General features: G+C 58.1%; 15 protein-coding genes across 22 annotated transcripts; 8 read left to right on the top strand and 7 right to left on the bottom strand.

Moving 5' to 3' along the window:
- Positions 1 to 15108: 15108 nt before the first annotated feature.
- On the bottom strand, positions 15109 to 17705 carry GSTP1 (glutathione S-transferase pi 1). Its single transcript, XM_065882471.1, has 7 exons — positions 17651 to 17705; positions 17488 to 17523; positions 16955 to 17061; positions 16766 to 16853; positions 15647 to 15750; positions 15461 to 15568; positions 15109 to 15297 (listed from the first exon to the last, which is right to left on the bottom strand). The coding sequence occupies exons 1-7, from the start codon at positions 17703 to 17705 to the stop codon at positions 15109 to 15111; spliced, it is 687 nt and encodes a 228-aa protein (XP_065738543.1).
- Positions 17706 to 24533: 6828 nt separating this feature from the next.
- On the top strand, positions 24534 to 29027 carry CABP2 (calcium binding protein 2). Of its 2 annotated transcripts, XM_065881877.1 has the most exons (7): positions 24600 to 24656; positions 25214 to 25387; positions 25964 to 25994; positions 26977 to 27111; positions 27815 to 27924; positions 28036 to 28183; positions 28784 to 28809. In XM_065881877.1, exons 1-7 carry the CDS (start codon positions 24600 to 24602, stop codon positions 28807 to 28809), a joined length of 681 nt encoding a protein of 226 aa, XP_065737949.1. The 2 variants fall into 2 exon arrangements, with proteins under 2 accessions (XP_065737950.1, XP_065737949.1); XM_065881878.1 differs by lacking the exon at positions 25214 to 25387 and having other exon boundaries at positions 24534 to 24656; positions 28784 to 29027.
- A 4856-nt stretch (positions 29028 to 33883) lies between these two features.
- On the top strand, positions 33884 to 36282 carry CDK2AP2 (cyclin dependent kinase 2 associated protein 2). The gene is made up of 4 exons (XM_065882259.1): positions 33884 to 34593; positions 34899 to 34999; positions 35087 to 35219; positions 35756 to 36282. The coding sequence occupies exons 1-4, from the start codon at positions 34512 to 34514 to the stop codon at positions 35821 to 35823; spliced, it is 384 nt and encodes a 127-aa protein (XP_065738331.1). The 5' UTR covers positions 33884 to 34511; the 3' UTR covers positions 35824 to 36282.
- Positions 36283 to 38616: 2334 nt separating this feature from the next.
- PITPNM1 (phosphatidylinositol transfer protein membrane associated 1) lies at positions 38617 to 50493 on the top strand. Its single transcript, XM_065881383.1, has 23 exons — positions 38617 to 38694; positions 40180 to 40394; positions 40479 to 40600; positions 40805 to 41029; positions 42505 to 42831; positions 42909 to 43004; positions 43090 to 43197; positions 43917 to 43978; positions 44072 to 44322; positions 44640 to 44829; positions 44929 to 45036; positions 45258 to 45415; positions 45504 to 45709; positions 46153 to 46323; positions 46990 to 47154; positions 47383 to 47531; positions 47657 to 47767; positions 48198 to 48314; positions 48527 to 48675; positions 48761 to 48910; positions 48991 to 49174; positions 49468 to 49596; positions 50230 to 50493. The coding sequence occupies exons 1-23, from the start codon at positions 38617 to 38619 to the stop codon at positions 50491 to 50493; spliced, it is 3735 nt and encodes a 1244-aa protein (XP_065737455.1).
- Positions 50494 to 51304: 811 nt separating this feature from the next.
- Positions 51305 to 57563, bottom strand: AIP (aryl hydrocarbon receptor interacting protein). 2 transcript variants are annotated; one of them, XM_065881754.1, is made up of 6 exons: positions 57433 to 57563; positions 54265 to 54444; positions 52757 to 52945; positions 52192 to 52368; positions 51949 to 52090; positions 51305 to 51616 (listed from the first exon to the last, which is right to left on the bottom strand). In XM_065881754.1, exons 1-6 carry the CDS (start codon positions 57529 to 57531, stop codon positions 51411 to 51413), a joined length of 993 nt encoding a protein of 330 aa, XP_065737826.1. In that variant the 5' UTR covers positions 57532 to 57563; the 3' UTR covers positions 51305 to 51410. The 2 variants fall into 2 exon arrangements, with proteins under 2 accessions (XP_065737826.1, XP_065737827.1); XM_065881755.1 differs by having other exon boundaries at positions 51544 to 51616; positions 51957 to 52090; positions 57433 to 57531.
- A 2892-nt stretch (positions 57564 to 60455) lies between these two features.
- TMEM134 (transmembrane protein 134) lies at positions 60456 to 65355 on the top strand. Of its 3 annotated transcripts, none has more exons than XM_065882562.1 (7): positions 60495 to 60668; positions 61624 to 61688; positions 62186 to 62248; positions 62404 to 62480; positions 64567 to 64611; positions 64827 to 64880; positions 64965 to 65047. In XM_065882562.1, the coding sequence occupies exons 1-7, from the start codon at positions 60495 to 60497 to the stop codon at positions 65045 to 65047; spliced, it is 561 nt and encodes a 186-aa protein (XP_065738634.1). The 3 variants fall into 3 exon arrangements, with proteins under 3 accessions (XP_065738635.1, XP_065738634.1, XP_065738633.1); XM_065882561.1 differs by having other exon boundaries at positions 62159 to 62248; XM_065882563.1 differs by lacking the exon at positions 64567 to 64611 and having other exon boundaries at positions 60456 to 60668; positions 62159 to 62248; positions 64965 to 65355.
- Positions 65356 to 71156: 5801 nt separating this feature from the next.
- CABP4 (calcium binding protein 4) lies at positions 71157 to 74327 on the bottom strand. Its single transcript, XM_065881988.1, has 6 exons — positions 73971 to 74327; positions 73549 to 73579; positions 73325 to 73468; positions 72151 to 72260; positions 71653 to 71800; positions 71157 to 71540 (listed from the first exon to the last, which is right to left on the bottom strand). The coding sequence occupies exons 1-6, from the start codon at positions 74325 to 74327 to the stop codon at positions 71512 to 71514; spliced, it is 819 nt and encodes a 272-aa protein (XP_065738060.1). The 3' UTR covers positions 71157 to 71511.
- A 2069-nt stretch (positions 74328 to 76396) lies between these two features.
- Positions 76397 to 77782, top strand: GPR152 (G protein-coupled receptor 152). The gene has a single exon (XM_065883218.1). It carries the CDS (start codon positions 76397 to 76399, stop codon positions 77780 to 77782), a length of 1386 nt encoding a protein of 461 aa, XP_065739290.1.
- A 4601-nt stretch (positions 77783 to 82383) lies between these two features.
- CORO1B (coronin 1B) lies at positions 82384 to 87787 on the top strand. The gene is made up of 11 exons (XM_065883271.1): positions 82384 to 82447; positions 83257 to 83456; positions 83856 to 83978; positions 84083 to 84212; positions 84379 to 84560; positions 84649 to 84768; positions 85462 to 85566; positions 85648 to 85793; positions 85975 to 86032; positions 86861 to 87139; positions 87313 to 87787. The coding sequence occupies exons 2-11, from the start codon at positions 83259 to 83261 to the stop codon at positions 87436 to 87438; spliced, it is 1467 nt and encodes a 488-aa protein (XP_065739343.1). The 5' UTR covers positions 82384 to 82447; positions 83257 to 83258; the 3' UTR covers positions 87439 to 87787.
- Positions 87788 to 89648: 1861 nt separating this feature from the next.
- Positions 89649 to 90290, top strand: PTPRCAP (protein tyrosine phosphatase receptor type C associated protein). Its single transcript, XM_065882470.1, has one exon. The coding sequence runs from the start codon at positions 89649 to 89651 to the stop codon at positions 90288 to 90290; it is 642 nt and encodes a 213-aa protein (XP_065738542.1).
- A 344-nt stretch (positions 90291 to 90634) lies between these two features.
- RPS6KB2 (ribosomal protein S6 kinase B2) lies at positions 90635 to 96236 on the bottom strand. The gene is made up of 15 exons (XM_065881331.1): positions 96122 to 96236; positions 95719 to 95759; positions 95502 to 95622; positions 95086 to 95154; positions 94399 to 94546; positions 93280 to 93337; positions 93062 to 93162; positions 92893 to 92983; positions 92718 to 92808; positions 92493 to 92600; positions 91886 to 91948; positions 91664 to 91741; positions 91473 to 91580; positions 91261 to 91373; positions 90635 to 91061 (listed from the first exon to the last, which is right to left on the bottom strand). The coding sequence occupies exons 1-15, from the start codon at positions 96197 to 96199 to the stop codon at positions 90869 to 90871; spliced, it is 1461 nt and encodes a 486-aa protein (XP_065737403.1). The 5' UTR covers positions 96200 to 96236; the 3' UTR covers positions 90635 to 90868.
- Positions 96237 to 98328: 2092 nt separating this feature from the next.
- CARNS1 (carnosine synthase 1) lies at positions 98329 to 104047 on the bottom strand. 2 transcript variants are annotated; one of them, XM_065882677.1, is made up of 8 exons: positions 103734 to 104047; positions 102843 to 102932; positions 102106 to 102593; positions 101699 to 101873; positions 101528 to 101613; positions 100600 to 100831; positions 100226 to 100506; positions 98329 to 99555 (listed from the first exon to the last, which is right to left on the bottom strand). In XM_065882677.1, exons 3-8 carry the CDS (start codon positions 102586 to 102588, stop codon positions 98329 to 98331), a joined length of 2484 nt encoding a protein of 827 aa, XP_065738749.1. In that variant the 5' UTR covers positions 102589 to 102593; positions 102843 to 102932; positions 103734 to 104047. The 2 variants fall into 2 exon arrangements, with proteins under 2 accessions (XP_065738749.1, XP_065738750.1); XM_065882678.1 differs by lacking the exon at positions 102843 to 102932 and having other exon boundaries at positions 103734 to 104001.
- Positions 104048 to 111762: 7715 nt separating this feature from the next.
- TBC1D10C (TBC1 domain family member 10C) lies at positions 111763 to 116958 on the bottom strand. Of its 2 annotated transcripts, none has more exons than XM_065882679.1 (9): positions 116807 to 116958; positions 115959 to 116058; positions 115626 to 115733; positions 115433 to 115539; positions 115111 to 115225; positions 114354 to 114437; positions 114040 to 114229; positions 112410 to 112564; positions 111763 to 112110 (listed from the first exon to the last, which is right to left on the bottom strand). In XM_065882679.1, the coding sequence occupies exons 1-9, from the start codon at positions 116956 to 116958 to the stop codon at positions 111763 to 111765; spliced, it is 1359 nt and encodes a 452-aa protein (XP_065738751.1). The 2 variants fall into 2 exon arrangements, with proteins under 2 accessions (XP_065738751.1, XP_065738752.1); XM_065882680.1 differs by having other exon boundaries at positions 114354 to 114419.
- A 1268-nt stretch (positions 116959 to 118226) lies between these two features.
- PPP1CA (protein phosphatase 1 catalytic subunit alpha) lies at positions 118227 to 121526 on the top strand. Of its 2 annotated transcripts, XM_065882682.1 has the most exons (7): positions 118227 to 118360; positions 118864 to 118995; positions 119150 to 119380; positions 120002 to 120106; positions 120552 to 120775; positions 120854 to 120988; positions 121079 to 121526. In XM_065882682.1, exons 1-7 carry the CDS (start codon positions 118306 to 118308, stop codon positions 121187 to 121189), a joined length of 993 nt encoding a protein of 330 aa, XP_065738754.1. In that variant the 5' UTR covers positions 118227 to 118305; the 3' UTR covers positions 121190 to 121526. The 2 variants fall into 2 exon arrangements, with proteins under 2 accessions (XP_065738754.1, XP_065738756.1); XM_065882684.1 differs by lacking the exon at positions 118864 to 118995 and having other exon boundaries at positions 118306 to 118360; positions 121079 to 121189.
- Positions 121527 to 122153: 627 nt separating this feature from the next.
- Positions 122154 to 127981, bottom strand: RAD9A (RAD9 checkpoint clamp component A). The gene is made up of 11 exons (XM_065882681.1): positions 127948 to 127981; positions 127790 to 127860; positions 127211 to 127339; positions 126654 to 126768; positions 126467 to 126566; positions 123866 to 123972; positions 123666 to 123775; positions 123512 to 123576; positions 123283 to 123420; positions 122338 to 122545; positions 122154 to 122249 (listed from the first exon to the last, which is right to left on the bottom strand). Exons 1-11 carry the CDS (start codon positions 127979 to 127981, stop codon positions 122154 to 122156), a joined length of 1173 nt encoding a protein of 390 aa, XP_065738753.1.
- Between the last annotated feature and the right edge of the window lie 3552 nt (positions 127982 to 131533).

Here is a 131533-nt window from a genome sequence, read left to right as displayed (position 1 = left end):
CAGTGTGGTCTCTTTCCTCCCTTCTCAGCCCAGCCTGTCCCCACAAGGTCGTATGGTGACTTAGCCTAGTTATTTGCACAGTGGTCAGGAGAGGCTGGGGGGCTGCACGTTGTCTTGTTTGCATCTTCTTCAAGCAAGTGGGGTAGGCGTGAGGGTGAGCATTAGCCCTTAACAGGGAGGGATGGGCCACTTCTGGCTTGAGGGTTCAGGGGAAGCTGGGGATTCAAGAGTCTGCGGGGCAGGGGGTGTCAGCCCAGATGTTGCCATGCCGTATGGCAGAGTCTCCTGACCTGGGCACGGCAGATCTACCTCATTGGAAACTGTACCCTCTTTAGAGCTGAGCTGCTCTCAGGATTAAGTCCCAGGCCTGGCACCCTGCCCTCCAGCTCTGCAGGGAGGTGGAAGCCTATTTATCTTCCTTCACACCCCTTAGCTTCTCATGCCGATTCATCATTCTCAGCCTTTCACTGTCTTTCTCTCAAAGCTTCCATCAAGCTTAGCAATGGACACCTAATTCCGCCATCCTTGTAGGTACAATTGCCTTCCTATTTCTCACATGCCTGATCTACCTCACCAGCCTGTGCATTCCTTTCCTTTCCACTGCTTCCCTCTTCCCCCAGTTAAAGTACAGCAGTCATTCTGCTACCTGGGCCAGGCTCTCTCTGCCACCAGTGTGATGCATCTTCATTGCCAGTTGGGTGATGGGTGACCCTGCTCCAAACTCCCCTGAGTGTCTCTTTCTCGGGCCACTTTTGCTACCAGCCGTTATAGGTTTGGATCCCCAGGAAGCAGAGCTTGGCATGGGGGAGGTTTATTAGGGAGAGTTCTTGGGGTCAACACCCACGGGAGAGAGAGGAAGGAAACAGGATTGGGTGGAGGGATAAATCGGGCAGCAGTGGGGTTATCAGTGAAGGTCTGAGCCAATCCCATGGGAAGCATGGAAACTGGGTGGTTCTGGAAGATTGTCCTGAGTTGGGACAAAGATTGGGTGTTTATCCTTGTTTGTCAACCAGTCACTGGATGTGGGCAGGGAAGGAGGTGTGAACTCAGGCCGGGGAATGTGTTCCTGAGCAATTCCAAAGAGGGCTGACGCCCAGGGCTATTCGCCCCCACCCTGCACAGGGCTGGGGAGTAAGTCCTTCGGTTCAGAAGGGAACACTTCTCGGCAGGGCAGCACGGCATCTCCCCAGAGAGGAAAACTGAAAACCAGAGCTAGAAAGAATTCTTGGAAGTTCAAAATGATTGCCAAAACCAAAGTCTAACTGAAGGGTTGCAATATAAAGAGACATTTTATGACATTTTAAAAAGAGGTAAAAGTAAGAAAAAGATGAGACCTGGAAAACGAAACCAAGCGTTTAGACATCCAACCAACAGAGAGAACAGAGAAAATGACATGATCGCACAAGCGAGATGAGAGAATTTTGTGAGCTAATGGACATGCCTCTCTAGATTGAAAGACCTCAAGGATCCAGGAAAATGAAGAGAAAAAAGACCCACGCCTGCAGCCATGGCTGAGGAGTTTTACAACACCCAGAGTGAAAAGAAGATCTAAAAGCTTCCCTGGAGACAAAAATAAAAAACAGGCTGCCCACAAAGGAGTGAAATCAGACTGGCCTTGGGCTTCCCCCGCCCCATGAGGGTGGAGGTGAGAAGACCACACAGCCGTGGCCTCCCAGGTTGGGGTGGGGAAGACTCCCAGCTGTGAATGTACGCTTGGCCAACCACCAGTGACGGGTTAAGAGGGAAGGTAGACTTTTTAGACGGGAAGGTCTCAGAAAAGCTACCTTCCACACCTTTCTTAGGATTCCATGTGAAGTTTCGCTCCAGCCAAACCAGGGAATAAAGCAAGAAAGTCGAAGGTCTGGGACCCAGGAGCACCTCTCTGCTCCCACAACCCTGACAGCACCTAGCAACCTGGGCTGACACCTCCGTGGGCCAGGCCCCAGGAGGAAGCTCGGGATGGGAGTGGCAGCCCCAGATGGCCCTGGACCCCTCGCTCGGTGGGTTCAGCCGCCCCCGCATGGGGAAAGGAGCCCAGTGGCCTGGCTGAGCACTGGCCTGTCACTGTGACTGCCCAGCATCTGGTGGGCCTCGGGTGTGAGCTTCGCTGAAAGTGGCCAACAAGGCCCGTTTCAGGGCTGGGAGCTCCACTTCGCGTGGGGGTGCTGGGGCCCAGGAGCAGGCGGATGCTGGGGAAAGCCCTTGGCCTCCTTCCCCTTCTTGGGCTGATCCAGTGCCACTCTGTGCCTACCAACTGCCGTGTGAGGTATGACCAAGGGCTCAGGCCAGCAAAGACCAAGCCAGGGACTTGACCCCCCACTCACCAGGGCATGAAGGGAAGGTGGCTCTACCCCAGTGCTCCGCAGAGGGTTGAGAGGGGCTGGGACTGGATTCCTGGTGCTCCGGGCCCTGCTCACATCATTTGTAGCGTCCCAGCACAACCTGAAAACATGGGTGAGCTCCTTTAGCGGTTTCGCGTTCAGAATGCTCCCCTCCAGAAGCAGCTGGAAACCCCAGAAGGGCTTTCATCTCTAGCCTTGCGGGAGCTGGGCCAGTTGGTGGCAGCGAGGCTCTTCCAGGGTCTGTGTCCCCTCAGCGCCAAGATGCTGGCATCCACCGTGCTCTGGGGCAGGTGCGGGCCGAAGGCACATTGCTTTAGAAAGCAGCAAAAAAATAGCCCTCGGACTTGCCTGGTGGTCCAGTGGTTAGGACTATGTACTTCCACTGCAGGGGGCATGGGTTTGATCCCTGGTCGGGGAACTAAGATCCCACATGCTGAGTGGCATGGCCAAAAAATAAATAAGTATTAAAAAATAATAATAGCCCTGGGGCTTCCCTGGTGGCACAGTGGTTAAGAATCTGCCTGCCCATCCAGGGGACACGGGCTCGAGCCCTGGTCCGGGAAGATCCCACATGCCGTGGAGCAACTAAGCCCGCGAGCCACAACTACTGAGCCCGCGCACCACAACTACTGAAGCCTACGAGCCTAGAGCCCGTGCTCTGCAACAAGAGAAGCCACTGCAATGAGAAGCCCGTGCACTGCAACGAAGAGTAGCCCCCACTCATCACAACTAGAGAAAGCCCGCGCACAGCAACGAAGACCCAACGCAGCCAAAAATAAATAAATAAAATGAATAAATTTATTTTAAAAATTAATAATAATAGCCCTGCCACCAGATAGACACGCCCCTCCACCCCAGGCAGAGCCGCAGCCTCTTCTCCCCGCATCTGACCAGCTTAGCAGAGGAAAGGTGGTCAGAGCCCACTGGGCCAGCTCAGGATCCAGACCTCTGTCCCTCCCCCCTATCCTGGGATATTCCCAGATGGCTTTTCTGCTCCCAGGATCTCTGTTCCCTGAGGCTGACTCCAGGGAGTGCACACCACCCAGGAGCCATCCCTACGCCTGCCAGGGACCGATGAGCTCCATCCCAGTGTGGGAGAAGCTGGGGTCAGGACTCAGGCCCAGGCAAGGTTTTTCCCTGCCCCTTCCTGACACACACCCTCAGACCCCCAGCCAGGGACCATCAGGTGCGGGTCCTGGGCAGTGGGGAGCACCTTTCTTCTCTAGACGCCAAGGTTCTGGCACCCTCCTGAGGCAAAACCAGGGAGTGCAGTGGCCTGGAGGAAGGCTCGCCCCAGGAAGAAACTTAGCTCAGAGAGACAGGACCAGAGGACGCCGCCAAGAGCCACAGGACCGCCCTCCCCCCACTCCTTCAATAGCTACTTCTTGAGCATCTACTAAGTGCCAGGCACTGTTCAAGGCACTGGGAACTCAGCAGGGGATGAGACAGAGTCCCTAAGCCCATGGAACCTGCCTTATATCTTCCTCCCCGTGCACTGAAAGATTGTGTCAATAAATGTCCACAGAAGTTACCCCCAACGCTGGAAAAACTCACAAAAACTATTACTATAACTAGCCCTTGCTGTCTTAGGCTGGATCTCCCCAGAAGGCAGAGCCCGAGACCAGGACATGTATGTGGCCGCTGATTTGGGGGAGTGGTCCAGGGAGCAGGTGTGGGGAGCCAGAGAGAGTGGGACAGATCAGGAGATGAGCCAGCATGCCTAAAGTCAGAAGCATCCATCACCTCCCAGCGGGCGAGTCAAGACATTCGCTTTTGTTTGAGTGGGGTTTCTGTGGCTTGCAGTCAAAATCGTCCTAACACAAATGGGAGGAGACAGTATTAGTATTAGGAGTGAGCCCTCCACCCTCATGGTGGGTGGCACATTTGCGGGCTTCATGAGATGCTTGGTAGAATGTAAGTGAAACTCTGCTGTCAAACCAGGGACTTGTCACCACAGTCAGAGCAGGGCTTAGGCGGAGGCCACCAGGAGTTTCCCCGGAGGCCATTATATAAAACAGAACTGGAATAAACCAGTTATAGAGCAGCCAGTATACTCCCCACCTTGATTCCTTAAATAACTGGTTAAGTATGAGTTGGCCCACCCCCTGAAGCGCTGAAAAAGGAGAAAAAAAGAACTTCTTGATAACATTGCCTGTCTTTGCTGAGTATTTTTGCAAGGCATTTTCACTAGAACTCATTGTCAGTTGAAAGTCAGAAATTCCAAACCAAAAGCTGCGTGGGGTTGTGCTGGGTGTTGGCCGCAAGTAACTTATTTTATCATCTACATTGTAAACCCTAGAATGTGCCTCCCCAGTAGGTGTGGTTCAGAGAACTCCCTTCCCCTGGCTGGAACTCAGAGGAGACAGGACAGCAGCCTTAGCGTGACAGAGTCAGCTGGAAGGAGCCTGGGTCCCCAACACCGTGGACAGCGGATACTAGGCCTGTCCAGAAGACTCTGGACTTCTAGTTGAGTGAGAAAAAACTTCTAGCCTGTTTCAGCCGCTGTTTTTGAAGGCTTTGTAATTTCAGTTGAACTTATATCCAATTAGTACACAACCTGAAGCAAGAATGAGAACTACAGAGAAGTAGGAAATGGTTACGAGCGTTTTTTTTCAGCCCCTGAAAGTGAATCTGTTTCTATAAACAATGTTTTTTGGTTTTTTTTTTTAAAGCAGCTTCTATATGGCCCAGCTAAATACATGATGACTAAATATTTAAAGACTGGTTTGAAGGGGGAGCAAATTACTAGCCACCTGTGTCCATATTTCACAGTCCAACCCTCAAAGTTAAAAAAAAAAAAGTTTTTGCTGTATATATAGGATGGATAAACAACAAGGTCCTACTGTGTAACACAAGGAACTATAATCAATATCCTGTGATAAACCATAAGGAAAAAAAATATATGTATGTATAACTGAATCACTTTGCTGTACAGAAGAAATTAACACAACATTGTAAATCAACTATTCTTCAATAAAATTAAGGAAAAGAAGTGTTTGCTGTCTTGAGATACGCCATGTGGTAATATTACACAACCCTCAAGCATAAGAAAACATGTGTGACATCATTAGTCATCAGGGAAATGAAAACTAAAACCACAATATCTCTTGTTTTTCGTTTTCTTAAAAAAAAATTTTATTTATTTTTGGCTGCGTTGGGTCTTCGTTGCTGCCCCTGGGCTTTCTCTAGCTGCGGAGAGCGGGGGGCTACTCTTGTTGTAGAGCACGGGCTCTAGGTGCGCGGGCTTCAGTAGTTGTGGCTTGCGGGCTCTAGGGCACAGGCTCAGTAGTTGTGGCGCACGGGCTTAGTTGCTCTGTGGCATGTGGGATCTTCCTGGACCAGGGTTCGAACCTGCATCCCCTACATTGGCAGGAAGATTCTTAACCCCTGTTCCTCCAGGGAAGTCCCCACAATACCTTTAGATTACCACTACACACTCATTAGAAAAATCTGAAGCACTGACAAGTCCAAGTGGTAGCAAGGATACAGAGCAACTGGAATTTTCATCCTTACCTGGTGGGAGAGTTAAAATGACTCAACCACTCTGAAACTTTGTTTGTGTTAACTACTAAAGCTCCACTCCTAGGTATATATTTTTATATAATATTAATATTAATATTATATAATTTTATGTGTCAACTTGAGTAAGCCACAGTACCCAGATATTTGGTCAAATATTATTCTAGAGGTTTCTCTGAAGGTATTTTTTTTAGATGAGATTAACATTTAAATCAGTAGATGAGGGACTTCCCTGGTGGCACAGTGGTTAAGAATCCACCTGCCAGTGCAGGGGATGCAGGTTCGAACGCTGGTCCAGGAAGATCCCACATGCCACAGAGCAACTAAGCCCGTATGCCACAACTACTGAACCTGTGCTCTAGAGCCCGAGTGCTGCAACTACTGAGACAGCGTGCTGCAGCTATTGAAGCCCGCACGCCTAGAGCCCTTGCTCCACAACAAGAGAAGCCACTGCTCGCTGCAAGTAGAGAAAGCCCACGCGCAGCAGCGAGGACCCAAAGCAGCCAAAAATAAATAAATTAATTAATTAATTAAAAAAAAACAAATAAATAAATAAATCAGTAGACGATGAATAAATCAGATTACTCTCAGCTTCCGAAATAGTCCCATAACAACAAAGATCCTACTTCTCCTTTTGGAATTGTTTTTTAGCTCATTTGCATTGTACACAGGCAATGGACTCTACAATTTCAATACATTGAAATATGTTGACGTTTCTATACAATTGATTTTGTATATGTTGCATGTGTGCTTGAAAAGAAAGTGTATTCTGTGGTTGTTTGGATTTTCCATATCATTCTGCTTGTTTTCTCTGCCTGGTCTATCAATTACTAAGAGAAGTGTGTTAAAATATCCTACTACAGGGGCTTCCCTGGTGGCACAGTGGTTGAGAGGCCGCCTGCCGATGCAGGGGACGCGGGTTCGTGCCCCGGTCCGGGTGGATCCCACGTGCCGCGGAGTGGCTGGGCCCGTGAGCCGTGGCGGCTGGGCTTGCACGTCCCGAGCCTGTGCTCCACGTGGGGAAAGGCCGCGGCGGTGAGAGGCCCGCATACCGCAAAAAAAAAAATTCCTACTATAGACTGGGAGAAAATATAAATGAAACAAGATTGGCAAACACACACACTCATGCGCGCACACACACACACACATAATGATTGCAGTTTTGTCTATTTCTCATTATAATTCCATCATGTTTTGCTTTATATAGTTTGAGGCCATGATACTAGACGCATATACAAATTTAGAATTTTTATAACTTCCAGATAAATATTGAGCCTTTTCATATTAACAAAATTCCCTTTATTTTTTTTTAACTTTTACTTTATTTTACTTTTGGCTTTAAAGTGCTTCTGGCCTGATGGTAATGTAGCTGCACTAACTTTCTTTTACTTAGTGCCTGCACAGCATGTCTTTTCCATCCTTTTACTTTCAACCTCTCTATATCCTTATGCATGAAGTGTGTTTCTTATAAATAGAATATAATTTAATGTTCTTTCTTTTGACATCCTGTGTCTTAAACAGAGCCTTTTTTTTTTTTTTTTTTTTTTTGCGGTACGCGGGCCTCTCACTGCTGTGGCCTCTCCCGTTGCAGAGCACAGGCTCCAGACGCGCAGGCTCAGCGGCCATGGCTCACGGGCCCAGCCGCTCCGCGGCATGTGGGATCTTCCCGGACCGGGGCACGAACCCGTGTCCCCTGCATCGGCAGGCGGACTCTCAACCACTGCGCCAACAGAGAAGCCCTATCCTTATGCGTGAAGTCTGTTTCTTATAAATAGAATATAATTTAATGTTCTTTCATTTGTCGTTTTGACATCCTGTGTCTTTTAAATAGAGCCTTTAAGCCTATTTACTTTTTTTGACCTAAACTTTTCCTTTGGAGATAACATCTTGCAAACCTGTAGTGTGACATCACATCACACCCAGGATATTAACAATGATACAATCTACCCATCTTGTTCAGATTGCCCTGGTTTTAGTTCGACTCATGTGTGAGTGTGTGTGTGTGTGTGTGTGTGTGTGTGTGTCTAATTCTATGCAGTTTTATCACCTGTGTAGGTTCACGTAGCCACGACCACAGTCAGGACCCTGAACAGTTCCTCACCACTTGCTCTGTTACCTCATCTTTTATGACCACACCACTCCCCTTCCCCACCCCCCTCTCCTGTCCTTAATCTCTGGCAACCACAATCTGTCCTCCATTTCTTTTTCTCTTTTTTTAATAAATTTATTTATTTATTTATATTTTTGGCTGCGCTGGGTCTTCATTGCTGTGCGTGGGCTTTCTCTAGTTGCAGCGAGCGGGGGCTACTCTCCGTTGCGGTGCGCGGACTTCTCATTGTGGTGGCTTCTCTTGTTGCGGAGCACGGGGTCTAGGGCTCTAGGGCTCTAGGCACCCGGGCTTCAGTAGCTGCAGGACGTGGGCTCAGTAGTTGCAGTTCACAGGCTCTAGAGCACAGGCTCAGTAGTTGTGGCGCACGGGCTTAGTTGCTCCGCGGCATGTGGGATCTTCCCGGACCAGGGCTTGAACCCGTGTCCCCCGCATTGGCAGGCAGATTCTTAACCACTGCGCCACCAGAGAAGTCCTGTCCTCCATTTCTATAATTTGGTCACGACAAGAATGTTATATAAATGGAATCAAATAGTATGCAAGCTTTTGGGATTAGCTTTTTTCTTTCATTCAGCGCAATTCTCTAGATTCCAGCTGTCCTGTGTATCAGTGGTTCATTCCTTTTTATTGCTGAGTTGTATTCTTGGTATGTTTAACCACTCACCCACTGAAGGATATCTGGGTTAGTTCCACTTTGGGGCTCTTATCAATAAGGCTGCTATAAACATTCATATGCAGGTGTTTCGTGTGCGACAGCAAATTTCCATTTCTTTGGGATAAATGCCCCAAAGCGCAATGGCTAGGCTGTACCATAATTTGCATGTTTAGATTTACGTGAACCTGCCAAACTGTTTCCAGTTTGTAAATGCACCAATTTACATTCCCACCAGCAATATGTGAGCAATCCAGCTTCATCAATTCCTTGCCAGGATTTAGTGTTGTCACTATTTTTTTAGCCATTCTGATAAATGTGTAGTGATATCTTTTCTTTTTTTTTTGATATTTATTTATTTATTGGCTGCATCGGGTCTTAGTTGCAGCATGCACAGACACAGGCTCTATGCTCATTGCGGTGCTCAGGCTTCTTTCTAGTCGTGGCACTGGGGCTTAGTTGCCCCGCGGCATGTGGGATCTTAGTTCCCCAACCAGAGATGGAACTGGCATCCCCTGCATTGCAAGATGGATTCTTAACCACTGGACCACCAGGGAAGTGTGTGTAGTGATATCTCATTGTGGCTTTAATTTGCATTTGCTTAGTGGCTGATGAAGTTGAGTACATTTTCATGTGCTTATCTTCCATCTGTATCATCCTCAGTGAACTGTCTCTTCATGTCTTTTACCCATTTTCAAGTAGAATTGCGGGGGGGGGGGGTTTTACCTGTTGAGTTTTAAGAGTTTTTTTACATATTCTAGATACTAGTTTTTAGTTGCATATATGGTTTGCAAATATTCTCTCCCACTTATAATTAGTCTTTTCATCCTCTTAATAGGGCATTGTGCAGAGCAAACTTTTTCATTTTTATGAGGTCCCATTTATCGATTTTTCCTTGTGTGGGTCACGTTTTTAGTGTCAAGTCTAAGAACTCTTTGCCTGGCCCTAGATCCTGAACATTTTCTCCCATTTTGGGGCCTATGGCAGTCTAATTGCTCCAGCACCACTGGTTGAAAAGGCTACCTTTCCTCCGTTGAATTGTTTTTGCCTCTTTGTAAAGAATCAATTGGGCATATTTGTGTGGACAGTCTATTTACATTCAGTTTAATTGCTAATATATATCCGTGTTTCAACCTGTCTTATTTTGTGCTATTTGCCCTGCCTGTTCTGTTCTCTTTCATTTCTTTCTTGCCTTCTTTTGGATTGGTTGAGTATTTTTTTCCATGTTTCTTTACTCTTAGTTTATGTGACATACGCTCTGTTTCTAGTCGTTTGCGGTTACCCTGAAAATGACTCACATGGTCACCTCTTGGCTCGCTTGCTTTCTTGTACCTCTGTTCTTCTTGTGATCATTCACCTTCTGCCTGAAAGCATTGGTGGCTGATGGCAAACTGACCCCACGTTCTTCCCATTGTCCTGCACAAGCCCCCCTGCAAGGTGAATCTGCCCCTTGTCCCATCAAGAGCTAAAGAATGTCTCTACCTCCTGTGATCTGAGCTTGGCAGTGTGGTTTACTGTGGTCAATGGAATATTAACAAAAGTGACACCAGCAGGGGTCTGAGAAGCACTTCCGCATTGAGGCTTGCTCTCTCTTACTGCTGGAAAACTTCCACATTATCCAGTTCCGGGCAGGCCTCTGAGAGAATAAGGGGTCATGTGGATGGAGGTCCCAGGCATCTCACTGAGGCCGAGGTGGTGACAATGAGGGCAACCTGGACCATCCAGCCCCAGGTGACTTGGTCCAGACCAGAAGAGATATCTGACCAAGCCACAGAACTGGCAGGAATAAGACATGAGAGTTGTTTCAAACCACTACATGTTGGGGTGGTTTGTTAGGTAGCAAACAACGAATATGGTTACATCCATTACTCTATATAAAATAGATAAACAACAGGACCTACTGTAGAGCACAGGGAACTATATTCAGTATCTTGTAATAACCTAAATGGAAAAGAATCTGAAAAAGAATACATATGTACGTATAACTGAATCCCTTTGCTCTACACCTGAAATTAACACATTGTAAAGCACCTGCCTTGCTTTGTGAAGCTTAAAATCTGCTCCACGTTCATTCCACGCTGGGGCTGGATGGTGCTGGCCTGGTACCAACTCTGTATTAGTTATCTATTGCTGCCTAACAAATGACCTCAAGATTTAGCTACTTAAAGCAGTAAGCGCTTATTATCTCCATTTCTGAGTCCGAAATTTGGGAGTGGTTTGGCCGGGCAGCTGCTGCCCAGGGTCTCTGTTTTAAATCTAGGTTTTATTATTATTTAGGTGTGGCGAGGCCAACAGATCAAGAGGCAACTACCATCGAAATGAGAGTTTGTTTCTCACAGATCCCAGGAGAACGAGGCATGCCACGCTGGGGTGGGGGGTTGGCGGCCTGAAGACGCACCAGGGTCGATCAAGAGGCAGAGAAAGATGGGGAACTGTGGGCAGAAGTCTCTATTGTGGTTCCCATGGAAAGAAACGGGCGAGGCAGGGTAAGGAGTCCCTTCTAGACAGTTTGCTCACATGGATGGTGATTCAGCGCTGGCTTTGGCACGAAGCCTCGGTTCCTTATCACCAGGGCTGCTTGAGTGTGTTCATGATGGGCGTCTGGTGACCCAAGAGCGGGAGTCAGGAGCAAGCCACAGAACCTTCCACGACCTCGTCCTGCACATCCCACAACCATCTCTTCCACACCTGTGATTAGAAACAAGTCACTAAGTCCAGTCACACTCAAGGGGTAGGAGATTGGTTCCGAATTCTGAGGGGAAAATCGTCAAAGGGTTTGTGTACATATTTGGAAACTATCACCGTCTCTTTCAGCTGAAGTCACAGAAACTCACCTCAACTTATGTCTGGGGCCCCATAAACAAACCAGGGGAAGGAGAGAGTGGATCTGGCCTCTAGGGGACTGGAATTGTGGCCTAAAAAAACTCATTCTCTCTCTCTCTCTCTCTCTCTCTCACACACACACACACACACACACACACACACACGCTCCACTCTCTCAGCTGTAAACAACCCCACAGTCTGCTCCAAAGTCACATCGTCACAGACTCTTGTACAGAAAAGCAAGCTCTGGTCGCAGAGGGAGCTCCTGGCGCCTGGCCAGCGCTGTCCAGGCTGGGCCAGGGAGGGACTCTGATGGGCCCAGCTCCCTGCGAGGGCTCACACCTCGGACCACGCACTGTGCCTGGGGCTGGGGCTTAGTGACTAGCTGGGCTTGGGTCACATGTGTCTGGAGGACAGGGCCTGGTATCGGCAGGGGATGATGGGGGCTGGCAGGGTTGGAGGAGGAGATGCACACAGACATTGCCAGGTCAGAGCTGAGCCGTCATCCCAGTTGTGTGTCTAACTCTGCCTTGGCCGAATTGATGAGCCAAAGTCCCAGTTGCCCTATTTTTGGAATAACAGGAAAAAGCCACTGCTTCAAACCCTCAAAATGGTAACTTTCCATAGGTGTGGCCTAATCCGTAGGTCTATCTGAAGACTTAAACGTACTGAGCCTGAATCTTTGAGAAGCTACCACTTTCTCATTGTTGACACCCTTTTGAGCCAGAACCCAGTCATGGATGCAGCCAATGGGTGAGCCAAAAGCCTTCGTTTTATTTTCTCCCCTGGGTGCTTCTCTTAAGAACACGGCTCATGCAAATAGGTTGAAGGGACGGCAAGCAAAGCTCGCGGGATCCTGGGCTACCTTCCTGACCTTGTGGAAAATCCCATCTGGAGATGCAAAGGCACCCCCGGTCCAAACAAAGTCTTCCAATGGGAAGATGTGGAGTTCAAGTTTTGTTGCCGAAAGCACTTCTGGGACAAACCCTCAGCAGTTCTTGGGGGTAAACGTCTCCATAGGGTCGGTGAGTGGAGCCTCCCAGTTGTTCGTGCTCTCCCTGGTTTCATCTCCGCATGTTTGCAGAGCTGGTTTCCAGCCTCTCAGCCATGAAAGCAAACAGCAAAGCAGGCCAGTGGCTGGACGTGACCTGTACTCTTGCTTCTAAAATTCCCGTGGCTTTGACTTGATCGCAATCAGGATATTTAACATTGTGCTGACATTAACTTTTTTTTTTAATTTATTTTTGGGCCGCACTGCATGGCATGTGGGACTTTAGTTCCCTGACCAAAGAGTGAACCCACGCCCCCTGCAGTGGAAGCACGGAATCCTAACCACTGGACCACCAAGGAGGCCCCAGGAAGTTTTCAAAAGAGTAACTTTCCTCCCACTGTCCCAAGACCTGCAGGACGCCCGCGTGTCCCCCAAGCCTGCTCTGTGGACTCGCTTGGCCACTGTCCTCTCTACCTGTGCCGTGAACCCCCGTGGCCCAATCTCTGCCTCCAGGGCAATGGGGACTCAGGTTCTATGTTGTCCTCTCCGAGACCAGTGGGCCTTCCTGGGGGTTTCCCACCCAAAGAAACCAAAACTGCCCACGAGCCCCCCAAATCTAATGCACAAAAGACCCTCTTCCCCAGGCTTCTGCTAGAGTCTCTCAGGCAGAGGCTCCTTTAAGGGGCAGCCAGGCACCCAGACCAGGAGCATCAGGCCCAGGACATCCCCACGGCCCACCCACTCACTTGCCCACGAACCTGGGAAGTCATTCCGCTCTCCAGACCTCTGTTTCCCTGTCTGTCAGGTGAGTGTGTAGACTTAGGTGATGCCTGAGGCTCCCTGAGCACTTACAGGCTCAGATTTCTAAGAGTCCTTTCTGCTCAAAAGCCTGCGGTGACCCCTGTGCCCCAGGGTCAACTCCAAGTCCTTGCTGGCAGGCAAGGCCTCCACAGTGGCCATCAGTGCCCCTGCCCACCTGCCGGAGCCTCTGACACCTGCCTGGGCCTAAGTCACTCCTGCTCCTGAAACTGGCCTCCTGCCCACTCCTTTGGCCCCAGCCCCCTCCCTTCTTCCCTTTCCGAGGACCGCCTAGGAGTTCCTCAGCCCTGGGTTTGAATTCCAGCTCTCCCGTTGATAAGCTGTGTGGCCTTGGACAAGCTGCCTTCCCTCTCTGAGTCTGGGTTTCCTCCCTTGAGGGGGTTAAGTGCGAGAAGTCCCCAGTATGGGGCCAGAATGGAGCGGGGCCACCAGGTCTGTGAACTGGGACAGGCCTGTGATAGGAGACCCTTATGAAACAGGCTCAGTTGATGGGGGTGAGAGGGGCACTACTGAGGCCCTGCGGCCTCCCCCATGGAGGTAGAGTCCCAGACACAAAGAGGCAGTTCTTGCTGGTGCTTGCACACCCATTTCCTAACGGTAAAGGTGAGTCAGCACCTCACCTGGGGGCGGGGGATACAGAAATTAACCCGATCGGCTCTCTGACCTCAAAGGAGGAGGGTTGGAGCGGAGACCACTGGGCAGGCCAGACCCCACAGAGCGGAGCTACAGGAGAGGGGGAAGTGCCCAGGGCACCTGGCCACAGCGGAGGGGCAGCAGGCTGAGGGCTGAAGGGGTGTGGCCATGGGGGTGGCGGGAGAGTAGGGGGCCGGAGGAGACCACAGGGACAAAGGCTGGGAGGGGTGGGAGGGCTGGGCTGTCCGGAGAGCTGAGAGCAGCTCTAAGGGTGAACCGGGCAGGGGGGTGGGGAATGTTCTGGAGACCAAAGAGTTCATTTCTAGGAGGGCCTGGCAGGCTCCTCTGGCTGCGGACTTTGCAGCAAGAAGCCATGAGAGCTCTGCACTGGGAGTGCCAGGCATTCTGGAATTATCTGACTCCACGTTGTCCAAAGAGCCAGCGGGAGGGGCCGGACAGGCTGAGGGTGCCACAGGAGGCAGGAGGCAGTCACGGTCTTTCGGGAGGGGAGAGATGGGCTGGGATCGGGCAGGTGGCAGGGTGCTCCCGCCAAGGGCTGACAGAGGCTCCAGGAGCTGGAGGAGACCCTTGACCACGCCCCCCACCCCCCACTCCCGGCTTCCCAAGCAGCATGGTGCGTCCAGAGCTCCCAGGTCTGCCTTCGGCCGTGCACCTGGGCCCTGCCCGCAGGTGACTGTGGGGGACACAGAGAATGGACAACGTCAACACTCACTCGGGTGAAACACCCGAGCGTGCGTGTCACTCCCAAGCGGCGTGTGCGCACAGCACCTGAGTGCGCAGAGACCAAGCGCCCTGCCTGTGCCGGACGACAGAACTCATCACACAGCTGTCAGGGACCGTCTGTTCCCTACACGGCGGCCCTTCTCCCAGATGGAGATGGTTCCCAGGTTGCCATAACCATGAGTACCCCTGGGGGGGGGGGTCAACCCCCTCCTGCAGGAAGTTGTCCAGGGTAGATCTTTGAGGTTTGGGATCTCATCTTCCTCTCTGGACTTGGAACTCCTCTTTGTCTCCCGGCAGCTCTGGGGACCTGCGGCTTTTCCAGGGCCCAGCCCAGCCCTCACCTTCCGAGACGCAGCCTGGGAAGGGGCAGAGGGCCCCCTGTGGCCAGCCGGTCCCTCAGTGAGCACAGCACAGCTTTCCTCTCACCGTGTTTATTGGTCCCAAGGGCAGCCCGTCTGCCAGGGGAGGCCAAGCGGGTTCATATCTTGCGGCTTCCAAAGATGGGGCGGTTCACGTGCTCCGGGGAGGCCAGGAAGGCCTGCAGCTTGGGCCGGGCGCTGAGGCGGGCCACGTAGGCCGAGAGCAGGGGGAAGGAGTCCAGGCAGCCGGGGACCAGGACCTGGTGGCTCAGCAGCAGGTCCAGCAGGTTGTAGTCGGCGAAGGAGATCTGCAGGGCAGGGGGCGGGAGGGGGTTTGAATAGGGTCAAGAGAGAGAGGGGCTACTGGGGCTCAGAACTCTGACTACTCCAGTGAACCAGTCATGGCCCTGCTCTGGTCTCGGTTTGCCCTTCTGAGAAATGGACCTACAACGGGCTGGACCCAGCACTCACCTGGTCACCCACGATGAAGGCCTGGCCCCCTCGGTTCTGGGACAGCAGGCTCTCAAAAGGCTTCAGGTGCCCCGGCAGCTCCAGAACATACTGGGCCTTGTCCTCCTCCTGTGAAAGGGAGCGATGCCCGTGACGGCCCGGGCGGCCCCCCAGCACCGGCCCTGAGTGCAAGCCCGGCCTGCTCACATGGCCGTGATGGATGATGTGGCTGCAGTGCCTGCGGAGGTCCTCCACACCGTCGTTCACCATGTCCACCAGCGCCGCCTCTCGCTGGTCTTTGCCGTAGAGCCCTGGGTCAGCGGCCAGGCAGAGGGTCAGGTTCTGTCCAGGCTGGGGCCCCGCTGCTCCCCTCTCCCCCGGAAGCCCGCAGGCCTCAGGGCTGGGAAACCAGGTACCCTGCGTTGGAGGGTCGTCTTTGCCCAACTCTGCTGCTCCCATCTCCACGAGCCCAAGGAACACAGCCAGCAGAAGCCCACGCTTGTCTTTGAGACCACACCCTGGGTCCCTGGGAGTCAGAAGTTCCCTGCCCACATGGCCCCAAGCCCTTCCTCCGGGTTGTCCCCCTGCAAGTGTGGGCCAAGCCTCTGATCATGCTTCCCTAGGCCAGAGGAGTGGCCGCTTGCGGGGCCTGGACAGCACTTGGCTCTGCAGACTGGCGTGTCCCTCGGAGTGCAGGAGAGCGTGGGGCGAGAGACGGGGAAGCAGGCCGCGGCTGGAGGCCTCTGTCCTCTCACCCTGGGGCTGCAGAAGTTAGGGTGGGCCTGGACCTGGCTCATCCCACCGCTCTTCCGTCCTCCTGGGACACCCCCCTCCCCACCAAGATAGCCAATGAAGAGGCAGCCACCTCCCTAAGCCACATTCCCGCCACCCTTGAAACAGGCCACAGGCCTGCTCACTGTGTGCGTGGGTTTTCCAGATTCAGGTGAGGCCAGAGCAGGAAGAAACGGGCAGGAGGTCTACTCTGAAGCTCCTGGGCACACCCACAGTGGCTCTAGCCTAGAGCAGCACACACGGGGCGGCTGGTGGCTGCCTCTGAGCTGTCATCCAGGAAACAGGCACAGTGAACCCATGTGGTGCTGACTGGCTGGAGGGTAGCCAGACCTGTATGGCCTCTGCCCGGGGGGACCGGCAGCCCCAGCCCTATAACCCAGAACCCTCCTAACCCAGGCCCTGCCCCTTCCGCTAGGGCCACGTGGCCTGCCCTCCAGCCACAGGACCGGTGGCAGCAACTCAGGCCCCAGGACATCTTGGCGGGACCCTTCAGGTGCTTTTCTGGACTGGGCTGCCTTCGACCTCAGGACTCACCAAAGGAGCGGCCCAGGTGTCGCAGGATGGCATTGGACTGGTACAGAATGAGGTCTCCATCCTGGAACTTGGGGAGCTGCCCGTACAGCTGGGAGGGGGGAGGGCTGGTGAGGGACGCTGAGCTCAGCTGCCCCGCACCCTCGTGCTGCCCCGTAAAGGCCCAACTGCTGCCTGGGCGCCGTCACTCACACAGGAGGCCTTGAGTGGGCCCTGCAACCAGGACTCCTTGGTCACCACCTCCTCCTTCCAGCTCTGGCCCTGGTCGGCCAGCAGCATGCGCAAGGCCTCACAGCGCCCTGGGGGAGGGGAGGACGGGGTGTGGGGATGGGCAGAGGCCCCAGCCTCGCAGCGCCCTGGGCAAGTCAGGAGTACGGGAACTGGACTCGGGCACAGGACAAACTCTAGCCCCCGAGCCTGCTGCGGAGCAGACGGACCGTGGAGAAAGGGTGGAGCCCCCGGCGTGTCTTGCTGGGGGCGGGGGGGGGGGGGGGGGGGGGGAGGACAGGGAGGCAGACCCAGCCCACAGCGCCCCAGGAAGGGACCAGAGACGATGGCTAGAGCGCCCCGCCCTTGGCCCCAGAGAGGATGAGGCCCGGCCCGAGATCCCGGCCCCGCCCCCCGGGGGGTCCCGCCTCCGCCTCCGCCGCGGGCTGTCCAGACTGGAGGTCCTGCTGGGGCCCCTGTCTGTGCCCTTCGCCCTCCTAAAGGAGCAGCGGCCGCACCTCGGGTCGGGAAGTAGACGATGGTGTAGGGCGGCACTAGGAGAGACAGACAGACGGGACGATGAAGGAGGACCCCCGCAGGCAGGCAGTCTGGGGGTCGGACTGCTAGGAGAGGGGGTGTCTCAGCCGGCCCCTCCCCCCACCCGGTCCAGACCGTACTCACTGACGGCGGCGGAGTGCAAGTGCGGCAGGAAGTGGGGAGGACCCGCAGGCCTCATATTTAAGGTCCTGCTCCACCCTGCGCCCCACCCCAGGAATCCGCCAAGGCACCACCGAGCGGATCTTGATCTTGGTCGGGGCGAGGTGTGGTTGTGGTGAAGCAGGGCTGGAGGGGCGCACCAGCCCTCTGCAGGGGTGCACCCTGCCTGATGCACAGTGGCTTTACAAGAGGCACCCACACTTAGCAGCACACAGTCGCTACACCTGCTCACCGACCCCGAACACACAGCATCCTCAGGGTCCCCAGAGGGCCAGGACTGAGCACCCCAGCACCAGCACACAGTAGGTGCTCCATAAATGCTTTTTGCTTGAATGGATGCTATTTCAATAAACACCCATTTCCGCATCCTCTCTCCTTGATAATAAGAGCAAACCCTTAGGGACTGAGGGCTGCCTTGAGAACTTTACACATATTCCAACCTTAAGACTTGGTCCTGTTCAGATCCCATTTTGCAGAGGAGGGAACTGAAGCACAGATCGACTTTCCCAAGGTCACACAGCTAGTAAACACGTTTGGTTGGCTTCAGGGGCCTCACTTTTAACCCTCATTCTTTCTTCTGCAAGGCCTTGTAGTCTCTAAACCGTTTTTTGACTGAGTCGAAGTGCTCTGTACTCTTCAAATACAGACTGAGCCTGGGGATATGGCAGATGGAAAGAGGCAGACGAATGAGCAGGACCTCCTGGACCTGGGACGGCTGCGTCCTTCCAGGCAGAGCCCGTTCCTGTCTCCCTGCGGGCCCCTCTGCACCCACAGTCCTGTTCTGGCTGCCCCTTCCTGGTACTGGAGGGGCGCGGGGGGGCAGGGGGCGGTCCTCCTTGGGAACTGGGACCTAACTGAGCCTGGCCCATCTCAGCCTGGTTTTCCTGTCAGAGCCACGAGGAAAGAGGAAGGTGTCCAGGTGTAGACGTATCCACCGCAAGCATGGGAAAACACCAAATGCAGTTTATCAGGAACACTTCTTAGCCTCATTGGAGCCCACAGCTGCCTGGGGCTGGGAGCGGATGGGGGAGGTGGCCCAGGAGCCGGGATCTATCCCTGACTCACAGCTGGAGTAACATCTGCCCAGCACTTAGCAGCTTACAAAGAGCTTTTGTATAAATGGTTTCATGTCATCTCCATCACACCCTGGGAGGGAGGGAGGGAGGGAGGGAGGGAGGGATTCCTGTTCCCATTATGCAGAAGAGGACACCAAGGTTCAGCAAGTTTCCGCCACCTGCTCTGGCCTGGAGCACGCATGCGCTCCTTTTGTGCACCATCGTCCCAGACCTGGGAGCGTGGGAGGCACCCTGCCATCCAGCGGGCCGGCCTCCTGCCAGCTCACACACCCTCCAGCTATCATACTCCTCGGGTCCCCTGGAGAAGCTGTCCGCCAGGCTGGCTTGACACTCCGCTGTGGTGTTTCAGTGGCTGCTTTTACCCACAGCCCTCTGGCTCCACCGGCCCAGCCTGTGGTCTAGCTCTGTGGCCACCCTATGGCCTCCTCCTCTGGGGCCCAGAAGCACAGCTTGAGAAGCCAAATGGGGCAGGCACCTCGCTGGGTCCATCCCCCACCTCCAGTCCACGTATATATCAGCACCTGTCTTTGGTGGGTTTTAAAATATCTATAAGTGCTTTATTGCTACATAAAATTCACCCTTATAAAGGGTACATTCTGTGGGTTTTAGTATATTCAGTGCTGTGCAATCATCACCACTAATTTCAGAACGTTTTCATCACCCCGAAAAGAAACCCGGTACCCATTAGCCATCACTCCTCAACCCCACTCCCCCATCCCTTGACAACCACTAATGTATTTTGTCCCTATGGATTTGCCCCTTCTGGATTTTTCATGTAAATGGAATCATATACTATGTGGCCTTTCGCGTCTGGCTGCTTTCACTCAGTAGAGTGTCTGCAAGCTGCATCTGTGTTGTAGCACGCATCAGTACATCATTCGTTTTTATGGCCGAATAATATTCCATTGGTTGGATATACACATTTTTCTTACCCATTTATACACTGATGAACATTTGGATTGTTTCAATTTTTGACTATGAGTAACACTGCTATATATATTTGCGTACAGATTTTTGTGTGAACTGACGTTTTCAATTCCCTTGGGTACGTACCGAGGACTGAAGCTGCTGAGTCATACGGTAACTCATTTTGAGGAACTGCCAGACTCTTTTCCAAAGTGGCGGCACCATTTTATAAACCCAACAGCAGCATGTGAAGGTTCCAGCTTCGCCACATCCTCACCTATTGTTATTGTCTGTCTTTCTTCACTTTAGCTATCCTGGCGAGTGTGAAGTGGTGTCTCAATATGGATCTGTGTATGGTGCTTACCAGGTGCCAAGCCTGGGTTTGGCTTGTAGGGAACGGAGTAGAGAAGGAGACGTCGTTTGCCATCAGAGGAATCACAGCTCAGCTCAGAGTAGGAGGAGATAAATAGACACATCTTTTTTTTTTTTAGAAATTCTTATTGGGTTTTGTTTTTATTTTTATTTATTAATTTTTTTGGCTGTGCTGTGCAGTGTGTGGGATCTTAGTTTCCCGACCAGGGATCGAACCCGAGCCCCCTGCATTGGAAGCGCAGAGTCTTAACCACTGGACCGCCAGGGAAGTCCCCACTTCCTGGGTGGATAGGTGAATAAAGAAAAAGTCTTTATTCACACATTAATTAGTGTGTCTCAGCACTGAGTGGGCTGGACATCATGGGAGACCCTGAAATAGATAAGATATGGTCTCCAGCCTAATGGACTCTTTGAATGAAGACTGTAAAGACCTACACCAGCAGTCCATCCACCCAGCCATCTACCCACCTCCACCTATCTATCTGTCCATCCATACACCCACCTACCCGATCATTCAGCCATCCAACAACCAAACATTAGACCAGCAGTCCATCAAAACATCCACCTCTCGGGACTTCCCTGGTGGCTCAATGGTTAAGAATCCGCCTGCCAGTGCAGGGGACACAAGTTTGAGCCCTGGTCCGGGAAGATCCCACATGCCGCAGAGCAACTAAGCCCGTGCGCCACAACTACTGAGCCTGCGCTCTAGAGCCTGCGAGCCACAACTATTGAAGCCTGCGTGCCACAACTACTGAAGCCCACGTGCCTAGAGCCCATGCTCTGCAGCAAGAGAAACCACCGCAAGGAGAAGAGAAGCCCGTGCACTGCAACGAAGACTAGCCCCTGCTCACCGCAACCAGAGAAAGCCCGTGCACAGCAATGAAGACCCAACGCAGCCATAAATAAATAAAAATTAAAAAAAAAAACGAACAAAAGACATCCACCTCTCCATTTACTCACCTACTACTCATTTACCTACCCAGTCATCCTCGACTTGTCTATCCATCCATCTTTTCATTCACCCACCCATCCAGCCAGCCAACTGTCCATCTGTCTATGCAACCATTTAACCACTAGCCCGTCACATCACCTACCTATCCTTCCATCCAGTCAGCAACCCACCTGTCCATCCATTCATCCATCCAGCCATCCATCTGTCTGTCCATCTATCCAGCCAGCTACTCAATCGTCCATCCTTCCAAGCACCAACCATTCAAACACCAATCCATCAAGTCAGCCTCCCACCCAACCAACCACCCACCTATCCACCCAACCATCCATCCATTCATTTGTCCACCACTGATCCACCTGGCCATCCTGGACACTGGAGCTGGACACGAAGGCTTTGCTCCTTCATTGAAAATACTTCTACCCACTATTCCCTGACCAGTTATAGTTCCCACTCCTTTGGCTTATACTTTGGGACACACATTTCTCAACACTTCCCACCTTCTTAGATGGTTATTTAGACGTGGAATCTTTCATCACATGTGACATCCACCATTTTTTGAACGCTTCTTATGCGCTGGGAACCTGCTAGGCCTTTTATCATTTAATTTTCACAAAGGCACCATGAGACAGATACTAGGTCCACCTCCACTTTCCAGATTAGGTAACTAAGGCTCAGAGAGGCGAAATATCTTGCCTAGGGTCACACAGCAAATGCATGGGGGAAGCCAGGACTGCAGGCCCTTTCTATGACCTTGCAGAAAACAGGAGCATCCCTGTCTCTGAGGGATGTTTGCTGTGCTTCCGGGGAGGCAGGGCACTCCTGGCCTCCGGGAGGAGATGTGACCCGGGGTGCAGAGGGGCTGAAGGATGCTGAAGCTGAGCCCTCAAATGATCAATGTGAATGGTCACAATGAGCCCTTCCCACCCTAGACCACCGGCCGGCGTCCACTCGCCTCTCAACCCTGGCCTTTCCTTAGACCCTCAGACCTGCCCAGGGCTTTGTGGAAGATGTCCCCTCTGCCTGCATGGCCACCCGTCTTCATGCGGTCACTCCCTTCATCCCTCTGACCTTGGCTCACAGGTCACTGCCTCAGCCCCCGTCACCGCAGGGTCCCCCTGACTGCCTGTCAGGCCCTCCCCTGCCCTTGCTCCTCCACAGCCGGCCTGAGGCAGGGACTGGTTCCTAGCACCCGGGAAGGCACACAGCGGGGGCTTCACCAACATTTGCTGAAGACTCAGTCTCTGAAGTTTCCTCCAGCCTCTGGCCACCATCACCCTTTCCAGGGACTTCCACCCCTGCCTCCCTCCTGAGGGCCTCCACCCACAGACCCTGCTGGATGCCGGTGCCCGTTCACAGCTGATCCCTGCCGGGGATGCTGGCACTTGCCCAGGGCCAAGCTAAACATTGGTGGGCAAAGCCTAGAATGCCGCCCCATCCCCCCTTCTCCCCCATGAAGCCTTCCTGATGCCTGAGTCTGTGCCCCCAAGCACTTGGAGGCTGTCTCTCGGCCCTTTTCTGAATTAGATGTGCCTGAGAGCAGGGCCTTCAGGGCAGACGGGGTCTGTCATGTGGCCCCAGCAGCCGGCCCGGGGCTGCATCCCGGCAGACCTCGTATGTTTGCAAAAGGAATACGTGAATGGATGGCCGTGAGTGGCCGAAAGAGGCCAGAGCCACCAGCTCAGATGGCAGGTGCCTGGTGGGATCTGGTTCCCTTGGACAAAGGTTGATGCGGAGGGCAGGTGAATAAATCATGAGGGCCCTGGAGCAGGGCCGGGGCAGGACGACTGACCTCATTCGGAGAGGTGAGGGGCAGGCAGCTGCGCGGTAAGTGGGCCGGGGCATAACAAGGGGGCACAAGAGGCCACGGCCGGCTGCTGGCCTACGAGGTTGGCAGAAGCTAAGTGGGAGGTGCAGAGGTACCCCGGGGCTCTGAGTGGGGAGAAGGGGGGAGGTCTGGGGCAGGACTTGGGGGGGATGGTCTTTCCAGAATCCAGGAGCCATCCTGGGCAGGGGGGATGGTGGGGAGAATAGGAAGGGCAAGGATGGACAGACAGAAAGACAGACCAATGTGAGAAATAGTCTCACGCAGCAGAGGGAGGGAAGTGACAAAGAAATGGGGCATGAGTGGGCAGAGAGACCCACAGAGACACAGCTGGACAGATTGTCAACAGAGGGCAGGGGGTGGAGAGGGGAGGGCAGGTGAGACTGACAAAGAGAGACACCCATGGAGCAGAGGGGACAGAGGGGGGCAGAGAACAACACAGAATCAGAGGTGGAAGAGGATGTGGGGAGACGCAGAGCCCAGGAACCAGAGAGGCTGGTGTGATGCCGAGGGGCCCCGGGGCGCAGCCTGTGGCCAGCATGAGGGCGGCAGCTCAGGGGAAGGCTAGGATTTCAGGTAGGGGCTGTGTGAGGGGCTTGGGGAGCTAGGAAAGACAGGAACCTTGGAGGACCTGGGGGCCATCAGCCCGCGGAGCGAGGAGCAGGGAGAAGAGTAGCAGGGACCCTGTGGGGACCACATCCACAGCTGCCCACTAAGCTGTCCTTCCGCAGGACCCTGGACAGCGGAGTGGGGCAGTACCCCGCAGCCAGCGGGAGGTGCCAAGCCCTTGTCTCCATGGCCCTTCCCCAGGGCCCGGCAGATGGCAGCCTCCCCACGGGGGACCCCAGCCCCTCCGAGGGCACTCCAGGGCCTAGCCAGGCCCCTGCCAACCCAGCAGCCACCAGACGGCGGGCGCTCCTCCAGGAGCTGGAGACCCAGGTGCAGGCCGCCTACGGGCAGGTAAAGGGGGCCGGGGTATGGAGCCATCCTGAACTGGGGGACCGTGAGAGAACAGTGGGGATGCCACACCCCAACCGGGGCCCGCTGGACCAACCCAGGGCTGAGCCCAGGGAGGGGACCTTGGACGTGCACAGTGACAGAGGGGTCAGCAGTCACTCAGCTGTCCAGGAGGGAGGCTGGCATCCCTCCCCACCTCTGCCCTCACTGAGGCCTGCTTCCAGCCCACAGAGCCCAAAGTCAGCTGCCCTCGGCTCCTTGCCCAAGTACAAGGGGCAGGGGGCAGGTCCAGGCAGGTGTGCCGAGCAGGCTGGCTGGGTGGATGCTCTGGGGTGAGAGCAAGGGTCCGACAGGGAGGGCCAGGGGCTTCCTGGGTCTGCTGTTCTGGGGAGAGATGACCCAGCCTGCTCTAGCACAGAAGTCTCCTGGTTTCCTCCTCCCAGTTCCGGGCCCTGCTTCTGAAGACATTAAATCTCTCCTGATTAGAAGAGATTAGGGGTAGTGGTGGGGGGAGAGGGTCCTGGAGACGGGGTGTCTGGAAGACCCTCAGGAGTGAGCATGGGGAGGTTATGCCTCCCAGGGGGGCCTTATGCCCCGAGTGGCCCCCCTCACCAGCAGAGATGCTCAGAGATAATCCCAGATTAGGACCCAAGCCCCTGTGCCCAAGGCTCCCCGCCTGCCCACCCACGCCCGATCTCCCCCACAAAACCCTAGGAAAATCCCCTGCAGTGCTCCCAGACTCTCACTGGGAGTGGCTGGGGGCTGGTGGGAGCCCACAGCATCCGCTGAGGCCCAGCCCTGGGCTACCCCCAGGACTCCAGGCCTGGCATGGTTCAAGGGCCCATGGGAAACTCTGCCAAGCGGCCCCAACACCAGGGGCCTAAGGTAGGAGTGTCAAGGGGGAAAGCCAAGGCCAGGAGGCTGGCTGGACCCTGAAAGGTTCTGGTGGGGGGTGGTGCAGAGCCCTGTGAGAGGCTGAGCTGGGGTTACAGCGCAGCTGGGGGATGGAGGGGTGGGTTCCCACCACCCTAGACCGAGATTTTCCCTGGCAGCCCCCAGACTCTGGCCCATCCTGGTCTTGGCTCCTGTAGGCCACTGGGCTTCCCCTGCCAAAGCTCGTCAGGGCCCCCAGCTGCCCACTCAACTGCCCCATCCCTGCTGCTACCCTTGCCCTCTGCTAGTCAGTCCTGGCCTGGGAGACTCAGCACATGAGCTCAGGGTCTCACTCTGCCATTGGCTTTCTGAGTGACCGTGGCCAAGTCTCTTGCCTTTTCCGGGCCTCGGTTTGCCCAACTGAACAGTGAGGGGGTGGACCCTTCCAGCATAGAGTGTTGCTGATGGTAAGGGTCCACTGTTCTGTGCTGGGTTCTAACGACGGGAGAGGCTGGTGAGGGAGGGGGGAGAGGGGTCACTGTCCCAGCTCATGGCCGACTCTGCTGCAGGACTGCTGGCAGTGGCCTGGCTCCCCGCCAAGGGGGTCCCGCCATGGCCTGGGCCCCAGCCCCAAGGAGCAGAGGAGCCCTGGGCCGGGTGTTCAGGGCTGCTACTCTGTACTCAGTAGCCTGGTGGGGCCTGCCTGCATCTTCCTGCGGCCCAGCATCGCCGCCACCCAGCTCGTATGTACGGTCACCACCTGCCTGCCGCCCGTGCCCACCTTCTCCTTGAGTGGAAGGAGAGGATTGAGTGGGGATCTCAGAGCAAAGCACACAGACCCAGGGGTGTAAGGGGCAGAGAGGAGTGGAGAAACAGACATGGGATCAAACACGGGGGAGACCCAGGGAAACATGCCAGGAAAGAAAGAAGAGGGGGGCGAGAACAATCCAGAGAAATGGCAGAGACAGCCACCAAGAGGATGGTCAGGGAGGGGACAGGGCTCCCAGGAGAGGGACAGAGAGAACAAGAGGGACATATGCTGACACTGAGGCCCCCATGGCCAAGCCCAAGGTTCTGCCCAACCCCAGATCCATCTCCGGCTAATGGAGCTCCGGCCCTAGAGGAGGGTGGGCACGGGGAACAGGGAAGAGGGGCCAGGTGCCCAGGTCCATCAACAGGAATGGTGGGAGGAATGGGTCGGAGCAGTGTCACTGCTGGCCCTGTGCCTGCATGTTGTAGGGGGCCCCAAAGGACAAGAAGGAAGGGATGCAGGTGCCTGGGGGGTCCAGGGAATTCTTAACCTCTCTGTGTCCCCTCAGGACCGGGAGCTGCGGCCAGAGGAGATTGAAGGTAAAGGGTTGGGGAAAGAACTAGAATTTCCAGAGTGCGGGGCAGTGGGTGGGGGCCTGAGCACGCTCCAGGAGGAGCAGGAAGGCCGCAGGGCATCCGTGCGAGAATATGGGGACAAGACTGAGCAGGGCGGGGTTGAGAGAACGCCCAGCTGTCAGTTCCCTGGTCCCACTTGCCAGGTGGGTCACGGTCCCCTTTTTTTATTTGTTCATTCAGCGAACACTTCCTGGGTGCCCACTGTGTGCCTGGCCCAGTGCTGAGCACTGGGAAACGTGACAAACTGGACAGATATGGCCTGTGTCCTCTGGAGTCAGACGTCAATAAGTCAACTACAAGTACAAATGGTGCTAAGTGCTCTCAAGGAAGTGAACAAATGGGCCAGAGGGGACTGAACTGAGAGGGAAGACCTCCTTGATTAGGTGACTTAAGGACCAAAGAGGAGGGGAGAGTGTCCAGAATGTGAGCTCCATGAGGTCAAGGATTTGTTTCTCCCTCTCCCTTCCCTCCTTCCTCTTTCCTTCCTTCCTTCCTTCCTCTCTTTTTCGTTCATTCTTTTCTTTCTTTCTTTCTTCCTTCTTCCTTCCTTCCTTCCTTTCTTTCTTTTTCTTTCTTTTTCTTCTCCTTCCTTCCTTCCTTCCTTCCTTCCTTCCTTCCTTCCTTCCTTCCTTCCTTCCTTCCTTCCTTTCTTTCTTTCTTTCTTTCTTTCTTTCTTTCTTTCTTTCTTTCTTTCTTTCTTTCTTTTCTTTCTTTTTCTTTCTTCATTGCCATATTCCCAGTACCTAGAGCAGAGCTTGGCACATAGCAGATGTTCCTTAAATATTTGCAGAATGAATTAAAGGAATAGCATGTACAAAGGCCCTGAGGCAGCAAAGAGAAATGGGTGTTTAGAAAGAGGAAATGATTGGACCAAGGGGAGAAGGTCCAATCCAGGATGGGGTCCAGGGTGACGTGGGGGAAGGACTGACTCTGCCCTGCCTGGCAGAGCTGCAGGCCGCCTTCCAGGAGTTTGACCGAGACCGGGACGGCTATATCGGCTGCGGGGAGCTGGGAGCCTGCATGCGGACACTGGGCTACATGCCCACGGAGATGGAGCTCATCGAGATTTCACAGCAAATCAGTATGTGCCTGAGACCTGCCCCACCCCCAGTTCTCCAGAGGCCATGCCCATGGCCAGGGCAGCTGGGCAGCCCAGGGAACAGAGGTGTCTACACAGGTTGGCCCCCAGAGCTCGGGACCTTGGTCATTCTCAAGGCAAGCTCTCTGCCTCCAGAGAATCTCACCATCCCCTAGGATGTGGGTGAGTCAAGGACCATCGTGCCCACTTTTTAGATGAGGGCAGAACTCTTATTATCCCCATAAGGAGAAGAAAGTCAGTTCTTAGGGAAGCGTGGGTGCTTAGCAAAGGAAGTGGTTGGAGCCAAGGTCTGAATGCGGGCAGCCTACCCAGAACCCAGCTCTTTCTCTATGCTTCATTCCCAACAGAGGGAAAACAGGATTAAATAAGAATAGGAAGCCAAGGAAAATCAGTGTGTAGAAATTCTCCACACTGAGTCTCTGAAAGGTTAAGTGACTTGCTTATGGTCACAAAGTCAGATCATTGGAGCCAAGACTTGAACCCAACTGAACTCTTCAGAAAAATTAAGAAAAGCCCTCAGGAGACACAGATGACCCAGCCTGTGAGACCAAGAGGGAGGGAAAGGCCCATTTAGTGGGGCAGGGGAGAGGGACACAGACCAGAAGGGAAGGACAAAAGGCAGAGGGCGCCAGGGCTGGGCAGGGGTCTCTGATGGTCCCAGGTCTCTGATGGGCGTGGCCCCCAGGTGGCGGGAAGGTGGACTTTGACGACTTTCTGGAGCTGATGGGCCCCAAGCTGCTGGCGGAGACTGCGGACATGATTGGCGTCAGGGAGCTGCGGGACGCCTTCCGGGAGGTGGGGTCACCGGGGCTGGAGGGGGCGGGGCTGCTTGTCTGCTGTGAGTGAGGGGCTGCACGAATGAACGGTTCGGTCTGTGACCTGATGCCGCAACCAACGCCGCCACAGTTCGACACCAACAGGGACGGCTGCATCAGCTTGGGTGAACTCCGGGCGGCTCTGAAGGCCCTGCTGGGAGAGCGGCTCAGCCAGCGGGAGGTGGACGAGATCTTCCGTGACATTGACCTCAACGGGGACGGCCTGGTCGACTTTGAAGGTACCGTCCCCCGCTCACCAAGCTCAGGACCGCTCGCCCTGGGAGGGTTTTAACGGAGGAAGAGCCTTAATCCGTGTGTGCCAGGCGCTGTGCTAAGCATGCCTGTGTCCTTTCCTAGGTAATCATCACGAAAACCCAGGAGGAAGGAACTCTTATCCCCATAAGCAGGAGAAGAAAGTCGGTTCTTAGGGAAGCATGAGTGCTTAGCAAAAGTGGATGGAGTCAAGATCTGAATGCGGGCAGCCTACCCAGAACCCAGCTCTTTCTCTATGCTTCATTCCCAAAAGAGGGAAAAAAGGATTAAATAAGAATAGGAAGCCAAGGAAAATCAGTGTGTAGAAATTCTCCAAGGTAGGCCCCAGAGTGTTCCTGGCTTCCTAGCAGCCAAAGCAAAGAGGAAAATAGGTTCAGTTACAAGATTTGGGTTTTTTTCCCTGTAAGATGAAGCCCCTCTTCCTGGTCTATTCCCTACCAGATTCAGGGGACTCCCCTGCATGCCCTGTCTTGACCACACTCCCTCCCACCTCAAGGCCAGTATATTAGCCTCACTCCTGGGGAGTCCAGAGAGCAGACCAGAAAACGTTGGCTTTGTCCTGGCAGAGTTTGTGCGAATGATGTCTCGCTGAGCCTGTACAGAAGCTGGAGGCAGCAGACAGGACTTGGCACCAGAGCCACTGCCTGCCAGTGTGTTCCCGGAGCCCCTCGCCTCCAGCTGGGACCCTCATCCTCTCCTCCCTGCCCCAGCCTGTGTGCAGTGCCCTTGCCTGCCCTCACCTCCACCCCCACTCGTCCACCAAGCCTCCTTGCCCGTCTCTATTTCTCTGACAATAAAGCATCTTTGAGCAGCTTTCACCACTCACTTGTTCACCCTGCAGGTATTTGGCCCCCAAAAGTGAAGTCCCCTCGACTGTGAACTTTGGGTGGGTAGGGGCCCTCCCTGGATCCTGCACCCAGCCCAGAGCAAGTGTTGGGAAACGTCCCCGGATGAGTAAACCCAACCTGCTTCTCCCAGAGCTGGGTGCGCGGTGGCCCCTCATCCTGTGAAGGGCTCCTACCGGACCCAGGATGACATGAGAGGAGCAGGTGCCTGAGGGCTTTTCCCAAGCTCCATCCCATTTCCTCTTAGAAGGGTGCTGCGCGGTGCTCCCTCCAAAAAGGAACTTGCTGGTCGGCTGGGAGCAGTGAGTGAGCTGACAGGCCTCTTCAGGACATACCTCAGCTTTGGGGCTGATACCTCACTCTTCCCGGGAGCCCCCAGCCACTGACCGAGCACATAGGTGGTCTCCGCTCCGAGCTTCCCTCCAGGTTAGCCGAGGTGTGGTCAGGTCAGCCTCGAATCGGAAGCTGTCTGCCCAATCCTGCTTCACCGTGCGTCCTCGTTTTTTGCATCCCTAACTTCAGCTTGGTGTCTGCCTCCCGGGGAGACCAAATGACACATCTCCTCATTCCAACCCTGCCATGGTCTTTGTAACCCCATGTGCCATATTGAGGAACCCCAGAGGCCGGGTGTCAGTGACTTGCTAGAGGTCACGCAGCTCCACTGCCATCTCTCCCCTCCAGGCCATGCAGCGCGTGCTGCCAGATTTTTCTTCCTGAAATGCCATTTGCGTGTTGTCACACTCTAGAAACTGGCCATGATCCCTCATTGCCCCCAGGCTGATCTGGCCCCTTTGCCTGGCACCAGAAGGCTCCGGGGAGGAACTGGCATACAGTCACACAGGTTAGGATGAAGCGGAGGTGGGACTTCACCCAGGCCTGGGGACTCTGAAATCACAGTGCCAACAAGAAAGGGCGCCTCCAGGTCAGAGCAGACCCAGGACAGGCCTCAGCCTCCTCAAGCACTGCCTGACCAGACGCCGTTCCTACCTGCCGGGAGGCATGATGGGCTTGATGTCCAGGTCAGGAAGGGGGAGGAGCTTTCAGTGCCCGTGGCTGGTCCTCAGCATTGCTACTGCCAACAAGATGGTCTTAAGACAGAGCAGGCGGGCAGCCACCGGCACTCTGCTCAGCCTGGAGCTTGGACCCCGAGGTGCTAGGGCTGGCTGCCGCAACCTCAGCACCACTTGACTGGCAGATCACAATTAATGCTTAATCCTCAATCGGGTGATCTCTCCTGCCAGTCTGGCAGGCTTGGGGCTGAGGAGGAGTTGCCCCAGCCCTGCAGCTTGTCTGGGAGCCATGGCCCACACTCCCTCCCACCACCCTCCACTGGCCGGCACAGATGGCATTGCTGCCTGAGAGGTCTGTCCCCTCTGCAGGGGCTGGGAAGAGTGATGGACAGGTGCCAGGGGAAGACCAGAGCAGGCTCAAGGTCACCTTCCCACGGGCCCCAGCTTGTCAGGCCCTGTGCCTGGAGCAAGGGAGAGGGGATGGTTGGGGGGATGACCTTAATTGGCTGCCGTGTGTCTGCTGGCATCAGAAGTGCCCACAGTTCCCCCAAATCTCACACGTGCCCTCCCACCCCAGAAAGGCTGTTAGCTCAGAAGTTCCAAACAGACACAGCTGGAGCAGGCAGCAGGCCTGGGAGGAACAGGAAGCAGGCAGCAACTGTGCAAGCCAAGAGCCCGTTCCCCGCCTAAAGGAGGCACCTGCCACCCAACTCCACTGACTGTTGTCAGCTGGAGCAGGCTAGAGCTACGGCATCTTCTGGTTTTCCAAGAGAAGCTGTCAGTTGAGATTTTTACCTTAAGTCCACTTTAAATAGTTGGAGTATAATATACATTCAGCAACGTATACGAAAGTAAAGCTCAGTGGATTTTTACGTGTGTATGCACCGGGTAACCATCACCCAGATAAAGATATTACATCCACTTATTGTATTTTAGAGTAGTTCTAGGTTTACAGAATTATTTTGAATATTGGACAGGGAGCTCCTAAATACCCCACACCGAGCTTCTCCTATGTGTTAGTCAAGGTTCTCCAGAGAAACAGAACCAGTAGGAGGGGTGTGTGTGCGTGCGTGCGTGCGTGCGTGTGTGTGTGTGAAGATATTTATTGTAAGGAATTGGCTTGGGTAATTATGGGCACAGAGCAGTCCCCAGATCTTCATTCAGAAAGCTGGTGACACAGGAGACCTAGTGATACAGTTCCAGCCCAAGCCCGAAGGCCCAAGAACCAGAAAAGTCAATGTTGTAAGTTCCAGTCTGAGAGCAGAAGACTGATGACCCTGCTCAAAGGTCAGGCAGGCAAAATTCCCTCTCGTTCAGCCTTCTTTTTTTCCCTTCAGATCTTCAACCCACATTGGGAAGAGCCATCTGCTTTACTTAGTCCACAGATTCAATGGATGTTAATCTCATCCAGATACACCCTCACAGACACACCCAGAATCATGTTTGACCGAAGGTCTGGGCACCCCATGACTCAGTCAGGTTAACACACAAAATCAACCACGACACTCTATTAACATCTTACGTCAGGATGGTACCTTTGTCACTGCTGATGAACTAATACTGGCACATTAACTAAAGTCCACATTTTATGCAGATTTTATCACTTTTTCCCTTGTTCTGTTCCAGAGTGCCATCCAGGACACCATGTTACATTAGGTATCATGTCTCCTTAGGCTTCTCTTGGTCATGATGGTTTTACAGAATTTCCTTGTTTTTTTAAATTATCTTGACAGTTTTTTTTAAATTTTTATTTGTTTGTTTATTTATTTATGGCTGCGTTAGGTCTTTGTTACTGCACACGGGTTTTTTCTAGTTGCAGCGAGCGGGGGCTACTCTTCAATGCAGTGCGCGGGCTTCTCATTGCCGTGGCTTCTCTTGTTGCAGAGCATGGGCTCTAGGTGCGCGGGCTTCAGTAGTTGTGGCACGCGGGCTCGGTAGTCGTGGCTCGCAGGCTCTAGAGAGTAGGCTCAGTAGTTGTGGCGCACTGGCTTAGTTGCTCTGCGGCATGTGGGATCTTCCCAGACCAGGGCTCAAACTTGTGTCCCCTGCACTGGCAGGCGGATTCTTAAACACTGTGCCACCGGGGATGTCCCTCTTGACAGTTTTGAGGAGGACCAGTCAGGTATTTTATAGAATGTCCCTAAATTGGGATTTTTCTGATGTTTTTCTCACGATTAGAATGGGGTTCTCATCCCAACATATGAAGGGTGCATACTATCAACATGTTATCACTGATGCTGTTGACCTTGATCACCTGGCTTAAGGTAGTGTTTGTCAGGTTTCTGTACTGTAAAATTACTCTTTTTCTTTCTCCTGTTACATACTATACTCTGGAAGGAAGTCACTATACACAGCCCTCGCTTAAGGGGGGGTGGAGCATTATAATTCACCTCATTAAGGGCTGAGTTTCTACATAAATTACTTGAAATTCTTCTGTCCGGGAAGTTTGTCTCTTCTCCATTTATTTATTTGTGCAATCATTTTTACATCAATATGGACTCAGATATTTATTTTATACAAGTTATAATCTAGTACTATTATTTTATTTTCTTGCTCAAATTGCTCTACCTTTGGCCATTGGGAGCTCTTTCAGTTGGCTCCTGTGTCCCTCTGACATACCGCCATTATTGTGGGTGTTTGGGTTTGGGGGTTTTTATTTCATTTTAGCATTTTCTTACTTTCTGGCACAACTAGATGCTTCAGAATCATCTTGTATATTCCTGCCCCAGTCCTAGAATCTGCCGTTTCTCCAAGGAACCCTGCTTCATTTTATTGGAGAATGGTATTCGAAACCAAGATCTGGGTGCAAGCATGCTTCTAGGCCCTCTCAGCCGATAGAGTGATGAGATATATATGTATACTAACCTGTGAACATAGAAATTTTAAAATATTTCTGTATGTAACCAACTGTATTTATATCAAGCTAAACATGAGTTCCTATTGATACCTCCAACTCTACTCCATTACCACATGGATCATTCTGGCCGCCTCCTCCTCGCTTACCTGTAACTTCTCATTCCAACAGTGTACATGTGTAGTGGTTTCTGAATTGTTAACCCGTACCGCCATGGGAAACCACGTCATCAACTAGGGTCCAGTGCTTATGTGCAGTGCTTTTAGTCTTTTTCTTACAGACACCACTCATTTTCAGACTAGCACCTTATTCCCCCACTCCCTTCACTGAAGCTGTTTCATACATTTGTGATACAGTTTGATTCTTTTGTCATATTCTGCATTCCATCCTGGGATCCCCTGACCTCCTAAATGATTTTTTAAGTCATTAAAAAATATTCGTGATTGAAGCTCACTCTTTGACAAATGCTTAAGAGGAAAATGAAACAGTAAGCACTTTATGAATATTCACTTAATCCACACAACAACCTTAAGAGATAGTTATTATTAGCGTCCCCATTTTACAGACGGGGAAGCTGAGGCCTATTGAGGTAACTTGCCCAAGGGCAAATCAGTCAGTCTGACTCCAGATGGTGCTGTAGTCCATGATCCAGGACGGCGCATGGTACAGGGCCCGGCATGCAGTTTAGTATTCAAGGTTAGCTGTTCCTGCTATTGTCATTATGAGGCACCGGCGTGGGCCCTTAGGGGGGTGGGGGGTGGGGGGCAGGTTGAGGAGCCTTTGAGGTCGCCCTTGGACCTTACACCAGCCTAGACCCGAGGTCCAGGCAATTGGGAGGAAGAGGCGCATCAACAGCGTTGGTGACGGACCCGTTGCCATGGGAACACACGGAGGCCTCAGGAGAGCGCATGCGCCGATCGAGGACAGGTTGCTGAACCGGTGAAAGGTGACGTAAAAGCGCACGGGGTGGGGCGCAGGGTGGGGAACGTCAAAGCCCTGCGTCCTCCGGCACTCAGAGCTGAGGAAAGGCGCGCGCGCCCGCGCGCGCGGCGGCGACGGCGGCGGCGCCGGCGACAGCAGGCCAGCTGGACCGGGACCGGGCAGCGGGAAGCTGACGTACGAAGCAACGTGAGTGAGGCGCGAGGGTGGCACCCGAGCCCGGGAAGCCCGGCTCGGCGCGAACCGCGGCGGACCAGACCCAGGTCCAGGCTTCCGAGGCCCCGCCTCTCGGGTTTTGGGACTAATCGGATTGAGAGCGCGCCGGCCCGGGCCGCGAACTCGCCAATTGCGGAGGGCGTCGGCCACCGCCCAATCCGAAGCAGACAGGTGCGAGGTCCGGAAGGCGGAGACCAATCAGCAGCGGTTGCGGCCTGTTGGGGCCGGTCTCGGCCAATGAGAAGGCCCGAGTGACATCTTCGCGCGCCAATCGGGAGTGAAGGAACGTTCGTACCCGCCCGCCCTTCCGGCCTGAGCTCTATTTACCAGGGGCGTGCTGCCGGCTTGCCAATCAGAGCGCGGCTGAGCGGCCAGGCAGCCAACCCGGGAGGAGCGGCCGGCCGGCGTCTGCCGCACCCAGGAGTTGGGGATGTCCTACAAACCCATCGCCCCCGCCCCCAGCAGCACCCCCGGCTCCAGCACCCCTGGGCCCGGCACCCCGGTCCCTACAGGTGAGGATCCAGCTCCACCCCTGCTTGCCTGCCCGGGCGGTCGAGGTCTCGAAGAGAAGACGGCTTGAGTTCTGCAATACTGGGCCTGCCGCCTACCCTCGCTGAGCCTCAGTTCGCTGGCCTGTGAAGTGGGCGTGGTCACGTAAGGGCTTGTTGGTGAAGCGCAGGGGGAGGGGTTTATCCTGAAGTTTAGCAGCCTGGAATGAAGCCCTTTGGAGGGAATCGGGCGAATCTGGTCCGGGGCTTGGAACGTCGGGGCGAGGCGTCCCTGCCCCACGCTGACCTCTTACTGGCGCATGTTGCAGCCGGAAGTGTCCCATCGCCGTCGGGCTCGGTGCCTGGAGCCGCTGCCCCTTTCAGACCACTGTTTAACGACTTTGGACCGCCCTCCATGGGCTATGTGCAGGTGAGTGGAGCCGAGGGATTGCCTATGGATGGGGACTGGGGGCTCCTTCTTGGCCTGAGCTCACTGCCCTGTTCTCTTTTGACATAGGCAATGAAACCACCTGGTGCCCAGGGCTCCCAGAGCACTTACACCGACCTGCTGTCGGTCATAGAGGAGATGGGCAAAGAGATCCGGCCCACCTATGCTGGCAGCAAGAGCGCCATGGAGCGCCTGAAGAGAGGTAAGTGAGGCCAGGCCCACCGCCCCTGCCCGGGAGACAAACACTGGACTTCACTAGTGCTTCACTAGGTAGGGAAGGAAAGACATCTGGAGGCCACCTGAGCCAAGCCTGGACTAGGGCCAGGATCACTATCCAGAGAGGCGGGGTTTTTTGGTTTGTTTTTTGTGTTTTTTTGGCCACGCCATGCAGCATGCGGGATCTTAGTTCCCCGACCAGAGATCGAACCCATGCCCCCTGCATTGGGAGCGTGGAGTCTTAACCACAGGACCACCAGGGAAGTCCCCCAGAGAGGCGTTTTAAATTGAATTGACATTGAGTTAATTTCCAGGGAAGGACCTGGGAGTTTGTATTTCAACAGGGCAAATTTGAGGATTAACCTCTAAACCTCTAACCTCATCCAGCCCCTCATTAGATTATAGTCCCTTTTACTGAAAGGGAAGGGGATGGAGAGGGAGGGTGTTTTTCACTGGCGGGTGAACTTGGGACTGTGGAGGGTCGCTGAGATCCTGTATGTTACTTCCGCATCCACACCCCAGGCATCATCCATGCCCGGGCGCTAGTCAGAGAGTGCCTGGCAGAGACAGAGCGGAACGCCCGCACGTAACAGGACTCGACTCCGCCTCAGCATCTGGACCTTTCCGGGCCACTGCAGAGCACCTGCTTCTCCCTGGCCTTCACCCCGAGTTGCACTTCCCATCCTGGGCTTCCTGTTCTGTGTCCTTTGGTGGGTGCCCTCCAGGAACCAGTGGGCGGCTCTCGCTCCAGTCGGCAGCACTAACTGGAAACCCCCAAAAGAGTTAGCAGCGAGGTCACTGTGAATCCCACCCATGACCTGCCAACAGTGTTGATCCAACTGGAGCTTTCTCCTTTCAGTGGCCCCCACCACTCAGCACTTACCCAGGACTTCTCACCACTTTTCCCAGACCCCTTCTCCCCAGCAGGGCCTCAGAAGGCCTGTCGCCTCCCTGCCCTGTCTCCTGGGCCGTGGCGACTCTTTTCTCAGTGTCTTTTGCTAAATATGCCCTTTTTGTATAAATACAAGATAATTTGGAGTGTTCTCTCAGCTCGTAGTTTCTGAGTCTGGTGCTTTTGCTAAGCCTGGATGGGCGGAAGGTGGGGTGCAGTGGGTGGGAGAGAGGCCCACGGAGCCTGGCTTTGCCTTGCCTCCACTATCCATTGACCTTGAGTGGAACCCTGCCCTTCTCTGGCCCTCAGCCTTCCAGCTGTAAGTAGTGGAAAGGGTGAGCTCCAGTAGCCGAGTGCCCTGCCCTCCTTCACGTGATGCCACCAGGGGGCAGCGCAGGGCCTTGGCTGCCTCCACGGCTGGAGGGCACTGTCTCCAGCCTGAGCCTAGAGGGTTCTTGCCCTGGACTAGCAGTGCCTAGCTGGTGGAAATGCCAGTTCACTTAAGCCACACCCTCACGTGCCTTAATGCCCTAACATCCTAAGCTCAGAATCAGCCCTGGAGGCTCTGAATACACCCCATCTCTGAGTCCTCAGAGAGGAAAGAAAGGGAGCATTGCTGCTTCCCTCCCCACAGGACCTGAGAAACAGTCAAGGAGAGAGAACTGGTTTCCAACATGGGTGAGACCCAGCTCGGTGCTGCCATACACTGTCCCAGTGCCTTGTAGCTGACTGGGTGTGGTCCCACGAGCCCAACCCTAGGCTGTCTCAGCCTTTGCGCAGGATCTGGTGGCCATTGACCGGACTGTGGACCCAGAAGATATAGGGGGGGGAAAGCCATGGGTCCCCATTCATGGACTAGCGCAAAGATTTGGAGTGACTGCAGGCCTCTGCCTGTGTGTGTGGCAGAATGACCCTAGAGGTCTGGGGCACTGGAACCCCACCAGCTAGGTAGAGGCAAGTCAGAGACCAGCTTCTGGCTGCACTTTGGACGGGGAGGCATTTCCCCCGCCCTGGGCCTCAGGATCCAAGGGCCTGGGAAGTTGGGAATGGGACTCTGTCATACTTCCATAGCACACAGGAGGGCTGGGCCAGGGTGGAGGTGGGAACCCAGAGTGCTTTGGGGATCCCAAAGAATACAGCGGGACTGAGAAGCGCCAGCCTTTGGAGAAGGGCCTCTTCTTCCCCCGCCGCCTAGGGGAAGGAAGAATGGGGCCGCCCTCCTCCGCCGCGGGCGGGGCTGCCCGGACCCGGCCCGGGTTGGGGGGAGGGCCGCCGGGCCCAGGAAGGAGGCGGGGCGGCCGCAGTGACGCGGCGGGCGACGGGAAGGACAGCAGGGGCACCGGCGGGCAGACCTGGAGGAAGGTCGGGGCCATGGGCCCGCGCTTCGCTTCCAGGGGGTCCAGCCACCGCTGGAATCCGAAGCCGGGGCTCGGGGCGCTGGGGGCTCTGACCCGCCGCCCGTCCGCCCCCGCCCGTACCGGGTGAGGGGCGCCCGCCCTAAACTAGAGGTGAGCCGGGACGTTGGCGGGCGGGCCAAGAGCACGGCGGGGGACGGGGACGCCGGGGAGTGGAAGGAAGTGGAGACAACGGGGGCCTCTCGCCTGCTCAGTGGGTGAGAGGTGTAGGTAGGGGCTGCAGCGAAACCGGGGCGCAGGTGGACGGAGGGGGTCTCTCAGGGCGGGGGCCCGTGGGATACTTCTGCCTCAGCCCGAAGAGGGGTCAGCCCTCGGGAAGGATGATGGGGCGGCTGCGTAGACAAGTGCCGGGAGTCCAGAAAGGATGCTGGGAAGGGGAGAGTTGGGGACTGGGCTGCCGGCCAGGGTGGGGAAGGCAGGTCTAGCGGGCGGAGGTGTTAGTTATCGGGTCTTTGAAGGTAGGTTCGGGGGCGGGGGGTGGGGAACACTGACAGAGATGCTGAGGAGGGGTGCACGGGGCTGCTCCGCGTAGAGACACCCCAGGGGACAAGGTTCTAAGTGGACGTCCAAGAGTGGGGGACACGGGACCGACTCGGGGAAAGGGATGCAAGGGGCGGGCCCCGAGGGGCCGGTTGTGGAAGGCGGGCCCGGAAGGAGGGGCCCGGGGGTTCCTGGGGGCGGGTCCCCGAGGGATGCCATTCCGAGGGGCTTGGACGCGGACGCGGCCGAAGAGGCAAGGCTGGCCAGCCAGCCCGCCGGCCTGAGCCCGCGGCTCCGGGGGGCCAGCGTCAGCGCGCGGTTGCCGTGGCGATGGGCGGGCGGGGGGCGGGGGCTGCGCGGAAAAGAGGTCAGCGCTCAGCCTCGCCGAGGCTCCCGGCCCCCCGCGGCGCTGGCTGCAGAGCTGGGCTCGTCTCTGCCTCCCCTGCGGCGAGCCCGGGCATGGGGTCGCCGGGCCCGAGCCCCTCGGCCCTCGCGCGGGGCTCGGGGCCGCGCGCCGCCGCCCCGCACTGACGGCCGCGCGGTGTCCTGCGCCAGCGGGAGCGGAGGCCGCGCAGCGCCGGCCGAGCGCCTTCAGGATGCTCATCAAGGAGTACCACATTGTGCTGCCCATGAGCCTGGACGAGTACCAGGTGGCCCAGCTCTACATGATCCAGGTGAGGGCGGTGGGAAGTAGGCGACCAAGGCGCGGGGTGGGAGGAGGTATGCTTCATGTTTGGTGTCCGCAGGAGCGCGTAGGCCGCACCTGGGACCAGGGGCCGGGCCCAGCTCAATCCCCCTCCAGTCCCGCTCTGGGGCTTGGAAGGGCTCAGGCCAGAGGAGGAGAGAGAGCTTCCCCGGTCGGATGTGGGGGAGGGGTGGTGGTGGTTAAAGTCTGTGGGAAGAGCGGCGGAAGGGCCTAGTGGTGCCTCCCCACCCCAAGTGCCCAGCCCCTCCTGTGCGCTCAGCCCCCATCTGACCTCCTTTAATCCTCCTTAGAATGGGTAATCCTTTGGGGGTAAGCAAAGGAGCGCATGAGGATGCAAAAGAGCGGGAGGCAGAAAGTGAGGAGCAGGTCTCAGGTGGTACGGAAAGACTGGGAGGGGTTCCCAGAGGGCCTTGGCAGGACCTCGGCAGCCCCAGGTGGTCAGGGAGTTGGGCTGAGGATCAGGCCCCAAATATGTCATAGAGAGGAGCAGGCAGGGACCCCACATGCTGAGGTCTGGGCTAAGAGGAAGGGGGTAGAGATCTGGCCCTGGACGTCAGGAAGAATGAGCCAGAGCAGGCTCTCAGGGAGGGGAGAGGGTTGGTGCCCGTTCCAGACGTGCTCCCCAGAAATGTGGGACCAGAGTCTGAGCAGGCAAGGGGGCCGGCATCTGGCCTCAGAGGGTTAAGTGGGCCAGGTTCAAACTCCAGAGCTATGTAAGGACGGGATCTGAGTGCTCTCCAACTATGAGGGGTGTGGCAGGAGCTGGTGTTGGGGTCCTAGAAAGGTGGGGACCCCTTTTACTCTCCTGGATTCCTCCAGCCCACGCACCCTGGCCCCTTGCCAGCAGCACGCGCCCACCTCAGGAGCTTACACTGGCTTCCCCTCTGCCGCGAATAGTGCCCCCACCTCACACCTGCTCAGCACCCTCCCTTCCCCCAGCTCATCTTCAGATCAAGGTCATGTTATCTTCTCAATGAGGCCTTCCCTGACCATCCCATCAAAATTGCAACCCCCAGCCCTATCCCCCTTACCCGATTCTGTGCCTTCTTTTTACCACAGCACTTAGCACCTTCTAATTTGCTTTTTTTTGTTTTCTGTCTGTTACCTATCTCCCTCCACTGGAACATGAGTTGCACAGGGGCAGGCAGGGGTCTGTGTTCTGTACATCAACAGACCCCAATTAACATAATCCCAAACAATGTCTGGAATAGAGCAGACAACAAATACTTGAATGACTGAGTGAGTCCTGGCTTGCAGAACCCTATAGGGGACTGGACAGTGGCTGTAATCCTGACCCCAGGAGCTACAGGGGACCAGGGTCGGGTTTCAGAGAGTTAGAACGGCTGGAACTAGGGCCTCAGAGCTGCACAGGGGACCAGGCCTAGCTTGGGATCCCATCCCAGGAGCTGATCTGGGGCTGAGCTGCCCGTTCTACTCTTGCCCTGGGCTGCAGAAAAAGAGCCGCGAAGAGTCAAGTGGTGAGGGCAGTGGCGTGGAGATCCTGGCCAACCGGCCCTACACGGATGGGCCCGGTGGCAGTGGGCAGTACACACACAAGGTGTACCACGTGGGCTCCCACATCCCAGGCTGGTTCCGGGCACTGCTGCCCAAGGCCGCCCTCCAGGTGGAGGAGGAATCCTGGAATGCCTATCCCTACACCCGCACCCGGTGAGTGGGTGGGGCAGGTCTGGGGCCAGGAGGGGAACAGCCCTGGTGGGCACAGCCGTGACCCTCACCCCACCCTCTGCCCAGGTACACCTGCCCCTTTGTGGAGAAATTCTCCATTGAAATAGAGACCTATTACCTGCCTGATGGGGGGCAGCAGCCGAATGTCTTCAACCTGAGTGGGGCTGAGCGGAGACAGCGCATCCTGGGTGAGGCCTGGAGCCAGCGGGGGGACCGTGGAGCCCCTCTCAGGACACCTGCCACCTCAACAGGCGGCCTCTGACAAGTCCCAGGCTCTCTCCCGGTCTAGGCTTCCTGTGCATGGAAAGTTGCCCCCCCAATCCCGAGGTGGGGGAGGAGTGGCAGGGGCCAGAGGGGGCTGCTGTTGCTCAGCGCTGCCGGAACCCCCCCAGATACCATCGACATCGTGCGGGATGCAGTGGCCCCAGGCGAGTACAAAGCGGAAGAAGACCCCCGGCTGTACCGCTCGGCCAAGACAGGCCGAGGACCGCTGGCTGATGACTGGGCACGCACAGCAGCCCAGACGGGGCCCCTCATGTGCGCCTATAAGCTGTGCAAGGTTGAGTTCCGCTACTGGGGCATGCAGGCCAAGATCGAGCAGTTCATCCACGATGTCGGTGAGCGCCCAGCCTCGCGAGGTTCTATTTACTCGGCATGCACCAGGCCGCGCGTTTGAGCCAGGGATGCTCCCAGTCTACTGGGGACACAGAAACATAAAGCCGTCATTTCCGTTTGATGTGGTGGGCACTGAGGCAGAGGGGAGCCGCACAGCCTAGCTAGGGGTTGGGGGAGCCTAGCCTTGAGGTACAGGTGAGAGTCGGGCGGGCAAGAAGCTGACAACGTGATCTCTGAGGTCCATGCCGGTTCTGACATTCAGAGCTGCTGCTTCTCATCCATTAAAATTCTAAGACTCTCCAGTGTTCTGTGGGTCAAGCGAGACTTAGAGGCTCTCAGGAGGGTCCCCAGCTCTAACCTGCAACACGCTAAGGAGTGCAGGCCACAGCTGTGACTCTGTCGCTCTCTCCGAGTCCCATCCTTTGGCCCTGTTGTCCAGGAGGCCCTGTTTCATGCCCCCCCAAAACTAACCCCACAGTTCCTGCGGCTCAGCCCTGCCCCACCTCCCAGGTCTGAGGGTAGACTACCTGCAGGTAGAAGGATGGGGGTGTCCAGGGACCTGGGTTCCATTCCACCACGAACCCTCATGGAAACTCTCCTCCAGGGAGATACTTCCCATCTCTGCACCTTAATTTTCCCTTCTGTCAATGAGGAAGAGGTTGGGCCAGATAGTGAAAAGCTAATATTGATCACCACGTGCCTAATTCTTTGCTAATCATTTCCCATGCAAGATCTCCTTTAACACCCCCAACACCCCTCAAGGTAAGGACAATTATCATTCCCATTTTACAGATGAGGAAATTTAACTCAGAGAGTAATACAGGCACCGTAGCTTAAATTTGGAAAAATGCCAAAAAGCACAAATTTAAAAAAATGAAACTCACCCACATATAACCACTATTAAGATTCTGGTGTATTTCCTTCCAGAAGTTTATCACAATAATTCGGTCATTATGACGTTATTTCCTAGATATTGAAGTCTCTAACTTTAGTCCTCTGCTTAGGATGAAACTATCCCAGAACGGGTACCATGTTTTGCTTCATTAAGTGCCAACACTTCCATGAACTCTTAACACCTTCATTAACCATCAACAATTTCATTAACTATCAACGCCTTAATTGTTAACTCTTGTGAAGAAATCAGCAGGAGGCCAGCTGAAAGAAGCAAGAACAAACATTGCTCCCAGCTTCCCAGGGTGTCGGGGTGGGCTCAGCGCTCAGAGTTGGGGTGTCCAGAGGGATAAAAGAGGCAGTGGGCAGGGAGGGAGGTGGGGCAGGAAGACAAATGCCCCAGTTTCCACTCCCGTCTCCCGGACAGTGCCCACCCTGCCCTACTCTGTGGCCCTGGGTGGGTGGTGAGCCCAGGGGAGCCATTACCTGAACTCATGGGCTGGGCATGTGGCTGCAGTGGCAGGGAAACTCGGGGCTGGGGCGTGCGGGTGGGGAGGGCATGGCTTTGATGCCTGGGCGCCTGCAGGTCTGCGTCGGGTGATGCTGCGGGCCCACCGCCAGGCCTGGTGCTGGCAGGACGAGTGGACAGAGCTGAGCATGGCTGACATCCGGGCACTGGAGGAAGAGACCGCCCGCATGCTGGCACAGCGCATGGCCAAGTGCAACACAGGCAGTGAGGGGCCTGAGGCCCAGCCCCCCGGGAAGCCAAGCGCTGAGGCCCGGGCTGGGGCCAGCCGTGCTGGCACCCCCGATGGGCCCAAGGTGCCCCCAGGCCCCGATGCCTCGCCTGATGCCAGCTTCAGCAAGCAGTGGTCCTCGTCCTCCCGTTCCTCCTACTCGTCCCAGCATGGAGGTGAGGCTGAGGCACAGGGGCAGGAGGGAGCGGCCCTCAGGCTGGACTCCCAGGCTGAGGCCAATGTGGCCCTGCAGGGGGCGTGTCTCCCCAGACTCTGTCCGAGTGGCGCATGCAGAACATCGCCCGAGACTCTGAGAACAGCTCTGAGGAGGAGTTCTTTGATGCCCACGGTCAGCACCCGAGACCTGTTAGGGGAGGGGAGGTGGTCCCTGAGCAGCTCCCGCCAGCCCATGACGCAGCCCCTCGTCCCTTCAGAAGGTTTCTCGGACAGTGACGAGGTTTTCCCCAAGGAGATGACCAAGTGGAACTCCAATGACTTCATCGACGCCTTTGCCTGCCCCATGGAGGCAGAAGGGGCGCCAGGTAAAGATCGCGCATCCAGTTGCCAGCCACCAGCACTCCGTATGCGGTGGGGACTTGGAGAACAACTCATTCCTAAGTGTAATGGGGTCCTGAGATGAATGTCAGTCCAGAAAGGGTGCTCATTAAATACACAGACGAATAATGAGCAGATAATGGGTGGATGGATGGATGTGGGGCGTGTATTCAGGGTTCAGACACAGCACAGAGAATGGAGGAATTCATTTGGAGTCCAGGAAGGCTTTACGTGGGAGGTGATGTCTAAGCTGGAGTTTGAAGGATTGGATGAGCTCTGTCCAAAAGAACTTTCTGAGATGATGGAGATGCTCTAGCCACTAGCCACATGTGGCTAGCAAGTACTTGAAATGTGGCGAGTGGGACTGAGGAACTGAAATTGGTATTGTTATTTTAATTCATTTCAGTTTAAGTAGGCACATGTGACTAGTGGCTACCATATTGGACAGGGCAGGATTAGAAGGAATTTTCCAGGCAAACAGGTCTTGTGCGGAGAAGCATGCCTGTCAGCAGCAGGACTGGCCATGTGCAAAGACGCAGAAACGAGAAATGACCTGGGAGAGTCGGGTGAGAGGAGAAGGTCAGAGGAGGATGGGGGGCGAGGGCGGGTGCCCAGGCAGACAGCAGAGCAGGGGTGCCTGAAGTACCAGATGAGGGGATCCCCACAGACCCCTCAGTCCCCTTCACTGGCTTTCCCTATCCTGCAGACCCTGGAACCGAGTCCACCAAAGATATCGGGGATGGGGCCCGAGCACCCAGGGACCCAGAAGTGAGTATGGTCGGCCACCCCACGTCTCATTCTGCCCACCCACCGGCCAGGCCACTGCTCTGACATCCCCGGCACCCCCCCTGTGCCCCGCAGGGCCCGGATGGAGCGGGGGACCTGGGGGCGGAGACATGCGCAGTCCACGCCCTCTTCCTCATCCTGCACAGCGGCAACATCCTAGACTCGGGCCCTGGAGACACCAGCTCCAAGCAGGCGGACGTGCAGACGCTAAGCCTGGCCTTCGAGGCCGTCACCCGCGTCCACTTCCCCGAGGCCCTGGGCCACGTGGCGCTGCGCCTGGTGCCCTGCCCACCCATCTGCACCGCTGCCTATGCCCTTGTCTCCAAGTACTGGTCAGGGATGGGAGGGTGGGGGACACACGGGGTCCCCAAGGTGTGGACAGCCACTTGGGGGCTCCTGAGACCAGAGAGGCCCCATGGGGGGAGGGGGAGGAGGCCAGGAAGCCAAACACCTGGGCTGGTCACCTACCCAGCTGGATTTCAGTTTCTAGTCAATGGCTCCATCACAAAGGCCTCTGGGATACTGACGGGCCCCACAAAGGCCCTCCAGTGCTAGGACTTGCCAACAGGTCAAGGGGACTTAGAGGGGGCAGTGGAGGGCCTGGAGGCCCCCCACCCATCCATTATACCCCCTCCTCCTACAGCCTGAGCCCCTACAGCCATGACGGTGACAGCCTGTCCCGCTCCCAGGACCACATTCCACTGGCTGCCCTGCCGTTGCTGGCCACCTCATCCTCCCGATACCAGGGCGCTGTGGCCACGGTCATTGCCCGCACTAACCAGGCCTACGCCGCCTTCCTGCGCTCGTCTGAGGGTGTCGGCTTCTGCGGGCAGGTCAGGAGTTAGGGATGTTCCCGGGGAACTGGCCGCGGGAGCCCCCCATCCTCCTGCCTCTGCCGCAGCCCCTCCTGATGGCGCTGCCCTTCCACCCAGGTGGTGCTGATTGGGGATGGCGTCGGTGGAATCCTGGGCTTTGACGCACTCTGCCACAGTGCCAGCGCGGGCACTGGGAGCCGCAGCAGCAGCCGCCGAGGAAGCACGGTCAGTGTGACGGGACCCGCCTCCCCAGGAGGCTCTAGTTCTCTGCCCCTGGAATATGCCCTCTCTCCGGCCTGTCCCCTGCTGCCTCCTTCCACCTCCTCTGGGGCTCTACTCTTTGTTTAAGTCCCTGCCCAACCCCCAAGCCTCTTTCCTCACTTCCAAATAAGTAGAAATCGACTGTCTCCAGTCCTAAGGCTGTTTCTGTCCCCTATTCCGTCTAGAACAATGAGCTGCTCTCCCCGGAGGTTGGCCCAGTGCGGGATCCCCTGGCAGATGGGGTGGAGGGACTGGGCCGGGCCAGCCCAGAGCCCTCAGTGCTGCCTGCCCAGCACACCCACAGCGACATGGCCAGTCCTGAGCCCGAGGGCTCTCAAAACAGGTGACATTCCTGCCCCATCAACCCCAAACTGGGCTTGTGCTGGGCTGCGGAAGCAGCAGCACTGAGCACCCTCCCCCCCCCCCCCCAGCCTGCAGACGGTCCCCTCAGCCACCTCCTCTGGGGAGCCCAGACGGGCAAGCACAGCCTCCTGTCCACCCGCTGCCGCCTCTGAGGTTCCTGATGGTCTCACCAGTGCCACCCGCCTTGACTTCAAGGTCTCCGGCTTCTTCCTCTTTGGCTCCCCTCTGGGCCTGGTGCTGGCTCTGCGGAAAACCGTGATGCCCACGTTGGAGGGTGAGCCCTCAGGGTGGGGGTGGGCTTCACCTGCCCCTCCCCCGTCTCCTCTTTGTTTCATCTGAAATGGGGGTGTTTATACCATTCCCCACCGTACAAATAAATGGCTTGGCTAGAGAGGGAAAACCTGAGGCCCAGAAAGAAGGGACTTGCCAAGGCCAAGTGTCCCAGGAGGAACGCATACCCACAGATGCTTTCATGAGAGGGGGTCCAGCAGGCATGGGGAACGCTTCCTCTTGAACATCAGCAAATCGAAGGCTCTGATCTCTTTTTAGCCGAGAGACCTGTCTCACTTTTAAGCACTCCCAGGGACCTCCCAGGGAGTAGAGTCTGGGAAGTGCTGGTTCAGGGTCACATAGCATGTCAGGGTGCCGCTTCCCACAACCCCTGCCTCCCAGTATGCCCAGATGAATCCCCTCCCCCCTTTATCTTCTGGGTACCAGTGGCCCAGATGCGGCCAGCCTGTGAGCAGATCTACAACCTTTTCCATGCGGCCGACCCCTGCGCCTCCCGCCTTGAGCCCCTGCTGGCCCCCAAGTTCCAGGCCATCGCCCCACTGGCTGTGCCGCGCTACCAGAAGTTCCCCCTGGGAGACGGCTCATCCCTGCTGCTGGGTATGCCGCCAACCAAGATAAAGGGGAGAAAGAGGACGCCACCAACAGTGAGGGATGGGTGTGGGCCCCCCTCTCCCAAGAAGACATGAGGTAGTTCCCACATCATTGGTACTCTCTCATGTCACCACTCCAGGACCAGGGAGCCCTCCCCTGGCCCCTTGGGCAGTCTGGATCCCCAAGACCCTCTAACATTCTCTGCCCAGAAGTTGGGGGCAGTGGTGACAACTGGGCTGAAGGGAGGAGGTGGTGACACCGAGAGCAGCCGCCCACCACCGGCGGGGAGAGGGGCCGCTGTGTCTGTGTGTAGGGATGCATTGTGTCTCCGCATGCACTTGTGTTCGTGTATTGGTTTGGGGTGTGTACTTGTGTGCATGCAAGTGAGTAGCCATTTGGCCCCATGAGACAAGTGGGCCTGGGTCCAGGTGGCGGCGGCAGTCATGCCGGCAGGAATGCAGCTGGCTGTTGGGGTGAGCTAACAGGAGAGGACATCCACCCTTCACCTCCACCCAGATGTGGGGCACTTCAGCCTCAGCCAAGACCCAACCAGGGAGGGCTGGCAAGGGGGATGGTGGAGGGATGGGGGCCAGGCTGTCCTGGAACCTTGGGTGGGAAGACGGGAGGGTGGCCTGGCCCAGCCCGCCACTGAGGTCGCCCGTCCGCCCACAGCTGACACTCTGCAGACCCACTCAGGCCTCTTTCTGGAGGAGCTGGAGATGTTGGTGCCCTCAACACCCACCTCTACCAGCGGAGCCTTCTGGAAGGGCAGTGAGCTAGGCAGTGATCTGCCAGCCCAGCCAGCTGCCCCCAGCACCACCAGTGAGGTGGTTAAGAGTAAGTCAGCCAGCCACCCAGCCTGGGGAGGGAATACTTATTCCACCTTCAAAGCCCAGCTGAAACATCCTTGCCCCAAGCATTTGCTCTGGAATGAGTGTGCCCTAGCACCCAACTCCAGACTCAGCAGGGTTGGCAGAAAAGAGGGAGGGAAGAGCATTAGGGGCCAGACGGGTGGGCATGGGGTGGGAGGCCACCCCTGACTCACTGCCCACCGTGGCTGTACAGTCCTGGAGCGCTGGTGGGGGACCAAGCGAATTGACTACTCGCTGTACTGCCCTGAGGCGCTCACCGCCTTCCCCACCGTCTCGCTGCCCCACCTCTTCCACGCCAGCTACTGGGAGTCGGCGGATGTGGTGGCCTTCATCCTGCGCCAGGTGGGCCCAGGGATGCGGGGTGGGAGAGGGAACCGGACAATGATAGGGAGCCGTGGGCTGGGGGAGGGGCAGCCCCAGGCACCCTTCCCCCCTTCACGTGGCCTTGCTGGTCCGATTCTCCGCAGGTGATGGAGAAGGAGCAGCCAGAGCTGGCCGAGTGCGAGGAGCCGTCCGTCTACAGCCCGGCCTTCCCCAGGGAGAAGTGGCAGCGCAAACGCACCCAAGTCAAGATTCGGGTACGTGCCCTGCCCCGCGAGCCCTCAAGAGCGAGGCCCTGCCTACTCTCCCCAGAATCCCCGCCCCTCAAGACCTTCCGGGGTCCAATCCCACCTGCTGGTCCTGTGTCCTGGTCCCACCTCCTCATGCCTCGGCCCCGCCCCTGGGTACCAACTGGTCTCCTCCCTTAACCATCCCGCCACCACCTCATCCTCTGCACCCCAACCTGTCATGCCTCCCCGCCCTCGGAACTGCCCTCCACACGGAGGCCCTCATGACCTCAGATCGGGGTCAGCAAAAGCGCCCACCCCTCGGGCCTCGCCCCTCTCTCGCAGCGACCCCGCCTCCTCCAGGCCGAGCGCCCCAGTCTGAGCGCGGGTCCCCCTCACCAGCACCTCCCGCATCCCTGTCACCTCTTTGCTACGGGCTCACGCCGTCTCCTTCCACCAGAACGTCACTTCCAACCACCGCGCGAGCGACACGGTGGTGTGCGAGGGCCGACCCCAGGTGCTGAATGGGCGCTTCATGTACGGGCCCTTGGACGTGGTCACGCTCACCGGAGAGAAGGTCAGGACACAGAGGCCTCAGTCCCGGGTAGACCGGCCGCCCTCGGGCAAACTCGCCCCAAGCGGGAGGTCCGGGTGCTGCCTCCTGTCCCACGGATAGCTCCCAGTCACACTAGGTTGAGCCCCCAACCCCGTCCTCCCCCAACAACAGGCGCGCCTCGGCCCTCCTCCGCTCAGCGTCAGGGGGACCCTCTCGCCCCCTCTGCCCGCTAGGTGGACATCTACATCATGACGCAGCCGCTGTCAGGCAAGTGGATCCACTTTGGCACTGAGGTCACCAACAGCTCGGGCCGCCTCACCTTCCCGGTGCCCGTGGAGCGTGCGCTGGGTATCGGCGTTTACCCGGTGCGCATGGTGGTCAGGTGAGCGTGGGGTGGGCCGGGCCTCTGCGGGGTGGGCTCCTCTGGACCCCGCCCCTATGTCGCTCAAGCAGTCCTTGGGCCGTAGGGGCGACCACACGTACGCTGAGTGCTGCCTGACGGTCGTGGCCCGCAGCACGGAGGCCGTGGTGTTCAGCATCGACGGCTCCTTCACCGCCAGCGTCTCCATCATGGGCAGCGACCCCAAGGTGCGCGCCGGCGCCGTGGACGTGGTCAGGTAGGAGCGGCCGCCCGGCTCGCCGTGGTGACTGGTCTCCAACCCTGGCGCGTGGAGCTGACCGCCGCCCCACCCTGCAGGCACTGGCAGGACGCGGGCTACCTGATCGTGTACGTAACGGGCCGGCCCGACATGCAGAAGCACCGCGTGGTGGCCTGGCTGTCACAGCACAACTTCCCCCACGGCGTAGTCTCCTTCTGCGATGGCCTCACCCACGACCCGCTGCGCCAGAAGGCGGTGTTTCTGCAGAGCCTGGTGCAGGAGGTGCAGCAACTGGGGAGGGTCCCGTCCCCGCCGTCGCCCCGGGAGGAGGCCCATCTGGTCTCACCCCCATCGGCCCCCGAACCTAACAGACCGCCAAGGCCCTCGTGGTCCCAGGGGCCCCTTGTCCTTGGGGCCAACTAGAGAGATACGGCTGGTCCCGACCCCACCCGGACCTGGTGAGGTAGACCATAGGGCCTCGACCCGAAACATTCTGAACCGGATGCCCGCCAGACCCCACCCCCTGCCTCACGACTCCGCCCCCCGGGGCTGCTGATTGGCCTCTCTGGCCACAGGTGGAACTGAACATCGTGGCCGGCTATGGGTCCCCCAAAGACGTGGCCGTCTATGCGGCGCTGGGCCTACCCCCGGGCCAGACCTACATCGTGGGCCGCGCCGTGCGGAAGCTCCAGGCACAGTGCCAGGTAAGGACCAAGTGAAGGTGGGGACTGCGAGCCAGCTGGGGAGTGGGAGCCTGGGTCTGGGCCGGAAGGACCACCCATGTGTGAAGAAGCGCCTAAGGCAGGTAGCTGTGAGAAGGGTGGCTGGCGTCAGGGAACCTGGGCTCCTCCTAGGATGGGGGTCACAAGCAGCTTGGAGGTGCTGGGCAGGCCAGGATTGATAATATGCTCAAGACCTTGAGTACTGGTTCCACTTTGGCACGGTCCTGGGCATAGGCCTTGACCTTTCTGAGCCTCAATTTCTCGTCTGCAAAATGGAAATGATAAGATGGACCAGACCTCAACAGCTGTCACGAAGAGCACGTGATTTAGTGCGTATCAGCCTGCACGGGGCTGGGCGCAAAGCAAGTGCTTGCTAGACGTTAGTTGCTGTTGTTTCCCTCCAAAATCCCATTCTGCAGACGAGGAAACTCAAGATGAGACCCAGAGAGAGGCAGAGCCAGGAATAAAGGTGCCCTGGCTCAGCCTGGGGTTGGTCAGGCTGTGCCAGGCCTATAATGCAGCCAGCACTGCCCAGGACCCTGGGGAGGACAGTTGAGGGCAGCGTGTGGGCCTGAGACCAGCCATCCCCTCATCCCTGCCCACCTCTGCCCGCAGTTCCTGTCAGATGGCTATGTGGCCCACTTGGGCCAACTGGAGGCCAGCTCCCACCCTCATGCCCCCGTGGGACCCTCGAGGGCCGCCCTGGCCAAGAGCAGCTATGGCGGGGCTGCCCCTGTGGACTTCCTCCGAAAACAGAGCCAGCTGCTTCGCTCGAGGGGCCCCAGCCAGGCAGAGCGGGAGGGCCCAGGGACGCCGCCCACCACCCTGGCACGAGGCAAGGCCCGAAGCATCAGCCTCAAGCTGGACGGCGAAGAGTGAGGCCCAAACTGTGGCTGGACTTGGGTCATTTGCTCACACACTTGAGAGGCCCACGTGGCCGCATGTGGAATGCTGGGCCCCCGGCCCCACATCCTGCATCTCTGTTTGCCCCTCGGTGTTAGTCCCCTTTCCTGTGGGGGGACCCAGCCCTGGGGGTGGGAGGAGGGAGCAGCAAGGGCCCAGAGGCTTTTCCAGTGTGTGTAAATCCATGAAAATAAACACCACCTGCATCCCACCTGACTGCCCACCTGCTTGGCATCACAGGGCGGCCCAGCCCCCAGTTTCCAGTTCAAGAGAGATGCTGAAGGGCAAAGAGGAGTCAGGATGTGCCCAGGGTCACGCAGCAGGTCAGAGGACAGGGCCACGATTGGGGCCTGGAGAGCCAGCCTACCCCCGCCCTCCGCTCACCACCCGGGCTGGCCTTTCAGTTCCCAGGGGCCACACTTGGCTCCTCATTGGAACCTCTGCCTGCATTAGCTGAGGCCATGGGATCAGAGGGGAGCCCACCTCACCGGACACTAGGCCCCCCCGGCTTGCACTTGCTTCGTCTCCCGCTTAAGACTGAAAGCTCCCAGGCAGCTTAGCCCTGGCCAGCAAGAAACACTTCCTTTGTGACAGAGACCACCCTCACTTCTCTGTCAGGGACACTGAGGCCCAAAAAGATCTGAGTTGGTGAATGGGGAGCTGGGATTAGAACCCCAATACTTTGCCTCCCCAAATCACCCAAGGACCAGGAGATGAGGGGTGATGACCCAGCTCTACCAATGGATCAGCTCAGCAGGCCCAGAGAGAGAGAGAGAGAGAGAGAGAGAGATAAATAAGGCCTTTATATACAGAGAAGCATGATACGGCGGGGGCGGGGGGGCCGCTAGCAGCAGCAGTGAGCTGGGCAGGATGGCTGGGCCAGCAGGGCCCTGTCAGTGGGAAAAGATGCCCCGGAAGCGGGCCCTGTCTTCCTCGTCCTTCTGCCGGATTCTTGCCTCGAGGGCCCGCAGCTCACGGCTCACGATGGGCGCCAGGGCGGGGTCCAGCTCCAGCACCTTGGCAAAGTCAGCCTGGGCCTCCTGGGCATTCCACACTGCCGCGTGCGCCTTGCCCCGCTTGAAGTAGGCCTTGACGTTGTCTGCAGGGGGTGCCAGTGGGCAGCAGGCACACAAGGGCACGAAGGGGGGACCAGCCAGCTACTTAGCTTGACTTCTGGCACCAGGGGCCCATCATGGGACGGAGCCCATGCGGAGGCCAACCCCACCCCGAACCCCCTTTCATATCTCACTGGCGCAACAGGGCCCATGGTCCTGCCTGGGTGGGCGATATTTGGTCGGGTTCCCACGGGACTTCAGAATGGGGGTGATATTAAAGGCTCAGTTTCGTGCCCCGGTGCCCAGGGGTTACGGAGGAGGCTGCTCTACTGACCACCCGCTGGCCCACCCTGGCGGCCCAGCGCGCGGTGCTCACCATCATACTTGTTGAGGATGGAGGAGCAGTGGTCCAGCACCTCGTAATACTCCTGGGCCGCCAGCTTGCACTGACAGTAGTTGAGCAGCAGTGGTGTGATCTGCAGATCCAGCTGGATCCAGTCAGGGGACCCAGGCTGTTCCTGGGGGCGTGGGGGGAGGGAGAGGGCAAAAGGTGCTGAAACCTGGGCCCCCGGCCCCACCTCAGCCCCTCCACTGACCCACTGCAGCCTCCAGGCGGCACCTTCATCTGAAGGTTCTTGAGGCAGGCGATGGCGTCGTAGTACTTGGCGGCAGCCTCCTTCACACGGCCCTCGCGGTACAACCGGTTGCCCTCCTGGTGTATGACCGGCACTGCCTTTGCCTTCTCCTCATCCGTCATCGCCCATGGGTCCTGCTGGTACGTGCCAGGGTTCTCCACCTGCCGGGGTGTAGGCCAAGTCAGGGCCGAGGGCCAGCCTCTGGGCTGGCCGGGCCTGGGACATTGGACACCGGAAACAGAATCACTTGTTCATTCTCTGACCATTCAACAAACTTTATGTAGCATCTCCTACATGCCCAGCACCGTGCCGGGCTCTAGAAATAGAGCAGTGAATAAGATGGTGAAAATCTCTGCCCTTGCAGTGACCTGAAGGAGGGGGAGGACACTGCCAGGGGGTCCACAAAAGTGTCCTTGTACCTGCCCCACCCCAAGCCCAACCAACAGTCAGTGGGCCCACCAACTCTGGGCAGGCAGGTGGGACCAGCACCCGCTCTGAAGCTGGGCAGCGGGAGTTTGGCGAGGTGCCTGGGGCTTGGTGGCCCCTCACCTTAAGCATCTCGATGTCGAAGATGAGAGGCTGGGGCTTCTGCTGCAGGGCGTCCAGATCGGCGTGGCCCAGGGAATTGTGCTCGTGCATCTGGGCGATGCCGCAGCAGTGCCGCTGGCCCTCCAGGGGGTCTTTGCCAGCTGCAATGTTGCGTAGACTCTTGGCCACCAGCGGATACAGGACCACATGCTGCCAGAGGGTGAGTGGGCACCAATGGGCTGGCTGGTCACCGGCCCAAGAGGCCCAGCCCCCTGCCCCATCACCATCTGAGAAAGGACACTAAGGCCCAGAGAGGGGCAGGAAGTGGTTCAGCAGAAACACAGGAGGGCGTTTCCCTCGGGTCTCCTCCAGCCTCCCAGCCCTCCAGCCCGGTGCGGGCCTCAGCTCCTGCCACACTCTCTGGCCACCAAACCAAGCCAAGCGCCTACCCCGCCAACCTCCACACAAAAACACACTCCCGCTGTCAACCGGTCTCCCCTGCCCTTACGAGCCCAGTGGAATTCTTACCTCTGCCCCTCCTCCTTCTCCCAGGCTTGCAGCCCACAAGCTGGGCTCCCCCCCATCACTGGGGTCCCTCCACATTCTGTTCCCAGCGTCTCTTCTGTGCTGGCCCATCCCCACCCCTTTCAGGGCCTATCTCCGAGGTGGGTTTAGGGCAGCAACCTCAAAGCCCTCAGGGGAGACCCTCAGGCACAGGGGACCTAGCTTTTTTTTTTTTTTTTGGCCACAAGGCTTGTGGGATTTTAGTTCCCTGACCAGGGATTGAACCCGGGGCCACGGCAGTGAAAGCGCTGAGTCCTAACCTCTGGAGCTCCAGGGAATTCCTGGGGACCTAGCTTTTGACCTTTCACTAGGAACATCTGCTGGGATGGTGGGAGCCAGACCACCCTCACCCCAGTCTAACCAGCTCCTCTCACTGACCCTGCACAGGGCAGACTGCTCGGCTAACATTCATCCAGCCAGCAGATGTGTTCTGAGTCTTGGCTCTGGGCTGGCCCACACTGCGCATTTTGAAGGTAAACAGGCCCAATCCCTGCCCTGAAGTAGCTTAGATGCAGACAGAGGACCAGATCCTGGCCATGCAGAGCATGAGGGGCTGGAGAACCCAGAGATGGGGTTCAAGTCAACCACCAGTAGTCAGGGAAGGCTTCCTGGGGGTGGTGACCCAGGAATTCAGTTTGAAGTGGGAGGGAGGATCTTGGCCAAGAAAGGGATGGAAACACAGGGAGGTGAGTGGGAGGGAGACCCTGCGGGGCCATGTGAGCATCTATGGCTTACACTTTAGCTCGACAGTGACCAGGAGCCAGAGGGGTTTGAAGTAAGGAGTTGTGTGGGTCATTGCATTTGAGAGCCAGTCCCTGGCTGCAGTCCGGCTAAGGGAGAGGAAAAGGTGGAATAGGGGCCAGGACGCCAGTGTCCTGGTGGTGTGGTGCCCTGGAGGGAGTCGGTGGTGGCCTAGCCATTGGGTGCGGGCAGACAGATGCAGGCAGGCACAGGGCATCGGGTACCTTGACGTCGCAGCAGAACTGAGAGATCTCGCCCTCCCGCATGGTGCGCACAATGGTCTCCCACACGGGCAGCTTGAACTTCTTGCCGATGATGAGCTCCATGGGCTTGCCGCACACCCGGCTGTCGTCCAGCACGGTGCCCTCCTCGTCACTGCGCAGAGTCCGGTAGTGGAACGTGGCCTGCGGGCCGCAAATGGGATCAGACAAGGGCACGGCCTTACCCCATCCCCCAAGGACAAGCCCAGCTCGCAGCCTGCAGATGGCACAAGGGACAGGGCTCTCCCAGGGGTCACCGCCCAACCTTACACCTGGCTTTACCGCACCACCCAGGTGAGGATACTGTCACCGAGAGGGAAGGGGTCCAAATCACATGGCTAGTGGGTGGACGGGCTGGGACAGGAGCCCAAGCAGTCTGGCACTAATCATTCTTTCAGTAAATATTTACTGAGCACCTACGACATGCCTGAGCTCTGTGCTAGGCCCAGCAGTGAACAAAACAGACAAAAGTCCCTGCCCCCGTGGAGCTCACATGGAACTTCTAGAGGAAAGAGATGGGCCTCAAAATGTGCTGTGTGAGGTTGAGCTAAGTGCTATGGGTCAGAAAACAAAATGCAGCAGGGTATGGCAGGGTGAGTTTAGCGGGCAGGAGTCTCTGCGAGGACAACATTTAAGCAGAGATCTGAGGATCCGAGGGACTTCCCTGGTGGTCCAGTAGTTAGGACTCAGTGCTTTCACTGTCGGGACCTGGGTTCGATCCCTGGTCGGGAAACTAAGATCCCACAAGCTGTGCTGTGTGGTGAAAAAAAACCCCAGAGATCTGAAGGGAGAAGCAAGCCAGGCAGATGCTGGGGTAGGAAGGGGTGGGAACTTTCTAGGTCAAGAGAATAGCAGGTGCAAAAGCCTTGCAGAGGGACAGTGTGCGGGGTGCTCACAAAACGGGAAGCCAGTGTAGCAGAAGCAGAGTGAACAAGGGTGAGGAGTTGTGCGTCACGGGGTCACCAGGTCAGCAAGGATGGACCCCACAGAGCCTGCAGGCAGTGGTGAGGAGTTTGTTTTTTCACTCTGAGTTGAGAGCCAGCGGGTGGCTCCAAGCAGAGGAGGGACATGATCTGACGTGGGTTCTGCTGCTGCTGGGATGAGAACAGGCTGGAGCGGAGGGAGGACAGAAGCAGGAAGGTGGTTACTGCAATAACCCAGGAGAGAGATGATGGCGGCCTGGACCAGGGTGGTAGTGGCAGAAGTGGTGAGAAGTGGTCAGATCACCGGTGTATTCTGAGGATCTTCTGTGGGAAGTGAGAGAACAGGAGGAGCCATGGAGACTGGGAGGTTTTGGGCCTGAACAACCAAAAGGCTGGAGGTGCCCTTAACTTAGATGGGAAGGCTTGGGGGGAGCAGGTGAAGTTTGAGGTGCCAACCAGACATCCAGGTGGAGATGGTGAGTAGGGAGCCGGATATCAACTTTAAAGGAGAGGGAAGGCTAGAGATAGACATCTGGGAGTGGCCCAGGCATGGAGAGTTTTTTAAAAGAGATGAGCCTGGATGAGATCATCTCAGGGAGAGTGAAGAGAGAAGAGGTCTAAACACTGAACCCTCCACAGGATATGGTTAGAGGAACCCACACTCTTTGCCACCACCCCTAGCCACTCCTCTGAGCTCTGTTTCCACATCAGTAAAATGGGGTCAACAATAGTACCTATTCCGCTTGTGAGAAGGAAAGAAAATAAACTTGTGAAGCATTTAGCACGGTGCTCATCTGAGCCCTCAATCAATGCTGGTGATTGGTTTTTTAATTTACCTGTATCTGTTCCTTCAGGGTCATTGTTCACAGATCTTCACTATTTCTACAGTGTTCTCTCCAGCTGGTGTCTGTTCCATCCAGGATCTCCCTTGCCAGGACCTTCTTCAAGGCCACCAACTCCCCAGCCCAATGGGGGAATCCACCCACATCCACCTCCCTTCTCGCATCTGGGAAAGGATCCCTCTTGGTATCACTGATCACTAGGGCTGTGCAGCTCTGCCTCAAATCACTCACACTGAGAGAGGCTAGGATCTTTACCTGCTGGATCTTGGCACAGTAGCTCTTACTTTTGGTGGCCCCAGTATGTTTTGTTTTGTTTTGTTTTTGCGGTATGTGGGCCTCTCACTGTTGTGGCCTCTCCCGTTGCGGAGCACAGGCTGCGGACGCGCGGGCTCAACGGCCATGGCTCACGGGCCCAGCCGCTCCGCGGCATGTGGGATCTTCCCGGACCGGGGCACGAACCCGCGTCCCCTGCTTCGGCAGGTGGACTCTCGACCACTGCGCCACCAGGAAAGCCCGGCCCCAGTATGTTTTAAATGTTAAACTGTTGTAGTCATCAACAAGGTATGTCACTTCAGCTATTTTGGGGGCCAGGATCTTTACTCATTCGCTCAAATGCGTGTCCTATGTGACTGCTCTGCTGGGCAGGAAGCTCCTTACTCTACAGGCAAGTGGCAACAGGGAAAGGCCCTCCAGGAGGAGGGAACTGCATAAGCAGAAGCAGGTAAGCCTGGAGATGTACATTGTTTGGGGGAAGGGGCCGGAGAGGCTGGAGGTGGGGGCCTGGATGTGCAAAGGAGGAAGATGGGAGGCTCTTTATTTCCCAGCCCTTATCTGTCCCAAGCAATGCCACGAAGAGCACTCGGAAGGCTGCCAAAAGGATTCTGGTCTGGCAGACCCAACCTCTGGGCCTGTTTGTTCTCTCGGTTGGTGCGTCGTCCCAGGGCCTCGATTTTCCCATCTAAGAAATGGAGCTGGTCTGTGTTTTCAGAAGACCCTTCCGTCTATAGATTTTGAGCCTTGCAAACCAGGGGCCCCTCCCAGAGCCCAGGTATCCGGTTTAGGGTCTTCTCCAGCGCTGGGTCTGTGCAAGCAATAGGGTCAACCCTCCCACCTCCCGCAACCTGTTTATAATGACTGACGGCCTCCCCAACCAATGTGGCCACAAGGCCAAGCCAGGGGGCGGGGGCAGACGCATCCGAATTCACCCTCTACTTAAATCCAGACCAATCAGCGTCGAGCTCGGCATGTGAGAGGTAGGGTCACCGACCACTGCTATCTGGGCATGCGCAATCTCTCGCCTACAGCCTCCTCCCGCCTCGCATGCGCACCGCGCCACGGACGGTTAAGGGAAGGGGATAAACACGAACCTTAGTTCCATCCTGAAAGTCAGGGAGCTCTCCTCGGCCCTCCTCTATCACACGCTTTTGGATCCCGTCCTCCCGGAGTCTTGCGATGATATCCGCCATCCTCCTTCCCCGCTGCTCTCTTTCGGCAACTTCCGGACTCGCTCGGCAGCTTCCGGACCTGCTTCGTCAACTTCGGCAACTTCCGAGCTGGCGCCATTTTGGCTAAGGGCAGACGCCATAAAGGGCCTGAACGTGGAAACGGACAGTGATTGGTTCTCTGCGCTGCGGCTGAGCGCGCGGGTCTGACCAGGGGCGGGGCCTGAGACTGTCTAGGGGAGGTGAGAGAGGCGGGGCCAGAGTCGGCCGGGCGGGGCGGGGGCGTCCCTAGCAATTGTGTCATTGAACTGATATAGACTGGGCCCTCCCAAGTGGCCGTGTGCCACTCTATTTTAAGTTGTAGGAACAGTATAACAAAGTTACAGAACTAGGATGGAGCGGGGGCTGGGGGCCTGTCGGTAACGCCACCCCCTAAAACTACTATTTTTGTGTATTCCTTTCTGGGTTTTTTCTTTTAGCATACCTAGCACAATAGTCGTGACTTTTGCATCCTGGATTTTTCTGTTTAAATATAAATAAATAAGTAAAACTAGGAGTAAGAAAGAGAGGAAGGAGGGTTTCTCTGTGTTCCTGTGGGAACCGTAAACTCCCCAAGAGACTGACAGTCCCTTGTGGGGTCCTGGCTGGATGTGTCGTCACCATGGAATCCTCCGCGGTGTCTGGCACATAGTAGTTGCCCAGTGAGTATTAGGAAATATAGGAATGATAGAAGTGACGCACTTCGGAGGTAGTACAACATTTCTCTCCGCCTCTGGAAACTAGCTGTGAAGAACAGCTGTAAGAGTTTTCTGCTCCCACTTTCGAGGTTTAGGTAACCGAATAAAGGGAATGTCTTGGGACCTGTGCACTGTCTTCATTCCATCCTCATAACTGCGAAGAATTATTATCCGTCCCCTTTGCCCCACGTGCTAAGGGCTTCAGGTATTTATGCTGGTTCATTTCCCCCCTCCCCAAAAGTCCCCTGAGAGAGGTGGAACCTCTGGGGTGAAAGGGAAACATGCTTTGTTTGTTTTTAGCTTTTTTTTTTTTTACCCACACAGGAAGTTTTTCAGGCGACTTCTGCCAAATTCTGAAGCAACAAGTAGTCTGTATCCTATACAGATTGCTCCAGAAAATGGAAAAAGAGGGAAAGCCAACCAACATATTTTATGAGGCTATTTTAATCTTGATTCTGAACCAGATAACTATACCATAAGGCAAGAAAAATATACACCCATTTTACTAATAAATATAAATATGAAAAATCCTAAATGAATGTTCAGCTAATTAAATCCACTAGTATATATAAAAATACCTCAGGGCTTCCCTGGTGGCGCACTGGTTGAGAGTCCGCCTGCCGATGCAGGGGACACGGGTTCGTGCCCCAGTCCAGGAAGATCCCACATGCCGCGGAGCAGCTGGGCCCGTGAGCCATGGCCGCTGAGCCTGCGCGTCCGGAGCCTGTGCTCCGCAATGGGAGAGGCCACAACAGTGAGAGGCCCGCGTACAGCAAAAAAAAAAAAAATTAAATAGAATGAGTTTTATACATGATTCCATGTTTTTAAATTGCAAACACATCCACATACAAGCCAATGCCACGTGGAGTAGGGGGCCAGACAGAATTCAAGGCAGCCGACTGAGCACACTGATGTGGGATCTGATGAAAGGGAGGAGGAAAACGGTGGAGAGAAGGAGGGAAAATAAATTAACATAACTCAAGAGGGGCCTTGCTCATAGTGATGATGTGTCATAAACTGAGAAGCAGGATTGACTCAGCTCTGTACCCGAGGTCATAAAATGAAGTGGGTCGGGTGAGTGCAGGAGGATGAGCACCCTTAGAGCTAGGTGGACCTGAGTTCAAATCCCAGTTCACACTTGAAAGCATTCGGGATTTGGGTGAAGCGCTCATTCATGTGGTCCACAAATATTTACTGAGGATCTACTTAGTGCCAAACACTGTTCTGGGCACAGTGGACACAGTGGTGAATAAGACAGTGTAAAATAAGGTAATTTCGGGTAAGCACTGTGTGATGTGAAACTGACTTTAGATTTCATAGTCAGGGACGGCTTCTCTGAGAGGTGACACTGGAGCAGGGACACCGATGATGAAAAGATCCCCCTGTGAAAGAGCAAGGTTAAGTGCTTTCCAGGCATAGAAAAAAGCACGCACGTGCAAAGACCCTGAGATGGGAACGAGCTTGGCCTGTGTGGCTGAGTGAGATGAAAGAGGGGCAGAGAAGGACTTGATGCGATTGGGAGAGGTAGGCAGGGACCAGAGCTTTGTGGGCCTTAGTCAAGAGTTCACATATTATTCTAACCACAGTGGAAAACCAAGGGATGGTTTTATGCAGAGGAGTGACTTGGCAGCATACTTTAATTAAAAAAAAAAAGTTTTATTTAAGACTAACACACAGAAGAAAAGGATCAGATGTTTTAAAAGACCACTTTGCCGTCTGCGTGGAGACAGAATTGGAGGAGAATGCAAGCCACATAAGCTCTCTGAGCCTTTTTCCACATTTTGCACGGTGGCGACAATCCCCCTCCCGTGCAGGGCCGTGGTGAGTAACGGTGGGGAAACGGTCCCCAGGAGTCTCCTCAGCACTCGAGGAGCGGGCTGGGATGCAGACGGCTCCAACTCAGGCCTGAAAGGTTGGCGAGTGGCAGCCCCTGCAAGGCCCTTGTACAGACCCAGGGATTGCTTCCGAGAGAGGCACCCGCTGTCGCTCACCGAGGCGGCCGCTGGGCGGCGCGGCGAGCCCAGCTCGGTCCGGACGAGAGAAGGCGCGGTCACTAGTCTGCTCGGCGCTCGGCAGCTCTGGCCTGCTGAAGGTGGGCGGGGGCGGGGCCGTTATGTAAGGGCGGGGCCTCGACCAGGGCGCCGGACTGTCGAGCAACCTAGACGACGGCACGGGGCGGGGTCTGCGCGCGGGGGTGGGGCCGGCGGGAGCGGATGGCGAAGGTGGTGGGCGTCTGAGCGGGCCGGGGCCATGAGTGCCGCCCGGCCCCAGTTCAGCATCGATGACGCCTTCGAGCTGTCCCTGGAGGACGCGGGCCCTGGGCCTGAGTCCAGCGGGGTCGCCCGCTTCGGGCCGCTGCACTTCGAGCGCCGGGCCCGGTTCGAGGTGGCCGACGAGGACAAGCAGTCCCGGCTGCGCTACCAGGTGAACCGCCCGGCCCACCTCACCCCCCGCCTGGGTCTGGGCAGACCCCAGGCCGGACCCTGGAGAACCCCAACTCGGGAGAATCTGACTAGAGGCCTCAGCCGGAGCGGGAGACTGCCCCCCGGAGGTGGCCACTGAGCCAAATCACTGCCCAGACCCTCTCAGCTCTGATTTCGGTCCCCAGCCACTACTGGAGAGCCTAGAGCCCAGACCTAGCAGCTCGTCCCTCACCCCCAGCTGGAGATCCCAACCTGGAGTCCCCACTGATCCTGGGTACTGACCCTCCCTCCCCTTAGCACGCAGGGATGGGGAACTCTTCTGTACCTGAACCAGACTTCGTCCATATTCAGAAGGACTCCCCTGAGCCCCAGGCCAGATAATCCAACGGGAACCAGCACCCCCTCTTCTGTTCTAAGTCCCCACCCCATCCTTCCCTCCAGAGCTGGAGGTCCCCACTCACGTGATGAGTCCTTGCCCATGCCTTGGCTCCCACTAAACTGGAAATCCCCCTTTCCCAGAAGACCTCCACCAACTCTAGAATCCTTTTCTTGGCAACCTGAACTAGACTCTTATGCCCCAAACCTGGAAACCATTCGCCTGCCCTTCCCTGGCACCGCAAATCCAAGGCCTCCACACTGGGCCCCTGAAATACCATCCTGACAACTCCACCCTGATTCCCAAGCTTGGGAGATCTCCTGGCCCTGGGAACCCTCAACCAGCCCCTGATGGCTCCTCCCTGCCAAAGCCCCCAGCACCCACCTCCTACCTGGGTTTCAGTTTCTGTGAATCATCAAACCCGTTCTGCGGGGAAGGCAGAGGGAGCAGCTGTCAAGCGGCCAAACAGCTGTGTGTCCAGGCAAACAGCTGTGTGCGCTCGCTTTCTTCCTCTCCACCAGAGGGGAGGGAGGAAGGGCCTGAGCCCAGTAACCCTTCTGAGCCCTGTGTTCTGGAATAGAACCTGGAGAACGATGAGGATGGAACCCAGACCTCTCCGGAGCCGGATGGGGGAGCCGGCACCAGGTCAGGGCCAGGTGGGGACCCACCCCATACTCTTAGCCCCATGCTTCTGTCTCCTGTCCCCAGGCCCCTGCTCAGTCCTCCAGCTCACCTCACTCAGCCCTCTCACATCCTGTCCTACGAGAGACTCGTACACGGGGTCCCCTGTCCTGCACCCTACCCTAGTGCCAGCCTCACCCACCCACCCCACCAGGCTCTTTATCTTGCAGAAACCCCCAGCCTGGTCTGGCCCCTGTCTTGTCACAGGTCACTTGTCCTACAGGAATCCCCAGCTTTCCTCATCCCCCAGTCCTGCAGAAACCCCCAGCCCTTGAATTCCTCTTCACCCCGTCCCTTCTCAGTGCCCCCTATTCTGCAGGAACACCTAGTTCCAGTCTCTGCACCATCCCCCAGGACGCCATCACGACTCCTATCCCAAAGGGTCCCCTTGCTCACCTCCCCTTGTCCCCTCGCCGGGCCCATTTGTCCTGCAGGGATTCTGGCCGAACATCTGTCCGCAGCTCCCAGTGGTCCTTTAGCACCATCAGCAGTAGCACTCAGCGCTCCTACAATGCCTGCTGCAGGTGAGACCCTGCCCTGCTCCTGCCACCTGGGGCCCCTGCCCCAGTACAGGCAGCCCTGACTACTTCCCCTTGGCTCTCTGGGTGGGGGATGGTGATGGGAGGGGGTGGGCCTCCTGTCGCCTCTTTCACACCCCTCCTGCTCTGCTGCCATCCAGCTGGACTCAACACCCTTTGATCCAGAAGAACCACAGGGTAGTGCTGGCCTCCTTCCTGCTCCTCCTGCTGGGGCTGGGTGAGTGCCCCTGAGGGCCCCCTGCATACCCTACCTACCCCTTGGTAGGGTCCACCCTCCTGTCATTCGGGCTCTGCATCGCATCCCCCTTGGCACACTAAGCCTCCCAGCATCCTGAGGAGGCAGCTGGCTGCCGTGACCCCACCCCCATTTTACAGGTTAGGAAGCTGAGGCCTTGGGAGGGGCAGGTCCAGCCTCCTGGTCACATAGCCAAGAAACCACACATAGTTGAAAATGGAACCTGGTTCCATGCTCCAAACTTTTCCTTTTTTTTTTTTTTTTTTTAGCCTGTTTAATCCATCAGGGAACAGAGAGTAACAGCTACTATTTATTCTCTGTCTACTTTGAGCCAGGTGCAAGGCAGGCTTATTTTCCTTCCGTACAGAGGTCACACAGCAAGCGAGAGGTAGGGCCACAACCCAGAACCTATATGTAGGAGCAGTGCCCAGTAGCCAGAACTGCAGAGTGCCCTGCCAGCCCAATCCACAGGGCACCTGTCACTTCCCCTCCTCTGGAGTCTGAGAGCTGATAAGGACCTCTCTCCCACCCCCAAGATACTCAAGATAGGGAAACTGAGGCCCAGAGCAGGCAGAAACCACAGCCAGCTGTTTTCTAACTCCCACGCTCCTCATTCTGTGGGGCTGAGGAGTCAGAGTCCCCAAAAGGGATCTAGGGTTGGGATCAAGGGGAGCCCTTAGGGAGGGCCCAACTGTGGCACCTGCTCTCCCTCCTCCAGGAAGGTCAGAGTTCCCTAGCTGGAAAGCTGAGCAGCATCCTTGCCTCAGCTCTGGGTGTCTGTATGCAGGGGAGGGAGCTGCGGCTTCTCCAACACCTGCGAGTTGCACTGGCCACCTGCCTTATCTCATTTCATCCTCAACACCTGACAGGGCAAGCATTATTACTATCCCAGTTCAAAAGTAAGGACACAGGCTCTGCAGAAGAGCCACAGCTGGGAAGTAGATGAGCTGGGATTTAAACCCACATCAGTGATGTTGCCAGGCTGTGGGCCACCATAGCCCATAAAGGCCTTTTGCAGGAATTAGAAAAAGATGCCTCCTCTGAGTGGGCAGAGCCCACAGCCCTACGCCAGGGTACAGGGAGTGAGTTTCAGCCCCCGTTGTACCCTTTTTGAGGTGCTCTGTGCAGGGCACAAACCACACAACAGTCCATGGTGGCCCTTCAAGCCTCTGTGCTGTACGGTCCCCCATCTCCCCCCCACCCCGCCATCCCATCCTCTAACTGGGGACCCAGGACTCTCTCTGCGCCTGAAAAAGTGATCCAGCTATGACTTCCCCAGTGCCCACTGTCCTTAGCCAAAGTCCACATCCTTCCCCAAGGCCTACAGATCCTGCCAAACTCCTCAAGCCTGGACTCTTGCCTCTCCTGTCTCGCCAAAAACTGGAAGTTCCTAGAAAGCCCTGAGTTCCCTCCAGTCTCTGGGCCTTTGCCAGGCTGTTCCCTCCATCTGGAATACTCCTCTCCCTTTCTGCCTGTGCCATGCCCATAGCAAAGCCTCTGGAGTCAGATCACCTCCACCTTCTAAATGCAGCCCTGGGCAAGTTACTTCCCCTCGCTGTGTCTCAGTCTCCTCTGCTGTGAAATGGGGATGGTAATACCTGTCTCAGTCAAGGTGGCAATTAAATAAGGCCCTGCATGTAACACACTTAGCCCAGTGCCTGGCCGCAGCTGGTAGGCGGTCACTAAAAGGTAACTGCGACTGCTGCTGCTGTCCCTGCTCAGCTTAGATGCCACCGCCTCCAAGAAGCCCTCCCTGATACCCCAGGCTCCCGAGCTGTCTCATCACCAGGGTTGTAGCTTGGAGATTCTTGTTGCTTGCTCCACTAGGGAAGGGCCATGGGGGCAGGGACAGACATTTCCCAGGGCCTGCCAGGTGCCCTGCTCTGAAAACACAGAGCTTGGTGAACTTCCCCTGGCGGTTCTCTGCCCAGGGGACCTTCAGCTTAGGTGGGGGACACCATTCCTCAGGCCTAAGCCATGTTGGGGGTTGCGGGTGGAGGTCCCCACCCTGCCACCAGCTGCTGCCCCCTGCTCCTGCCCTCACCCTCGTGTTTCCATCTGTGTGCAGTGTTGATCCTGACCGGCGTGGGACTGGAGGTGGCCCCCTCGCCAGGTGAGCGCCCCCCTCCTACCTCCGCGGGCAGCGGTCACGCCCCTCGTGTGCCCAGAGGCCCTCGGCAAGCCCTTCCACCTCCCGCAGCGCTCAGCGCCCTCCCGGCAGGAAACGGACCCTTTTACCTCGGAGAGTGAGACTTGCCCAGGCAGTGACCCCGCAGTCCCGCCCGGAAGCCTCCCTGCCCTGACCCAGCCCCTCCTCCCCTCTCATAGGTGTCTCCAGCGCCATCTTTTTCGTTCCCGGCTTCTTGTTGCTGGTCCCGGGAGGTGCGAGTGGGCGCGGGCGGGGGCGGGGCGGGGCGGGGGCGGGCCCTGGGCGGGGCCCCGGCGCTGACAGACCCCGCCCTGCAGTCTACCACGTGACCTTCATCTACTGCGCGGTCAAGGGCCACCGGGGCTTCCAGTTCTTCTACCTGCCCTACTTCGAGAAGTGAGCAGGCGGCGGCGGACGGCGGGATCTATCGTCGGCGCCGAGAGGCCCCGCGCGGCCTCCTCGCGTCCCTAGGGGGCGCCCTTGGGGCCCGCGCCCTCTTCGGTACCCTCATCTCAAGGGAAAAGACCCTGCGGGACCCTCAAGGCTCCAGTCCCCTCAGGAGTTTGCTCCGGAAGTTTGGGGCAGTGGGCCTCAGGCCACGACCTGGGCCTGGGAAAGTCGCCCCTTCCGTGCTCCGCGCCTTAACTTATTCTTGGGGGGCTGCTGGGTTGGTGGTGTTTTGTGCTAATAAAAGGGTAATGCTTAATTCCAGCCCACAATTGCTTTTTACTTCCCACTTTCCCTGACCAGCCCATCAGCCTGGCCACAGCCCCCTTTCGGAAAGGCTGAGAAAAGGACTGACCCTGGGGCTGAAGGGCTCTAGGACTGTCCATCTCCCCATGGTACACATGACAGTCCCGATGCTCCATGACTTGCCCAAGGTCACACAGCATGTCAGGGGCAGAGCTGGGCCTGGGGCTCTTCTACCCTGCAAGCCTGGAGAAGACGCTCCCTCCCAGTCCTTAGCAGAGTCAGTCCTGCCCGTCTCCACTCAGAGAGGCAGCATTGGTGCCTCCCCTGGCGGCCCTGGCCAAGGGCACTCAGATGACACAGGCCTGGGGCCTGGAGGCTGGTATCCTGGTTCCAGCCTGGCTCTGGGGCCCTGGGCTGCCACAGCCGGCTCTGAATGTGGGCCACCAGGATGCAGCAGCCCAGCCTCCTCCACCCACTGCCCTACTTCCCAGGCCCAGAGGTTGGGAGAAGTAGGGGTCAAAGGACATAGGAAGCAGGCCTGTATAACAGAAAACCTCAGTGATCAAAGACTCTTAGAACCACAGAACATTGGAAACAGACCACTGCAGAATTTTGGAAGGTCCAAGCATCTCAGGATGTCAACAACCAGGAAACAGAATCTTTGAGAACCCTGAAATCTGAGGTCATAATAGCTACCATTTATCAGATTCTTAGAAGGCGCCACGTCATGTGCCAGGCACTTGACACAGGTTCTTTCTGGTCACCCTCCATAGAAACTGAGGCCCAGAGAGACTGGCTTGGCCGAGGGCAGAGTGAGGAACACAACCCAGGGCTTCTGTGACTCAGAGGGCGGTGGGGGTCAGCAAGCTGGTCTGGTCCCCAGCTGACCAACTGAGGGCCTGGCCGAATGAGTGTGGGCCTTGGAGACCCTGTTCATATACTTCATGTTTACAGTCTGCCGCCCCCAGTGAAACGCGAGTGCCATTAAGGTGTTCGGCCTCCACTGTATCTGCAGCGGCCAGGACAGTGCCTTTAGATTTCTGTGATTTTGTTGAAAGAATGAGCACCCAGACCCCCGCTCTCGCTCCCGATCTCCTGGCCCAGCCAGACTTCCCACCCTCAGCCACCAATCAAGGCACTTTTGGGGGGTACCAGTTAGATGCAGGAACTCCTAAATAAGTGATTCTCAAATTAGCTGGGGACCAGTTTTCATTTCTAATGCAACATGGACCAATAATTTTGTAAGGTAAAATGAAAACTAAAAAAGTGAAATAAAAAAACAAAGATACAGAATATAAGCCCACAGTTTGTATTATCAGATTAATCAGACATAAAATTACATTTCAATAGATAAAATCAGAACAAACATGGAAAGAAGAAAAATTATGAACACCATTCATTGAAAGTGGGCAAATTAGCAATTAACATAGAGTTGCTACTATGCTCGTAACTTTCTGTCACTTCACAATCTTAGCTAAACAGCAAGTGATCCCAAAAGTGGTGATTCTCCATATTATAAGACTATCTCAGGGGTCAGCAAGCTGTACCCCACAGGCCCAATATAGCCACCAAACCAAGAATGGTTTTCACATTTTAGTAATGGTTGGGATAAAAGTCAAAGGATAATAAGCTTTTGTGACACAAAAAAGTTTATAAAATTCAAATTTTGATGTCAATAAGTCAAGTTTAATTAAATTATTATTTATCGAATTTCCAACACAGCCACACTCTGTATTGACTTTGGCTGCTCAGCCATACAAACTACTACAGCAGAGCAACAGAAACCATATGGTCCCCAAAGCCTAAAATCTTTACTGTCTGGCCCTTCACAGAAAAAGTTTGCCAACCCTTGGTCCATATGAACATGTTGACAGAACACTGAATCGCAACGTTTAAAGTTTTAATGTGACCAATGTGCTTGATTTTTGCTGGTTAATTTATGTAATCCAAGTTGGATTGAGAGCAACACCATCCTCAGGAAATGATGAATACCCAAATTCTAAATATGATTTATTTTTAGTTGGAAAAGGCATTAATAGTTGCACACAGATTAAGAACATTAGATTTCCTTAGTGAATTGTGACTCAATTTATCCCTGATGCTCTTTGCCCCATAGCCCATTTTGTCTGATATGTCTGTAGTTATACTAGCTTTCTTTTGGTTAATTCTCTCCTAGTAAGTCTTTTTCCAAGCCATCACTTTCAGTCCTTCAGCTGTCATTATGCTTTGAATGTGTCCTTTTTTCCCTTTTTAATTTATATTTTATTTGTAGCTGCGTTTTGTTGCACGCCAGCTTTCTCTAGTTGCGGTGAGCGGTGGCTACTCTTCATTGCAGTGCGCAGGCTTCTCATTGCGGTGGCTTCCCTTGTTGCGGAGCACAGGCTCTACACGCGCAGGCTTCAGTAGTTGTGGCACGTGGGCTCAGTAGTTGTGGCTCACGGGCTCTAGAGTGCAGGCTCAGTAGTTGTGGCGCACGGGCTTAGTTGCTTCGCGGCATGTGGGATCTTCCCGGACCAGGGCTCAAACCCGTGTCCCCTGCGTTGGCAGGCGGATTCTTAACCACTGCACCACCAGGGAAGTCCTGGTATCTGCCTTTTGAAATCTGCTCTCTGCCCTTGTAATAAAAGAACCTCTGGTTTCTAGCTGGGCACAAGGTCACCCAAAATAAAGACTGCATTTCCCAGCATCCTTTGCAACTAGGCGTACCAGGTGGGGAGCCCTGCCTAATGGGGTATAAGTGGTTCATGCTCTTTGCCCCCTTTCTTCTTTGTTCCTGCCTCCAGCCTGCCAGCTGGGAAACAAACAAACATGGCTACATCCTCAGAATGGCAGAGCAGCCAGCAGAAGGAGCCTGAGTCCCTGAACACCATACAGCTGGATTTCACCTAAGACTCTTCCTGTGGGGCAAATAAACTTCCATCCAGTTTAAAGCATTGTTATTTGGGGTCTCCATCACTTATAGGGAGCCCAATCTAATACTGATATTTTCTTCTGGGACTGAAACTCTGACTTTTAACCAAAAATACTTAATCTGCCTATATTTATTGTAATTTTTAAAATAAACATTTATTTTTGGCTGCATTGGGTCTTCGTTGCTGCACTCGGGTTTTCCCTAGTTGCGGCGAGCGGGGGCTACTCTTTGTTGTGGTGCGCAGGCTTCTCATTGCAGTGGCTTCTCTTGTTGCAAAGCATGCGGGCTTCAGTGGTTGCAGCACACAGGCTCAGTAGTTGAGACTCATGGGCTCTAGAGCACAGGCTCAGTAGTTGTAGCTCATGGGCTTAGTTGCTCCGTGGTATGTGGGAGCTTCCCAGACCAGGCCTCAAACCTGTGTCCCCTGCATTGGCAGGCGGATTCTTAACCACTGAGCCACCAGGGAAGCCCTGTTTTGTTTTGTTTTAAGGTTTATTTCTACCTTGTGTTTTAATGTTTTCTGTAGACTTTGTTTTTCCTTGCTTTTTTCCTCTTTCCCAGCCTTCTGCTAGCTTAATGAGGAATTCTTCACTTTCTCCCTTTTCCTCCTCTGTTGATTTGACTATCGAGAATGGAACATTCTATCTCGATTTCTGTTATATTAATGGTTACCCTTACATGATTAACAAAATCTAAAGTTAATCAATGAATCTGTCCTCCTCTAGGGAAAACAAGCATGTCTAGAGTTTCCCTTCCCATCTTCCATTTTATTTTTGTCTATTTTTTTTTTAGTCCCTCCTGGTTTTTAAAGTCCCCCAAATTATTTTTTATAGTTAATGCTTCTTTAGATCTACCAATATGTTTACTGATTTCTCTCCTATTATTTAGTACATACTCTGCTTTCAATTTCCTTCCCACTGAAGCCATCCCTTCAACAAGAGTTTGTGGGTGGGAAACCTTTCAGCCTTTGTTTGCTGAAAAAAGCTTATATTTCATCTTCATTCTTGAGTAAGATGAGCTAAGTACAGGCTTCTCAGTTGGCATTTTTTTCCCCTCTGCACGTTGAACAATTTATTCCATTTTCCTCTTGCATGTGTTTTTTGTCAATGAAAAAAGTCTTTGGAGAGTCTAATTGCTAATCCTTGGTAAGTAATCTGACTTCTCTCTCGAGCTGTTTACAAGATTTTCCTTTTGTATTCTGCAGTTTCACTGGCATGCATCTAGATATACATTTACTTTTTTAAAAAACTTATTTATTTATTTTTGGCTGCGTTGGTCTTTGTTGCTGCGCGTGGCTTTCTCTAGCTGCGGTGAGCGGGGTCTACTCTGCTTCGTTGCGGTGTGCGGGCTTCTCACTGCAGTGACTTTTCTTGTTGCGAAGCACGGGCTCTAGGCACGCAGGCTCAGTAGTTGTGGCGCACGGGCTTAGTTGCTCCGTGGCATGTGGGATCTTCCCGGATCAGGGATCGAGCCCATGTCCCCTGCATTGGCAAGCGGATTCTTAACCACTGCGCCACCAGGGAAGTCCCTATACATTTACTTTTATATATCCTTCTCTGGCTCCAACGTGCTCCTTCAATCTGGACTCTTGCCTTTGTGGAATTCTTTTTTTAAATTTATTTATTTAGGGCTGTGTTGGGTCTTTGTTGCTGCACGCGGGCTTTCTCTAATTGCAGAGAGCAGGGGCTACTCTTTGCTGTGGTTCGCGGGCTTCTCATCGTGGTGGCTTCTCTTGTTGCGGGCACGGGCTCTAGGCGCGGGGGCTTCAGTAGTTGCGGCACGCAGGCTCAGTAGTTGCGGCATGCACGCTCTAGAGCATTGGCAGGCAGATTCTTAACCACTGTGCCACCAGGGAAGTCCCTCTTTGTGGAAGTCTTTATGGAAGTTTTTCAATCATCATCTCTTTAAATATTGCCTCCTGCCTGTTCTCTACATTTTCTTCTTCTGAGATTCCTAATGACTTTTAACTACTCTTTAATATTTTCTGTCTTTCATTCCTCAATGCTACATTATGGGTGATTTCTCATATATAGCTTCCAGTTCATTAATCTTTTCTTAAATTGTGTCCAATATGCTGTTTACTTTACCCCTTGATTTTTTTTCATTCCAATGGCTATATCCTCTATTTTTAGAAGTTCCTTTGGGTTATTTTTTTAAATCTTTCTGTTCTGTTTTCGTACCATCCTGGTCTAACGGTCTCCTTTCTTTTACCTCAGTTTTTTCTGTTTGTTTTTGCGTTTCCTTAATGGCCTCTTTTACATTGTTTTATGATTTACACTTTGGGTGCTGACTCTTCTGTTTACCGCATCTGCCTAGTCTCCCTCATGGTGATTTGTTTCCTTATGTGATTTGTAACTTTTTGTTATGAGTTCATCTTCAGAAGTGACAGGGTTGTTTGGGTTTATTTTAAGTCCTATGTGCCCTGGGTTGAAAGAGTGCCTTTCTCAGCAGTTTTTTCCTATTTCTTCTGCTTTGCACACCACAGAGCTAGACCGCACTCCTGCTTGACATGCAGACCTGAGTTGCAGGTTCACTGGGGTAACTTTTTCCACTCAAGGTCCTGAACATCTGTACCTCGTCACTTTCTCAGGCTGGTGGGTGGAGGTATATTTGGGTCGCCTTTTCAAGAACAGGGTAGCCCGCTGAGACGCTGGAGTGTACTGACGTCATGCCCTGCTCCCCAGCCTCTTACAGGTCTTTTGTCCCACCTGGGTGTCAGAGCCCAGGCTCCCAAACCTCTCCACCTCTGAAGCCCCCATGGCATCTGCTCCTTCCCACCACCCAGCTTTGGGTTCTCTCTTTGTCTTTGGTACCTGGGGTCATCCCTCTCTTTCACGTTCAGCTTTAAATAAAAACAAAACCCAAAACATTTCCACATATAAAGAGTGGGAGGTGTCCAGCCACCTTCTCAATTCACCACGTTACCAGAACCAAGCCCTACACTGCCCCGTCTTTGAATGCTGCCAGTGCTAGGGAGCTCCCTACCTCCCAAGTGTCTGGAGAGATTCAAACCTTGCTCACACCAGGGAATGATGGGTGGTTGAGGGCACGTTTCCTCCAGGCAGCTCGGGTGGAAGGGAGGTGAGGATGAGGGTGGGCAGGTGACATCACAAGCCAGCTCTCCAGCCAGAGGGTATCAGGAGCGAAAGAAGCCTGGGGCTGCTGGGTTTCTTTCATCCTGGGGCCTTGTAGGGAGGGTGTGCAGCATGAACCCTGCTGGCGTCTGAGGCCAGAGGGGCAACAGTCTCCCTCCTGGAGCCTCAGTGGGTAGAAAGCATCATCACAAACTCTGCGGGGGAGAAGGGGCAGGGCTTGGGCCAGTCCAGGTCAGCCATGCCAGGAGACACTGAGCTCAGCCTGGGAGCCGGAGGGATGGGCGTTTGTCTAGGTAGGAGACTCACCATCAAAGTCTACGGTGCCGTCCCCATTGAGGTCCACTTCTTGAAGCATCTCGTCCAGCTCAGGACCCACCAGCGGCTCCCCAAGCAGAGCCGGTGCTGCCTGTCGCAGCTCTGCCACCGTGATTCGCCCATCCCTGTCCCTGTCAAACTGGGATTCCAGCAGGGCTCAGCCCTTCCTACCCAAAGCTGCCTCTGCCTGCACCCGCCTCCACCTTGCCACATCCTGTGCCTGGACGCCCACACCTTCGTCCGTCCACACACTCCTTCTTTTACCAGGCTGAGGCCGTGAGCTCCCTGCCCCAGGAGGGCTCCCTGGGTGGACCCCCAGCTGGGAGTGAGCCAAACCCTCTCTGACCCCTCCCCAGCCCTAGTCCCACCAGCTGCAGGGCCCGGGGCCTCCAGAGGCTGAGGCTCCCAGTCTCCCCTGGCCTCCTGGGGGGGAAGCCAGTAAGGATGCTACCCAGCCACCCACCCACCGCCCATCTGGACGCTCCACACCTCGCGGAAGGCGATGCGCAGCTCCCGCACCCCCAGCATGTGCGCCGTCTCCTCCCTCAGCTTCGGGCCCATCATCTCCACAAACTCCTCGAAGTCCACGCGGCCACCCACTGCGGACCCAGGCAGAGGGTCACAGTGGTGAGGGCTGGGGCCCGAGGAGGGGCGTCGCAAGGGCCAGCCCCTCCCCGGCTCTGCATCCAGGAAGAACACCGGTGTCCACGTCCCTGGGCAGGGGCGGGGCGGGGGGGTAGGAGGCTACAGCCCGGGGCTCTGATGAGGGCAAAGTGCTCAGGTGTTCTCAGTGAAGCCCCGGGTGTGGGGGAAAGAGACCAGGCTGTGGAACCAGACAGGCCCCAGGTTCAAAGCCCCCTGGCTCTGCCACTGATGGTGTGGCCTTGGGTGACTTACTGAGCCTCCCTCCTCATCCGGGGACAGGGTGCTGAGGGGGCTGGGGTTCATGGCTGTAAAGCGCCGGAGCCCCACGGGCGGCAGCAAAGACCCCTAAGAAGCATCCCCAGGTTGTCCCTGGATTCTAAGGTGCCGTCAATCATAAAAAGCACCAACGGTCAACTAACAGCTTTGGGGAGAAGAAAGAAGCATGACACGAAAATATTCACGTCAATTGTACATCACATCCCATTTTGGAAACTGTAAAGAAAAAGCAAATGCAGGAGTCCTGGGATGAAAGGAATCTGATATTTGACAAATTGGCTAATGATAATCACACAAGGGCAGCCCATCAGACATTTAATCGCAAGGCATGGCCAGGGTTCTGTCACGCTCGGCCTCACAGAACCTCAGGAGGCGCTCTTCAGGAGCCTCGGGAGGGTCAGAGAGAGAGAGATAGAGACAGCCCTGGGGGCTGGTACCAGCACGGACCACTTTACCTCAGTCAGAGACGGGGGTCCTCGACCTGAGCCTCAAGGGGCTCTCTTGGGTCACCCGGTGCCTTCCTTGTCACCCTCGACCCCGGTGCCCCCGGGCGCCAATGTCAAACTGTCCTGGAAACTGTCACCCCCTCACGCCACCGTCACCAGGGCCTCACCCCACAGCCGCCTCCCACCACCTCTCGTTCCCCTGAACCACGAGGCCGGGAGAGGACCTGGGCTGCAAAGCCAGGTGGCTCGCCGCCCTGCCCCGCCCCACCCCCAGGCAGGTGTGGTCAAGCACTGACTTCGCATCTTGACATGCTGGGAGACCTCGATGAGCTCCATCTCCGTGGGCATGTAGCCCAGTGTCCGCATGCACTCGCCCAGGTCCCGGTAGCCGATGTAACCATCGCGGTCCGTGTCAAACTCCTCGAAGGCAGCCTGAAGCTCTGCAGGGGAGGGAGGTCAGGCGCAGGCAGCCAGGCTCTGGGGCGCCTCCCACCCACCTTCGCCAGCGTGGGCCACTCACCATCCAGCTCCTCGGGGCCCAGCTCGCGGTCCTGCAGGGACACAGTCCAGCATGTCCCTGGGGACGGCCAGGGCTCTGACCGCCCTTCCTCCTCCAGCCCAAGCCCACGCTGGCCTGGCAGGGCCCATCCCACAAGGGCAGGAGAAGGCAGCTGAAGTCCCGCGGGCCCCAGGAGAAGAGATGACCCCCTTCCTGCCCTGGGGCCCCACGCTGCCTCAGATCCCTGGGTTTGGGGTCTAGCTCCGCCCACTGCCCAGGCCACCCCCAAACTGCAGAAACTCTACCCCCTCAGCCCAGGCTCCCGAGTCTGGAGCAGAAACTGGAGGAGGCCTGAGTATAAGGGGCAGGGTGGGCTGAGCCTGAGCCCATGAGTCCCCAACCTCACCCCCAGTCCCCCCAGCCCTGCCCCAGCCCCACCTGACCTTCCCAAAGATGCGGTTGAGCAGGGGCCCGTATGTCCTCTGAGCAGGATCGTGCCGGGGGGCAGGACGATGCCGGTGGGACTGGCGACGAGAGGCTGGCCCCTCCTGCTTGTCTCCAGTCCTAGAGGGGTCCTTGCTGCCCCCCAGGGCCTTGGGGCCCTGCGTGAGGGTCTGCTCCCCAGAGCTGCCAGTGCCCTTCCGGGACCCTCGGAGCCCCTTCATCCTCTTGCTGCTTTTCCTCCTGGTCAAGGGGAGCCCCTCAGCACCACTACTGGAAGCCATGACCCCCACAGGGGGCTTCTGGGGTCCAGGGGGTGGGTGTGGGCCATGCTGCCCCCTCACCTGCTCTGTGGCCATGCGGAGCACCCCTGCCTCTCCGGACCCATAAAGCTGCTTATGCACCCCCAGCCTGAGAGCTGATGGCCAGGGATAGGGCCCTGAGGGGGATTAGGGTAAGTGAGGCAGGCAGCCCAGGCGCTAATCCCAGCCCTCTGCCTGGGGGTGGCCAAGGCAGAGCCAGCTGGGCCAGGGGGACCGTCCTCAGCAGCACAGCGTGCCACGACATGTTGGCTGCAGTGAGCTTTGGACGCCAGCTCTGCGGCTTATGAGCTGGGAGACCCAGCAAACTCACTTCTCTAAGCCTCAGTTGCCTCATCTATAAAACGGAGGCAATATCGCTGAAGCGTCAAAGACGGCCCAGTTGTATGAGACAGGCAGGATTTAGCTAAGAGGACACGGAGAGGCATCTCAAGCAGGAGGAAGAGTGTGGGCAAAGGCTGGGAGGTGGGAAAGGAGAGGATGAGTTGCCCACCGCGGCCCCCACGTGGGCGACATCCTGGCCGGAGCAGAGGATATGTGAAATTCAGGAAGAGAGGCCAGACCAGAGAGGCCTTGAATCACAGATGATTGAGGGTGACCTCGGAGGAGGTGGACCCTGTGGGAACCCAGAGCCTGCCCTGAGCTGGAGGGGCCCAGGGCGAGGGGTTTCAGCCATCTGGCCCTGTCAGGAATAGGGGGGCCTGGCTGGTCACTTGGCCTTACTGGGCCGGGGTTAGGGTTTCCCGGCGAGCAGCCCCATGAATGATTGATGTCCTCCCAGCTTGGGTTTCACACCGGCCGCCTTAGTGCCGCCGGGAGCCATGCATCAGGCCCCGGTGTGGGGCCGTGCGGACGGCCGGACCTCTGGGCAGGCAGGCACGCCCTGCTCCTTCCAGCCAGCAGCCTGCACCTTACAGGTAAGCCAGGCCTCACCACCCGGGCCCAAGGGGAGCCCAGGGCTCTGATCCAGTAGGGGCTGGAGCTTGCAGAGTGGGGTCTGCCTGAGTAAGGGCCCTGGAGGTGGGGAGACAAGCAGGCTAAAAGGTCAAGTGGCTGGAGCCATGGGCCACGTGGCAGGATCCAGTCTTTCCTGGACATCTAGTTTCTCCACCCTCAGAGGGAACCACCCTCACCCCACCTAGGGAAGGTGGGGTGAGGGCGGCGAGCCTCTTGGGACCCAGCCACCCTCATCCTCATCACACGGCTGAGTCCCCTGCCCCCTTTTCTATTTAGTCACCCCAGGGGACAAATGGGGGCCACTCTCTGCCCCAGACTCCCTGTCCACCCTTGGATTCCTATGGGCCCAGGGAACCTGAGCCCTTCCTTCTTGGAATCTTTTTTCTTTTTTCTGGCCACACCACAAGGCATGCGGGATCTTAGTTCCCTGACCAGGGATGGAACCCATGCCCCCTGCAGTGGATTCTTAACCCCTGGACCGCCAGGGAAGTCCGAATCTTTGAATCCAGGACACCGACTAAAAGGAGCCTGTGATGCTCTGACCAAGTGGGTTTTTATGTTTTGGTTTGGTTTGTTTTTTGGGCCATGCCACGTGGCTGGAGGGATCTTAATTCCCCAACCAGGGATGAAAACGGGGCCCATGGCAGTGAAAGTGCGGAGTCCTAACCACTGGACTGCCAGAGAATTCCCAAGTCGTTTTTAGACTGTGTTCCCTGGAGCCCTAAGAGTGCTCTCCCTCCGTTATCCTGAGCACACAGTTTTAGTTCACATAGGAGTTCTGCTCTAATATTTTAATTGAAATATATTTGAAAGCCTCTGGTTTGGTCCGCTTGGACGCAGTGAGAATTCCGTGTAGCAGAATGGTTAGAGTCCTGGTGCCCACATTCCTACCTCTGCCCTTGGGCAAGCCACTGATCCTCTGAACCTTCCTCTCCTTACATGTAGAATGGATTGTATGAGGACTAGGTGAGGTCATCTGTTTAAAGTCCCTGGCAAAGGTCAACTACCCCAAAGGTGATGATGATGGCCCAGAGAGGGACAGCGACTTGCAGGGAGATGCACAGCATCCTCTCTCTTCTTTTCAGTCATTCGTGCCTTCATTGATTCACCAGGCACCCACTCCACGTCTAGTGGGACACTGGGAACCTCAGATGGACACTGCTATGGAAGTCAACCTGGGTGCTGCTGGCCACGGGCCCCGCACAGAGCTCGACGATGAGGACTACCCCCAGGGCGGCTGGGACACGGTCTTCCTGGTGGCCCTGCTGCTCCTGGGGCTGCCAGCCAATGGGCTCATGGCATGGCTGGCCGGCTCGCAGGCCCGGCAGGGAGCGGGCACGCGGCTCGCCCTGCTTCTGCTCAGCCTGGCCCTCTCTGACTTTTTGTTCCTGGCGGCAGCAGCCTTCCAGATCCTGGAGATCCAGCATGGAGGGCACTGGCCACTGGGGACGGCCGCCTGCCGCTTCTACTACTTCCTGTGGGGTGTGTCCTACTCCTCCGGCCTCTTCCTGCTGACAGCCCTCAGCCTGGACCGCTGCCTGCTTGCGCTGTGCCCTCGCTGGTACCCTGGGCACCGCCCAGCCCGCCTGCCCCTCTGGGTCTGTGCCGGGGTCTGGGTGCTGGCCACCCTCTTCAGTGTGCCCTGGCTGGTCTTCCCCGAGGCCGCCGTCTGGTGGTACGACCTGGTCATCTGCCTGGATTTCTGGGACAGCGAGGAGCTGCCACTGCGGATGCTCGAGATCCTGGGGGGCTTCCTGCCTTTCCTCCTGCTGCTTGTCTGCCATGTGCTCACCCAGGCTGCCGCCTGCAGAACCTGCCGCCGCCAGCCCGGCTCCACGGCCTGCCGAGGCTTTGCCCGCGTGGCCAAGACCGTTTTGTCAGCCTATGTGGTCCTGAGGCTGCCCTACCAGCTGGCGCAGCTGCTGTACCTGGCCTTCCTGTGGGACCTCTACCCCGGCTACCTGCTCTGGGAGGCCCTGGTCTACTCTGACTACCTGATCCTGCTCGACAGCTGCCTCAGTCCCTTCCTCTGCCTCCTGGCCAGTGCCGACCTCCGGACCCTGCTGCACACCGTGCTCTCCTCCTTCGCCGCAGCTCTCTGTGAGGAGCGGCCAGGCAGCTTCACTCCGGCTGAGCCACAGACCCAAGCGGCCTCTGGGGATCAGACTGTACCAGGGCCAGTGGCTGAGGCCCAGCCACAGGTGAACCCCACAGCCCAGCCACTGTTGGAGTCCGCGGCCCAGCCACAGTCAGACTCTCTGGTCCAGCCTCAGCTGAACCCCAGGGCCCAGCCCCAGGAGAACCACGAGGCCCAGCCCCAGCTGGATGCTGGGGCCCAGCCACAGGCAAGCCCTGAGGCCCAGCCCCCTGGAGCCCCGGCCAGCTCAGCCCCCAGCCCCTGTGACGAAGCCTCCTCTGCCCCCTCCACGGATTCCACCCCAGAGGCCCCTGTGAACCCAGCCGAACCTGCTGCCTCTGAGGGAGAAAGCCCCAGCAGCGCCCCCCAGGAGGAGGCCCCGGGTGCAGGCCCCACGTGAGAGTCTGGGAAAGCCAGGGCCGCCAGGGCAGCAGAAGAGCTGGGGAGACAGAGAAACCAGCCGGTCAGAGGACGACGGCTGCCGTGGAGGAAGTCCTCATGGAAAACCCCAGTGAGCCCCTTGGCCTGGCAGACGGACTCGGGCGACGTGGACACGAAGCAGCCGAAAGTCCCGGACAGTCTGTTGTGAGCGTCATGTCCCTGCCGGATCCCAGCAAGCTCCTCCGTGCTTGGCCCACACACGGTGGTCCAACGGTCCCCTGAGCTACCACAGCTGATGGTGCCCTGCCGGGCTCTGCCCTCCGATGCCCCCCAGACCCCACGGACAGTCTCCCCTTAGCCTCGGCCCTGCAGGAGAAAGACTGGCAGGGTGACTTCTCCGGGCTTGATCTGACCTCCCCTGATCCTTCCCTCCCTGCCCCCCTTCCTGTCCCAACCTCTAACCTGGATACGAGGAGCCGAAGAGGAAGTCCTTGCAGAGGAGGGAGCCATTCATCAGGAGCCCAGGGTCTTAGGAGCCCACAAGCTGGCCTGGCACGGCCAAGCCCTCTCTGCCAGCCCCCTGCACCCAACGGGCAGTGGGGCTGGGGCAGGACTTCCCTCAGCAAGGTGGTGGGCGCAGAGGCGAGAGCTAGCAAGCCTGGATTCAAATCCGGCGCTGGGTGACTCTGGACAAGCTGATTCACCCTCTGAGCTCCTGTTTCATCTGGCATTGTGAGGATTAAATGAGAAAGTGTGTGAGGTGCCTGGCAGGAACTGGCACACAGTAGGGGCTCAGTGAACAGGGGCTCTTCCTTCACGGACATCCAGGGATGTCCCTGCAGGGGCTGGGGATGGATTGGAGGAGGTGCCACCTGGCCTGAGCATCTGGAATCCTGTGAGCTTCGGGGCAGACCATGGTGCCCATGACCAGCTCTGGGCTGCAGACACCCAGGTGGCCTGAGAGAGCATGTGCCCGCCTCCGTGCCTCGGGCAGCTCCAGGGGACTTCAAGGTCTGCTACGTTTAAGGGTTCGAGTGCTCACCTGCCCATCCCCCACCATGGAGGAGGTACAGAGTGCCCTTGCCCTGCCTCAGCCTGAGCCCCTTCTATACACTCAGCCCAGATGCAGAGATGGGAAGATGTCCAAGCAGAGAACTCTGGGGACCAGTGGCTCCAGAGATAGCACAGGCTCCTTGGAGGTCACACGGTGTCTCTAGGGCAGAGCCAACCTCCTCCCTCTTAAGCTGCTAGAAAAACTAGGAAGTGCTGAAGGTCTATTTTCAGACCCCCCACGCCACTTCCTTTTCACACACATCACTCTCTACTGGCACTCACCCTACCCAATCCCCAGGGTTCCAAAATCATGAACCCTTTCCCCTTTCACCCCCTGCCCCCCCCCCCACCCTTTCCCATTAGCTCAGCGTTGTGACCTTTAGAAGCTGAGAGATGTCCTTACCAGTAGGTGTAAATGGCAATGACATTTTACGTGCTACCCTTCCCAGGGGTGCTTGCTGTATAGGCAGACTGAAGTGGTGCAGTCAGATTTGGATGCTGGTTCCCAGGCTGCTCTTTGCCTCAGTCTTCTCCTCTGTCAAATGGGGTGATAACATTCCCTTTGCAAGTGTGGCTGTTGTGATCATTAACCAAACCCGGGGATGGAAGCATGCTGGGTGGGGGTGTTGCTGATACCAGCAGCATAATCATAGCATTTCCTGCAGTGTGGGCGCCGAGGCTGGCGGGAGAGAGTTCTGGACAGGCACAGGCTCGTTGAATTCATTCATTCAGCAAATATTTATTGAGCACTTGTTAGGTGCTTGTTCAGCCAGCCTTCCACTTTGGGTGGGGTTAGCACATGGCCTCTAGCGCCCCTCAGAGGTTGTTGGAATCCTGGTTCTCCACAGCTCACCAGCTGTGTGATCTTCAGCAAGGCTCTTGGCCTCTTTGAGACTCAGTTTCCTCATCTGTAAAATGGGGATGGTAATCATGGTTCCATTTTCTAAGAGTGTTAATCCCTGTGAAGTGCTCAGATCCTTGCCTGGCACACAGTGCTTAATAATTGTTAGCCACTCATTCAATTATGCCAGTGGACACCCCCAGGTCTCACTCAGGCCTGGGACAGCACTGACCCCCCAGAGCCCACGTGGCAGCATCCTGCCCACCAGGCATTGCCCCCCCACCCCGCCCCACCACACAGCCTCCTCCTCCACTTTCCAAATGCTTTCACACTCCCCACCCCATAGGACTGCACACTTCCTTAGGGCAGGGTCTGGACTGATGTCCCCCTTGCAGAGTGCCCCTCTTCCTTCTCCCAGGTAGGGATCCCGAAGCCTTTTCACATGGCAGGCAGATCAGGGACTAAATCCTCAGTGCCAGCCACCTGCCTTCAACTCTGGTCCATACTCCTAACCCCACCTCTTGGGGGACCTCCCTGGCGGTCCAGTGGCTAAGACTCTGTGCTTCCACTGCAGGGGGTGTGGGTTCCATCCCCGGTTGGGGGACTAAGATCCCACATGCCACGCAGTGTGCGGCCAAAAAAAAAAAAAAAGATGCTACTAACCCTACCTCTTGGAGAGTGGGCTAGCCCCACCTCCAAGGTCCCAGAAGGGAACCCCACTCATAATGGGTACTTGCCATCCAGGAGAAAGAGCAGTGCCATGAAGGGTTTTGTGAGATAAAGAGGAGTTCTCCTCCCGGCCAACAGAGGAGGGTTTTGTATCGGAGGAAACATGCACACCCAAGGCCAGAGAGGATGAAGGGAGGGCTTACCCCCAACATTCCACAGCCCCTCCCCTCACCCCTAACACACTCCATGGGGCTGGGTTCCTGTTACCCTCTGGAAGATTCATCCCTTCCACAGGTGAGAGACACACTTCCCTCTCCTTCATAGGCACCAGACATTGAGAGCTGTGAATATGAACATTTTTCAATTCCACATTCAGGGCTGCTGTTCATTTATTCATTCGGTGTGCATTAATTGAACACATACTGTATGCTAGGTCTTGTTCTAGGAACTGGGGATACAGTGGGAAACAAGGCAAAGTGCAATCCTCAATTTGCGGACATCCTAGCGGGACAAGGCAGACAAAAAGCAAATACACAAATAATTAGGGAATTCCCTGGTGGTCCAGTGGTTAGGACTCTGAGCTGTCACTCCTGAGGGCACAGGTTCGATCCCTGGTTGGGGAACTAAGATCCCACAAGCTGTGCAGTGCGGCCAAAAATAAAAAATAAAGCAAATACACAAAATAATTATACAATATAACATAAGGTAGTGATTAAGAACGTACAGGGGGAACAAGTACGGGCCACAGCGTGATGGGTAAGGGGGATGGTCAGGGAGGGCCCCCAGAGGAGGTGACATTTGAGCAGAGACCTGGAGGAAGTGAGGGATGGAGCCTTTTCAAGATCTGGGGGAAGCGCTTCCAGATGGAGGGAACAGGATGTGCCAAAGCCCTGGGGTGGGAAGGGAGGTGGTGTATTTCAGGGATAAGGAGGGTCAGTGTCACTGGGCCACATGCAGAGAGGAGGATGGAGGAAGGTAACAGGTGGGGGAGGGGGCAATGACAGTGGGTCATTGATGTGATGAAGGGCAAAGGGAGAGGGTTCAGGGTAGGGGATCTGGTGTGGGCTTTAGACAGACCCCTGGCTGTTGCCTGGGGGACACAACAGAGAGGGAAGCTTTGTGGCTGCATTTCCTTTTCCAAACTACCCACATTCTGGTCCTGGGCTGGAAGGATTGGCCTGTCCTAGGGGTTATGGAGCAGTGGGAAAAGCAAGGACTTTGGAGTCAAACAGAATGCCAGATTGGAGGGGGCAGATTCTGCCTGTGGGACCTACAGGGACACCTAAGCCTGCCAGGGTGGGATGGGGATGGGGTAGATCCAGTAGGCCAGCCTGTCTCAGGAGCTGGCCAGGAGGACGGAGACATCTGTGGACAGACCTCCAGGCCTCGGTGGGAGATGGTTGAGGAAAGCAAGGAAGGTTTGAGGGGTCTGGAGGTCATGGCCCTATTTCTCTTTTTAATAAGGAGGCCAGGCAGGACCCAAAGGTGTCCACCGGGGAGAATGAGAGGGCTGGGCCTTCCACTCGCCCCCTAAAACACCACTGTTTTATTTACATTGTACCAAGAGTACGTACCTTTGTAACTTGAGGCACGTGAATATATCGCCTGTCCGACTAGATACTATATTTCGAGTTGAGGTGGACTCGACCGGGAAGTACGCATTGAGGTGGGGGATTGGGAGGGCGGGCTCCACCCAATCCTGGCGACTCCTGAGGACGCGGACAGGGGGAGCAAGATGGGGAAGGGGTCCGGGTCTGCCGCCAGGCTGCCGCACTACGGCCCCATTCCCATCCCGGCCCCTGCCGCTGCCCCTGACCCTTTGCCCCAGAGGGACCTGGAGGGCAGCGGGGCGGAGCTCTCTCAGGCCCCGCCCAGGTCCCGCCCCTGAGCCCCGTGGGGCTCCGGCCCCGCACTCCTGGCTCCCGCCTGCCAGGAAACAGCTCACAGCCTCCCGCCCCGCCCCTCCGCGCGTGACCTAGGCCCCGCCCCCTTGAGCCCCCGCCCCGCCCCCCGCCCCCCGCCCCTCTCTCCTCTGTCACTTCCTGATTCCCGCTTCCTGCTTCCCAGAGACTGGGATACGGAGCCACCCGAGGACGGTGCAGCAGCCTCCAGGCGTCCCTGGTGAGCGCGACGGGCCGGGGCTGGGGGCGCAGGCGGGGGGTTGGGCGGGACTTCGGGGGCAGAGCCGCAGGGGGCTGGGGTGGGGGGTCGCGAGTCCGAAGAGCCCTTCCCCTCCGCGGCGCCCCACCCTCAGTCTCAACTCCCCCTGGCCGCTCAGCGTCTCCCCTGCCAGACCGGGATCCTTGAAGTTGGGCTCCTGCTTCACCTTGGACCCCCGCTCTGAGGGCTCTCTGGGATGCTCTGTGGCTGGGAGCGGCGTCCCGACCCCCGCCCAGTCCTGCCCGGCCCCCTGGACCGGCTTGGGGCTCCCTGCACATTCCTGCAGGCACTGCACATTCCGTGGGACCCAGAACTGTGGCCTAGCGCGGACCCACAACGGAGATCATTCTGGCCTCCTCTGTCTGTCCTCCCCATCACCCTGCTTCCAAATCCTGGGCAGGAAGGAGCCTGCTGGGAACTGACTAGGACCCACCAAGGAGCTAAGCTTGCACTGGCTCGGGCACCTTCCCCCTCCTCCACACGCATACCAGAGGCCGGGGAGACGCCCTGGGTAGCGTCCAGCAGAGCCCCTCAGGACTCAGCAGTGGTTCTGCAGGAGGTCAATGCATTTCTGCCTTCAGATCCTCCCTTGGGGAGAGGCGGCCAGGTCAGCCCTGTGACCCTGTCCTGTGACTTGGGAAACCGGGAGCCAGGCAGGTTATCAGGCACAGGCGCCCTGTCGCATCCTCCCCACTCCCTTCGTGCAGTGCTGGGAGGCTTGGGGGTTGTTGGGATGGGCAGAGGCTGACCTCCGCTTCCCCACCCTGCAGTCATGTTCCGCAAAGTGGTTCGGCAGAGCAAATTCCGACACGTGTTCGGGCAGCCTGTCAAGAATGACCAGTGCTATGAGGACATTCGAGTGTCCCGTGTCACCTGGGACAGCACCTTCTGTGCCGTCAACCCCAAGTTCCTGGCAGTGATTGTGGAGGCCAGCGGTGGAGGCGCCTTCCTGGTGCTCCCCCTAAGCAAGGTGGGCCCCATCGGGGCTGGGAGGAGACTGGAGCCAGCTTGGTCGCATCTGCCAGGTCTCTCTGCTCCCTTCACAACCCATAATTTGCCCATCCCCACGCTGCCCGGCAGGTGTCGTAATCCACATTTACCGTCTGGGAGGTGTTAGCACCGATAGGGAAAGCCTGTTTTTTATTGCCACAGAGTCAGGGTCAGAGGCAACAAACATATCCTGCTCACCTGGTGACACCTGTGAGGAAGAGGTGGGTCAGGAGGAGGCAGGGTGAGAGTCACATCTGGGCCACCTGTGGGCCAGGCCAACCACATCATTCCCTGTCCACAGAGGGGAGGGCTGAAGTTCTGGGAGGGATGGAGCCTGGGCATCTTGGGTCCCCCTTGACTGCCCCCCTCATGCCTGCAGACCGGCCGCATTGACAAGGCCTACCCGACAGTGTGCGGACACACAGGACCTGTCCTGGACATCGACTGGTGTCCCCACAATGACGAAGTCATCGCCAGCGGCTCGGAGGACTGCACGGTCATGGTGAGGCATGGGGCTGTGATGGGGCGGGGGTCGCAGATGTGGCTCAAGGCTCCTGGCAGCGGGGCCAAGCAGGGGCCTCATCTGCCCTCCCCACCCCTCCCCAGGTGTGGCAGATCCCGGAGAACGGGCTGGTCTCCCCTCTGACAGAGCCGGTGGTGGTGCTAGAGGGGCACACCAAGCGAGTGGGCATCGTCACCTGGCACCCGACGGCCCGCAACGTGCTGCTTAGTGCAGGTCTGCACCGCTGCCCCTGCCCTGCCCCTCGATGCGCACAGCTCCGCAGCATCCCACACCCTCTCCCAGGCCCGTCTGACACCCAGGAAGGTTGAGGCCCACAGAGGTCAAGTGCCGGGTCGGGTCCCAGGAGGGTGGTCAGAGCTGATGGCCCCCCGCTCGGCAGGCTGCGACAACGTGGTGCTCATCTGGAACGTGGGCACGGCGGAGGAGCTGTACCGCCTGGACAGCCTGCACCCCGACCTCATCTACAGCGTCAGCTGGAACCGCAACGGCAGTCTCTTCTGCACCGCGTGCAAGGACAAGAGCGTGCGCATCATTGACCCCCGCCGGGGGACTCTGGTGACGGTACGTGGCCCTGGAGGGTGAGGATGGCCGCAGACTGGCCGAGGGGCTCTCTTGGGGCTCCACACTGACCGCTCCATCTCCCCAGCAGGAGCGGGAGAAGGCTCACGAGGGGGCCCGGCCCATGCGGGCCATCTTCCTGGCAGACGGCAAGGTGTTCACCACGGGCTTCAGCCGCATGAGCGAGCGGCAGCTGGCTCTCTGGGACCCAGTGAGTGGCCCGGCCGGCCCAAGCGGGTAGCCTCAAGACGGGCTCCACCCTGGGCGAGGAGGGCGGGGTCACCTGGAGAGGCCTGTCGTTCCCAGGTTCTCAGCCTGGCACCTGAGGCACCCAGGACCTGGAGCCCTGCCAGCTTCTCCTCTCCCTGCCCACTGCTCTCTGGCTTCCCCCACCGCCTCCATCTGCCTCCGTGTCTGCCCACAGTGTTCTTGCCCCTGAAAGGCCCTTCCCTCCTTTGCTTGTCTGTTAACACTCGGCTGTCCTTCGAGGCCCAGTGCAGAGGTCCCCTTCTCCAGGAAGGCTTCCAGCCTTTCCTGTGACGTGCTCTGTCCCACAGGCTTAACCTTCTGTCTGGCGACCTCCGGGGGCCCCTCTGAGACAGCAGCTAGCGCTGCCCGGCACCCCTGGCTCCCACGTGGTGGGGGCTTTCTCAGTACTTGCTTGGTGGCCTGGCCGTAGTCTGAAGGCCTGGAGTAGGCGGGGAAAATGGGACCGTGGGAGTGGAGGGAGGGGAGCCAGGAGGGCCTGGCGGGGCTACACCGTGTGGGCAAAGGGTGGCAGTGGTAGGGGCAGTGCCAGCCAGCTTGTGAGGCTAGCTGGGGCCAGTCCCAGTGAGGGGTTAGGACAGTGAGGGGAGAGGGCAGGTTCTGGCCTGGCCTGACTGCCCCTCAACCCATGTGCCAGGAAAACTTCGGGGAGCCCATGGCCCTGCAGGAGTTGGACTCTAGCAACGGGGCTCTGTTGCCCTTCTACGACCCTGACACCAACGTGGTCTACGTCTGCGGCAAGGTAGAGCTGGGCAGGGCTGCTGGGGACAGGGAAGAGATAGGCAGGCCCAGGTGCTGACCCCTGGCCCCTCCCACCCTGCAGGGTGACTCCAGCATCCGGTACTTTGAGATCACAGACGAGCCCCCCTACATCCACTTCCTGAACACGTTCACCAGCAAAGAGCCCCAGAGGGGCATGGGCAGCATGCCCAAGAGGGGCTTGGAGGTCAGCAAGTGCGAGATTGCCCGGTAAGAAGGTGGATGTAGGGGGCTCCTCGGGAGCAGGAACTGGCCCAGGGGGGCCCCGGGGTCAGGAGTCAGCCTGTGGGAGGGGCCCGGGTAAGGACTGGAAGGGGAGGGCACAGGGAGCTGGGAGAGCTGGTAGGGGGCAGGTTCCACCCATGGGTCCTCCCTCCCCGCCCTTTCCCAGGTTCTACAAACTGCATGAGCGCAAGTGTGAGCCCATTGTCATGACTGTGCCACGAAAGGTGAGGCCACCTGGTTCCCTGCCCACCCACTCCCTTTCTAGCAGACAGACCACACAGGGGTGACCAAGGTGAGGCTTGTGAATGGGACATGGCCGAGTGTGGGTGTAGTCAGCGGGCTGGATAGATGCCAGCGTGCCCAGCGAGGGCCAGGCAGGGATGAGACACAGGGTGAACTGAGGTCTCACTCTGCATGAGCCACAGGAGACAGATACCGGGCAGCCTTGGAGGTCTCCCTGTAGGAGGCAAGGCAGGACCAACAGCATGGCTGGGGCAGGGCCTCCAAATGAGGGGTGTGTAGTAAGCCAGGCGAAAGCACAGAGGTGGGAATGGAAAGGAGCGGGGAGTCTGGCTGCAGCGGAGGCTCCTGTGAGGTGGGGATTCGGCCACATGTGGCTCGGCCTCAGAGCCCCAGCTGAGAGCCTTGAACGTGCTTCATTTCTCTCCAGCCAGCGTTTACTGAGGGCACAGGGTAGCATGCCAGGCACGTCCAGGGAGCAGAGCTGAGGGCGAGTTCAACGGGGCCAGCCCCAGGAACTCACTGTCCACAGGGCACAGACGTGGCTCCCAGAGTCCCACAGAGCCACGTAGGTAGCCCCTGCTTGGGAAGGTGGGGGGAATCTTCAGAGGAAGCTGTCGGTGGTGTCCAGAGGGAAGTGAAAGAACAGATTTGAGCTTTAGAAATGTCACTAGGGGTCAGGCCATGGGAAGATGGGTTGACAGGGTGCAAGCCTGAAGGCCAGGAGAGTGTTGAGGAGGTGGCCACTCAGGGTCCAGACGAGAGGACCCTGCAGGTGGGCCCCAGCTGACCCAGACCTCCCCCCGGCCCAGTCGGACCTCTTCCAGGATGATCTGTACCCCGACACAGCTGGGCCTGAGGCGGCCCTGGAGGCAGAGGAGTGGGTGAGCGGGCGGGATGCCAACCCCATCCTCATCTCCCTGCGGGAAGCCTACGTGCCCAGCAAACAGCGGGACCTGAAGGTCAACCGGCGCAACGTGTTATCAGACAGCCGGCCCGCCGCGGCCCCTGGCTCCCCCCGCCCGGGGGCCTCCACGCCTGCTGCCTTCACCAGTATTGCCGCCCCTGGCGGCAGCCTGGCCGGAGCCGGGGTAGGTGCCCCTCAGCTCAGGGTGGTGTTGGGAAGCTCGGGTGTTGCCCAGGTCTGCTGTGCCTGCCTGAACCACTCACTGCCCCTCTCTGGGCCTCAGGTCCCCTCTGCCTGATAGTAGATTTGGGGAGGGCTGCAGCTCCGAAACCCCTGCCCCGGCTCATGTCCCTGCAGGAGGCTGGGAAGCTGGAGGAGGTGATGCAGGAGCTGCGAGCACTGAGAGCGCTGGTCAAGGAGCAGGGGGATCGCATCTGCCGCCTGGAGGAGCAGCTCGGCCGCGTGGAAAATGGAGACGCCTAGAACTGGGCCCAGTGGATGACACTCCCCATTCACCTCCTCCGCCCACCCCTTTCTCACTCAGCCTCTGCTGGCGGGTCACACTGACTCCGGCTGGCTGCCCCTGCCCCCGCTGAGGGTTTCTGGGGCAGGTTCAGGGACCAGTCCACACCCTGAGCCATCCTGTGGGCCTAGGCTGGAGCCACCGCCTGGCTTTGGGCATTGTTACTGGGGAGGGTTTTTGTACCCAGGAGAGCTTCTACTCTGAGGCACCATCTCCCCCACCCCCACCCAGCCCCCCTGCTCCCTCCCCTGAGGAAGCAGGAGGGATGGGCTCTATATTTTCATTCCAAATAAAATTCTCTTTCTAAAAGCCAGGTTTGCCCTTCTGCTGCAAGGGTGGGACTGGGAAAGGAAGTCTGGACCCCTGGGGGGGGGGGACATAGGGCACCCCCATGGATCATAAATGTGAGAAAGGTCTGGGGGACCGTGAACATCCCCTGCACTGCCCCCCATAGTCCCAGCCTGGCCCAGGGAGAGGCCGGTGAGGATCTGGTGTGGATCAGGGTGGTTCTGAGAGGCCCCGGGGTCGGGGGTGGGGTGGGGTGGGGGAGCGACGAGGGTCCTGTTGCAGGGAGGGCTGAGCGGGATGTTGTGGGCAGGAAGCGGAAGCGCCGAGTTAACCCCAGGTGCGTCGAGAGCGCAAGCTCATTTCTCGCTCCACACGGCCAGGGCTGGAGGTGGGCACCCGGCGCTGAGAGGCCAGCAGACCGATGGTGAGCCTGGAGCCTGCTGGGTCCTTGGGGTGGGGGCCACAGGAGGTCAGGGCTGGAATGTCTAGGCCCCAGGAGCTAAGGAAGGACCCCCCGCGGGCCCAGGGGCAGGAGCAGCCAGGCAGGGGACAGAGGCGAGACACCCGGGATGAGCCCAGGGCAGAAGCTGGGCCTTCCTCTCACCTCACATCAGACCTGGGCCTCCCTCAGATTCAGGGGGTGGCCCCCCAGTGCCCCACTCCATGCCCGAGCCCCCTTCAAGACCCCCAGGTGGACTCTCACCTGCTCTGCTCGGGAGCTGGGGCTCGGCACGGCCTCTACTCGCATCCCTGGAGCCTGGGCAGACAGTGTGGGGTGGGAGATGGCTTGCTCGCATCTCGGCACCCCTCCCCCCACGCACCCCCCCGACCTGCCTTGTTCCGACCGCAGGCTTCCTCTGGCAGCTGCACCCGCCTGCCCCAGCCCCTGGCCCTGCGAGGCCCGAGGCCCCAGGGACGGAGAGTTGAACGGAAATGCTGCAGCTAGGGCAGTCCCCATGGGGCAGTCCCTGTGGCTGGGAGGGAGGAAGAGGGGTCTCAGTGACCCCCATCCTGGGACCTGGCCAAATGGAGGCTACACAGTTGCCTCGGGCTCGGTCCCCCCATCCTGGGCCTCAGGAAGAGCCAGCTCCAACACCAGCCTTGCAGGTGCCTTCCTTCCCTTCCGTCCCCTCCTCCTGGGGGCAGAGTCTTTACAGATATTTCTTTTTTTTTTTTTTATTAATTTACTTATTTCTGGCTGCTACTCTTCGTTGCGGTGCACGGGCTTCTCATTGCGGTGGCTTCTGTTGTTGCGGAGCACGGTTTCTAGGCGCGTAGTTGTGGCACGCAGGCTCAGTAGTCGTGGCGCACAGGCTTAGTTGCTCCGCGGCATGTGGGATCTTCCCGGACCAGGGCTCGAACCCATGTCCCCTGCATTGGCAGGCGGATTCTTAACCACTGCGCCACCAGGGAAGTCCCTACAGATATTTCTTGAGTGCCTACTCAGCGCTAGGAATTGTTTAGGTGCTTAAGCCAAAAAGAACCCCATCTTCCTGGGGGGAAGAGAAAAGAATAAGCATACTAAACGGGCAGTTATCTCCTGTGTCGGGGAGGGGGTAGGAGGGTAAAGCAGGGCTGGGCTGCGGGGATGAATGTCAGGGTACTAATCCAGGCCAGCTTAGGCTGCACTGAGGTGCCTTGAGCCAGGGTGAGCAGGGAGCCATGTGGCTCTCGGGGGGGATGGAGCATTCCAGACAGAGGGGACAGCCGGTGCACAGGCCCCAGGCAGGAGCTGGCTTACGTGGTGCAGTGGGAGAGAGGGAGGCCAGAGGCAGGAGGACGCATCGCTGGCGGACATCACAGAGCCAGGAGAGGCCTTACTGACAAGGGCTTTTCTGCTTGACTGTCCCCATCTTACCCAAGAGGCCACCAACCGCAGGCAATGAGCGCCTTCCTGTCTCCCCCCCAGGACCTGCGCTGCGTCCTAGGGCTCTGGACGCTGCTGTCCCTGCCAGGGGCCCTGGGCTCAGGCCGCGGCGCCGAGGACAGCCCGGGCTCCAGCTCCTCGGTCACCGTGGTCCTGCTGCTGCTGCTGCTTCTGCTGCTGGCCACTGGCCTGGCGCTGGCCTGGTGCCGCCTGAGCCGGGACTCGGGGGGCTACTACCACCCGGCCCGCCTGGGCGCCGCGCTGTGGGGCCACACTCGCCGCCTGCTCTGGGCCAGCCCGCCAGGCCGCTGGCTCCGGGCTGAGCTGGGGTCGCCAGAAGAGGACCCGGAGCGGCAGGAGGATGAGCGGGACGTGGAAGATGACTGCGACCTGGGTGGTGGCCAAGAGGAGCGTGAATCCCAGGAAGAGGGGCAGCGTGGAGAGGGGCCCAGCCCACAGCAGGCCCCGGAGCCGGCCGAGGAAGCCTATGACGATGACACCGAAGGGGGCCTGGGCCTCGGCTCCCAGGGGCCGGTGGGCTCCGGGGGCAGCGCCGAGGCCCTGCTGAGTGAGCTGCATGCCTTTGCTGGCAGCGCGGCCTGGGACGACAGCACTAGGGCGGCTGGGAGCCGGGGCCTCCATGTCACCGCGCTGTAGGAGCCAGCCCTGGCGCCACATCCTGGCCACTGTGCCTCTGCTTCCTGAGCTGCCATGGCTGGACACAGCCTGCCCTGGGCGCATGTGACCCACACCCCCGCCTGGAGAGCCTCAGACAGTCACTCCCCGCCACGAGTTCTAGTCCCCAAGTCTGTGTATCCCTGGCCCCTCCAGGAAGGCCATCCGTCCCCAGGGGGCACTGGGCAGCCATCTGAAATAAAACCCCTCCGGCCCGCCGCTGTTCTGTGGTCCTGTCACGGCCCCTCCCATCCCTTAGCAGGGACTCCTCCCGGCACGACCCCACCCGCCCCTGCCCCAGAAGTCCAAAGGAGAAACCAGGTCAGTGCCATGATTGAACACTTTAATAATCCAAGGGCACAGCTCAACTGCGGGAGGCCAGGGGGGCAGCCCCCCTCGACCGGCAGCCGTAGTCTGCAGTCCTTCGTGTTCATGATTCAGGGGCACGGCCACCCCCAGCAGAGACACGCTCACGCACACTCGCTCCTGTACCCCTTGGCACAGCCCCAGGTCTCTGGAACTGGCCCGGGGTCCCACTGCCCTCATCTCTACCCACCCTCTTAGCGCCCGGGGCGCCCACGGCCTTTCTTGGACTTCTTGGTCCCTGAAGGGGGTCGGATGGGGAGGGGGGCAGTGCTCGAGGGCGGCGGTAGTGGCGGCGGCGGCAGCAAGAGAGGGGGTAGAGGGGGCTCCAGGGGCTCCGGTGGGCCGGGGCTGGGCCGGAATCCCTCAAAGGGCGAGAACTTCAGGGGGCTGCAGGGGAAACCGAGGCAGAGTCAGCATTTACTGGCACGGGCCCAGGATGCAGTCAAGTGCCCACCCAGGCGGCCCCTGCCATAGAAGTCCCCATGGTAGACGGAGAAACAGAGGCTGAGGCTGGTTCAGAGACGGCCAAGGCAGCCCTGGGGTTGACGGCAGAGCCAAAGCTAGAACGACCCCCGCCCCGCGGTACCTGATGGGGGTCCAGGGGCTGCCGTTGAGGCGCCTGGGGGAGCGCAGCTTGGGCTGGAGGGAGAAGCCCTCCTTGATGCTGTCCAGGACGGAGGGCGCCACGTACGTGAAGCCCTAGGGGGCAGAGGCGGGGCCAGGCAAAGCTCAGGGTCCACCGCTCCTTGGCCACACCCCTGCCCGAGTCCCTGTAACCCTCAGGCCCCCAGACCTCACCAGGAAGGCCTGGTTGGCGCTCTCACTGAGGGCCGTGTCGTCTGGACTGTCCACCGGCGTCTGCCTCGTGAAGTGGGAGTCAAACTGGCTCACATCCTCCTCCGACTGCTGTGGGCACCCCGGGGGGAGAGTCAGGGGTGTCCAGGACAGGAGCCTCCACCCGCCCCCAGGCCAGTGGGACCTCCACTCACCAGGGACGGCCGGAAAGGGGGGTCCACTCGGCGGGCCAGGAGGTCATCCCAGTTAACGTGCCGGAAGAAGGGGTGCCTCTGTGGGCAGAGTGCCCCCAAACGTGCCAACATTTCACGCTCCGTGGCTCCCTCAGAAACCCCCTCTGCTCTAGGGCCCTGCCCCCTGCACCCAGACACCCCTGGGGGCTCAGCCCTGTCCCCTCGTAATGGTCCCAGACCCACCTGCACATCAGCGGCGTCCCCGGGGCCACCCCCGATACGTTGGCTGGGATTCCGCTTCAGAAACTGCAGGACAAGGGCAGGGGGTGAGGGTCTCGGGCGGAGGTACCGATTGCTTCCGAGTGGCCCCAGGGGGTGGGGAAAGGTGAGAAAGGGGTCGTGGCTTGCGCTGGGGGCCCTGGAGTGTGGTCTCCACCTACTGACACCCTCAGGATTTCCAAGGTTTGGTCCCATGGCCCCTTCTCCACAAAGCCTTTGCTGGCACCACCCCAGGGCACATTCGTGGGGATCCAACTCACAATCTGGATGGGGTGCCTAGCCTCCCACTTTGATCCCCAGTGACCGACTTTTTGAGGAGAGCGGCTAGTGCGTGGTGCAGGCCTCGCTGAGTAGGACTCAGACTAGGGACCTGGCCAAGGTCGGCAGCTGGTCCGCGCCAGAGCTGACGTCTCACACCTCACAGCCAATGCTCCTCGTCCCAAAGGGACATCGTACAGGTGGGGGAAGGGGAGTGGGGAGCTCCAGCAACCCTGGCCCAGGGAGACTCAGGAGCCTATGCAGGGCCTGGGAGAAGAGACGGGGGCCGGACCAAGGGCAGGAGGGAGCCCACCTTTTTGACGAGGTCCCGGGCATCTGGGGTGAGGTAGGCGGGCAGCTCCAGCTTCCCTCTGATGATCTTATCCATGGTTTTCTTCCGGTTCTCTGCAGTGAAGGGTGGCTGGAGAAGGCAGAGGGTGAGAGGAGCCTTGCGGGCCTCCCACCGGGCCCGCCCCTGCCCCGGGAGGGGGCCCTCCTCCCGCCCCCATGCCCACCCTCCCGAGGAGGCCGGACTTGCCGATCCAGTGAGCATGTCGTACATCAGGGCCCCCAAGCTCCACCAGTCCACCGCCCGGTTGTGGCCACTGCGCACCAGAACCTCAGGGGCCCTGGGGGCCGGGTGGAACCGTCAGTCAGGCTGAGCCCTGCCCGGTTGTCCTCCCGACCCCTGGGCCCAGCCGGCTGCCGCTTACATGTACTCGATGGTGCCGCAGAAGGTGTGGGTGACGGCACCCTCGTGAATCGACTCCTTGCAGAGGCCGAAGTCCGTCAGTTTGATGTGGCCTGGGGAAGAATGTTAGGGCGGGTCGGTCAGGACCCCGGGCCACCCCGCGGGGCTCAGCCCTCCCCACACATGCGCACCCTGGCTGTTGAGCATGATGTTCTCAGGTTTGAGATCCCGGTAGATGATGCCTTGGGAGTGGAGATGGCCCAGGGCCAGTGTGATCTCTGACAGGTAGAAACTGCAGAGACAGGACAGGGTGAAGGCAACGGGGGGGGGGGTGGGGGGGGTGGAGCCAGGCCCTGGTGGGGAGGGGTCCCTGGACCCCCTCAGGAGAGAGGCTGGAGGTAACACCCACCAGGCCGTGTCTTCCAGGAAGATGCCCTCTCGCTCCAGATGTGTGAAGAGCTCGCCGCCTGTGACACAAACATGTCAGCAGCTGTGTGCTGGGACCAAGCTCCTCTGCTCGCCGAGCCTTGGTTTCTTCTCGGGGAGAGTGGGGCTCGTAATTCCCGCCCTACCTGCCTCCCAGAGCTGCCGTGGGGACTCAATTCAATTCAGCAAACGTCTACCGACGCCTACTCGGTGCCTGGCCCTGTGCTGGGTGAAGCTGGGGACAGAGGTGAGGAGCCCCAGCCACTGCCCGCAGGACGCTCAGTCTACTGGGGAGACAGACACGCACACAGCTGCTCCAATGTGCCAGACTGAGGCAACGGCCCTGAGAGCCTACCAAAACCTTCACAGAGGAGACAGGAGGACACAGTTAACCCCAGCGTGAGGGGACAGAGAAAGTCCCTGGCAGCGGTGAGACTTAAAGGGGATGCAGAGATGGAGCACAGGAAATGAAGCTCCCAGGGCTCATCAGGACAGATGGGGTCAGTAGGAAAAGCAGGCCCGGATCGCTTCATGGCGAGCAGGGGACACCAGGCCAAGGAGGCCAGGCTTGATCCGGGCAGTTGCAGGGAGCCATGGAATTCTGAGTAGGAGTGTTGGGGGCAATCCCGTGCTCTGAGACGATGACCCTGGAAGTTGGTGGAGGAGACACTAGGAAGAGGGTGAGCTGGAGGCTTTGAGGCCAGTTAAGAAACAACTGTGACGCCTCCCCTCCGCCCAAGAGAGCAGAGAGGATAGAGGACACTGCAGAGAATGAACCGTCTGGATTGGGATCTGACTGGATGCAGGGCACACAGAAGGGGGGACCAGCACATGAAGGGCTACTGGAAATGGACAAAACAACCCTCTGGACATCTATACAAACTCCCACCATTCCCATCCACCCCCAACACCGGTGAGGGATACAAGAGGCACTGGACAGACGTTTGCTGAATGAATGAATGAATGAACGAACGGACAGAGGGATGGATGAGGTGGGGCCCCCCTGGCCATTCTACATACCACGTCTCTCCCAGCTCCCCCCAGAGCTCCCTGTGCTGGTTCCCTGGCCTTGCCCACACCCCAGATGGGCCCGCACTCATACCACTGAGGCACTCCAGGATGAGGTAGAGTTTGCCACCAGTCTGGAAGGCATAGGCCAGTTCCACAATGAAGGGGTGCTTCACTGACTCTAGAATGTTCCGTTCAGCCCGCGTGTGTGCCGTGTCCTTGGCGTTGCGCACAATTTTGGCCTGCAGAGGCAGGGATCAGTTAGAAGGTGGGCCCCCAGGACTCCCTCAGTCCCTCCAGCCATTACCCTTCAGCCATTCTCTATCACCCCATTGTATTTCTCCATAATTCTGCAGCTATCAGCAACCATCCTTTCCAGGGACTGGTTTATTCTAGTAGCACCGTGTTTCTCAACTTCCACATTCGTGACATTTGGGGCAGATAATTCTTTGCCGTGGGGGGCTGTCTTTTGCATTGTAAGACCTTTAGCAGAATCCCTGGGCTCAACCCACTGGATGCCTGTGGCAGCCCCTCTCTAGTCGTGACTCAGAAATGTACATCGACACTGCCAACATTGCCAGACGTTGCCTGGGAGGCAATACTGCCCATGGTTGAGAATATACTGCGGAACAATGTAATTGCTACTGACAATAAACAAGCAAGTGCTCAAGATAGTGGTCATCTCCTCCACTACGTTCACTGCTGTCTCCCAAAGGCCACTGTAGTACATTGGGAATGGCAGCCACTGGGTGAGGATCTGTCGGCTGAACGAATGACTCACCTTCCTCAGGACTTTCATGGCATATATTCTGCCCACATTGGTGCCCTGCACCTTTCGCACCTGGAACACCTGCAGGGCAGGGGAGACAGGATCAACCTCCCTCTCCATATTCTATCTTCAAAAAGCCCTACCCTGAAGCTCTGGTACTGGGACCGAGAGGCCCACCCAGGAGTGGGGCGGTAAAGATTTCAAGTCCGATTCTAAGAGGATGTACAAGTCAAACTTTTTTTTCTTTTAACTTTTTGGCTGCGGGGCATGTGCGATCTTAGTTCCCCGACCAAGGATCGAATCCCTGCCCCCTGCATTGGAAGCACTGGACCGCCACAGAAGTCTCTATAAGTCTAATTTGTTTTGAGACCCTTTGGTGCAGCAAGACTAAGGCTGTGAGGCCAGTGAGGAAGGAGGAGGGCCGGTACCTTGCCATAGTTCCCCTTGCCCAGCACGCGCAGCAGCTCGAAGCAGTGGGGCCCGATGCGCTCAGGGCCCGGGTTCACACTGCTCTCAGTCAGCTCCACCTCTTCATAGTGTCCCACAGGCCTGTGGACACAAGAAGTTAACGGGCGCAAGCTCCAATGCTCCTCAGGTCCCCTTCCCCAGCCCATTCCCTCCTCCCCCAACACAACCCTCACTCACTCCAGGCCAGCCGCCCTCAACTCGGCAAGGGGACACACGTCCTGTGAGAAACCGAGGGGTAAGAGCCAAGGGAGGTGCCAGGCTCCCTCCCCCCAAGCTGGACTGCTTGGCCCAGGCGTGGAAAGGGTGACGAATGGGAGCTGGCAGGCGATGGGCCAGGACTGCGGAGGAGAGGCGAGGGCAGGAAAGGGAGACGCAGGGGAAGGGCTGGGGGCCTGCAAGACAGGTGGGGGTGAAGGTAGGGTCAGAACCTAATAGTGGCCGGGATCTTAGACAGACCGGGGTCTGCAGGAGAGGAGCCCACTCTGGGGGCGGGTGGCGGGGCGGGGGTCGCACGATTGATCGCACCGCCTGGATGATGGGATCGAGCCGGGATCGAGCTGCGCCCGGGCGGACCACTCACCGCGGGGCTGAACTCTGGCTCGCCCTCGCCCTCGCTGCCTTCCTCCGTCTCCAGGTCCAGGTCAAACACCGCCGCCATGCCTGCGCCGGCCCCGCGGGCTCCCAGGCGCTTACCTAGCAGCGCTATGACTGACAGACCGGCCCGGGTCTTACGTCATCACTCCGCGACTGCGGTCTCGCGCGCCGATGACGCAAGAGACTGCCCCTCCCGCGAGCTGGCGGCGAGAAAAGTTGGCGTCCGTCACAAGGCATCTCGGGAATGGTAGTTCCTGAGTGCCGGGGTGCTAAGCCCCACGAACCTTCTTCCGCGGGCCCCTCAGTCTTCCAAGCACAGCTTCCTCCGGGGTGGCACAGGACAAGGGCCTCCTGGAAGCCGATCATTTTGGTTCTGGGGCGACTTTGACTTTGGACGGGGCAGAGTCGAAGTGCATGCAGGTGTGAGTGTAAATGCAATTCCCAGCCCTGTTGGAGCCCTACGCTGCCAGGTTGTCTGGGTGGTAGAGAGAGGCGGGTCGAGTATATCTCTCTGTTCGCCTCTGTAAGGGAGCCGGCTGCTGCATCACGGTCTCTAACGTGCCTCCCGCTCGAGGACCCTCAAGTCAGCGTCTACTGCTCCGTGCTCAGCTCACTGCTGGGCTTTGTTGCCAGATTCCTGCCGGAAAGGGTTTGGGTCTCACTGATCCACCCGTAATTATGGGCTTGTGCTGTGCGTCAGACACACGAACTTGTGTTTGGTGACACTACAATAATGAAAACACCAAACCTAGTCCGTGAGTTTAGATTTGGGGATGGATTCTTGTTGGATGGGACTCTGGGAGTGTGAACTGGGCCAGACCAGGCCTTGGATGAGTTCTGATTTTTGGAAGCTGTCTGGGTGTGCATTCCAGTTGGACAGGGGAGGCTAGATATGAGCTCAAATGGACAGAATTCAGGGTCTCCAGGCTGGAGGAGGGTTATCTGGTTGGGTGTGGCCCTCGTTGTAATTCCTCCCTCGGGTTTGGGTCCTGGTGTAGGTGCCCCTGGCAGGCCCCTCGCCAAAGGTCAACCCAGAGGCCTGGTCAATGTGGCAGTTTATCCTTAGCTCTAGACGCTACAGGTATCACGTAACTACCTCTCCCTCCCCCTTCCCCATCCCCTGTCTACCTGAGCTTGAGAAGTGTTGGCCAAGTCGCAAGAACCTATGCCAGACTCTGGACGTTTCACTAGTCCATAAGCCTTTATTTGGAGAGGGACGCTTATGGAGCTGTCCACAGCCCCTGTACAGCACAGAGGCAGAGTTCTTAAAGCAGCCTCCCCTGAATGAGGAAGGGAGTGTAGAGTCTCCTCTGCCAATGCTGGTTAGGTGTGCCTGAGGCCAAAGCACCAAAGCTTGGTGGATAAGGTGCATAGTGCACGGGAGGGGTGTTCACATGTCTCAGGGCCACATATAGGAGGTGAGTGGGGCCTGGAAGCTGAGTGGGCAGGTACAACTTAGTAAAAGCAGAAACCTGGACCTTGCATCTTGTCCCTCGACTCTTCATCCACTGTGGTATGACATCGAGGCAGTGGCTTTTCCTCTCTGAGCCTGTTTCCTTTTCTGTAGAATGGGGCAATAGTGTCTGCCTGGAGGGGAGATGGTTATTACTGACCCCAAGTCACCTGCTTCTACTGCTCAGGCCAAATGAGGCAGGTGGGGCACTGCCAAACATTGTCAGCAGGCTCCAGAACTATCTAGAATTTGTTAAATGAGGGGGTGAGAGTAGGAGGACGAGGGGTTTAGTCTCAGATTTTCTTGGGATTTGTCCAAAGCCAGAGGCCAGGTTCTCTCCTGTAGGCAGCAGGAAGAGACAGACCTGGAGGGGTGGGAAGGATGCGCTGGGTTTGGGCCCACTCGAACTAACCTGGGGGCAGGGTGTGTGTGTGTGTCTGTGTGCGTGTGCAGCTGTTGTTGCTTCTCCATGACTAGAGTCCTGGGAAGCTATGGGCTGGACTGGGGCCTTCGGGAGGACAAGCAGCCCACCAGCTACTTCTTTTGTGGCCCCTCAAGTCCAGGAGGCTGTGGTGTCAAAATAGCCCTGCCGCTCTGGAACAGACCTGGGGCCTTGGAGGGGACCAGACCTCTCCAACGGTTGGGGCAGGGCCATGGGAAGAGAAGCAGGGAGAGCACCAGGGAGCAGAGGGCACCACCGCATCCCCTCCAGCACTTGGCCCCGCCCTCTGGCCCCAGCACTATTTGAAGTGGGACAAGAAGTAGGCAACGGGATAGTGGGGCCCGTCGATGCCCAGGCCCTGGCAGAGGCCCAACAGGCGGAGACGGGCCTCGGCCGGGCTGGGCCCAGCACAGGCCACACTGCAGTAGGGCTCCTCGTATTCTCCAGGCACAAGGGTCTCCTCCAGCAGATTGAGACGCAGCAGGCCCTGGTCGTGAAGAGCCTGCAGGGTCTCGCGGCTGGCGGTGGAACGCAGCACCTGCAAGTGCTGGGACACCAGGCACATGACACCCACCAGGTGGCCACGGGCGCGTGGGTGGGCAGGCAAGGCAGGCCGCAGGCCGCAGGCCACCATAGCAGCAGCAAGCAGCAGGTCCACACCATAAAGCTCCAGGATCCAGTCTCGCAGGTAGAAGCCACCCATGCGGGGGTTGATCTCGATGAGCCGCGGCCCAGCCCTAGTCAGCTTGAGCTCCACGTTGAAGACCCCATCCAGCAGCCCGCAGCCCAGGCAACAGCGGAAGGCTGCCTGCACCAGCTGCGCCTCCTGCTCCGGTGCCAGCCCAGTGGGCATGCAGGCCGCTGTCTCAGTGAAGCCAGGCAGCCGTGTGGGGCCATTGTCGGAGACGAAGGCAGCCAGCAGTCTCCCCCCAAACAACACCAGATCCACATCGTGCTCGGTGCCCTCGATGAACTCCATCAGCAGCATGGCATTGCCCCAGCCTAGACCGATGCCGGGGTGGTCGGCCTCGCCCTGCAGGTCTCGGGTGATCCGGGAAAAGTGCTCATGGCACTGCGACGCGTCCTCCACCAGCCGTACACCCACTGCACCCGCCCCAAACTCCAGCTTCATGACACCTGGCAGGGGCACCTGGCGGACAGCCCTGTCCACGTCGGCCTCGCTCTCCAGTGGGCAGCAGGGCACAGCATAGAGGGAGGGTGCGGGCCAGGGTGGGCCATGGTGGCACAACAAGTGCAGCTGGGTGCGGCTCTTCTGCTTAGCCAGGTGCATGGCGGCTGGCGGGTTGCAGGGCAGACCCAGCTCCTGGCAGAGCAAGGCTGTGAGCACCAGGCAGTCATCCCAGTAGGAAAAGCAGCCGTCTAGCTGCAGACCGCGTGCCCGCACCAGCTCCGCCAGCACCCGTGCGTTCTCCTCATCCCTCTGGTGCTCTGTTATATCGAAGTGGATGAAGGTCTGCACCAGCTGGGACGCAAAGTGGTTGGGGTCTGAGTCCACCAGGTGCAGCTGCAGAAACCACAGGGCGGCAACACACCGAGATCAGCTTGTGCTGGGCGCTGGGCAATAGGATGGGGCCTAGAACATGGTCCTGGCCCTCAGGGGAGACAGCTTCACCAGTGCTACGCGCTCAAAACATATTTGTTGATGATTGAGTAGAAGGTACAGAGGTGGGACACCTAATCCAGCCAAGAGGGTAGGGAAGGCAACCTAGAGGAGGCAGTGCTTAACCTGGGAGCTCACTAAGGTTTAGCCAGAGGAAAGATGGCTGCAGGAGGACGGGCGGGTGTCATCTAGATGGGAGGGGTGGCAGAGAGGGCTGGCGGAATCTTTCCCACTGGCAGGCTCAGTCTGGCCAGGGTTTGTAGGGAACCACCAGGGTTCGTAGGGAAACCACCAGGGTTCGTAGGGAAACCACCAGGGTTAGGGCTTGGGACTGCTGGTCTGGTGTCCCGAGTGGCCTTTTACTCCTAGCAGGGACAAAATTCAACTAGGGGCGGGAAAAAGTTGAGACTCCTAACCTGGACGGGGCGACAGGCCCCGCCCCTACGCTTGGGCTCCAGGCCCCCGGCTAGATCGCCCCGCGCAGGCCCCGCCCCAAGGCCAACACCGCCCCTGGCCCCGCCCCGGGCCCCGCCTCCACCACTCAGACCAGAACTTTGAGCCCCGCCCCGCCCACCTTGAGCCCGTAGTCGAGCGCCGCCTCCCACACGAACTTCTTGCTGAAACCGCCCGCGCCGAGCAGCAGCAGCTGTTTTCCCTCCATGAGGCAGCGCGCCGAGCGCCGCAGCATCGTCTCCACCAGCGGCGCGGCCGCCGCCTCCTCGGCCGCCAGCCCCGGGCGCGGCGCGGCCCACAGCCCTTCGAGAGCGCCGCACGCCTCCAGACACAGGCCTCCGTTCAGCTCCAGGGCCACGGGGGTCAGCGCGCGGCCGGCCACCGTCAGGGCGAAGTCCACCCCTGGGCCGGGCAGGGGGCGCGGGCTCAGTGCGGGCCGCCTTCGGGCCTCGGGCCCCTCTCCTCCCGTCCCCGTCCCGGGCGGCCTGCACTCACCAAGGAAGTCAGTGCGGACCTGGCGCCCGCCGCGCTGCTCAGCGCTCAGGCCGGCCTCCAGGGTCAGCACGGCGGCTAGCGCGGCCTCGGCCGCCGCCTTGACGCGCTGCCGCACGACTGCCACCTGCGAAGCCTCACCCAGGCCGCACTGGGCCAGCGCCGCCTCCAGCGTCCGTGGCAAGGAGCTCTGGTGCCGCAGAGGCCGGTCCCCACGGCCCACGCTGCACACCACCTGGGCAAGGTGCGGCTCAGGGGGCTGGTCCAGGAGGAGTGCGCCCGGGACTGTCCCCGGCCCCAGCACACCTTCCCCTATGCCACGATCCAGGCCACAGCCCTCACTGGACATTCAAGTCCTGTCCTCCAATGTGACTTACACTGCCCGTCTGGTCCCCCTGGGGGGACTCTACCCAGGCTTCCAGGCCCAGCTGGGGCCTCTGCTCCCTAAGGGCTCTAAGCATGCTTGTTCCTAGTGCCTACAGCCCTGGGGGCCTGTCCCACCCTGGTGGGCTTAGCCCTAGAGCTCCCTGAGGGCAAGGTTGAGTCTCTCCCTCTCAGCTTGGCCCAGAGCTGTGTACCTAGGAGGGTCCCTAAGCCTCTCTCCTAAAGGGCTCCAGGCCCTGGAGGTTTGTCAGGGACCCTGGGTCAGCCTCTTCTGTGGGGAAGAGCTCTCTGGGAAGAGGTTTCAGCCCTGGGCCCTGGTACCCAGCATGGGATACCAAGTAGGGCTCCGGATGTGGGAGGAGCACAGGAAGGGTTGGAGAGGAGGGAAAGTGTCAGACGAAGTCCTCCCAGAGGCAACCAAAATCCTCCACCGCCCCCCCCCCCGCCAAGATTTTGTCCTCTCTCTGCCCAGAAGCCGTCATCAGCTCAGTGGAACTGGGCTGGGGTGTGGCAGCAGGGGCATGACCTGGACCTGAGCCATGCTCACCTTGCTCAGCAGGGGCCTGTCACCCTGTGTCCGACAGACCACAGCACAGATACGCAGAGCCAGCTCAGGGCCAGGCAGGGGGCTGCCTGGGGGAAGACGGTGAGGCCTGAGCACAGAGCAGCCAGGAGGCCGAGCCATGCTCTCCCTCTGGCTGGCACAGGTGGCTCTCACCTGGGAAGGGCAGCTGGGCAGGTGGGCATACAGCCTCCACCAGGACACTCTCCTCCTCCTCTAGTTTCTCCAGCAATGCCAGCACTGTGTCCACCACTGGGCCCAGCTCAGCTCGGGGATACAGACGCATTGCCTGCCGCCCCCTCCAGCGCCAGCCACTGGGCTTCATGGCTACCTGCAACAGGCAGGGGAAGGGGGCCTCCTCAACCACCCCACGTACATGCAGGGTGGGACGCTCATACCACAGGAGCTAATGAGTAAACTGAGGTAAGAAGGCAGGGGATTACCACAGAGATGGGGCAGTGGTAGGGCTCAAAGTTGGGGACCGCTTCCCAGCAGGACCCGGTAACCCTCCACGGGTCCCCTCCTGCTGGCCTCTGCACAATCTCGGGGGCAGAGCCTGTTACCTGCAGGGCATCACCCAGGGCCTCAGAGTGCAGAAAAGCCCCTACTTCCTCCTTCACCAGTGTCTCTTGGCCCTCTTTGCCATTCAGCTCCACCAGCCGTAGTCCCGGGCTGGCATCCCCTCCCCTCAGCAGTGCCGGCGGCTTGTAGGTGAAAGCCAGGGTAGCTGGTACAGCCACGTCACCCTGCCGAGCTAGCAATCGCCTCGTCAGCAGCCGGTCCTCCAGCAGCCGGGCCAGCTCGGCTGAGGCTCCTGTGGGGCAGGTCAGGTCGCGAGCGAGCTCAGCTGCCTCTCGACCCCGGCCAGGCCCCAGCCCCAGGCCCGCCAGGAAGTAGGTGGCACGGCGAGGGGGGACAAAATCGTCCAGGAATGTCAGGCCCCCCGGGTGGAAGCTCACGGCCTTGGAGACCAGCAGGGCTGCCTCGCCCGGCTGCCCTGGTGCTGGCACCTTTGTCAGCCAAGCAGGGGACAGGCAAAGGAGCATGTTTCCTGTGGGCAGAGGGAGGAGGGTTGCTGACCAGGGAAGGCTTAATGCCCCCATGCCCTCCACCTCCAGCCTGGGCCCCTGGGTAGTCAGGGGCAGCTGCTCCCAGAACCCACCCCCACTCGGAGTAGGGCAGCTGGGCCGGTGGAATGCAGGCAGTTGCCAGGGTTGGCGGGTATTTTGGGATGTGGCCGGGCCAGGGCAGGGCTGCCCTTTCTGCAGGAGGGGGTGGGGGAACTTGGGCACACACTCACCCGGGCTCTGGACCCCACCCTCCAGCAGCAGAGACAGAAAGGTGCTGGGGGATCCCAGAATGCACAAGGTCACCTCCGCCCCAGGACAGCCTTGAGGAAGAGAACGTTGCCAAGCTCACCAGGGGCTCCCCTTGCTCTCTTTCCGCCCACCTTTCCCCACCCCCATAGCCCTGCCCTCACCCTTGGACCCCCAGGTCCTCCCGGGGTATCGGACGAGAAAAGTAAAGGGGACAGAGGAAGCTGGAGAGCTAAGGGGAAGCTGCCTGCCCGCCTAGCCCTCTGAGACTAGCTCCCTCCCTCTGCAGCTGGCCCAGAAGGCACTGGAGGCTGGGTGACTGGAGATGTGGGTTCTAGCCTGAGCTCTGCCACTGACTTTCTGTGTGACCCTTGGTCCCTGTGCGGTGGGGGGAGGAGTCTCTGCACCTCAGTTTCCCAGTCTGTACAATGGGGCCCAGTCTGTGATGTTCACGCACTCTAGCTGTAAGCCCTCTGTCCACACAAAATCTTTTGTGGCTGCCTGATACATAAAACAGATAAAGCAGAGGAGGAGTCCTGGGTCCCAGCTGCTAGCTGCCTCCACAGCAGCTGCCAAGACACTTCTGTAGAAGCTCTGGCTCCACAGAACATGGATTGCAAATCCCAGGGCTGGATTTTCTGGGGGTGGGAGGGAAGCCGTGGTCTCTGACTTTACTGGTGCTAGATGCCCTTTGAAATGCCTGCCTTCCAGAGGTTGACTGGCCTTGTCTCCCTGGCTTCAGACCAAGCCAGAGCCTAGGGGAAGGGGCCGACCTTGACAGGGATGGGAAGCAGGCTGGGCTGAGGGTGCCTCCCTCCTCCTAGGGGTGCCCCCTCCCCCCCAGGGGTGCCCCCCTCCATGGAGCCCTCAGGCACCTGTGCGGGGCACCTGGCTGCGGTCTTGGGTCTCCGGAAGGCCAGCTTGCTGCAGACAGCTCTGCAGGAGACTGTAGTAGTAGACAGTCCAGGCCCGGGCCTCCGCCCCCTCGGGGGAGCCCTTGCAGTCCAGGGCCACGTCATGGCGCCAGGAACCATGGAAGCAGCCTGGGGGTGGCAGGCCAGAGCTCCCACCCCATGGGCCCTCCTCTTCTTCCAGGTCCTTGGAGCCCAGGGGGGAGTCACACTCGGGACCCAGCGGATCCAGGGACAGCTGAGGGAGGCAGAAGTGGTGGGTCTTGGGCAAGGTGGGCAAGGGGCATATTAAGTCACCCAAGGGTGTAAGTCCCCCACTCTCCTAACCTTGGGCAGACACTGTCCTAGGAACAAAAGAGGTTGGGTTGGGTTGGGGGATGAAGGCCTGTCACCAGGAACATGTAAGTGGGAGTGCTTTGTAAACTGTATGTGCAGTGCCCCAGCGGGTGGGAGCAGAAAGCAATGCACTGCTGGCTGGATCACTGCCCCCTCATCCCACGCCCAGGTCTGCCCCAGCTTGGTTCAGAGGGGCAGAGGTTTTTTGCCGGTTTTGTTTATCGAGGCAGCCCTGGGACCTAAAACAGCCCTGGCACGCTGTAGCTGCTCAATGTTTGATGACTGAAGAATAAGTGAACGAATGAACCAAGCAATCTCTCTTGGGCTGCTCTCTTTTCTCTGGCCTCAGTGACCCAGGTACCACCGTGGAGTTCTGCTGAGACCTAAATATGTGGGTGAAGCTGGTCCACGGTCATCTCCAAGTAGCTGGAGAATCTACCATACGCCCAGTCCTGGGCCAGGCATCAGTAAGGAAGAAGCTGGTGCCCTTCTTTTCAGATGTTCTGAGTCATGGAAATGCTCACTTTAGATGAAATCTTACACCCTGCCCCTCTCTGAGGCTGGCTGACTCCCAAATGAGGCTGCTCAGAAGCTCACTGTGAACACACATGCAGACACAGGTAGGCCTGTCCTCCGGGGGACAGGCTGGGCCTCCTTGGACAAGTCGTGAGGTTTCTTTGGGACTTGTGAGTGCCTGGTGCCTGCCCTGTCCCCCCGCCCCGGGGTACTGATGAGGCTCGGACCTAGAGAATCACCATGGTCATTGCGAGACAGCATACTGCAGGCAGCCGGGAGGGCAGAGGTCTGGGCCTCAGACCTGGCCTGGAATCTCGGTTCGCCGGTGCCAAATTCTGAGGCTTGGTGCCCTTTCTTAGGAGCTGAGTCCCCTAAGAGCCCAGAATGGGTTCACTGCTATGTTCCCAAACTTAGAATGGGGCAGGGCGCATGGTAATAATAAGTTGCAGGTTGAATGAATGCCAAAGGGGACCAAGAGTGCCCGCCTCCCAGAGCTGATGGGGGAGAGAGGCAGTGCCTGGCACACAGCAGCTGCTTGTCCCATGGCACACAGAGTGGGCGGTCAAGGGGTGTGTGCGCAGCTGGTCACGGGTCTGTCCGCACAGGCAGCCCCAGGGCTAGGCTTCTACGCGCCGATGCCGCCCTCCGGGCCCTCCCTCTGATTAGGGTCTTGGGCTTTGGTGGGGAGGGACCAGAGGAGACTCACCATCTCAGAGGTGGAGAGGCTGAGAGACTGATGGAAGAGACTGACAGAGAGAGACAGAGGAGGGAGTCAGGGCGGTCGGATCTCTACTGCAGAGCCCAGCCCCTAAGACTCTGGGTCAGAGAGGTGGCCGCGACCGCGCGCGGCTCTCCTGTCCCAGCCAGGAGGTGTCCAAGGCTGCCCCACCCCCACCCCAAGGAAGCAGAGGGATTGCTGACGCCCGGACCCCATAGGGCCCGCACCCCAAGCTCACACATCCCAAGCTGCGCGGGGCAGGGCCGGGGGTCCTGGCGCTCAGCCCTTGCAGCGGGGGGCGCGCCGGGTCCCCGCGCGTGTGTGCGCACGTCTGGGAGGGGTGTGCAGGCGGTGTCGCGGGTCCCGCTGGGGGGCGCGGGCGCTCAAGGTCCCGTCCCCGCGGCCCCTGCCCCGCAGCCCCCTCCCTGGCTCTCCCCGGGGCGCGGGCAGCAGCCGGGGTACCTGGCGGGCGGCAGCGGCTCGGCGGGGCTCTGCCGGGCTCGGCGGGCGGCGCGGACCCGGCGGGACTCGGCGGCGGGGGCGGCGGCACAGCGCCCGGCCGAGGCGGCGCCGCTTTATATAGAAGCGCCCGGGGCATGCCCAGTGCCAGGCGCGGGGCGGCGCGGGGCGAAGTGGCCCGGCCCCACCGTCCTCCAGCCGGGGGACCCGGCAAAACCTCCGCCACCCATCCTGAACCTGGGGTCCTGGGGGTGGGCGGGCCCAACCCTGCCAGAGGCAAGGCGCCGGGGGAGCCAGGGAGAGACAAACAGAGACAAGCAGAGGGACAGACAGGAGACCTTCGGAGACAGTAAGTCGAACAGTGGGCCAGGTTCTAACGGATAGCGATCGTCAGAAAGGGTCACAGACTAAGGGGCCGCGGTAAAGAAAAGACAGAGGACAGAGGGGGATAAATAGAGAGAGACCCATAATGGAAGAGAGATGGAAAGAGAATAGAGGGGGAGGGGAAAGCTGGAGCCGGCAGAGACTGGTACCAGGGCTTGCCCTCAGGGCTGGGGTGGCCAGGAGAGCGGCTGGAGCACACAGTCCGGAGCCCTAACCTTGGATGGAGTCCTGAGCTCCCCAGCACCCGGGGCCGCAGCTGTCTGCCAAGGAGCACTGTGCCGTACGGCAGCAAGCACTCCCAGAAAGACCTTCTTGAACAGGGGTCCCTGTACATCTGCGGGGTCCCCTCCTCATCTCTCCCAGCCCCTCCAGAGTAGTGGCCACTAGGTAAGACGCCCCCCACAAGGGCAGTCCCAGTTCCCTGGGATACCCTCTGCCCTGCTGGGGGCCAAGAGGGAAGAGGGTGGCCAGGCTGGGAGTTCCAGTGGGTCTGAGCACAGCAAAGGAAGGGGCTTGTCTACACGATCTGCCCTGCCCATCAACACCCAGGTCAGCTGGACATCCACAGTTATACCCACAATCTCCCCAAAACGCACATCCTTACCCCCAGGTGCACCCATCCAAACACCCACAAAAGCACACCTCAAGAGACCTGGATCACAGCCACATATTCACCCCAAGAAACACACCCAGAGATTCATACCCTCGCAAGTGTTGTCCCACTAGGTGGATTCCGATCCTAGATCCAGCTGTCGGGCCTGGGCACCTCCCCTTCCTGTCTGACTGAACCTCCCTCTCCTCCTAACTTAAATGGGTCTAGTTACCATCTCATAGGACTGCGATGAAGATTATCACAGCAGCCTGAGACCAGCACACGTAGGCTGTTGTTGCAATTCTCCCACCTCACCCCCGCAAACTCAGACCCTCTCTCCAGGGACACCCCCCGACTGTTCCCTAGAGCCTCCTGGGCTGGGGGAGTGTACTGACGGCCCCGCAGCACTTGTGGAGGCAAAGGTGGCTGCTTTGGCCCCTTTCTACAACCGTACACAGAGCAGCCTGTGAGGAACCACCCTACCAGTGGAGGGACTCAGAGAGGAGAAGTGACTTACCTGGGGCCCCCCAGCCCAGCCCACATTCCCCACACAGCTTTCCAGGGCTGCTCTGGGCTCCCCAGCACCAGATCCACACTCCACTCCTCCCTGTGGCCAGCCCAGCCTCCTGGAATGAGGTGTGGCCACCCAAGAAGATCCATCCTCTTGCTGAGGGGGTAACCTGAGCTCCACGGAGATCCACGGGAGGGAGCAGGGTTGGGGCATGGATGTCACCAAAGAGCATGAGATCTGATACTTAACAAATATTAAAAACCAAAATCCAACAGAGTAAATTTTAAAGATCTTATTGGCTTTATCCAGCGGTTCATGAATCGGGCAGCATCCCGCCTAGCAGACAGAAAGGAGCTACAAGAAGTTGTGTAAAATGCAAGACTTTTATAGGCAGAAGGGAGCAGACACAAAGAAGTTACACTTAGGCAAAAAAGTGGGTTGGTTCTTGCAAGATCACTTTCTTTTAGGCAATAGCAGGGGTCTATCAGGCAGATGAACCTGCTAGTGCTGGTCAGGCAATTCCTGATTGACTGGTTTAAGATACAATTTCCAGGAGAGCCGAAACTGTAATCAAGTTATCTCGGTTTGGTGACAAAATGACTCCACCTTGGGCCTGCTGTCTTGTTTTTTGCTTTTTTTTTTTTTTTTAACTCTTTTAAAAATTATTTATTTATTTATTTATGTTGGCTGCACTGCCTTAGTTGTGGCATGCGGGATGTTCAGTTGCGGCATGTGGACTCTTAGTTGTGGCATGCATTCGGAATCTATTTCCCGAACCAGGGATTGAACCTGGGTCCCTGCATTGGGAGCACAGAGTCTTACCCACTGGACCTCCAGGGAAGTCCCTGCTGTCTTGTTTTTAACCCAAGCAGTGTAGCATCTGTGGACTCAGTTTTCTCATCCTCAAATGGGGATTATAGTGCATACTTTAGCCCAGGCTTGGCTGGACAGGGGGCACCTGGCAGAAGGTAGCAGTGCCAGCAAACGGTTTTGTTTTTCTGGGTTTTTTTGTTTTGTTTTGTTTTGTTTGCGGTACGCGGGCCTCTCACTGCTGTGGCCTCTCCCGTTGTGGAGCACAGGCTCCGGACGCGCAGGCACAGCGGCCATGGCTCACGGGCCCAGCCGCTCCGCGGCACGGGGGATCCACGCGGACCGGGGCATGAACCCGTGTCCCCTGCGTCGGCAGGCGGACTCTCAACCACTGCGCCACCAGGGAAGCCCCAGCAAACATTTTTTGACTTGTCCCAGGCACTGTACAGAGGACTTTATGTGCCATATCTCACTTAACCCTGTTGGGTAGCAGTTATGAGTCTCTGCCTTTTGCAGATGAGGCAATGGAGGCTCAGAGAGGTGATGTGATTTGCCCAAGGTCACACGGCTGGTGAGAGGCAGGGCTGGGGTCTTCCCTCTGCCAGAGTGTGTGTATACATGCACACAGAGCAGTGTGGTTCTGTGCCCGCTCCCAGACTGCCCTGGCTGGGCACCGGCTGTGATGGCGTTTGCCTTGTGGATGCAGGGAGGAAAATCAGGGTTGGGCAACTGCAGCTCAGCACAGGGCCCTGGGAGTTGGGGCAAGCAGGCTGGCAGGGCAGTCTTGCTCTGTTTGTACCAGGAGAGCCTGGAGGTCACCTGAGGCTGAGCTGGGCCAGGTAGGCGTGAGGTGACGAGAGGCAATCCCTGGGTGACTACCCAGCTTGACTAAACAATAACCATCATAGAAATGAGACAGGTAAGAGTGCTCTTGGGACTAGGGTGGGAGCTGTTATATTCCTATTATCTGTAGGAGGAGACTGAGGTTCAGAGAGAGTGAGAAGGCCATTCCCATGCAGGGACTTTACAGGGAGTCCAAGCCTGGCCTCCGGACAGTGTGGGATGGGGGGACTTATGGGGTGGGTGGCAGTCGAGGTGGAGACCACAGCCCCCCACACGGGGGTCCATTTGCCCTTCCACTTCTTTGCTTGACCCCCACTCCTGTCCCCTGGGCTGACCCCAGCCGATGGACATCGCTGGGTGCCATCCCAGCTTTGGTCCCCACAGGCTGAGTACTCTCAGATGCGTGCCTCGCCTTCTCTGAGCCCCTTTCCAGGCAGGTCTGTGGGGAGCTGGGGCTGCTAGGTTCACTGAGTGTGGTTGTGCAGGTTGCTCACTGCACAAAGGTACCCTGCTGAGTGGTCACTTCCCTTCTGTCCTGCAAGGGACGCATGTACCTGGGGGAGGGGCATCTTCTCCCAAGGAGTGCACAGGAGCCATAGGGGGCTAGCGCAGCCCTGTGGGAACAGCGTGTGTAAAAAAGCGTTCCGACAAGGAGGGAGCTGGTCCTCTTTTGGTCTGACCCCTTGGCTCAGGCCTCCCAGATGGATGGCTGATAACGGGACCTGCAGAAGGACTGCCCAGAAAATGCTTCCCTCAGTAGACAAGGCAGTGACTCAGCCCCAGCTCGAGAGGCCCCTGCTGGAGACCACCTGCCCCAGGGTCTATATCCAGGGGGAACGACTACCACGTGGCCTCTCCTTCAGACTCAGCAGCCCTGGCGCCAAGGCTGCTGCTTTCCTGCTCCTCTACCTTCGCAGCAGAAGAGCTGAGCGCACGGAGGGCAGGGAGTGCAGGGCAAATCCCATAGACTTCCTGCAGGTTCCCCTACCTACCTGCTCCCAGCAGAGAGTCCATGAGACACCCGCCCTAAGTCTAAGGCGTGGTCTAGCTGGCTCTGCCCCCCACTGTGATCCTGGGCTGGGCGCTCAACCTGGCCATCTCCCCCTTCTCTAAAGAGGCTCTCAGTGCCACCTGCAGAGAGAGGGTGTGGGGGTCCGAGAAAGGGTCCGTGAACTGCAGGGGACTGTGCTATTATTAAGCTCCAAGTACGCTAGTGGGGTGGGGAGTGGGGAGGGAGGGCTCAGGAAGCTCTCTTTAATTCACAGGAGCCCAGCCCCTGGCCCACGCTCAGAACCCAGGCTGGGGCGAGACTGGGGCAGTGGGAGAGAGAGTAGCCCCAGGATGGCAGAGGGAGGTGGGTGTCAGGTTCGTGGCTGTTGATGCGGGGGTAGCGGTGAACCTTGGGTCTGCCCTGGGCAGCAAAGCTTTGGCCCAGTTGCCTCCCCTCCTGAGCCTTAGTTTCCCCCCAGGTAAACTTCAGCTCTGGGTCTGGACCTCCGTGAGTCCCTCCTTCAGGGAGTGGGATGGTCTGCCCAGGACCCAGGGCCTGGCCAGTCACACAGTCAGCGCCACAAGAGTATACGTGGAGGGAGCGTGTTCCTGCAGCCGTGGCCCTGTCACTAGATCTGAGGGTGCCAACGCTCCAGCTCAGCCACTGAGAAGGATGGATCAAACACTCCACCATTGCGACTTCCCTGGCGGTCCAGTGGTTAAGACTCTGCGCCTCCACTGCAGGAGGCTCGGGTTGGATCCCTGGTCAGGGAACTAAGAACCCACTCCACCATTTAAGTGGGACTGCAGACACTTTCTCCGGGTACTCCCCCTCCTCCTCCCCCCTTCAGGGGAGGGCACCCAAGGAAGCAGGGAGGCAGGGCACTGGGAATGGGCCCTGCAGGAACATAAACCTACGTCAGAACCAGCCCCGTTGTCCTGGCGATGGCTCCTGTCCCAGGCACCTCAGGCACCCACAGGGGCAATTAGCGAGTGTGGGAGGGGTTTCCACAGTGGCAGTCCCCAGGGGGTGCGGCTGGGGCTTAGGCAGGGGGCAAGGGCTGGCGGGCCCTTCCTCCTTTGTCCGGGCACACTAGGCCTTTGTTCTCAGCTGGCTCTCTCTGAGGACGGGACCAGGACCATGGGTGGGGGGCGAACTTGCCTTAGAGTGTCCACAGCCCTGGGGGGAATCCTGAACCAGCAGGGAGAGGGAGCAGAAGAGGGGACAGAGTCCCACTTCTGGGCCCAGCACCCACTTGGGGAGCCCTCCTCCCCCAGGTGCAGAAGCCTTCCCTGACCCCAAGAGGCTGGGCACTGCAGCTTACCATTGGCTCCAGGTGCTGGTGAAGACCTTCCAGCAGCCAATGGGCAGCCTCAGTGAGCCCTGAGGAGCCAGGGCTGGGTTCGGAGGGGTGGGGCTGTGAGGGGAGTGAGGGCCGGAGGGGAAGGAGCTGCTGGTCCGGGGTTGAGGCTGGAAGGCGTTCCATCTGACTGCATACGGGCTTCTGCTCAGACTTTATTCCAGGCCTCCTCAGGAGCCTTGGGGTCCCCTAAGCCCAGCCTGTGCCCCTAACCTCACCCTCCTTCAGCGCCAGCTTGATGCCTGCAAGGGCCCAGGCAGCAGGACAGCTCCGTGGGCGGATGACGGGCCTGGGTCCTCAAAACCTCACTCTCTCACCTTCCTTCCTCCTCGAGCCTGACAAGTCCACGGGAGAGAAGCTGAGGCATCCATCCCGGCTGTAAAGTGCAGTGCCTACTTGGAGGCTGGCATCCACCGTTCAGGCAACTGGGGTTGGGGGACCCTGAGTCTCTGGTACCCTCAGAAGTGGGACCTTCAGAATCGGGTGTCCAGGGAGGAGGTGGAGCCTCGATGGGACCTGGCGGGGCTCTCGATACGGGGGGCCCTGGACCGAGTCAGCAGCCCATGGAAAGTCTTGCCTCGGGTCTGGGGCTTGCGCCGCGGCGGCCTGGGCTCCTCCGGGGGCTGAACCACGATGCGGGGTACCTCGGGCCTGGTGGCTCCCCAGGTTCCTGCCAGCTGCTGGGCCTCAAAGATGGCTTGGGCCCCAGGCAGGCGGGCCTGCGGCCTCGGGGGTGGCCCAGATGCCGACGCGGGCAGCTGGACCAGCTGGGCCTTGATCTCCCGCTGCAAGTCCTGTTCGGACAGGGCCACGCTGTGCACCTGTGGGGAGCAGTTGATACTGAATCTGCCTGGCCTGGGGGAGGGCAGGAAGCGATGAGAGCCCTGTGGGGCGGGCAGGACACAGCCGCAGGAAGTGGCTGAGGGCTGAGGGACTGACAGACAAAGAGACTAAAGGAGCCACCGAAAGCCACTTGAGGCCTGGGGTTTCCACATTCTCTGCTGCTGAGAGGACAAGAACTGAGCCCCGGTTCTTACTCTGACTTCCCCCTCTGGGACTCAGTTTCCGCAACTGTGCAGGGGGGCTGGGCCATTGCAGAGGGCGGGCAAGGGGCACCCACCTGGGACATGAAGACCTCCTCCTGCAGCTGGGTGGGCGGGATGGCTCGAAGGGCGCCGAGCGTCTCCAGGAGCCCCGGGCAGGCCAGGCGCTGTTCAGTGGTGCCCAGTGCCAGGCGTACCAGTGTCAGCCCCACGCGGAACAGCACCTTCACACCTGCAGGCCGGGGGCTCACTCAGTTGGGGGGCCAGCCCTGGGCTTCCTCAGTCTGCACCTGAACCTGCCCTCAGCCAGACTCCTTCCACCCTCCTGCAGCTCTGCTGCCGTGACTCAATGACTGAGAGTACGGTGGCAATCTGAGAGCTCTGGCCAGCATGTCTCAGCGGCCACAGACACTTCTGGGCAGAGCAGCCTGCCAGGAGCCAGGGGCTACTGAACGCCTCACGCCAAGCCTTCTCATTCTGGGCCTCAGCTCCTCGTCCCTCCAAGGAGGGGCTGGGTGGTGACGCGAAGGCCTTTCCAGCTCAGACCTGTGACCTTCTGATTCTAGAAAGATTCTAGCCAGAACTCCTCACCTCTAAGCCAAGAGCATAGGACACACATGCACACAAACACGCACACACGCACACACACACATGGCTGTGACCTTGGGCCTGTTCCTGGAGCCTCAGAATTCCTTCCTGGTAGCCTCGGGTCTGCTGAGAACAGCAGTCAGGGGACCAGTGAGGTCTGGTGACAACTGTGACTTGTAAAGGGACAGCAGCGACTACTAACGGTGTCACCGTTATGAAAGGGAGCCTGAGGCAGAGGGCAAGGGTAGCTCAGCCACCCTGACGGGGGGCCCTGCCCTGCCCCGCCCTCGAGGTCTGAGTCTGCAGGGGAGGCCATGTAGATGGCAACTTGGACACCCGTGGCCAGAGCTCTAAGCCAGCCTGAAGCCAACTGGGCATACAGCAGGTGCTCAATAGATGTACTGATTGATTTCTACCATTTTTTGGTCCAACCACCCTGCTCTTGGCCTGGCACCTCTCCCATGTCCGCACCCCCACGTCAGTCGTCTGCAGCCTGGCCTCTCCGCCTCCACACTGGCCCTGCAAGTTTGCCTCTTCCATAGAGCAGCCACGAGCACCTTTAAACAGCACTCTCCTCCTCCCGCCCCCCTACACTCTGGCACATCCTTTGTTTTATTTTCTTCATAGAACTTCTGACAATCTATAAATATCTTGTTAATTTAGTACCGTTGCCTCCCATCCCCACTTCCACCAGAATGTAGGTCTCACTCACTCAAGTGGCCCTGGCTTCCAGAGCAGCGCTGGCCTCCGAGAGCGCTCACCAAGGGCCCATGGGGCTCCATCGGCCATGCCCCCACTGTGCCCAGTCCCTGAGCTGTCTCACTGCTGTGATCTCTGCAGCGCCCCCCGACTCCAGCCCTCCCCCAAGCAGATGGTGCCCTCCCTGTGGTGGTCTCACTGCTGGGGGTGGGGGCTATCATTCATTACACTGGTGATCCGTGGCCAAGGGCTGGGCCGTTTCCCCAGAGCCACAGGGCGCTGTCACCCTCGGCACACCCCAGCACCCAGACCCCAGGCCAGGACTGGCAGTGGCGGTGGGGCAGAGCAGAGCTGGCACCCGAGGCTCCCGGCCCCAGTTCCCACGCCTGCCCCCGCCCGCCTGGCCAGCCACACACTCACCCTCACTAAGGAAAGCGTCCCAGACACGCAGCACCGTGGGGAAGGGCAAGGAGCGGGCGAAGAGGCACAGGAACCACTCGGGCAGGTAGAGCAGGGGCCCGACGCCCGCCTGTTGCAGGTGTTTGTGCACACGCGGGAGCAGCCGCCGCAGCAGGGCCGTGAACACCTCGGCGTCCAACCGTACACCCTCCTGTGGCCACGTCTGTCAGCATCTCCACTCCCGGTCCCCAGGCCCCCACCCAGTCCCCAGGCCCCTCCCCACCCCCCACCCAGCCCCTCCCCCTGTGCCCTCTGGCCCCATTCCAGCCTCTCACCATATGGGGCCCGTAGTAGCCAGGGAGGTAAACCTCGCAGATCTGTACCAGGCACCAGAAGGCCTCCTGGGGGCGGGCACAGGCCTTGAGTGCCCACCGCAGAGGGGACCACGGAGGGGACCACAGGGCGGGGGAAAGGGGTGCAGGGGAGGGTCTGGACACCATCTGGGGTGACTCTGGAGCCAGGAGCCTGGACTCAGTGCTGGGGCTGGTAAGGAGGGGCAGGTCTTACCAAAAAGCTTCCCGTTGCCCAGATAGAGGCCTACCAAGGGGCGTAGGGAGTTGGAAGTCACAGGGCTCAGGGGGTTGAATTTGAGGGTCACAGGGTAGGGGCTCACTGGTCAAGGCTAGGGAAGGTCCCAAAGTTCAAGTCTTGGGTTCTTGGGGTCACTGGGGTCAGGGATCATGGTCACAGGGTTCAGAATCAGAAGTCATGAGGTCAAGGTAATAACAACCAGACTCCAAATCATTGGGGCAAATGTCAGGGCTCAGGGTTCCATGTTCCTGCAGTCAAGGTCGTTGGGTTTGAAGGTCGCTGAGGTTGGTGGTCATGAGGCCCTGGGTCACTCACTAGGACAGGTTTGGGTAGGAGTCAAGGATCCCAGGTCCCTGAGGCCAGAGTTCCTGGGGATGGAGGGGTCATGGGTCCAGAGCACAGGGTTATTAGGTCCCTAGGTCACCAGCGTTGGGGGTCATGGATCACTGGGGTTAGGGGGTCAGGGTCTTGGGTCTCCGTAGCAGGGTTGAGGGTACTCACCTCTGGGGGCAGATACATGAGCAGCACGGCAGCCACAGGGCCCTGGGCCTGGCAGTAGCCCTGTTCCGGCCGATACAGGGTGTAGGCCTTGAGTACCTGGAGGAGCCCCTGCTGCCTGTGCCAGAAGACCCCGTTAGGGGCCAGTCCTCTGGGCATCCCTTCCCCACCCTCTGGTGGCCCTTGCCCAGGCCTCAGCCCCCTGAGGGCCTTGCTGGGTCCTTTGAGATGCAAAGATATAAAGCTGGGGCAGGGGGGTGGGTACTAGGCCAAAGCACCTGGGGGTTGTGGGGCTGGGGGTCCCTGGGCATCACTGGCCTCGTACCCGTGACCCTGGGGTGACACAAACATCTCATGAAGAGGGAACTGGCGGTGCAGGTCCCTGCCGATGGTCTCCATCCACTGTGGGTCCCCAGGGGCCTCAGCCAGTTCCTGTGGGTGGACAAAAAGGTGAATGTGAAGGCCCAGAGTGGTGAAGGGCCAGGGAAGGGAGGTGGGACCCCTGCCAGTTCCCTCACCTGATAAGTGTCACGGCTGTTCTGCTGACACACATGGGCCCCGCACAACAGGGGCCAGCACCGGGCCCGCAGGGCCGAGGGGATGCCTTTCCGGCACTGCATCTTTACCTGTGGGTGAGGCCAAGGGACCCCGTTAGGCCAGCCACACCAGCTTCCCCTGCTCCTGTCGGCAGGCCCCAAGCACAACCTGTCATCAGGCAAGAGCCACTTTGGGTAGCAGGGAGAAAAGGCAGGAGGTACTGGGACACGGGAGGGGTGAATTTTGCCTGGGCATGGGCCGAGGCAAAGGGAGCTGAGCCACGGAGGCCTGGGTGGGACCACTCTCCCCCTCACCTTCTTGTACCGCCGAGACATGGTTTTCTCCCAGTGTGAGGTCATCTCTACCCACTTCATCTCCCGCTGGCGGATAAGGTCTGCAGGAGGGTGACCTGGCCTGGGGACACATGGCACAGGTGTCCAGGCGCTGGGCAGCTGTTACCCAGAGCCCACATTTGCCACCCTTCATGCTACCTGGGTGAGCCTAACTCCTGGCCCTGGAGATCTCTGGGAATCTCTGGGGCGGGGTGGGGACCTGTCACCCAGGAGTTGCCAGTGGTTGTCATGGGGACAGGAAAGGATGTGGCTCCAATGTGGGTGGAAGCAGGAGAGACTGAAGGGGGTGTGTAGGTGTGTGTTGAGGGAGGGGCTTGTTGATTGTCCCCCAGGATAGGGACACAGACAAGTCATCAGGGAAGTTGGGTAGACAGAGTCCTAGACTAGAAGCCAGGAGTTGTGAGTTTGGGTCTGATTCTGTCTCTGATCTGCTGTGTGACCTTCCTATCTGTTTCTGGACTTGTCTTCCTGTCTGTACATGAGGAATGCAGAGGATTGGTGGGAGAAGAAGTGCGGGTTCTGTGATCTGGATCTGGGATTCCCGGGCCAGATTAAAAGGGGAAGAATGTTTGGCCTCAGAGGTGGGTGGAAACCCTCAGAGACTGGGAGTAAAAGAGACATACAGGAGCCACCCCCCGCAGCCCTGCTAACCTTAGGATTCCATCTGGAACCCGAGAAGGGATGATAGTGGCTGAGTCCCCAGACCTGCCCAGGACCCTCGAGGTTGGACCTCACTCTAGAATTCAGCCCTCAGCTCCCACCCTTATTCCCAGCACCCCACCGCCCTACCCCATCCCTTCCCTACTTACCCTGGCTCTGCTGAGCTGCCCCCAATGAAGCCATAGCGGTCAGCCTGGCGATATGGGCCGGGCCCACTCAGCTCTGAGTCAGACCCCAAAGAGCTGGAGTCATCCTGCAGCTCACCAGGCTGCACCAGGTCCTCCCCCAGGGCCTGGGCCATGGTGCTGCAGACGCCTGATGCCATAGGCTGCAACATGTGGGGAAAGCCAATATGAGAGGCAGCTCCTAGCCAGCCTGGGGCCTGGGCTCCTATCCAGCCAGGCCCCAGCCCCAGGACCTGACTGCGTGGTCAGAGGGAACAGATTTCAGGGTATCTCTCCAAGCCCCTTCTGTCCCCTCTTCTCTTGTGGGGTGGGGGTGGAGCATGGGCCCAGAAGTGGCAGAAAGGCCAGGCCCCTGTCCCCTGCAGCCCAGCTTACCTCCTTGCTGCACCTCACCTCCTCCTCTCACTTCCTCCTCAGCCACAGCTTCGGCAACCAGCCGGGGGCCCCTCCTAAGTGCGTGTGGGGGGGTAGTTACCCCTTCCTGTCCCGGGCTCTTCCGGCCTGCCCCACTGGCCCTGGGCCATGGGCTCCTCCCACCATCCCGGTGGGCTGGGTGGGTGCAGGCTTGGGTTCCTGTGCTGGGTGTGACGCGGCCAGGGCCTGCCAGAGGTAGAGAGGGCAGGCTGCCTCTAGATTTGAGGTCACTGGCATGTAAAACACTCGATTCAGGGTCCAACGAGTGTCATGGTGTATTTAGTGTTTGCTCTTTACAAAGTAATACTTTCAACATGCACACAATGTAGCATTACTATGCTACTCAAAAGGCAAGGATGAGACATTACAAAAAGTAATAATTTAGCATGCACCACAGGCAGTGTGGACCAAAATGAGCTCGGAGTTCAGCAACAGGTGTCTGGATCTACCTAGCCAGTCGCCCGAGGGCCCCAGACTCAGGAGGTAGAGGTCCTCCGTGAATTTGAGGCTAACTCTTACTATCTCTGAGCCTCAGTTTCCTTTCCTGCACTTCAAGGGCTTAATCTGCACTGTCTGGGGAGACCCAATGAGTTACCAATGAGGTCACACAACCTTCCCGACCAGGACAGAAGTGGGAAAGACTGCTTAGCCCTTGAAAGAGAAAAACAACTTCCACAGTACTTCCGACCGCACCTCCTCCGAACAGCCGAGGGTAACTCCTCAAGGGCGGAGCTAGGCTTGACCTCGCCCCATTAAGCCCCGCCCACAGGTCAGGCTCCGCCCTAAACACACGACTCAGTCCAAGTCCGGTCCCCTGACCGAGGCCCCGCCTCCCGGGCCGCCGCGACCCCAGCGCCCCGCGTCCGGCGGAGGCGCTAGAGCGCAGGAGCAGCGGGCGGGGCGGGGCGGGGCGGGGCGGGGCAGGAGGCCTAGGAGGCGGGGCGGCGAGCCGGGGCGGGCGGAAGGAGCGCCAGGCCGGAAGGAGGCAGCGGGAGGGCGGGAGGCAGGAGCGGGCCCGGAGCTGCTGGGGCCAGAGCGGCGGCGCCGCCATGTCCGACAGCGAGAAGCTCAACCTGGACTCTATCATCGGCCGCCTGCTGGAAGGTTGGCCGGGGCAGGGGAGGTGGGCGCCGGCCGCGCTCTGGTCCCCTGCCCGGCCCGGAAGTGGCGCGCGGGTGGACTTGCCCCTCCCAGGACCAGCTTAGACTGGGCGGGGACGGGCCGCGAGGTCCCGTGGCCGCAGGTGCCCCCCCTTCCCAATCGCGGCGCCCCTGGGAGGTCTGGGGTTGCTCCCCTTGCCAGAGCAGGGCGGGGGCGCACGGGTTAGCCAGGGCTCTTGGGGTTAGAAAGAAATCCGAGAAGCCTAGCCCCTGAGGTTTTGGCAGGCCTCCGCGCACAGCAATCCTCTTTCGAGTGTCTTGAGGGTAGTTGGGGGTCTCGTCCCTTGAGGCTTGAGGCGGGGGTCCCAGGAGGCTGAGCAGCAACAGCTACCCCTGGGCGAGGCGGGGCCCGGGAGGCCCAGGCGCCCCCCAGAAGTGCCTATGGGGCCACCCATGTCACCCACCCTCTTCTCGCCTGAGGGTCCTGATGCCTCATTCCACTCCCAGTGCAGGGCTCGCGGCCTGGAAAGAATGTACAGCTGACAGAGAACGAGATCCGTGGTCTGTGCCTCAAATCCCGGGAGATTTTCCTGAGCCAGCCCATTCTTCTGGAGCTGGAGGCACCCCTCAAGATCTGTGGTGAGCCCCCTGCCCAGGCCCCTTTGCTTCTTGAAAGTGGGTACCACCCCCCCACCAGCCAAAGTCCCTGGATCTCTCCTCCCTCGAGTCCAACCCTGGCCCTGGGTCCAAGTTCAGACTGCATCTAGTGCTGACCTGGTTCTCTGGGTCACAGGCGACATTCATGGCCAGTACTACGACCTTCTGCGGCTGTTCGAGTACGGCGGCTTCCCTCCAGAGAGCAACTACCTGTTTCTGGGGGACTACGTGGACAGGGGCAAGCAGTCTTTGGAGACCATCTGCTTGCTGCTGGCCTATAAGATCAAGTACCCCGAGAACTTCTTCCTGCTCCGTGGGAACCACGAGTGTGCCAGCATCAACCGCATCTACGGCTTCTACGATGAGTGTGAGTGGCTGAGCCTCTGGGGCTGAAGGGCTCTCCCCCGCCATTCAGTGCGGCCCTCGTGTTGACCTGCTGGCCGGGGTAGCAGTGTTTGACAAACACCTTCTAGACTGAGCTCTGTATAGGTAGGGCCAGTTCACGTCTCTCCGCCCTGCCCTCCTGGCATGGGTCCTGGCGCTCAGGAGGGACGTGGTGAATGGTTGCTGACTGAAGGGCTGCCAGCATTCTAATGCAGGGCCTTGCCTGCCGACACTCCCCTCCAGTGCATCCGTTACTTAAGCACTTAGGATGCCTGTCTGGACTGGACTCTGTTGGCCAGAAGCTGAGAGAGACCAGACCCGGTCTTGGCCTGGCTCTGCTCATGTGCGGGGGGGTGAGTGCCAACCCTGAGGTTGTTCCAGAACTGGAACTTGGGGGTTCCTGTGGACTCAGCTGCTTTAGAATTCCTCCTGGGAGGCAGTGGGGTGGGGATTGGCCCGGGGTTGGGGGGTTCCCTTCTTGCCTTCCATTCTCTTCTGCCAGCTGTGTCTGAACAACACACAATGTGCCCTGGAAGGCCCAGAGACCCACACTGAGGGTGGGGCAGACGGGCCTTCTCGTGAGCCCTCTCCTTCCTCTGGGCAGGCAAGAGACGCTACAACATCAAACTATGGAAAACCTTCACCGACTGCTTCAACTGCCTGCCTATTGCTGCCATTGTGGATGAAAAGATCTTCTGCTGTCACGGGGGTGAGGGCGGCTCTGGGCCGCACGGCGAGGGAATGTTTGGGCAGGACGAGCCTGGCCACATCCCTGGGGGATTTGGGACAGACGTGTTAGCTGAAGGACACATTCTCAGCCACCTGGAACAGCTCTCCCTGGAGCCCTGGTTTGGATATCACTTCTTCCACAAAGTCCCCCCGCACCCCAGCGTTAGGCTGCACTCACTGCCATGTCGTGGCCTCGGTTTCTTGCGTGGAGTTTGCTTGTCTTTTTCCAGGGAGCACTGTGCTCCTGGAAGGGACAGGGACTTGAAGAGGCAGAAGGCGATGAGCTCTGCCTGTCTAGGCTCCCAGGAATCCGGGAGAGGGCGGCGGGTTGGGGGAACAGAGGCTGATTGGCAAAGGCTTCCTGGAGAAGGGAGGGCCCTTGTTTTGAGGCTTGAGGAAGTGACCTGCCCCCGGTGCCCCCCCAGGCCTGTCCCCGGACCTACAGTCCATGGAGCAGATCCGGCGTATCATGCGGCCTACAGACGTGCCAGACCAGGGCCTGCTGTGTGACCTGCTGTGGTCTGACCCTGACAAGGACGTGCAGGGCTGGGGCGAGAATGACCGTGGCGTCTCCTTTACCTTTGGAGCTGAGGTCGTGGCCAAGTTCCTGCACAAGCACGACCTGGATCTCATCTGCCGGGCACACCAGGTGGGCTGGCAGCTCTGGTCTGGGTGGCAGCGGGGGCCGGGCAGCAGCACCTGCTGAACTGTCCCCACCCTCATCCAGGTGGTAGAAGATGGCTATGAGTTCTTTGCCAAGCGGCAGCTGGTGACACTCTTCTCAGCTCCTAACTACTGTGGCGAGTTTGACAACGCAGGCGCCATGATGAGCGTGGACGAGACGCTCATGTGCTCCTTCCAGGTGGGGGTGGAGATGGGGATGGAAGGGGCGGGGGGGGGGGGGGGGGCCCATGGCTCAGCCCCATGAGCCTGACCAGCTTGCCTCTTTTAGATCCTCAAGCCTGCCGACAAGAACAAGGGGAAATATGGGCAGTTCAGCGGCCTGAACCCTGGAGGCCGGCCCATCACCCCGCCCCGCAACTCCGCCAAAGCCAAGAAATAGCCCCCGTGTGCCCGCCCTCTGCCCCAGATGGTGGATTGTACAGAAATCACGTGGCTGTGAGGGTTCATGCTGGCCCCCTAGGGCCGCCCATCACAGGGAACACGGAGCCTTGGTGTATTTTTCTTTTTTTTATGAATCAATAGCAGCGTCCAAACCCCCAGGGCTCCTTCCACCTGCACCTGCAGTGGCTGCAGGCAGGATCCTGGGGCTGAGGCTGCAGCTCAGGGCAGAGCAGGGCCAGATTGTGGGTCCCCAGCCTTGCTTGGCCTCAGGGCTGGCAGCCGGATCCTGGGGTGACCCATCTGGTCTCTCGAATAAAGGTCAAAGCTGGATTCTCGCCATGGCGTCTGTCTCCCTTGTCCCAAATGCCGCGCCTGGCGACCTCTTCTGCCTAGGGCCACTTGGGAGGCTTGTTGGGCATGGGGCCCGAGTGAGGGAAACACCAGCCACACGCTCAGGTCACAGGGGCCCTTGGAATTTCCAAGCCAGGGCCAGAGAGTTTTGGAAAAGCAAGCAAAACAGTGTGTGCCGGCCACAGGGGATCCCCAAGGTGTACCCAGGATCTGAGGGAGGGACAGGTCCTGGTTGGCAGAGAAGGTGGATCAGCAGGGGCCAGCAGCCCCACCGAGGTTTTTCTCTTAGGGAGGTGGGCTTAGAGAACGCAGGCCCCCAACCCTGCCACATGGTTGGATTAAGAGGTGAGGGGCCTCCCACCAGGTGGCAGCTCAGCACCAAGACTGGGAACAGACATGATCGACTGGGGGCCGAAGGGAGATGACAGGACCCAGGCCAGTCACAGATAGCCGAGCAGGGCCCGGGGGAGGCGGCAGGACCAGCCAGCTGAGCTCCAGCACAGCCCACCTCTACCACCCACCCTGGAGGAGAGCGGGCCCCGCCCCTGTTGGCGCTGGGAGATGGGGAGGCTGGGGCTTCCTCTGGTCCAGTCCTCCAAGGGCCTCTCGGCTCAGCCTTCCCCCTCACTGTCTTCAGCCAGCACGGGGCTGGGCCCCTGGGGAGAGTGTGCAGGGGCCAGGATGGAGCCAAAGAACAGCGAGCGGAACTGGCGAGAAAACAGAGGAAGCCAAGTGAGCTCTGGAGGCTGCTCCCTCCGCCTCCCATCCCTGCCTCCGTCTCCAGCCAGCTCCTACCTTCTTGGGTGGGGGAGTCCCAGGCACTGTGCTGGGCTCGGTGTCATCTTCCTCCTCTGAGTGGGAGCCAGGGCTACAGTGGGGCTGGAAGCCAGGGGAAAGGGAGGTGGAGGGCAGTGTCCGTGAGCCCTCACTGCCCACGGTGGTTTCCATGGCGATCATGTACGAGTCAATGTCATCAAGGGCAAAGTCGTCCAGGTGGGGCGTGCTGTAAGCAGAGACAGCTTAGCAAGGGCAGGGAGAGAAGAGGGGGGACAGAGGCGGGGCCCCACCTTGGAGGGCTCAGCGGGGGGCTGCAAAAGCCCTGTGACCGTTGGTGACCTCTTGGTTTTATTACTTCCTGATTTGGTGGGAGGGGAGAGGATGCCTGGGGTTAAGTGGCTGCTTCCTGGAGGGGGTGGACCTGGAATCCTTTCATCAGAGTTGAGGTAGAGGCCTGAGGGAGACATCTTGGGGGCCGGTTTAGCTCAGCTGGGGGAGGGGAGCAGCAAGTCCTGTAAGCTGGGCCACCTGGGGCCCAAGCCCGTACCTTCCCAGGGGACAGGAACCGGAGAGCACTGGGGCCCAGGGACATGCTGGGCAGAAGGCCAGGCCAAACTTCCTCTGCTTAAACTACACTGGGCCCATCCTCCCCAACCCACCTGCCCTTTCAGCCACCGGCTTCCCCAGTCCCAGGCAGCCCCCCGCTTCCCGGCAGCCCTTTCCCTCCCTGGCCTGGGAGGAGGCTCGGAGGGGAGGCCTCAGCCAGAGAAGGAAGCCAGCCCGACCCTGGGGACACTTCCCTGGGTGGGGGGAGTCTCTGAGTACAGCTGCCCGGTAAGGTTGAGCTTGCAGGGCTGGGGCCCAACAGGAAGTGGGGGGAGGGGAGGCGCTGACACTGGAAGCAGCAGGCTCCCCAGGGTGCACAGAGGTGGGGAGGGAGGAGTGGGTGGGCAGCGCTCTCACCTGTGAGCCTGAAGCTGAGGCGCTGGCTGCTGGAGCTCCGGGGCACGCAGGTCCTGGGGGTGGGGGTCCGGCTCTGAGAGCGTGGCCAGGACAAAGTGGCCGTCTAGCAGAGAGTCCTTGATGGCAAAGATGGCTGGCCTGGGCAGGTGACGGGTCCAGGCAAGGTCAAGGCCCTTTAGCTCCTGGCATCCCAGATCCCTCCCCACCCTGTCCTGAGGCTCCGAGTTACCTGCCAGGGCCATCGAAGTAAATGCTGAGAGACAAGTTCGCTGACTCGGCAAAGCTCAGGAGCCCCTGGGAAGGGAGAGGCAGAGCAGTGAGGCCCCGAACCAGGCAGGGAGGCGCGGTGGGCCGGGCGGTGAGCGCATGGCGGGCAACCTCACCCGGAATTCCTTGAGGCAGAAAGTGATGGCCACCCCTTCCTGGGCCTGCAGCTGCTGGAAATCCTCCCCCCCGATGCTCATCTCGGTCACCATGGCTTTGACGGTACTGTCTGTGGGGACAGCAACAGGAGGAAACCTGGGCCCTGCCCCATCCCAGCCCATCTCTGCCCCCTGCCCCAGGCCACATCTGGCTCCCTCACCTGCCTCCTCCTGGTAGCTACGCAGGATGATCCTGTGGCCACGGCCAATCCCCAGCGTCACTTCGGCCAGCGCGGGGGGGAAGGGCAGAACAGCCTCCCCCAGGACCCTGTGAGGAGGGCACAGCATCACCCCAAGACTCAGCCCCACCCTGTGGCTTCGCTCTCAGGATCTGAGGCGGGATGGTGACGCACACCAATGTCCAAAGGGAACCAGGCCAGGCCTAGCATGCCCCCAGGGAGGACAGGAGCGGGACATGGTCCCTGCCCCGTCCAAGGCTCCCAGGCAGTCGTGGGAGGAGAAGTCCACTTGCAAGAGACGGGGCGGACAAGAGCAGAGCCCACAGAAGACAGCAGGAAGCACGGGCTGTTTGCGCTGAACCAAACCGGGCAGGCGGCACCTGGCCACCCAGGGGCGGGAGACCATCCCCACACGGTCTGCATAAATGCGGCCTTCAGGGAGAGCCCTCAGATCCTTGTCTAGAAAAGACACATGCCGATAAACAGTTACAGGTGAAATAACATCTGGAATTTGCCTCAAAACACTTGGGACAGGAACTGGCGTCTACTTTTATGAATTTAAAATTGCCCATAAGAAAAAGAGAAACAGGGGCTTCCCTAGTGGCGCAGTGGTTAAGAATCCGCCTGCCAACGCAGGGGACATGGGTTCGAGCCCTGGTCTGGGAAGATCCCACATGCCGCAGAGCAACTAAACCCGTGCACCACAACTACTGAGCCTGAGCTCTAGAGCCCGCGACCCACAACTACTGAAGCCCGTGCGCCTACAGCCCGTGCTCCGCAACAAGAGAAGCCACCACAATGAGAAGCCCGCACACTGCAACGAAGAGTAGCCCCCGCTCACTGCAACTAGAGAAAGCCCGCGCACAGCAGCGAAGACCCAACGCAGCCAAAAATAAATAAATTAAATTTAAAAACAAGAAACAATTGCTTTTTCTTGAAGTTTTTTTTTGTATTATGTCTAACAGAGACAAAATTATTTAAGTCAATAAATTTTTAAGGAATTTCACATGTTCTGATTCTTTCCACTGTCAATCACCTTAGTTCCTCCAAACTCTATAATCTTCAAGATAAAATAGCCTTTTCAGAAATAAGCTGTCATGTGAGTCAGCCCCCAATTCTCTTAGCTGGGCTTCTTTCATCTCCAATGGAATATGGACACACTTCAGAATTCCCCACCTGTAATCTCTGGGATCCAATTTCCTCAAGCAATTTACTTTAGGACCATGTTTAGGGTCAGGAGGTGGATCTGCCTGGTTCTGAATTTGACACCCTCTAAAAATGTATTAGGTTCAAATCACATTCACTCCTAAGCCATCACACCCTAGAACAGTACAGATTGTTGGGATAGGCCAATACCTAAGATAAAAAAAGTCTGACTGCTTTTCCAACGACGTAGGTTTACGGAAAAAGCCCCATCGGGATAGATCTCAACACAACAGCTCTTTTTAAAAAAGAAAGAGAGGGGCTTCCCTGGTGGCGCAGTGGTTGGGGGTCTGCCTGCCAATGCGGGGCACGCAGGTTCGTGCCACGGTCCGGGAGGATCCCACATGCCGCAGAGCGGCTGGGCCCGTGAGCCGTGGCCGCTGAGCCTGCACGTCCGGAGCCTGTGCTCCGTGACGGGAGAGGCTGCAGCAGTGAGGGGCCCGCATACCGAAAAAAAAAATAATAATAATAAATAAATAAAAATAAAAAAGAAAGAGAAAGAAAAATCCTCAAAATACAGACCACAGATTGATTCCCTCTTTCTCTACCCAAAGGAATCCTGGGCAGTGCTGTTTCAACAGAACTCAGAAAAACAGAAAGTCAGGACCCAAATGGACCTTGAGGTTACCATGTCCTTCGGCTACCAAAAGAAAAGAAACACAAGACCTTGGGTTACTTGGATGCAAGTGGCACCCAGCGTGTGGGCGAGTGGGAGGGGAGCCACTCCTCTCTGCTCTTGTCTTCACCAGGGACCTTTGCATCTGCTGGAGTCTCCTGGGCCCTGCACAGCCCCTCTGATTCCCCAGAACAGCTCCATCTCTACAGCTGCTTATTCAGGCAGCCCTCCTGGACCAGGACTTCCCCGCCTAGCCTCCTTCCTTGGCCTCCTGCTGGGACCCCTCGAGGCTAGAGCCCAGCCAGGTAGGAAGAGAGGCTGCCCTTGAATGGGGATCATCCCAGAAGGATGACGAGGCCAGAGAAGGGTCATGAGTCCCTGAGCCACAAAAATTAAGGGACCTTCAAAGGTGTTCAGGCCAGAGAAGACTTGAGGGCAGGCCAGAGACTCGTTCTCTGACAGAGGAGTCAGAATGGGTCTGAGTGGTCAGAAAACCAAGTCAGACCTTTGAGGCGGAGAATACAGACTCCAGAAGACAGTGAGGAACATGGAACAAGGGAGCGCCCAGCCCCTCCTCACTCCAGCCTCTGCCCTTAGAGGAGCCAGGCAAGGACCTGAAAGCAAACCGGGTTGGATAAACTCCTTGAGGTCTACAGAAACCCTGTAGGGAAAATGGAGGAGGTGCCTTCTTAAACTGACCGTTGAGGCCCAAAGAAGGAAGAGAGAAACCTAGGCCTCAGCTGAAAACCAGGGAGCGTGCTCACCTTGCTGGGGCACAGAGCACATGGGGGCACACGGCTGGGTCGAAGACAGCCTGCAGGGACTCGCAGTCCTGGAAGGACAGGTTGTGAGTCTTCCTCACCCCTGGATGGGCAGACAGGGTCTCAGTGGGCCTCGCCAGCCTCCACCCCACGCCGCAAGGACGACCTGGCCAGCCAGCCGCTCACTCACCGTATTTGCAGTACAGCTGAACTACCAGGCGGCTGCTCCTGCCATTCAGGGAGATGCAGCATTTCTCCACGGTCTTCTCCAGCATCGCCAGCGAGCGGAAGACTGACAGGAACGACTAGGCGATGGAAACACATCAGCCCAGTGCCGCGCCTCCACCAGCCAGCTTCCACATCCCCTTAGGCTCTGGCCCATCGCGGGCTCAGCACTGTCACACCAGGAAAGGACCTACCCACACACACAAATTTACACCCTTCCAGGCCTTCGTTCATACTGCTCCCCTTGTCTGGAATGCCTTGAAAGACCTGCTTACCTTTCAAGGACCAGCTTGAATGTCACCACTGTCTGCAGGTCCCCGGCAGAATCAATTAGCCTCTCCATATCTCCCATTACCGTACCCTGTGGATGTCTGTACTATGCCCCTGCGCTGCATTTTGCATTGGATTGCTCCTGCATATGTTTCTCTCTCCAGCTGGCACCTACTGTGTGCCTCAGAGCAAACGCACTGTGGTAGAGGTTCCTGGGGGAGTGCACTGCCACCGCTGAGGGAGGGGCCTCACCTTCATCAGGATCTTACAGCGCAGCGGGTCCTGACCAGGGGTGGCCGCCTGGTACTGCTGGAAGAAGAGCGGGGCAAAGAGGAAGCAGGCATAGGCCGAGCGGGAGGAGTTCACGGTCCGGAGGGAGAGCTGGGCCAGGAAAAGCGGGGAGAGGGATGCAGTCACCAGCAATGTCAGGCCCAGCCCTCTGGCCGGTTTTTGCTCACACACTTGCCCTAATGTCCTCCACTTCCACCGTCGTCTGCTGAATCCCTCCCTCTCCTTCCAATCAGCGGGTATCTTCTCCATGAAGCCTTCCCGGAGTGCCCCTCAGCACCGCTCCCGCAGCAAGGGCCCTACACAGCTTTCAGCGCCGACCCCACCCGCCCCCGGGCACTTCAGGGAGGGCAAATGCTCTCAATTCACACACTGGTCTGGGAAGATGACAGGGCTCAAGGTGACGTCCCAGCAACAGGGGAGGAAACTGTAACTCAGCAGACAAATCTGCCCACCGGCATCCTATCTGATGGGGGCGAGACTCGAGCCCAGGTTAGGGCTCCCTCTGGGAATCTCACCCCCCCCAATACCGTGGCTCCTCACCCCGTCTTCCAGGGGCTCCAAGTAGAGTTCGTCCCCGATACGGGACAGGGAGTGGACGGCCTTGCCGAGCACTGCGGGGAGGAGAGGAGAAAAACACTGCTTTGCTGGCGCTTTGGGCCGGCCCATGCGCCCCCAGCCCCGGGCTGGCCCCAACTCACCCTTCACGTTGCTGCCCGTAACCAGACACTTCATGCTGCTCCCCGCGGCCGGGTTGTGACAGGCGGCGGGCCCCGGACTGGAACCCAGCTCGCTGCTCCCCTCTGGGTCTCCCCTGCCGCCGCGGATGCCCCGGGTTCTCTTCCCGCGCACCGCCCCCGGAAGCCCCGCCCCCGCCTCCTCATTGGGCCACACGCCTGCACCTCCGTCACGTGAGAAAAACGCTCGCCGGCTGCGCCGTCACGTGACAGAGTCCTGCTGGTGGCGGTCACGTGATCCGGGAGCGCCGGGCGCCTTCTTGGCTTGTCTCTTCGCGGGGTCCAGGGCCTCCCTCGGCCCTTCAGCGCCCCGGGTGAGCCGGGCCTGTCAGCGGGGCCCATCGCGGCTGCGCGCCCGAACGCAAGGCGCTCAAAGGGTGTGGGGAAGCGAATCCGGAGATGTGCGGGCGAGCCCGCCTGGGTCACTAATTTAGAACGGATTTTCTGGGCGTCTGTCGTGGGTACGGGGTCGAAGGCAGACCGTCGCACCCAATCCGAGCCGGGAACACGCACAGAAGCAGTAACCACTGGCACTAAAAAGAAATTAAAGCACGTTGCGGCAGGATCCCGGGGTGGGAAGTGGCTGTTCGCTCTGGCTTCGAGGATCCTGCGTTGATCCCGAAGAAGAGAAGATTCTCCGGATTCAGAAAGGGGTAGAAGGGTGTGTCTGGCAGGGGAAGGTGAGAGTAAAGGCTCAGCGGTGCATGGGGCTTTGCCCCCGTTGGGAGGGAAGTGGGTCTGTGAGAGGAGGGGTGAGCGCTGCCAAATGATGAGGGTCACTAACGGGAACGGCTGGAAACGTTTTCTGAGGTTAGACGCATGCGTATGTGGCCCTTTGAAAAAACGACCAAGGGACTGTGCCGAAGGAGGGGCTTCATCGGCGGGCAGGTCTTCCCCTAGCCCTGGGCCTCGGCCCTCCGCTGCGTGAACTGGAAGGGAAGTCCTGGAGGGGCTCCCTGACCTCCAGTTCCCTGCAGCACCCAGTGTGCTTTGAAGGGCCCTGGGAACCACTGCGTTCCTTTAGGGCCCATCTGGACTTGCCCCTCTGGTACTGTCCCCAGTTAGGAGGCCATGTTTGTCTGTGGGCCCCTTGCCCTCCTGCTCCTGGCCTGCAGTCCTGGACCCCACTTTGTTTCTTCCTCTCCTTGCCCTCAGCTCCGCTCCCTCACCAAGTTTCCCTGGAGCACTGGGAGAGGTTATTCTTGCCTTTTAGCAGGGTCCGTGTAAATGGTTCTACCTCTACCCAGGCTTCAGGTCAGTAAACCTGGAGTCATCCTTGACCCCATGCTCTCCCGCACCCTACATACTGCAAGCCTCCAGCAAGCCCTGACTGCTCTGCCTCTCAAACAGATGGCAGCTTCATCCTTTTCTCCCATGTCCACTGCCATCGTCCTGGCTCAGGCCACCATCATCTCTCACCTGAATGACTGTGGGAGCTCCCTGGGTGGTTCCCTGTCTCCTCCAGTCCACTTTCCAAGCAGCATCAATGTGACCTTCCTAAAATGTAAATTGTGTTACGCCTCTCCCTGGTGTAGACCCTGCAGTGGTTCCCAACTACTATACTTGCCGTCACATCTAAACCCCTTGGGGATTCCGTGGCAGTCAGTGGTTAGGACACCGCGCTTTCACTGCTGAGGGCATGGGTTCAATCCCTGGCGGGGGAACTAAGATCCAGCAAGCCGTGAGTCCTGGCTGCCCCCCAAAAAAATTCTAAACCCCTTACCCCAAACCTGCAGGAAGGAGCTGGCCCCACCCATCTCTCCACCTGTCTGTGGCCTTCCTGTGCATCAGAACTGGCCCCATCAGTTCCCTGAACGAACCACATCCTTTTCCACCTTGGGATCTCTGTAAAGCTGTTCCCACTACTTGGAATGCTCTTTCCCCTTCTCATATGCTGGCGCCTTCTCTTCCTAGGGCTCAGCTTCAGTTGCCCATCCTCAGATAGGCCTTCTCTGCTTCCCCCTCCACCCGCCACCCCCCACCCTGCATTGTCTAGCTAAGCCCTTGCTCTGGGTTATCCACAGCACTTATCCCAACTCAACATTATTTCACAGTGTCTACTTCTTTAATGCCCCTAGTTATGTCAGCTCCATGAGGGCAGGGACCTAGTCTGTTTTGTTTGTTACTGTATCCCTCTACCTCCCACAGGGCCTGGCCCTCAGCAGGTGATCAGTAAGTATGCGTTCAGTGAATAGGTGTGTGACCCAAGTGTAGCCGAGTTGCCTCTGATTCCCTCGTAGCACGTAGCATGGTGCTGTGATGAAAGGAACAAAACTTCCAGCCTCTGCCCACAGTCCAACCCTTCCGTGGACAATAGCTGTCCCCCCACATTCTGTGCAAACCCCTGCCCCCCAAGGAACCTAGCATTCGTTATTCTCTTCCTTACTTTCCTCCTTCTCTCTGGATCTCGTCCTCTCTCTGTTCATTCCAGTGAAAATCAGCAGAGCCTTCATGGCTTCTCCACCTCTTCCCCACAGCCATTGCCGGAGCAGCCCAGCTGGAACAGAAGGTAGATGCCAAAGCTCCCTGGAAGGCAGGGAGGGGAAGGTGTGACTAATCGCACACCCGTGTCTCTGCCCCTGACACCTGTGGGACCAGTAGGGTCCTGTGGCATTGAGGTCTTTGGAGCAAGGCCCCGGGGGAAGGGAGAGGGAGATATAAACGCTTTAGGACTTTCTCTTTTTTTTTTTAATATTTATTTATTTGGTTGCACCAGGTCTTAGTTGCTGCGGGCGGGCTCCTTAGTTGAGGCATGTGAACTCTTAGTTGCGGCGTGCATGTGGGCTCTAGTTCCCTGACCAGGGATCGAACCTGGGCCCCCTGCATTGGGAGCGCGGAGTCTAATCCACTGCACCACCAGGGAATTCCCAACGCTTTAGGACTCTTGATGAGTCTTTCTTCCACTGCACACACACACCTGCCAAAAGTTGGGAATCACCTGACCCTTCTGAAGGGTTCAGACACGAGAAAAGAGCCTAGAGCCAGGACTCGGGAGTCCTGGGTCTCTGGTCTGTGCTTCAACGCTGACTTGCTGTGTGACTTTGGGCGAGTCCCTCCTGTCTCTGCGGCTGTACAGTGTGGTTGGTGGCACGAGATACTCACTGAGGTCCCTTCCCACCTTGACGTGCTGTGATCCCGAGGGGGCCCTTCGGCTTCCCTGAGCCCCTCACCTAGCCACAGCTCTGGAGAGGAGCTGGAATTGGCAGGCCTGCTTCCCCCAGGCTGTGGGGCTGGAAGGGAACTTTCCAATCGGAGGCCAAGCAGCCTCTCCAGGCTTGCAGTTGGCATAGCCAAAAAGGCCTTTCAGGTCCAGAAGGGAGAACACACAACAGGGGACGAGGACCTTGCGACTCTAGCCCTGCTACAGACAGCCTCAAGCAAGTCGAGGCCCTTCTCTGAGCCTGTTTCCTCCTTGATAAAATGAGGGGGTTGGATGAGATGCTCTCTCAAGATCCTTTCAAACCCCACATTCTTACAGTCTTCGCCATACCCCACAGTAGGGGTGGTCTCCTTCAAGTACACAAGTATGTGATTTTGTGTGTGTGTGTGT

The sequence above is a fragment of the Phocoena phocoena genome, chromosome 8, assembly GCF_963924675.1.
Source record: "Phocoena phocoena chromosome 8, mPhoPho1.1, whole genome shotgun sequence".
Lineage (NCBI taxonomy): Eukaryota > Metazoa > Chordata > Mammalia > Artiodactyla > Phocoenidae > Phocoena > Phocoena phocoena.
Note: the sequence above shows the minus strand (reverse complement) of the source record. Positions and strands in the feature narration are given on the sequence as shown.

Bases quoted from the DNA above. Each gene is read 5' to 3' on its own strand.
- TBC1D10C (XM_065882679.1), bottom strand. From the start codon at position 116,958: ATGGCCCAGGCCCTGGGGGAGGACCTGGTGCAGCCTGGTGAGCTGCAG. The intron at 115,540-115,625 runs GTGAGGGAACTG...GTCCACCCACAG, and splicing joins ACAGCCGTGACACTTATCAG to GAACTGGCTGAGGCCCCTGG. The intron at 114,438-115,110 runs GTGAGTACCCTC...TGGGCACTCAAG, and splicing joins TCATGTATCTGCCCCCAGAG to GCCTGTGCCCGCCCCCAGGA.
- CDK2AP2 (XM_065882259.1), top strand. From the start codon at position 34,512: ATGTCCTACAAACCCATCGCCCCCGCCCCCAGCAGCACCCCCGGCTCC. The intron at 34,594-34,898 runs GTGAGGATCCAG...CGCATGTTGCAG, and splicing joins CGGCACCCCGGTCCCTACAG to CCGGAAGTGTCCCATCGCCG. The intron at 35,000-35,086 runs GTGAGTGGAGCC...CTTTTGACATAG, and splicing joins CCTCCATGGGCTATGTGCAG to GCAATGAAACCACCTGGTGC.
- GSTP1 (XM_065882471.1), bottom strand. From the start codon at position 17,705: ATGAGGCCTGCGGGTCCTCCCCACTTCCTGCCGCACTTGCACTCCGCC. The intron at 17,062-17,487 runs GTGCGGCCGCTG...CCCCTCCCCCAG, and splicing joins CGTCTACTTCCCGACCCGAG to GGCGCTGTGAGGCCTTGCGC. The intron at 16,854-16,954 runs GTGAGTGACGGC...CCCCCCTCCCAG, and splicing joins GCCCACTCAAGGCCTCCTGT to CTGTACGGGCAGCTCCCCAA.
- CABP2 (XM_065881877.1), top strand. From the start codon at position 24,600: ATGGTTCAAGGGCCCATGGGAAACTCTGCCAAGCGGCCCCAACACCAG. The intron at 24,657-25,213 runs GTAGGAGTGTCA...ACTCTGCTGCAG, and splicing joins CCCAACACCAGGGGCCTAAG to GACTGCTGGCAGTGGCCTGG. The intron at 27,925-28,035 runs GTGGGGTCACCG...ACGCCGCCACAG, and splicing joins TGCGGGACGCCTTCCGGGAG to TTCGACACCAACAGGGACGG.
- CARNS1 (XM_065882677.1), bottom strand. From the start codon at position 102,588: ATGCTCCTTTGCCTGTCCCCTGCTTGGCTGACAAAGGTGCCAGCACCA. The intron at 101,614-101,698 runs GTGAGAGCCACC...GTCTTCCCCCAG, and splicing joins TGCCCAGCTGCCCTTCCCAG to GCAGCCCCCTGCCTGGCCCT. The intron at 100,832-101,527 runs GTGAGCATGGCT...CACCTTGCCCAG, and splicing joins ACAGGCCCCTGCTGAGCAAG to GTGGTGTGCAGCGTGGGCCG.
- TMEM134 (XM_065882561.1), top strand. From the start codon at position 60,495: ATGAGTGCCGCCCGGCCCCAGTTCAGCATCGATGACGCCTTCGAGCTG. The intron at 60,669-61,623 runs GTGAACCGCCCG...GTTCTGGAATAG, and splicing joins AGTCCCGGCTGCGCTACCAG to AACCTGGAGAACGATGAGGA. The intron at 64,612-64,826 runs GTGAGCGCCCCC...CCCCTCTCATAG, and splicing joins GGAGGTGGCCCCCTCGCCAG to GTGTCTCCAGCGCCATCTTT.
- PITPNM1 (XM_065881383.1), top strand. From the start codon at position 38,617: ATGCTCATCAAGGAGTACCACATTGTGCTGCCCATGAGCCTGGACGAG. The intron at 41,030-42,504 runs GTGAGCGCCCAG...GGGCGCCTGCAG, and splicing joins GCAGTTCATCCACGATGTCG to GTCTGCGTCGGGTGATGCTG. The intron at 45,416-45,503 runs GTGACATTCCTG...CCCCCCCCCCAG, and splicing joins CCCGAGGGCTCTCAAAACAG to CCTGCAGACGGTCCCCTCAG.
- RPS6KB2 (XM_065881331.1), bottom strand. From the start codon at position 96,199: ATGGCGGCGGTGTTTGACCTGGACCTGGAGACGGAGGAAGGCAGCGAG. The intron at 95,623-95,718 runs GTGAGTGAGGGT...TTGTGTCCACAG, and splicing joins TTGAGGGCGGCTGGCCTGGA to GCCTGTGGGACACTATGAAG. The intron at 91,062-91,260 runs GTACCGCGGGGC...TTTCCCCTGCAG, and splicing joins AGCCCCTGGACCCCCATCAG to CCCCCTGAAGTTCTCGCCCT.
- AIP (XM_065881754.1), bottom strand. From the start codon at position 57,531: ATGGCGGATATCATCGCAAGACTCCGGGAGGACGGGATCCAAAAGCGT. The intron at 54,445-57,432 runs GTTCGTGTTTAT...TGCGGCCCGCAG, and splicing joins ACTTTCAGGATGGAACTAAG to GCCACGTTCCACTACCGGAC. The intron at 51,617-51,948 runs GTGAGCACCGCG...CACCCCCTGCAG, and splicing joins CATCCTCAACAAGTATGATG to ACAACGTCAAGGCCTACTTC.
- CORO1B (XM_065883271.1), top strand. From the start codon at position 83,259: ATGTTCCGCAAAGTGGTTCGGCAGAGCAAATTCCGACACGTGTTCGGG. The intron at 84,561-84,648 runs GTACGTGGCCCT...TCTCCCCAGCAG, and splicing joins GCCGGGGGACTCTGGTGACG to GAGCGGGAGAAGGCTCACGA. The intron at 84,769-85,461 runs GTGAGTGGCCCG...CCCATGTGCCAG, and splicing joins AGCTGGCTCTCTGGGACCCA to GAAAACTTCGGGGAGCCCAT.
- GPR152 (XM_065883218.1), top strand. From the start codon at position 76,397: ATGGACACTGCTATGGAAGTCAACCTGGGTGCTGCTGGCCACGGGCCC.
- RAD9A (XM_065882681.1), bottom strand. From the start codon at position 127,981: ATGAAGTGTCTGGTTACGGGCAGCAACGTGAAGG. The intron at 126,769-127,210 runs GTGAGGCCCCTC...TCCATCGCCTAG, and splicing joins GCTGTAAGATCCTGATGAAG to TCGTTCCTGTCAGTCTTCCG. The intron at 123,973-126,466 runs GTGAGCACGCTC...CCCTCCTCACAG, and splicing joins GTGCTCTGTGCCCCAGCAAG to GGTCCTGGGGGAGGCTGTTC.
- PPP1CA (XM_065882682.1), top strand. From the start codon at position 118,306: ATGTCCGACAGCGAGAAGCTCAACCTGGACTCTATCATCGGCCGCCTG. The intron at 118,361-118,863 runs GTTGGCCGGGGC...TTCCACTCCCAG, and splicing joins CATCGGCCGCCTGCTGGAAG to TGCAGGGCTCGCGGCCTGGA. The intron at 120,107-120,551 runs GTGAGGGCGGCT...GTGCCCCCCCAG, and splicing joins GATCTTCTGCTGTCACGGGG to GCCTGTCCCCGGACCTACAG.
- PTPRCAP (XM_065882470.1), top strand. From the start codon at position 89,649: ATGAGCGCCTTCCTGTCTCCCCCCCAGGACCTGCGCTGCGTCCTAGGG.
- CABP4 (XM_065881988.1), bottom strand. From the start codon at position 74,327: ATGGCCACAGAGCAGGTGAGGGGGCAGCATGGCCCACACCCACCCCCT. The intron at 71,801-72,150 runs GTGTGGAGCGTC...CTGGAATCCCAG, and splicing joins TGCGCATCGCCTTCCGCGAG to TTTGACAGGGACAGGGATGG. The intron at 71,541-71,652 runs GTGAGTCTCCTA...TCTCCCCCGCAG, and splicing joins CGGCACCGTAGACTTTGATG to AGTTTGTGATGATGCTTTCT.